At 55.2% G+C, this 136625-nt stretch overlaps 7 protein-coding genes across 14 annotated transcripts in view; 4 read left to right on the top strand and 3 right to left on the bottom strand.

Annotated features, from left to right (window-relative positions):
- MKS1 (MKS transition zone complex subunit 1) overlaps positions 1-9813 on the top strand; it is a 14262-nt gene extending 4449 nt beyond the window's left edge. For 5 of the 6 annotated variants that reach the window (XM_071816891.1, XM_065853172.2, XM_065853171.2 and 2 more), the window contains 9 exons: positions 387-429; positions 942-1004; positions 1769-1839; positions 2665-2734; positions 4485-4592; positions 5111-5244; positions 6459-6541; positions 6621-6718; positions 7471-9813. In XM_071816891.1, coding sequence (XP_071672992.1) covers positions 387-429; positions 942-1004; positions 1769-1839; positions 2665-2734; positions 4485-4592; positions 5111-5244; positions 6459-6541; positions 6621-6718; positions 7471-7577 — 777 coding nt within the window. In that variant the 3' untranslated portion in view covers positions 7578-9813. Of the gene's footprint in view, positions 1-386; positions 430-941; positions 1005-1768; positions 1840-2664; positions 2735-4484; positions 4593-5110; positions 5245-6458; positions 6542-6620; positions 6719-7441 lie in introns of all 6 variants that reach the window. The other variant, XM_071816890.1, reaches the window with a different exon arrangement.
- A 7699-nt stretch (positions 9814-17512) lies between these two features.
- On the top strand, positions 17513-102828 carry STX1A (syntaxin 1A). 2 transcript variants are annotated; one of them, XM_065852782.2, is made up of 10 exons: positions 17513-17588; positions 34502-34579; positions 35778-35877; positions 73875-73949; positions 77753-77826; positions 90700-90808; positions 96277-96350; positions 96639-96776; positions 98390-98500; positions 99624-102828. In XM_065852782.2, exons 1-10 carry the CDS (start codon positions 17559-17561, stop codon positions 99699-99701), a joined length of 867 nt encoding a protein of 288 aa, XP_065708854.1. In that variant the 5' UTR covers positions 17513-17558; the 3' UTR covers positions 99702-102828. The 2 variants fall into 2 exon arrangements, with proteins under 2 accessions (XP_065708854.1, XP_071673179.1); XM_071817078.1 differs by lacking the exon at positions 99624-102828 and having other exon boundaries at positions 98308-98500.
- Positions 102829-103143: 315 nt separating this feature from the next.
- On the bottom strand, positions 103144-108916 carry BUD23 (BUD23 rRNA methyltransferase and ribosome maturation factor). The gene is made up of 12 exons (XM_065852783.2): positions 108813-108916; positions 108674-108711; positions 108356-108451; positions 108078-108160; positions 107884-107980; positions 106963-107059; positions 106104-106154; positions 105451-105536; positions 105193-105238; positions 104846-104907; positions 103669-103758; positions 103144-103530 (listed from the first exon to the last, which is right to left on the bottom strand). The coding sequence occupies exons 1-12, from the start codon at positions 108858-108860 to the stop codon at positions 103476-103478; spliced, it is 849 nt and encodes a 282-aa protein (XP_065708855.1). The 5' UTR covers positions 108861-108916; the 3' UTR covers positions 103144-103475.
- Positions 108896-110182, top strand: DNAJC30 (DnaJ heat shock protein family (Hsp40) member C30). The gene is made up of 2 exons (XM_065852784.2): positions 108896-109770; positions 109849-110182. The coding sequence occupies exon 1, from the start codon at positions 108952-108954 to the stop codon at positions 109570-109572; it is 621 nt and encodes a 206-aa protein (XP_065708856.2). The 5' UTR covers positions 108896-108951; the 3' UTR covers positions 109573-109770; positions 109849-110182.
- Positions 110183-116777: 6595 nt separating this feature from the next.
- VPS37D (VPS37D subunit of ESCRT-I) lies at positions 116778-119590 on the bottom strand. 2 transcript variants are annotated; one of them, XM_065853254.2, is made up of 5 exons: positions 119378-119590; positions 118251-118422; positions 117827-117909; positions 117514-117648; positions 116778-117363 (listed from the first exon to the last, which is right to left on the bottom strand). In XM_065853254.2, the coding sequence occupies exons 1-5, from the start codon at positions 119498-119500 to the stop codon at positions 117160-117162; spliced, it is 717 nt and encodes a 238-aa protein (XP_065709326.1). In that variant the 5' UTR covers positions 119501-119590; the 3' UTR covers positions 116778-117159. The 2 variants fall into 2 exon arrangements, with proteins under 2 accessions (XP_065709326.1, XP_065709322.1); XM_065853250.2 differs by having other exon boundaries at positions 116778-117648; positions 119378-119571.
- A 2776-nt stretch (positions 119591-122366) lies between these two features.
- LOC136110247 (fibrinogen-like protein 1-like protein) lies at positions 122367-128558 on the bottom strand. Its single transcript, XM_065853469.1, has 4 exons — positions 128401-128558; positions 126546-126689; positions 124505-124567; positions 122367-123425 (listed from the first exon to the last, which is right to left on the bottom strand). The coding sequence occupies exons 1-4, from the start codon at positions 128402-128404 to the stop codon at positions 122797-122799; spliced, it is 840 nt and encodes a 279-aa protein (XP_065709541.1). The 5' UTR covers positions 128405-128558; the 3' UTR covers positions 122367-122796.
- A 3692-nt stretch (positions 128559-132250) lies between these two features.
- LOC136110161 (fibrinogen-like protein 1-like protein) lies at positions 132251-135109 on the top strand. The gene is made up of 3 exons (XM_065853375.2): positions 132251-132365; positions 133285-133404; positions 134339-135109. Exons 1-3 carry the CDS (start codon positions 132362-132364, stop codon positions 134971-134973), a joined length of 759 nt encoding a protein of 252 aa, XP_065709447.1. The 5' UTR covers positions 132251-132361; the 3' UTR covers positions 134974-135109.
- Positions 135110-136625: the final 1516 nt, after the last annotated feature.

Raw genomic sequence — 136625 nt, 5'->3', positions numbered from 1 at the left:
GCGTCTCAGCTTGTCCTGTGCTTCCTCCAGCCCCCCTTGGGCAAGCGCAGGAACACTACAGGAGAAACAGGACTATGATTTCTGCAAGTGACTTCTCGCTACATTTTGTATCCAGCTTGAAGTCTGAAAAAGACCTGATTTACAGAGTAGCGAACTCCTGCAGTCCAGGAACTTGATCTCTCTAGGTAGCGTCTCTCCAGAGGGACCGTTCGGTTCTAGAAAGGATGATATGAGAAGTCACCATCCCTACCTGGCCAGCAGGGTGAACCGTTCCTGGACAAACAGCTGTGAAACATCCGTGTGAGATCCCGCTGGGAGGGGATTGTATGAGGTTCCACCAGCAATCACTGAGCCTTTTCTCTTTGCTTATCTGCTTGGTCTTACAGACTCTTCCCGGTACGCTGCGGCTGTTTGTGAATGGGGAAATAGGTGAGTTCTTTCTGTGAACAGTAACTATAGAGGCAAATCTGAGTCTGCTGGGATGGCTGAGGTTACAAAGGGTTAAAGGGTTCTTGGATCACAGGCTGGTCCAGAGTAGGTGGTTGTCTCCCCGGAATCCTTTACTTCCTCCTTCTCCTCCCCACTTTTTAGAATTAACCCTTGGAGTGACATTTGCAGATCTGAGGATAAAAATACTGCAGACATGCAGATCTGAAAAAAGGAGAGCAGATTGGGATGTTAATAGAGATTATGGCAAGAAAGCAATTAAATGTGTGACCTCCCTAATCTGGTTAGTGATATGGGAACAGGGCCAGTCTGGAAAAGGAGTCTACTCTGAGGGTCGTGTTCTGTTGCTTTGAAGCCCCTGGCTTCTCCCAGCTTCCAGCACTGACTGGTTGTCCCTGAGGTTACTGGTGCTGTCTCTCCCAAAAGCCGACACGAGTACGGGAGGAGTTGGTGTGGAAACAAGCAGCTGAGGTTCATTCTTGCTGTGTTCTCAGTTTCAGCTCAAGGCTATGAGTATGACAACCTCTATGTGCATTTTTTCGTGGAGCTGCCTGACCGTAAGTATTCACGTTTCCAGCCGTATCACAGCACTTTGAGGAATGAATGCTTTGGCTGTTCCATTGGCTCAGCTCTGCTGAAAGTCAGTAAAAGTTAATGGAGGGGCTGGGATCTAGTCAGAGGTCTTCAGAGCTAAAATTGAAGAACTCAGTGGTTTGAACTAAACTCATGCCTGGGAGGAAATAGCATCTTTCCTTCTTGTCTCTTCAAAATCAGGCTGGGACACATGGGTCCATTGGCTTCTCAACCAGTGATGCTCATGTGCAGCAGCCTACCTGAGGTTCATCCCTTATACTGCAGAGATTAACCTTCCTGTCCTCTCCATCTCAGCAGTGACCTTGTCTGATGTCAGTGCTCACCACGATGTCTCGTGCTTTGTGCTGACACTGACATATTAAATGTTGACTGATAAATAAGGTTCCCAGCACTAACACACTCATCCTGCTGCATGCGTAATCCCCCTGAAGCTATGGCTCTGGCTCCCCTCTCTGGTTATGCCCTGATGTCTGTCTGAAGAGAGACCACCTCTGCTACTCGCTGCATTTAGATAAGGTTCTGCTTTTCATCGACAGTTCAGGGCATTCTGGGGAGCAGCCGTTTCCTGGAACCGGGAGGGGTGGGACACACCTGGGGAAAGTCAGTGTAGTGATGTTGTGTGTTACCCCGCTCACCTGGCACCGACGCTCTCCTCTGAGCTGCCCTGGTGTGTGAGTCCTCCCTCGCACCCAGAGCCTTCACCGCTGTGCTTGTGTTCTCCCCCCAGAGTGGTCGAGCCCCGCGTCCCAGCAGCTCTCGGGAGTGACACAGACCTGTGCCACCAAGGCAGTGGGCTGGGTAAGGGTGCCCTTCAACTTGCGGAGCTGGGTTTGAACAGGCGTTCTCTGGGGTGGAAAGTGTATAAGAAGCTGCAGATATATTCAGCTAAGATTGTGACTAGAGAGCTCCTTTCAAGGGCAGCGCATGTTAGGGATTCTTCTCATTCTGTTTGTACTTGCCTTTTTACAGCCTGCCACTGTGACCGAATAAAACCAGAGCAAATAAAACTGCTTCTGGAATCTCACTTTTTTCTTCCTTCTGACTGATTGCCTTTGGAGCTTTAATTTTTGCGTTCCCAACTGCTCAGAGTTTACAAAGAGCTGTTCTGTCTTGCCTGGGGCAGGAACGCACAGCCTCTAAGCCGATTTCTCACGATGAACCCCTCTTCCCATCTGGGAGGTTGGTTCCGTTGCTGTCTCCAGCTTCTCTCTTAGAAAATATGAATTTTATCAACTTTTGGATATCACTTATGTGAGCTGATTTGTATATTGCAGAAATCATCATTGCACAGCATTTCAGTAGTAACATTGTTTGAGGTATTTTACATGTCTTTTGTAAAGATCCTCATGGTGCAATAATGTTGCAACATGCTCAGTTGTTGCCAGAGGAGTGTTACTCTTTTCATTAGTTTTAACAGCCTCTTCCATCCATGTGGCACTTGGGAGTGTGTGGGTCCATCTTGCAGCCATGTGGTTGTTATTGCGATGTGATTCATCTTCTCTGGGCATCATTACCTTTTCTCCACCGTTAGTTGTTTTCTCTCCACTCTCTGTGGCCCCTCCAATGCTAGTGGTGAATTTTCTTATCCAGGAATCTGATATTTCTGTTCTGTTCCTTTTCTAGGATAATGTGGCACACTTCTGCTACCCCTTCACTTTGGACATGTTTTTCACTCAAGCAGATGAATTGGAAGGTACGTTTCCCTGTTGCTCTCTAATGTGACACTCTGAAATCTTTTGATGGCAGTGCAGGTGTTGTTGGCCCCTCAACAAGATGAAAGGACAGATTTAAACAAAGGAAAGTGTTGCTCATTCAGCAAATGTTCGCCCTGTCACCACACAACCTTTGGACACATACTGTGTTTGCACCACACAGCAATGCATCAGCATTTGTATGGATTAATTGATCATAGAATCACAGAACCATCTTTGTTGGAAAAGCCCCTCAAGAACATTGAGTCCAACCGTAATCCACCCCTGGCACTGCCCCGTGTCCTGAGAACCTCATGTCCGTCTGTCCAACCCTCCAGGGCTGGTGACTCCAGCACTGCCCTGGGCAGCCTGTTCCAATGCCCCACAGCCCTTTGGGGAAGAAATTGTTCCCCAGACCCAACCTCAACCTCCCCTGGTGCAACTTGAGGCCATTTCCTCTGCTCCTGGCGCTTGTTCCTGGGGAGCAGAGCCCGACCCCCCTGGCTCCAAGCTCCTTTCAGGCAGTTCAGAGATCAGAAGGTCCCCCCTCAGCTCCTGTTCTCCAGCTGAACCCCCCAGGTCCCTCAGCCGCTCCCATCACACTTGTGCTCCAGCCCCTCACCAGCTCCGTTCCCTTCTCTCAACTCGCTCCAGCACCTCAAGGGTTTTCTTGGTGTGAGGGGCCCAAAACTGCCCCCAGGATTCAAAGTTTGGCCTCCCCATTCCCAGCACAGGGACGGTCACTGCCCTGGGCCTGCTGGCCACACCAGTGCTGTACCAGCCAGGATGCTGGTGGCCTTTTTGGCCACCTGGGCACATGCTGGCTTGTGGTCATCTGCTGTTGACCGGCACCCCCAAGTCCTTTTCCGCTGAGCAGCTTTCTATCCGCTCTTTCCTGAGCCTGTAGCGTTGCACAGGGTTGTTGTGAACGAAGTGCAGGACCCAGCTTCCAGGTGACAGCTTTATCCAGTTGCAAAACCCCTTAGATCTTGGCTTATCTGTCTCAAAATTGCCGGCATGCTTGTCTGTGTTGCTGTGGCCTGTGGACTGCACAGAGCCCCAGGACACTGCAGACACAGGCAGCACTTTTGTACACAACTAGAACTCCGTGCTGAGTCTTATGTTTGTAGACACACTCAGTGACCTGTATAATCTTTGTATAGTTTATGTCACTTTGAAAATCCCAGCTCTATTTTAAGCTGGGGTTCTCTGCTGCCTGTTCCTGCTGCTTCACTACACCGACCCCATCGCTTTTTGGATTGCAATTGCTGGGGACAATTTTATGGCATGCCTTGGCACTTGAGTTTGGGTATTCAACCAAGACTAATGAATTTTCAGCCTAGAATAAACACCATGAGTTTGTTTCACTATGAAAAAAACCAGCACTTGGAAACCTGTAGGAGAATCCAAGTTAATAATCCCCCAATAATGGTGGGAAAGGTCAGAAATAAAAAGATTCCTGTGTTTGGCATCAGATCATTCACAAAAGGTTGTTCTGCCCCAAAATAATTGAACCAGTTTGGACTTGTTCTCAAAACAAAGAATTTTCCAAAATATTTAACATCAATAGTTCTGTTTTCATCCTCAAATCTGAGGGTTCAGCTTTTACAGAGGAAAATAATCACCCATACATCTAGGCTTGTCGTTGTAGGAGAACCACAGAAAGGATTTCCTGCTGGTGGAGCTGGGGATTTAGGATTTTGTTGTCTGTGGCCGTGTCCCTCACAGAGCTGTGATCTCCCTGCCTTGCAGACAGTCTCCCCCAGTGGCCTGTTCTCTACTTTGAGGTCCTGTCCCTGGATTTCTGGCAGAGGTATCGTGTTGAAGGATATGGTTCCCTGGTGCTGCCAGCATCTCCAGGTAAAACATAATGGGGGCATTATTTTGGAGGATGGGTTGGGTGGTTCTCTTGGGAATAGGTTCAGCTGGTCCTGGGGACACTTTGCCTGGTGTACTGAAGGGGATAGTTACCTGTCTGGGCGGCAGCAAAGGATTTGATGCATCCTGCACTGTTGTACCATGTTGAGAAGCATCATGTGTTGCTGTTCTTGCTCCTTCAGTTGTTCTGTCACAAAATCTTGTGTGATACAGCTCTGGGGTGGTGCTGCATGTCTGTCTTTACAATAGCAGCAACCTTCTCTGTCCCACGTGGCATCTGAGGGTCACAACTGTTCTGACACCCATGTGGAGTAAGGCGGCGTTCCTCGTGGGCAGGGCACACCTTCAGCGCTGGCCGCGTGGCTGCGTGGGGCAGCTACTTGGGAAAATGTTTGAGAGATACCGGGTAGTGTTCCCATGTCCATCTCCCGCGCTGTCCGCTGTGACTCTGAGTGGGTCTTTGCTCATGGCTGCTGAGCTGTCCTGTTGTTCTGCGCCAGGTCTCCACGTGCTCACCGTCCCGACCTGGCGCCCTGTGGAGCTGGGCACAGTTGCGGAGCTGAGGAGATTTTTCATCGGCGGATCTCCTGAGCTGGAGGACATCACCTACGTCAGGACGCCATCGACCTTCAAGGTGGGCTCAGCTGCAGGACATTGCTCTTTCTGAGAGATGGGAGATGATGCTCTCGGCTTTGGATGTCTGGACGGCCTGGACCAGATTTGAAGAAGGATGGTCCTGTTCCTCTAACCAAAGAAATGTCTCCTCTGTGAGACTGGTGAGCATGGACAGAGAACTGGGCAGACAGAGGCAGAGCTCTGCCTGCTGAGGTGTGTGCAGCTTAGAGAAGTGGGTGAATGTGGATCAGAGCCTTGACATAACTCTGCTTGTGCTGGCCCTGCCCATGAAGTGTCTGTCAGGTCAGCGTTTTACCAGCTGCAGACTTCTTCCTGTGCTTTTGTAAGGAATCTGGGCTGAAGTGCGCCTGGAACAGTTTCCCGAAGCAAGCAGCTGACAGTTGGGAGACGGGCATAAACTTCATGATCTTAAGGAAGCTGCAGAGATGCTCGCTGGTGTAATGAGCAAGTTGATCTTTGTAGCAGTTTTGTGTGGGAATGAGCCCTATCCAGTTGTTGAAACCTTCCTCCAGCACTGCACTAGCAGCTTGCTGCTGTCTGGATCCTGCCCTCAGCGCAGCCTGGACCATGTGCCCTTCTTCCTGACCTCGCTTGCCCTGTGCAGCAGGGGAGGGAGAGACCCTGTGCCCACATGAATCACAGAACCACAGAATGGACTGGGTTGGAAAAGCCCTCAGAGATCATCCAGTCCAACCCTTGGTCCAACTCCAGTCCATTGACCAGATCATGGTACCAAGTGCCATGGCCAATCTCAGTTTACAAACCTCCAGGTCGGTGAGTCCAGCACCTCCCTGGGCAGCCATTCCAATGCTGACCACTCTCTCTGCACAGAATTGCTTTCTCATCTCCAGCCTCAATTTCCCCTGGCAGAGTTGAAGCCCATGCCCCCTTGTCCTATTGCTGAGTGCCTGGGAGAAGAGCCCAATCCCCCCTGGCTAGAACTGCCCTTCAGGTCATTCAGAGAGTGCTGAGCTCACCTCTAAGCCTCCTCTGCTCCAGACTGAACAAGCCCAGCTTCCTCAGCCTCTCCCCATGGGTCCTGTGTTCAAGTCCCTTCCCCAGTCTTGTTGCTCTTCTCTGGACCCGCTCCAGCACTTCAATCTCTTTCCTGAACGGAGGGGATGGTACTGGCGGGACATGCTCGTTTTCGCTCGGATCAGCCCACTGCAGCAGGTTGCTGGATGTGGTGACTAATTTGTGCTGTCTTTGCAGGGATCGCGTCTGAGCCGCCTTGGTTTTCGCACAGAGACAACAGGCAGCGTCACATTCCGCCTTTACTGCCTGCAGCAGTCTAAGTAAGTGCAGCAAAGTGAGCGTGAGCTCTGCCTTGTGTGCTGTGTTTTGGCGATCCTGACCTGCTGTGGTTCTCCACAGAGCATTTCTGGAAACCAGTGCCCTGAGGCAGCGCATGCAGAGCGTACTGGACCGGCTTGGAGGCTTCAGCCAGCAGAGCTCTGTCTACAACGTTTTGGGTAGGGCTTTCAGTGTTGTTCTCCCTGGCAAGCCTCTGGCTCACTTTCGCTCCCCTTTTTACAGAGTGGGCTGGATATTTCAGAAGAATCCATTACTGTGGGGATAATTGCCCCCCGTGAGCTCTCTGAGTCCATAGCAGAGGTTAAATGTTCTGATCTCAGCTGGGAACTTCAGGAGGCATCAGCTCAGGGAGGAGGGATAACCGCTCTGTGAGGGCAGGGCCCAAGCCGACCTGCCCGGTGTTGCGTGGCGCTGGGCATAGGTTGTGGCACCGATACACAGGCTCTGTATCCAGTTCCATTGGGTGCAGAGCAAAGACAGTGCTAGAAGTAAGTGAAGAGAGCAGCAGGGACTGGGTGCTTTGTTGGTGGAACTTAGTAACTTCTCCCAAGTAAAAAGTCACAGGACAAGAGGAAATGGCGTCAGGTTGCACCAGAGGAGGTTTCAATTGGGTATTAGGAACAACTTCTTCCCCAAAGGGCTCTGGGGCATTGGAACAGGCTGCCCAGGGCAGTGCTGGAGTCACCATCCCTGGAGGGTTGGACAGACGGACATGAGGTTCTCAGGACATGGGGCAGTGCCAGGGGTGGGTTAACGGTTGGACTCAATGTTCTTGAGGGTCTTTTCCAACCAAAATGATTCTGATTCTATGATTAAGAAGTGAAGTTCTGCTCCAGGAGAGATGATGTTTGCTGACCAGACTCACCCCTCTCCTCCCCAAGGCTGGCTGATACGTTCTGCTGTCTTGTAGAGGCTTTCCAGAGGGCCCGGCGCCGGATGCAGGAAGCGCGCCAGAGCCTTCCCCAGGACCTCATGAGCACCTCTGCCCCCACTGAGCACCGCCCGCAGGAACCGTGATCGACCCCTCTGCTGCCAGCGCCTTCCCTCCAACACGAGCTCCTGGAGTCCAGCAGGAGCCACGGTGCTGGTGCCTGGAACCTGTTGGACCTTTCTTTGTCATTTTCCCCGGATGGGGGAAGAAGCCTGTAACACATCCAGACCCAGAATCTTTGCATTTCCACAGGTACCTGTGGAAGCAGCCCCTTTTTCACAGTGTTCTGTTACCAGTCCCTAACAATATAGCCAATTGGTCACGTTTCTGCTGAGCAGATGAAAATACAGACACAGGACCTGTGAACCTTTTAACACATTTTCAAGGATTGGATAGGAATGATTAGAAAAAATTCAAGTCTACACAACTTGTTAAATTTAGTTTTCTTGTTAAAGAAGGGGGTGATGTTGAAGATTGAAGCGTGAGTACTGATTTAACAAAATAAGTAGGTAACTTGAGAAGTGCTGATAGTTGTCAGCATAGGTCAGTCAATAGTAAAATAAATCTGTCCACCTCGTGCCTTAAGATTGATTCGTTCCTGGAGAGAGGGCTCTCTGCCACCTGTAATGAATGAAATCAAAGCAAAGGAATGATGCTTGACAGATCGAGAACTGGAGAAAAGGGCCCCGTTCTCTGTTCTCGTGCGTGTGCCTGTAACATTTCTGGCTCTGCAGTGATGAGCAGGCGGATTCTTTGTTCAAGAGTGCGACTGAAAACACCATTCCCCAGAGCTGGCAGCAGAACTTTGGCCGGGGCTGGGCGTGTGCAGACGAGAGCAGGTTACAGCATTTGCACAGCAGCCGAACTTTGAACTGTTCAAGCTGTTCATTTGCGCGATGGTTCGTTGTTCCGTCTCTGCAGTACATGGCATCGCGTCCTGGGGAAGCACCTGTGCGCTCTGTTTTTAGCCAGTTTCTGCTGTCCTTTTCGTTTTTCCCTGTTTTTGTTCCTCTCTCAAGTTCACAGGAGCAAGGCTACTGCAGACTGAGAGCGCTGCGGCGATTCGGGCATGAGTCACATTTCCATGTGCTTTCTGCTCCTCGCACAAGGGATAGGAAGGGAAATCTCAGGCTGAGATCAGGCAGGTCTGAGTGTGTGTGTGTGGAGTCAGAACTCACAGGCAGAGTGTGAAACAGGAATGGGTCTTTGTCTTGCTCTGCACGTTCCTCCTTGGCAGGGAGTGTGAGACTCGTGCTCGCAGCCGTGTGTGACTGTTAGAGCACCCCACTCTTCCCTGGCGCTCCGTTGTCTTCCTCACTCCCTTCCTGCCATTTTCATCTTGCCCCAGCTTTCACTGGGAAAGCCAAACTCCTGGGTTTGTTCCTCCTTGACCTGTGTTGTAGTTCCTAGATCTGTCTGGCAATTTCAATTACGAATGAGTTTTGCTCACCTTCCTTGCCTGCTATCGCTCTGTTCTGGCGGAAGAGGCTGCCAGTGTGTATGAGAGCCCGGCCTGTTCAGCAGAGCCCTGTGTCCTCGGCCTGGAGCTCCATGACGTCTCCGCACCAGTCAGGTCTCCCCTCAGGCTTTGGGTGCGATGGCTGCAAGGGCCAGCGCGCGGTTCTGGAGTGTGTGCGCTCTCGATACAGTCACGTTTCACAGACACTGACCCGCTCGGTGCCCAGGATGAAAAGTATTCACGGAACATGTAGTGCTCACTATCGATTTTTTTTTTTAATAGTAATTCACGTCATGGCCGTGTATGTTTATTGCATCCTATCAGCAATACTGAATTTCCTTCTGGGTGTTGCTGTTGTGCTTGTCACCAAGAGCTGACTTGCCTGTCCCTAAGCCCTTTTCAGGATTGAGTTACAAGGTGAAGAGAATGTTCTTTTTCTCACTAAAGTAACAAAACACCTTTCAGATTGAGATGATGCCAGTGGCAGATGTGGTAGAGAGTGGACTGTTCTGACTAGAAGATCAGGTTCCTGACTCGTGGTCGTTGCTCAGCACATTTACACGGCAAGATTTGGTGTGTTGAGTGTGTTAAGGTTACACAGAGATACAGTAAGGTTTGCATAATGATAATAGTTTTGCTGGTTAAAACTGAAAAGTGTAAGATTTATAAATAAGAAATTATCATAACTAAAGAAACAATTCTTCCAAAGTAAGACAATGTTAGCAGTGTTTCACCCTCGTGCTTGCAGCCTCCTTGGCCTGACAGAACAAAATGGTCCTCGTAAAAGATGTTTCGGTGAACGCCTTCAGCAAATGTTCTTTGAATATGCCCTTTTATAAATAAAACTAGCAAATTTCCATATACATGTGCGTGTATGAAAATGTCACTGATCTTTAAATCCAAACTGGCATTTGGTGCAGGGTTTGTGCTCTGAGCTTGCCAAGGAGCCTGGACAGCGGGAATGGGGGTTGTGCATCCAGCAGGTACGTGTGGATGACTTTGGAGGTGGCCCATGGGGACAGACAGAAGGGGAGGCCAGTGACCTCTCCGGAGCCTTGAGGAGCGGCTGAGGGACCTGGGGGGTTCAGCTGGAGAACAGGAGCTGAGGGGAGACCTTCTGATCTCTGAACTGCCTGAAAGGAGCTTGGAGCCAGGGGGGTCGGGCTCTGCTCCCCAGGAACAAGCGCCAGGAGCAGAGGAAACGGCCTCAAGTTGCGCCAGGGGAGGTTGAGGTTGGATGTGGGGAACAATTTCTTCCCCAAAGGGCTGTGGGGCATTGGAACAGGCTGCCCAGGGCAGTGCTGGAGTCACCATCCCTGGAGGGTTGGACAGACGGACATGATGTTTTCAGGACACGGGGCAGTGCCAGGGGTGGTTATGGTTGTACTCGATGATCTTGAGGGGCTTTTCCAACCAAAATGAGTCTGTGATCTCCCCTGTACAGAAGTGTCCCTGCAGTTTGCACTGGAGGGTGCCTTTGCAGAGGAAGTCAAGCCAAAGGGAGGGGAAGGGACAGTTGTGAGTGCACCAGAGCCTGGGCCAGGAGGACACCCGCTGATGGGCCAGGAGATGGAGGGGGCTGAGGGGCAGGAGGAGCCGGGCGCAGGCACAGGCTGGAGGTGCCGCAGGCTCCTGGTGTCCAGAGCGGGTCTGGCAGTGGGACTGGGGGTCTGCGCTGTCCCCGGCTCTGGCTCCATCAGCTGCAGCGACGTGTCCGGTTTCTCTTGAGCTCCATGTGCAGCTTCCTTCAGGACAGGCTGCAGCGGGGGGGGTTGTGAGCGCCAGCTGAACGGGCACGTGTCTGAGGCTGCAGCCCCCCCAGCGCTGCGGTCTGCGGGGGGCAGGAGCCAGTGGAAAGTCCCTCTGCGCCTTCTGGGTGCCTCATTAAACATACAAACAAAGCGTAATTGCAGCAATATTGGCTTGGTGGACAAAAGGGCTGCGGGCAGTTGGCAGGACTCGCACGATGCAAATCAGCCATTAGAAATTCCAGTGTAAATGTAACAGGAAAAGAAAACCTAGAAATGAGTCATTCATGTGACTGGGAGAACCGACCCAGAGAAGTCAGACCCCAGGAATGGGTTTTTCTCTCAACTGCAGAAGATCTGGGCCGTGATAACTTCAGACTTGCCAGCAAACACCACCCACCTCTTTGGTGTGGTCCCCCCGGTGCTGCGATGAGCTGGGGACACGCTGTGCGGGGCGGGGGCTGTGCCACCCCCTCCAGCCCGGGAGCAGCCATGAGTCCCACAGACGTCGTGTGGCTGCGTGGGGACCGAGAGCTGCGCTCTGTCCGCACTGCGGTTGTCATCGAGGGACTACCAGAAGCTCCTTGTTGGCTGGAGCCGTGAGGAGCGGCTGAGGGACCTGGGGGGTTCAGCTGGAGAACAGGAGCTGAGGGGAGACCTTCTGATCTCTGAACTGCCTGAAAGGAGCTTGGAGCCAGGGGGGTCGGGCTCTGCTCCCCAGGAACAAGCGCCAGGAGCAGAGGAAACGGCCTCAAGTTGCGCCAGTTTGGCCCCTGGGTTGGCGTGTGGTGGGGAAGCTCCCTGCGGGCCCTCTCCTGGCAGCGAAGTGGAGGAGCTTTACCTTTTATTATCCTCACTGTCTTCTCAAGGTGCAGCTTATGTTCTCTGAAGTTAATGTTGCTATTTCAATGCAAGGCAGAGCAGAGCAGACCAGAGCAAAATCACACTTCATTGGATCAGTCAGAAAATAAGTGTCCGTGTTCCCCTTTTCCTGCACTGAAATCATTGCTTTGATTCAATTTCATTTCTCTCATTGCTTTGGTTCGAGCAGGTTTTTGAAGTGAACCCAAGTGCTCTGTAGACTGGAGGTACTTCCCTTTCTCACCTGCCAAGATCAGAAAGGATTGGTAGATTCAGACTTCTCTATAATTTATTCACAAGTTATTATCAACAATTGGGAGGATTTCTGCAATGTGAGGAAGATAAACTTGTCTTGGAGATGCGGAATTCCGGGTTGTTTCAAGCTTCCCCCATCTGAGAGCGCTGCTCCTTTGCCAGGTGGGAAAGGCGGATTTCCCGTGCCTTACTCTGGCCTTAGGAAGCCAGAGGGTCGGCCTCTGTGTCAAGATGTCCACTGCTTTCCTTCAGGCATCTTCACCTTGACTTAAAGCCCAGGAGACGTTTGCTCAACCCATTCTTTACATGAAGATGGAGACTACAGACCATCCCTTGCAGATGTTTTCCTTTTTCTTCTTCGCTGTAGCAGATTTCTCGTACGGCGCTGTTGGCGGTGGCAGCCCGTGCCTGGGCTGAGCAGAGCCGGCTGCCAGGCTGCGGCTGGAGGCGCGAGGAGGAGGAGGGAGCGCGTGATTCCTGCCCGGTGGTTATTGTTCTCGCGGGTTCCCATCCCACACTGCCGCTGCCTGTGAGATCTTTGCTGCTGGGCTCCCTGGCAGTGCCGTGATGCTCTGAGAGCTCTGGAGATTGCACCGGGAGGCTGAGAGACCCGAGGGGCTGCAGACCCAAGTGATGGGGCATTTCTCCGGCTGCCGGGAGCACCGAGCCCAGCTGGCTTCTCAGTGCTTTGTTTGCAATGTCCCAGCGTTTTCCATGGCAGTTGTGCTTGCAAGGGCTGGATTCCCTCCCTCTTCCCCTCGCTCACCTCTCCTGCTCCATCCTTTCCCCTTCCATGTCCTATTTTGACTTTTTCTTCATTGTGTGCATGTCACACACCAAGCTCTGTATGCACAGAGTTCTCTGTGTTTATTCCTTTCTGTAGTTTAATCCTGGGTGTAGGACACACCTGTGCCGCTTTCCCCTCACTATTAGCGCAGAAGCTGCTCTGCTGCCCCGTGCAGCCCTTCCCGCTGAGAGCAGAGCTGAGCGGGGACACCGTGACACCAGCCTGGGCCATCCCCACCTGCTCAGGGCCCCTGGCCTCACATAGACCCCCTGAGAATGGTGCGAATCATGGAATCACAGAACAGTTTGTGTTGCAGGGCCATTCCCAGCTCCCCCAGTGCACCCCCTGCCATGAGCAGGGACATCTTCGCCAGCTCAGGTTGCTCAGAGCCCCGTCCAGCCTGGCCTGGGATGTCTCCAGGGATGGTTCATCCACCACCTCTCTGCCCAACCTGGGCCAGGCTCTCACCACCCTCAGGGGCAACGATTCCTTCCTCATGTCCAGCCTGAATCTCCCTCCTGTAGTTTAAACCATCACCCCTTGTCCTGTCACAACAGCCCCTGCTCAAAAGTCTGTCCCCATCAGTATTATCCTTCTTATACCTTGTAAGTACAGAAAGGCTGCACTAAGGTCTCCCTGGAGCTTCTCCTCTCCAGCTGAGCACCCCAGCTCTCTCAGCCTGTCCTCCCAGCAGAGCTGTTCCAGCCTCGGGTCATTCCTGGGGCTCCTCTGGCCCCTCTCCAGCAGGTCCATGTGTGTCCTGTGCTGAGGACCCAGAGCTGGACCAGCACTGCAGGGGTCTCACAGAGCGGGGCAGAGGGGACAATCCCCTCCCTGCTCTGCTGCCCACGGCGCTGGGGATGCAGACAGGGTGCAATTGGCTTCTGGGCTGCAAGTGCACGTTGCCCACTCAATGTGCCCAACCAACCTGGGCTGGCCAAAACTGCAGCCTGGGGAGAGACCCCTCGTGCACAGGGCACAGCTTGTCCCTTCTCCACCAGGGTCCGATGTCTTTCTGGATGCCCGACCTCAACCTCTGCAGGTCACAGCACACGTTCCTTTCCCTCCTAATGTCATTTCCCTTGTTCTCTCCTGTGGGGCTGGATTCTTGCCCCACAGGCAGTGTGGAAGTAGAAAAGCAATGGCAAAGCATCCTCCTGTCACTTGGGCATATGAGAGTGTGGCAATATTAGCTTGTCAAAAGCTACTTTTGAATGACTGCTGGCACGGAGGCAAGGGTTTGGCGGAATCGCCGCTGGCATCATCTCTGCTCCCCTGGCACGGGGAGAGGGAACCTGCAGCGAGTCGGTGGGACCCACGTGTGACGCGCTCAGATGTGCCTTTCCTGCTCCGCTTCTCGCCAGCGTCTCTGGGCTGGGATGACAGGCAGAGGGTGCTGGGGGTCCCTGTGCAGGCAGGTGCTGTGGAGTGGCCCCTCTTAATTAGCTCATCCCCGCCGTGCCTCTGAGCTCCCGCCTGTGCTGTGCCACAAGACTTGGCCTCTGTTCTTGGCACCAAATGAGACTCTGGCTCCCTCAGCACTGCTGTGCTCAGCGGCTCCAGTCTTTGCCTTCCCTGCACAGCTTTCCAGTCTATTCCTCAACATATTACTTCTGGCAGCTGCTCCAGGATCTCTGTCCTGTGCCTTCAACTGGCAATATTGTCCCTGAAGTGACAGCAGTGGCTGCAAGATGAATGAATGGCTGCAGGCAGTCTCTGAGCAGCAGCCCCCGCTGAGCCTCGCAGCCCCCGCTCCCGTGTCACGTGGAGCCTGGCTGAGCTCTGCGGTTCGGCTGTGTCCATGCTGTCAGCCTCACTCGGGGCCCAGGGCCTGTTTTTCTCTGTATTTCTGGCGAGGACTCGTTCTGCACCGCCTCGTCGTGTGTGTTTGAGCTCTTCCTTCACTGGCAGTTGCAGCCCAGTGTCTCCCGATGGAGGCAGGTTCTGCTGCAGGACAGACCTGGGATGAGCCACAGGCTTCACCAGCCATCCTCATGCAGCCTCCACTCAAAATACTTCGGTAATTTTTCATGCGTGTGTGGAGCACGTGTGACTCCTCGGGTTTCTGTGCTGCATTTCCATTTGCCGTCAGCTGCCTGACTCACCTGAAAGCTCGTAAATACAGCAAGTGCTGCAGACGCAGATGCTGGTAAAGTCAAGTGTGTCTCTGACTGCTTTTTTTTGCAGTTGCTGTTGCTTGCAGCACACACGAAGAGCTGTCTTGAGCCTCCTCCGCTCAGTCCCAGCACCCACAGGGCTCTTGGGGAGCTGGTCCCCACAGTCATGTCTCGATTCCTGAGGTCAGAGGGTGCTCAAGAGTATTTTGCTCTGTCTGTTGTCCCAGCTTTTGCCACACAACGAGGCTCCTACAGCTTCTCTAGTGCCCCGTATGAGACAGTGGTGACACCAGCACCAGAGGGAGGGCACGAGGACGGGGTTGGGAGAGGGGACCTGTAGCCCTCACCAGAGGTGAGGGGCGGTTGGGACAGGGAATGAGAAAGGCTGTTGTGCAGCAGACAGGGAAGTTTGCACAGTGGGAATGCTGTGTCCATGTTACTCTGCGGAGCTTAGGAGGGGAGGAAAATGTTTATCTGGGACCTTGCTAACAGGTCCCTTCAGCTGGAGGCAGGGGAGTCCTGCTCAGTGTCTGGTGTGGAGGAAGGTGCTGACCGCTCTCACTAGGAGGGGTCTCTGCTCTGGCAGCCTGATGTTAGTCCTGGATTGTGCCCAGTGTGCTGAGCAGCGGAACCGTGGGGAGAGCAGAGCTGTGGGGCCACAGCGGTGCTGTGAGGGGACAGGCAAGCTGAGCTGTTCAGCTTTAGCTCTAGCAGGGGAAAGGGTGCTCCTGGAAGACCTTATTGCAGCCTTTCAATACTTAAAAGGTGCCATAAGAAAGATGGGGACAGACTTTTGAGCAGGGGCTGTTGTGACAGGACAAGGGGTGATGGTTTAAACTACAGGAGGGAGATACAGGCTGGACATGAGGAAGGAATTGTTACCCTGAGGGTGGTGAGAGCCTGGCCCAGGTTGGCCAGAGAGGTGGTGGATGAACCATCCCTGGAAACATCCCAGGCCAGGCTGGACGGGGCTCTGAGCAACCTGAGCTGGTGAAGATGTCCCTGCTCATGGCAGGGGGGGCACTGGGGAGCTGGGAAGGGCCCTTCAACCCAAACTGTTCTGTGATTCTGAGAGTCCTTCCTGCCATAGTTTTGGGCTGCTCGTGTGACACAGGCAGACTTTCACATCCCAGCACCAGCATGTCGGGATAGAGCAGCTGGAGGCGTCAGAGCTTTTGGAACCAGAGGAGAAATCCCATCCCTGTCCCAGAGCTGAGGGCAGCGGGGAGCGAAAGGCTGGCAGGGCAGCAAGGAAGAACTGCTAAAAGTGACTGACACCACATTCATCTGCAGCAGAGGTGGTGCAGCAGCATGAGGGGAGCCCTGCTGTGCCCCCAAACCCCAGGCCCTCGTCCTGCAGCCATGTCCCTGCCAGGCACATTGGGAGCCCCGGGCTGAGCCCGTCTCTGAACATCTCCTGTGACATGAGCACGTGGCATCTCCCAGCCAGCTGATGCTCCTTCATGTCACATCCCACAACGGTTTGCTTGGCAAATGGCATCTTGGCATTTTTCATTTTCTAAAATCAGTTGGGGTCCCATGAATGTTCAATCTGGGCATCTTAATTTTTCTATGGAAACATTCAAACCTGGGCAGGGTTTGCTCAGGCCATTTCTCATCAAGATGTAGGTCCAGTTCCAGGGATGATCTGCTCAGTGTGTGAACCTGGAGGACCATGGGGAAGAGGTCTTTGTCAAGACACTGAGTTTTGATGGCTGGATGTTTCCCTGGGAACAGGAGCAGGCTTTTGCTGGGACATTTCTGTTGAACCTAACCTGCCTGGTTTAGGACACTGAAGGCTGTCTGTGCAGAGCACTGGTGGTTCTGAAGCTTCTCCCTGGCACAGGAGCGCTGGGAGGAGAAGACCTGAGCCTCTGCACCAGCTGCTCCGCAGCACTGGGCACCCCGGGGATGCTGGACACGTCCAGGGCTGCTGGAGCTGCAGCCAGTGGCCCTGAACCTGGACCTGCTGGCCCCAGGGCAGCCACAGGACACACAGGAACCCGCAGGCACAGGCTGGGGAGGTCCCTGGGAAAGGGGGCACAGGCGTGTGTCCCTGACACCGCCAGGTCCCCCCAAAGCAGCAAAGTGGCACCACCACCTTGAGCCCTGTTGGCACCTCACTGCACCTGTGAGCCCAGGGCTGAGGTCCCCCAGAGTGGACGTGTCCCCACACCCCTGTCAGTGTGACCCCCTCCTGCTGCGGGCCCCAAACTGGTGTCTGCCAGCCCCTGCGCTCCTGGCTGCCCTGGGGACCCCCGGGCATGACCCCGCGCTCGGGCTGCCCCGCTGTGTGTCCTGACGCGATGTCCCCGAGGTGTGACCCCCCCAGCTGAGTCCCGAGTGTGAGCCCCAGATGTGATCTGCCCCAGATGTTATTCCCAAGTGCGAACCCCTCGCCTGTAGCTCCCCCAGATGCGCCTCTCCCAGTGTGACCCCACCCCTCTGCCTCCCCAGGTCTGCCCCCCTTGGCTGTAAGACCCCATGTGCTTCCCCGCTGGAGCCCCCTCTACGATGACTGCTCTGGCGCGACCTCCCCAGGTGTGAGCCTCCATTAGCTCCTCCCAGTGTTGATCCTCCCCGGTGTGAGACCCTGCGTGACCCCCCGCGGTGACTCCCCCCAATTCGCCCCCCGCAGGTGTGTCCTCCCCAGCTGTGCCCCCTCGTCGGTGTCATCCCTGCTCCCCATTCCCCACCTGCCGCGGTGTGAGGCCCCAAGAACCCCGAGGTGTGCCCCCCCCCCCGGCAGCGCCCTCCGCGTCTCCCCCGCTCCGCTCCGCGCATGTGCCGCGCCCGCCCCTCCCCCGCGCGGCGGCCGGAGCCAGCGGCGGCCGGGCAGGATGAAGGACCGGACCGGGGAGCTGCGCGCCGTGAGTGGGGGCGCCGGCCGCGGGGGTGCGGGGTGCGGGCATCGCCGCTGCCCCTGCCTGGGGACCGCCCGGCGCCGCCGCGCCCCGCCCGAGCTGGGACCAGCGTGCCCCGAGCGGCGGCGCCGGGGGGGCTGGGTGGGGGGAGCGGGGCCGAGGTGAGACACCCCCCGGGGGGCCGGAGCGGGGTTCTGCGGGCCGCCCCTCATCCTCCCCGCGGGCCGCTCCGGTTCCCCCCGGTTCCCGGGCGGCCGGTGTGAGCCGCGGGCGCTGCCCCAGGGGACCCCGTCGGCCCGGCACCGGGTGACCGGCTGCCCGGGGCCCTGCCGGCTGAAAAAGGAGAAAATAAACTGTTAATTTTTATGCGGAGCAGGGAGGGCAGCGCCCGGCGGGGATGCTGCGGGCAGGGGTGCCCCGCGGGCAGCCGGGCCCTGCCCGTGCCGGTGCCCCCCGGGGCCGTTTCTCCCCCCGGCCGCCCCGCTCTGCACCCGTTTTGCTTTTTCATGCTGCCGGCTCTGCTGATGTCATCCGGCCTGGGAAGAGCCGGGGCGCGCAGCCCTTGGGTGCTGCTTCGCCGGGGGGACACGGCCGGTGCCCGCGGGTCCCTGCCCCCGCTGCCCGCTGCCCCCGCTGCCCCCGCTGCCACCGCAAACGGCCGCTGGGCGCCCGATGCCGTGACCCGGGGGTCCTGCTGAGGCCGCGGGTGTGACCGTGGGGGTGGCGGGGGCATCGGGTACCGTCTGCCGCTGGAGCCGGTCCCAGGGGAGAGCGCGGGCCCAGTGGCACCCGCGCTCTGTCCCGCTGGTAGGGCCCTCGGAGACCCCCTGTGGGTAATGGGGACTTGGGGTGGTGGAGCACAGCCCGCAGCTTCAGTGGGTGCCGTGGCAGAGCCCCTCGCTGCCCCTTTGCTGCCTGTCCCTTTGCCTGCCAGGGTCTGCGCTGGTGGCACTGCCCGGGTGGTCACCAGGACCCCGGGGTACCCCGGCTCACCTGGTGCTGGGAGGTGCTCTGCAGCGTGTGGGGGACAGCGGGGATGCCCGGGGGTGTGAGAGCCTGAAATCCCAGGGTGCTGCTCCAGCATCCAGCCTCCTGTCTCGTGCCATCACGTTGCCACTTGCTTTGCTGCTTTTTCTTGTTTTTTGTTTTTTGTTTATCCAATTTCTTCACGATTGGGTCTGCCAAGCCGACTGGGGGGTGAACTGGGGGCTGCGTGGAGAGGGAGGCGAGTGGGGGCTCAGCTGTGTCCATCAGTGCTCCATCCCAGGGGGGTGACCCAGATGTGGAGCGAGGGGTAGCGGGGGTGACCGTGGGTGCCCAGGCTGGCCAGTCTCTGCAGAAACCCTGTTTAAATTGCTTCAGCAGAGAGTTTGGCTCGGTCTGGAAAACGTCAGGAGGACAGAGCTGGGGTGACGCCAGCAAGGGGCCGAGGGGGTGGCTGTCAATGCTGGAGGAGGAAGGGACTATATAAAGAACTGCACCCCCCCAGCCATCGCGCCTGGAAAGCACCCAAACAGGGGGCTCTTTCTCCACTGACAGCGCAGGCTGTGAAACGGGATTGGAAAACAGGCTTTTTAATAATAATAGTAAAAACCAGCCCTGTGAATGTCCTCTTGGCAGCCGATGCTGGCTGAGAAGTGATGCTGTAGAGTATTTTAAAATCTCTCCATTCCTTTAAATATGTCTCAAGAAAAATTAAGTGCGTTTTTGCTTCATTGCTGTTGCTGTTCCTTATTCATCAGCCGACTGCTGAAGGGCTGCGCAGCCCCCGGGCGCAGCATCCTCCTCGGGCCTCCCTGCTGCATCGGGGGCTCCTGGGGACGGAGGTTTGCTTTGGAGCATCCGGGTGCCCCGGCGCTGAGCGGGTGTCCGTGCTGGGTCCGAGCCTGGCAGGGCTGCGGGGCAGCGCGTGGGAAACGTGGATTTACAGCCCCGGTGGTGGCGGTCACCTGGGAGGAGCGAGATGCTGCAGTGGATGGAGTGTCGGGAACGTTTGGGCTTGTTTTTTCTGTGCTGCAAGTAGCCAGCCTCATAATAGCCTGGGCCAGCTTCCTCCTGTTTTGATATCTTGTCTAAATTCTGCCAGGGATGATAGAAAAGAAGAATTTAAAAAGAAAAAAAAGAGAGAGATGGCTTTATTGGAGCTGAGGAGGGGATGCAGGGCTTTTGCTGCTGTGCAAAACAAGAGCTTCATGTCTTAATGGGATTTTTAAAACAGTACTTGAAATTCAAAATGCTAATGCTGTGTCTTTTTTGAACCTTGGCGCTCTGGTTGTGTTCAAACTCACTGGAGCTCCTCTGGCGCCCTGGGGCGGTGGTGCCCCCAGACCTGCTCTGAACCAGGGACAGGAAATTCAGCTTATGGCTGAAAAATGTCCTCTTGTTGTGGAGGAGCAGCCGGGGACTGGCCATGGAGGACGCCTGGAGCAGACCAGCCGAGCTCTGCTCTCCGCTGCTCCTGTGCTGTGGCTCTGGCCACGGGTGGTGGTTCTTCCCCATCTGTAGTGGTGCTGGAGCCCGATCCCTGAAACCCCCAGAAGCTGCCCCCCCTGCTGCGGTTGTCTCTGTGCAGTGTTGGCGGCAGAGCAGGGATGGGGTAAAAATCATCTGAAAAATAGTTTATTTTGCTCTTGAGACAGTTTCTAAGCTGCTTCTCCTTGTGCTCCATGCACCTAAAATGTCTTTAGGCTCTGTGAGGGTCCCACGCTGCTCTGTCGTGTCTGGGAGGTGACAGCTCCGTTTGGGTGAGACGTGGGGAGTTCCAGGGCGTGAGACAAGTCCAAATGGTTAAATATTATGAATGGTGTTTTCAGAGGGAGCATGAGGAGATGAGGGGGATGTGCAAGTGTCATAGGATCACAGTGGTTTGAGTTGCAAGGAACCTTCAAAGATCATCTAGTCCAGCCTGACCTTGCACACTTCCAGGGATGGGGCACCCACAGCTTCTCTGGGCAGCCTGTGCCAGGGTCTCACCACCCTCACCGTGCAGCATTTCTTCCCTATGTCCAAATTAACCCCATTCTTGTTCAATTTAAAACTCTTGTCCCTTGTCCCGTCACTGCAGGCCCTGGTCAAAACTCTCTCCATCTTTCCCATAGCCCCCATTTAAGTACTAAGGGTCCACCACAAGGTCTCCCTGGAGCCTTCTCCAGGCTGCACCCCCCAGCTCTCTCAGCCTCTCTCCAGGGCAGAGCTGTTCCAGCCCTTGGACCGTTTCAGCGGCTCCTCTGGCCCCCTCTGCCAGGTCCGTGTCCGTCTTGTGCTGGGGACCCAGAGCTGGACTCGGTGCTCTGGGGGTCCCAGGCGAGCAGAGCAGAGGGGGAGCATCCCCTCCCTCGACCTGCTGCCCACGCTGCTGGTGATGCAGCCCAGGAGACGCTTGGCTTTCTGGGCTGCAAGCACACATTGCTGGTTCATGTCCTATTTGTCACCCACTAGTATTTCCAGTTCTTCTCTGCAGGGCTGCTCTCCATCCATCCATCCATCCATCCTGTCCAGGTCCCTCTCGATGTCACCCCTTCCCTCCAGCGTATTGACTACCCCACTCAGCTCCATGTCACCTGCAAACTTGCTGAGGGTGCCTTTGATCCCACTGTCTGTCATTGATGAAGATGTCAAGCATGCCATGAAAGAGGCATTTTGCAGTTCCTGGTACCACTGTGTCCTGTTTCCTGCAGGGCTCAGTTCCCTGCACTGGTTCCCCATTGCTGAAGTGGTGAGACGGTGCTCAGGAGCTCTGAGGCCTGTGAGGGGTCAGTGGCTGGGTGGACCCCGATGGTTCAGGTCAGGGTTGGTGGAGGAAGCCCATGCACTTGGCATTACTGACCATTAAGAAACAAGTGGCTGGGTGATTTTGGGAGGATGGGACTCTGCTGTCAACATTTCATACAGCAAATCAGAAGAATTTCCAATAGTTATTGATTTTTGGTGACTGTAGCAGTTGCTGGGCTCTAATTGGACTGGGAGAGACATTTTTCTGTTGACAGATCCTCTCCCCATTCCCTGCCAGGCAGTGCTCGCCTGATGTTTGATCTTGCAATTACACGATGGAAGTGTTCTTGAGATACTGGGGTGGACACTGCCCAGATCCTGAGATCGGGCGCTGTGGGGAGAGGTTTGGCAAGACCACCGTGCTGGTGGGACAGCGTCCAGGCCTGGCACGTTTCAGTGCTGGCAGAAGCTTCCCCAGCGTGAGAAGGACCTTCTCCAGGTGGTGACAAGAGCAGGACAGCCTGGACCTGGAGACTGCCCTTTGCCCCTAGCACAAACCTTCGGGGATGGGACTGCTTGTCCGTCTAAGACTGTGTGGGCATGGAGGTGTTTGTAGGACTGAAGTCTCAGTGATTGCTTGCAACAAAGCAAGTGTATAAAGTGATGGCCATGTTTCTGGTGACCTTCCCATTGAGTCTAAAAGCTTGTCTTGCTCAAGTGAGTGTTAATTGAGAATAATCTCTCCAGGGTTTGAAGAGTTGCTCTTTATTTGATGTCGAGCTTTAGTTTCTCATCATACCTTGTTTTTGAGGAAGGAGCCATTTCCCAAACCACGCCATGGGTGCAAAACCAGATCTGCTTTTGCGTGTCTCCAGCTTGCAGAAATGGTGGAAATGGTTTTGCGGGGTCCCTTCCTCCTGCGCCCGTCGCTCCCCTCTGGCAGTGGTTTTCAGCGCCTTTCTCCAGCGATGTCCCTGTGCACGGCGCTGCCGTCCCCCCAGCCGGCCCAAACCCCCGCTCCTGCCTGCGCCACTGTTCCTGCTGCCTCCTGCCCGTGGGAGTTGCGGGGAGGTGTGCGTTAAAAATAAAAGGAGAGAGAACGCGAGGTCGCCGCGGGTCTGGCTCCGCGGATCCACCCTCTTCCCGCCTGCGGCAGCCGAGATCTGCAGCGCGGCCCCGCAGGAGCGCTCAGCCAGACCTCGCTCCATCCCCGCTCCTTAACGGTCCCGTGCTGCTCCCGCTGATGATTTCTCTCTTGGGTACACAAATGTAAAGTCAACAAAAGTTGCTGTTTGCAGCAGGAGTTAAGTCTTGTTGATCTCCTTTTCAGTAGTGGGGCTTTTCTGGAGGTAGTCCCCCACCCCGGGTGCCAGAGTCCCTGGTGACCCTGGATATGGACATATTTGCTTATTTAAATGCTGTCTCCCTTTCCTTTTTTGACCCTCTTGGTTACCCGCCATGGTTTCAAGCTCTTCTGTTCAACCAAAAGGGTCACGTAAATAATTCAGCTTCACGTCTTCCCTCACCCTTCAGGGGGCTGGGGCTGTCACGTGCCGGGTGACAGCCGGCGGATCCGTGTTGTCTGGCTGTAGTTGGTGGGGTGGGTAGTGATGCTGAAAAGCTGATTTTCTGGGGGCTGGAAGGCGCAAAGCTGCTGGGAAAGGCCGAGCACCACGGGGAAGGCCTGGCCCGAGCATCTCCCCACACGAGGGTGCGTCTCTTGGGCAGGGACGCTGCTTCGCCTGTTCCCTCGTGGTCCTGGAGGGTGGGACAGGGTGAGGCTCAGGTGGGTCCTTCCTCCCTGGGGTCTGCCAGGCCTGTCAGCTGGGAACGGCAGAAGATGACAGAGGTGACGTGAACAAGCCCACAGCACCTGCCTTGCATGGTCTCCATCTGAGACGTTCTTCTGCTCCCCAGCAGTTGTGGGGTCCCAGGTGTCCCCGTGCTGCGGGGATGTTGTTAGCAGCAGTGGGCATGCAGAGCAAGCCAAAGAAAACTTCAAATGGGGAAGACCCCTTGATGTGCTTTAGACACAGCAGCATACAAAGCCCACTCTCTAGGTTGTCTCCAGACAATGTTTAGTGTCCCCACCCTGGGAGAAGACTGGGGTCAGCAGTGCGGATCGACACCCCGCAGGGAGCGGGGTGATGGACGGGGCTGGGGGACAGGCAGGCTCAGCCTGCGCTGGCACCGGCCTCGGGGGGACACCAGGCCACCTGGTGTCTGCTGGGGAGCTCAGGGTCTGTGTGGTCGGGGCTTGGTGGTCACACTGCAGTCGACCTGAATGCAGAAATACTCTTTGCCTCCTGGAACCCAGTGCCACGCTGTCAGAACCGACGAGTAATGAGACGTTGTGTTCGCAAGCTGCGTATGTTGGCTGCGCACCGGGTGTCTAAAAGGGCTCGAGCCAAAGGGGTTTAGACTAGTTCCCATTGTTTTAATTGCAAGTGTCTTTGTCTTTGTGTGAGCTGCTCGGAAGCTATACAAATGTTTGTTTTGCTATGTATCTCCCTGTTAACAAGATTTCTCAGGAAATATGCAAAATTATCACTACAGGCAGAACATGTACAGTAAGGCTCATTAAGCTAAGTACTGTGATAAATTGCTACTTCCAGAAAATTACGTATATTAGCAAAAAGGAGGAGAGTGAGCCCGAGTGGAAGACCCGGGAAGGCGGCGTGCGGTAACGCCTTGGCTCGGGGCAGGCGGGGGGGACCTGAGCAAACCTGCGGCAAGGGGTGGCTGGATGTCCTTGGAGCGCGGTGCCAGCGGGATGATCCTGAGAGGAGACACGTGGGGTGGGGAAGGTGAGTGGAGAAGGACAGAAACAGAAACAGAGTGATGCTGTGTCTGGACCAGACCAGGCATAAAGCCAACAGGATTGTCTTAGAAAAATATAGAACAAGACAACGCTGCGAGCACAAGGAGCAGAAAGTTTTGCTGAGCTGGAGGGCAGCAGGAGAGGGCAGGGGCGATGTGCCCAGGCTGCCTGCACCTCTGCCTGCGTCTCTGCCCGTGCCAGCAGGGCTGGTGTCTGGAATGTGGGTACTGCCTTGTCCCCCAAATGAGGGAGCAGACTGATGGCTGTGAACAGAGGACAGGCTGTGCCATGCGGTGTGGCATGGGCTTGCAGAGTGGTTTGGAAGGAACCTTCAGAGATATCCGGTCCAACCCCCCTGCCACGGGCAGGGACATCTCCCACCAGACCAGGTTGCTCAGAGCCCCGTCCAGCCTGACCTTGAACACTTCCAGGATGGGGCACCCACAGCTTCTCTGGGCAGCCTGTGCCAGGGTCTCACCACCCTCACCGTGCAGCATTTCTTCCCCATGTCCAACCTAAACCTACCCTCAGTTTAAAACTTAGGTTTTCAGCTTAAGACTTGTTGCGCCCTGTCCTGTCACTGCAGGCCCTGCTCAAAACTCTCTCCATCTTTCCCATAGCCCCCATTTAAGTACTAAGGGTCCACCACAAGGTCTCCCTGGGGCCTTCTCCAGGCTGCACCCCCCAGCTCTCTCAGCCTCTCTCCAGGGCAGAGCTGTTCCAGCCCTTGGACCGTTTCAGCGGCTCCTCTGGCCCCCTCTGCCAGGTCCGTGTCCGTCTTGTGCTGGGGACCCAGAGCTGGACTCGGTGCTCTGGGGGTCCCAGGAGAGCAGAGCAGAGGGGGAGCATCCCCTCCCTCCACCTGCTGGTCGCCCTTGTGATGCAACCAATGTCTTTTGATGTGGTGGTATTTGGGAGGTGATTTTGTGAAGCCCGAGGCACCCTGCTGCCATTCCTTCAGAAGGCTGTAGGCATCGCACTTCTCCAGCCCCTTTTCCACACTGCTCTGCCTGAAGGCCAGCAGGTCACATCAGGAAGAAAGTTTCTTCAAGACCTCAAATCTGTAGGACTGTTGCTGACCCTGTGAGCAGCTCCAGGTGACTGGCCGAACCAGGTGTCCTTGGATGTGGGCTATGATAAGAAAACCACTGTGAATCAACTTTAATTTTGGTGGTCATCTTTTCTTGAGCTGAAAACTAATTTCATTTAGTTTGATTGAGTTTGAGTTTTATACATAGATGTTTTATTTGCTTTTCTTTAAGCTGCCTTGAATACAAGCAGATACCAAGTGCTCAGGTCCCACATGAGAAGTGTCCTGAAGCAACTTTCAGCCTTCTTCAGGGTGGTACTCAGCATTTCCAGTGGAGGTGCAGGAGATACCTCTGTACAGCCCTCTCCTCTGGTGGGAGGTTCTCTTCCTCCATCACCTTTTGCAGGAGCCTTGGAAGCAGTGAGTGGAGCACAGGGCTCTGCTGATTGCTGGCCAAGAACTGTCCTTGTGGGCATCCAGAGAACGGGAAATCCTTCTGCTACAGCAGCCACGGAGAGGTCAGGCTGAGGGAAAGCTTCACCTCGGTTGGCAGGGGTGCTGGCACTGCCCGTCAGGAGGGCTGGTCCGGGTCCCTGGGAGGTTGGGACCGGTGCTGTGTGTGGGCGGCTGCGTTCCAGACCTTGTCACCTCCTTGACCCGTTTCATAGCCTTGTCAAGACTTGTAGAGAAGTTGCTTGTCCCTGCTGCCATTGGACAGTTGTTGCAGGATGATGGTTATTGAATTGTTAAATGATTTGCTTTGGAAAAGACCTTCAAAGATCCAAGCCCATTGCCACAAGCAGGGACATCTTCCACTTGATTGAATCCTGACTGTGTTGTAAAATTCTAAATCTTGTGCCCACATTATTTATGTTCATTTGTTCTTAGGCCACTGTTCTGCCGTTGCAGAAGGTTCATCTTCCCTGCTGCCTGCTCTTCTGGCATCCACCGGCACCTCAACGTTCACCACCAGGCCTGGGGGCAAACCTGGGCTGCCTGATGTCAAAATCTGCTGTTAGATGAGACCGAGCTTTGCGTTAATAGTGCAGTATTTCCATTTCTAGTGGATACTTGCAGACCTGGGTTTCTTTCCATGGGAAGTAACTAAAAACATGATTTAAAAAAAGTCTTCTGCTCACATTGTGCAGTGAGTTTTTGGGAGCTCGCTGCTGGCCGTGACCACGTCCCGCCATGCAGTACTTCTGTGACGTCTGCTGTGGATTTGCTAGTTTTAAGTCTTCCTTTTTTTCTGCTATTGCTTTCAGATCTTCCATCAAGTCCTGTCAGACTTTGTGGTGTATGAAACGACCGTTTGTTTTGATTTCCAGAAGACATTTCATATTTGCCTTCTGGGAGGGTTGGTGTCTCACTTGGGTGGTGCCGTGTTTCCTTTGCATGGTGTGGCCAAGAGCACCAAGAAAAGTCATTCCCACGTTTGAGCATTTGTGACCGTTTGAGCAACCCGGTCCAGCAGAAGATGTCCCTGCCCACGGCAGCGGGATTGGGCTGGAGAGTCTTTGAAGGTCGCTTCCAACTCAACACATTCCATGAGTATCTGTTTGTGGCTAGCGCAGTCTGATTGAAGGATAAACATTTTTTGGACCGCCTTGATTTTCACATGTTGATCCTCTTCTGGTGACATGGGCCATGGGAACTGCCTGTGTCACCTCCTCTCCCTGAGGCTTTCCTTCTCTTTCACCAACAGCTTCCTAGGACAGACCCCGTGGTCACTGGTGAGCATCGCAGTCATAGAGCGCTTGTAGAGACCGAGTCGTGGTGGTGGTCCTGGCAGAAAACTGAGTGCTGACCTTGGTCGGTGTGGGCTGGGGTGGAGAGGATGGACGAGCGCTGTGGCCGCAGCACCGCTGCTGCACGCGTGAAGCTGTAACATGGTGCCATCATCAGAGGACATTAAGAAATTAATTTCAGATGAATTAAATTTGTCTGCCGTTTTTCACCCAAATTATTCTTTAGCCGTGATTGCAAATTTGTAAAGTATTGACTGTAAAGTACTGATGACTTTCCAGGAGATCACAGTGCTGTCCGTGTCCTAGAGGTCAGTGAGCTCAGCTCCTTGCCCTCTCAGGACTGGTGGCACTGCTGTCACCTCTGACATTTGTTCTTAATAGCTAAGTGGAATTTTACCTGCCTGCTTCTAAAACTGAGTTTAAGAGTTGACCACAGCTCTGATAAAAGGCTTGTGCTTCATGCCAGTGGTCGGTAACGTAATTCTGCAGCGATGAAAGCCAACACCTAAGAACAGAACTCTTGGAAATCTTGTTGTCCCTTGCACTGCTAGTGTCGTACATTGGAAATGCCTCCTGACTCGCACAGATGTTGCCAAATGCTAAAGTCATTTACGCTTTGAACTTCTATTCATCAAAACGTTGTTAGTGGGAAGCGTGGCCTACTTTAGTGAATATTGGAATTGGTCGTAGCTGAACTGAGGCCTGTGTGCTATAAAATACCCAGTTTATTATGCTGCATAGCTGTGCTATATATGTAGTCTGCAAAAAAACGCTTAAACTGTGACTGTAGATAATGAGTGTCCTCGGGTGGTTCAGTTCCCCAGGGCTCTCTCCCTGGCTGTCCTGGTCCCCAGCCATGGCACCACCTCCAGAGCGGGACTTCTGCCTCCGTGCTCCTGAGGAGCCTTGGTTTGGCTGCCCTGAAACACTCCAGGAAACCCTGAGGAGTGAAGGGTTAGTGCAGCCTCCTGGGGTGAGGGTGGTGGTAGTTTGGTGGGTCAGGGACCCTGCGGGTGCTTTGGGCCTGGTTCACATGAAGCTTCAGCAACAAAACTGCAGTGAGCTGCTTTGCTGCTGCCGAGCATCGTGGAGCTGGGCTGGGCTGTTCCCAGAAACCCGGGCAGCCAGACCAGACGCTTTGCTACGTGTCCTGTAGGCTTTTTAAGATGGCTGAGAAGAGATGTCGGTGCCGCTCGCTGCTGAGTTATTCTGACCTCGTCCTCCTCGCTGACGTGCGCCGCTGCGTGCGGGGCCGCGGGGAGGGAGCTGCCGCTGGAGCTCTCCCTGCCCCCAGCCCCGCGCCCCGCGCTCTGGGCTTGGACACAGGGAACAAGGCAACCGGTGTTGGACCCACGTGTCCGTGTGGGTCTGCGGTCCTGGCCGCAAGCATCCCCCCGCTGAGCAGCCTTGTGTTGTACATCCCACGGGCTGCTTTGATTTCTGTACAGAAAGGACCGTCATTTTGCAAAGAAAGTCGAGGCCAGATGGCTGGGCAGATCGGTATGGAGGTGTCCGGTAAATAAAAAAAACGCACAGATTCAGCCTGGAAGTATAACTGGCAAGCAGCATGCTGCATCTTTTAGGGATGAGGCCTTTCTTTTCCTTAACTTAATTGTCCCTACAAGGCGGGTAGCAGCTGTTACAGCCTTTTCCTTTCCTTCTGCTTTTGAGAAGCTCTGCCTTGTCTCCAGTGGGGATGGGAGGCAGCGTGTGGGGGCTGGGGGGCTGGGGCTCGCTGTGTTTCCCAGCTAGCGCCGTTGTGGGTGCTGCTGGCACGGCTTGGTGGAGGGATGAGCCGAGGGGTCGGTGCGGTCCCCTGGGGTGCAGAGGTGCCCGGCGCAGCTGGGCCCGTCGCTCCTCTTCCCTGGCACGGCTCTGCTGCCTGTACCAGCTCTGCAGATGCATCCGGACATGGTCAAATGCATCTGCAATGCTAACTGAAGAGGGCAGGAGCTAAAGCCTGAGTGTAGCCGCTGCTGAGATAATAGAGATGTCTTTACGCCCTGCCGCAGCTCGCCCTGCCTCCTGCCTCTTGCTTTCTGGAGGAGAGCAGTCTTTGAGTCTTTTCCCTTGGTTTGTGCTCCTCTGCCATCTTCCAGAAAGCACCTGCAGCGGGAACAGAGCTGGTTTGAAACGGAGGGATGTAATGTGCTCGATAATGACTGTATTAGTGATGTGCTGGTTGCAAGACCCACATTGCTGGGATGCTCCGGGGCTCCAGACCCATCTTCCTGTCTGCTGCTTGGCTTTGCTGGGGAGGGTGTCCCAGCTCTGCTCTGCCTCCTCTTGGGCTTTCAGCCCTTGTGCAGGGCCACATTTAACCCTGTGAGACCTCGAAAGATGCTGGAGGAGCTCGGGCTGACCTGCCCTCCCCATCCCGCTCCCCGCGCTCAGCAGCTCCCAGAGCCATCTCCACTGCCCGCTGCTCGGCCCCCAGCGGGCTGGAGAGTTAAGCCTCTGGGAGACAGGTTATCTTCACCTACCCTGCGTGGGGGCCCAAAGCCTGTTGAACCCGGGTCCCTAGTGCTGCCTGAATGTCCCCAAGGCAGGAGCAGGTGTCAAGAGAGGCTGATCAAACCCCTCCTGTTCTTCTCCAGACGTGCCTGTGGCAGAGCAGCCGCTCCCTGTGACGCAGCAGTGGTCCTGTGGTCCCTGTATGAGCAGCAGCGGTGAGCCACCAAAGCTGCAGGGCAGCAGAGCTGCTTGCTGACTGGTTGTGTTAATTAACTTGTGCTCATCGCCTGCTGTAAGCTGGTTTTAAAGCTAATCTCACTTAAGGCACTTAGACTTGCAGCGCTTTGCTCTGGCTCTGTTTCCGTTCTCCCTGTAAGGAGACTCGGGGCAGCCTTTGCTGCCCAAGGTTGCAATGTGTCAGGTGTGCCCAGGGGATGCAGCCAAGAAGCACTGGGAGGATGGCGTGCCCAGTGTCCTTGCATGGCATTGGGGCTGTGTGCCCCTTGCCTGTCGCTGGCAAGCACGCCTGGGCTTTTGAAGGCTGTGAATTGTTTGCTGCTTGTGCTGAGCAGTGCCAGCGGGTAGCTTTGACCTAGACTGGGGCTTTCCGTGTGGCTTTGGAAACCTGGGATGCTCACAGCTGGGATGTGTGGAGCCAAAGTGCTGTCAGCTTGGTGGACACTTTAGGTTTCCTTAGGAAAGGTGTTTTTGTTTTGTTTCTGCTTTGGCAGCCGTGTATGGGAAGACACTTGAAGCCTGGGGTGAGCGTGCCTGTGGGGGCGGCGTTGTGCCTGCACCAAGCCCTGGCACGGTGCGAGGTGCTGTGAGCAGATGATCCTTTGGTGCTCTGCATCCTGGGGAGCTGTGCCTGCCCGGTGGCATCTCCTGCCCTTCGGGTCCCAGATGGCCCCGCAGCCGCTGCCACCGCCCCCACGTGGGGTGTCAGGTGGGGAGCGGCGGGGCCGCGGATCAGCCTGACGCCGTGTGTCAGAGGCGATGTGGCGTGGAGGGTAGTTCCAGTGACGGGTTGGACAGATGGTGCCCTTCTCCAGCCCGGAGTGGCACGTGCCCTCCTGACCAGCAGGCTCCATCCTTGCAATTTCCTTTTCTCAGGGTTTCTGGCCAGGCTTTTGTGCCGCTCTCTGCACGCAGCAGGGCAGCGCCGCATTCAGTGCCTGCCCTAAATAACCATCGCCCCGCCTGTGCATCAGTGCTCTGCTGCACCCGGGGGGTGACCTGCCTGGAAAATAGAAGTGCCTCCAACAGGGCTGCACGTGGGTTTGGCTAAAACCCTCTCCCTGGCGGTGGGTTGCCTTCCTCTGGGGTTTCTGGGTCTGATAGACGGCACGGTGCAGCGGGCAGCAGGAATGGAACTAAGCAGCAACGTGGCATCCTGAGTGCAATGAACCGGGACTGTTTGGGATGTGGAAAGGGTGGGCAAGAGGTGACAAGGAGATGGGGCATCTTGGCTGGTGGCACGCTGACCTGCTGCCCTTCCTCTGCTGCCGGTAGTCTCTGGCCTTTGTGGTTACAGTGAAAGTCTGTGTTTAAAATTAGTGATGGGGAATGCTTTCCTCGCAAGCTTCAGAAATTCCTGCAAATTAAGATCTTCCCAGAATGAAGGCAAGAAAAGCTGGATAGTCTCAGAGGAAGCTGTGATGGAGATGCATTTTCCTGTGCAGGACTGCAGAGACTGGCTGGTGTTTCCCGTCCTGCTGGCCCTGGGAAGGGCTTTTGTAGGATCACAGAGTGGTTTGTGTTGGGAGGGACCTTCACAGACCATCCAGTCCAAGCCCTGCCATGGGCAGGGACATCTCCCACCAGACCAGGTTGCTCAGAGCCCCGTCCAGCCTGACCTTGAACACTTCCAGGGATGGGGCACCCACAGCTTCTCTGGGCAGCCTGTGCCAGGGTCTCACCACCCTCACCGTGCAGCATTTCTTCCCCATGTCCAACCTAACCCATTCTTGTTCAGTTTAAAACTGTTGTCTTGTGCTGGGGACCCAGAGCTGGACTCGGTGCTCTGGGGGTCCCAGGAGAGCAGAGCAGAGGGGGAGCATCCCCTCCCTCCACCTGCTGCCCACGCTGCTGGTGATGCAGCCCAGGAGACACTTGGGTTCTGGCCTAGGGGAAAGCATCGTGGCACAGAGCTGGAGTCAGCAGAGCTGGAAGGAGCACAGAAGAGGAGTGGTACGACAGGTTCCAGAGGTCAACTGGAATAACAGCCCTGTTTTCCTCTGAAATCTCCTTGAAACACAGCCTACCACCCAGCAGCCTCACAGTGGCACTGAGCTGATGGAGACACCCCACAGCTGAAATCCCACATGCGGAGTCCACTGGCTGTGGGGGCCGTTGGGGACATCCTTGTCACTGACACGGGGAGGCTGGCAGGGCAGTGGGAAGGAGGATGCTGTGACCTGGGGGTACGTGTGTCCGTTTGTGTTGGCAGCTGCATCTTCTATCACTTATGACTTGTGTCCCCAGGATCTGTTGGCTTATGTATTTATAAGGTCCTGGCAGGGGTGTAGCTGAGAGTTTGTGACGGCTCGTGCTGTTTGGGATAACGCCGGCACAAGGTGGGCAGAAACCGTGCCCCTTTGCATGTGCTGGCAAAACGTCCCTCAGTCCCTGCTGGATAAGGCAAATTGTACCCTGGGATACATCAAAAGCAGCACAGCCAGCAGGTGGAGAGGAGGGATTCTGCCCCTCTGCCCCGCTCTGTGAGACCCCTGCAGTGCTGGCCCAGCTCTGGGTCCTCAGCACAGGACACACATGGACCTGCTGGAGAGGGGCCAGAGGAGCCACAGAAATGATCCGAGGCTGGATCAGCTCTGCTGGGAGGACAGGCTGAGAGAGTTGGGGTGTTCAACTGAGAAGAGAAGCTCTGGGGAGACCTTAGTGCAGCCTTTCAGTGCTTAAAAGGTGCCATAAGAAAGATGGGGACAGACTTTTGAGCAGGGCCTGTTGAGACAGGACAAGGGGTGATGGTTTAAACTACAGGAGGGAGATTCAGGCTGGGCATGAGGAAGAAATTGTTGCCCCTGAGGGTGGTGAGAGCCTGGCCCAGGTTGGCCAGAGAGGTGGTGGATGAACCATCCCTGGAGACATCCCAGGCCAGGCTGGACGGGGCTCTGAGCAACCTGAGCTGCTGAAGATGTCCCTGCTCATGGCAGGGGGGCACTGGATGAGCTCTGAACGTCCCTTTCAACCCAAACTATTCTGTGGTTCTATAACTGACCATCTGATGGGCTCTGGATACCACCTATCTCAGTCAAAGACAGTTGATGCTTAAAATCAAGCATGGCACAAACCAAGCAGGATTTGTAGTGGTGTGTAAACTGAAATGCAAACATGGATGTTAGCTACACCTATGTAGCACACACCCATCTGATGCAGGCATCCTTCCTAGCTTTAGGAGATGATGCTTTTAACCTCCTTGATGGTGAGGCCTCCTACTCACATGTTGTGCATGCCCGGGAAGCGCCTGCGCTGCTCCAGGAGCAATGGAGGGGGTGTCAGCATTGCTCTGGGTCCGTTTGTGGAGCCCAAATGCACCTGTGCTTACAGCCAGCGGTGACTGTGCCAGCAGAGCAGGGCTTGAGTGCCAGCTGAGTGAACAATGCAGTCAGCAGAGCTGGGACTCGAGGGTGGGAACCTTTGTTTTGCGAAGGGGGGTTTGAGCAGGGCTGGAGCAGCGATGGCAGTGGCCATGGGGACACGGGGAAGGAGAGGACATCGGAGTGCAGGAGGGCTGTAATAGAGCTCATGGCCACATCCTGCCTCTGTGAAAGCAAGAGAAAGCTCTAGGTGCCCATCCTCAGGTTCATCTTGCCCAGCTCCATCAAAATCTCAGCACACCGACCCGTTCCGGGCTGCTGCCCCAGCCTGGCTGTGCATGCAGCTCCTGCCTGCTGAGCCCAGGCCATGGGGGCCCTGCTGTAACCAAAATGGACAATTCCTCAGTTCCTGGCTTCTTTGTGCCCCCAGAGTGGTGGAACAGGGCAGCAGGACATCTGCTTTTCCTCCTCAAGGTGAGGCTTTCACTGGGATCGTGGCAGCTCTCGGGTCTCCAGGTCTCTGGATCAGCCTCTCAAGAGGCGGTTACCGAAGTGAAGTGCACGAGGGGTGCCCAGGCTGGGTTGAAGGGACAGTGGTGAGGGGAAGGCTAGGAATTTCATCTGACTTGTGTGAGGATAAGAGGCATCCCTCTGGAGGCTATTGGCTAGCTCTGCTAAGTGTGAAGGGGGCGTGCTTTGACCTGCAAATATCTGCACAATGTGGGGCAATTATGAGATGAGCAGAGCCAGTCCATGCTCTTAAATCTTCTCCATTCCCCTGGCTCCTTCTCTATGGTGAAGATGGAATAAGAAGAAACTTTTCTACCTCATTAATTTTCCATTTCCCTCCATCATGTATCTGCTTTGGATAATAATCTCTTAAATGTCTCCTTATCCAGAGGACTGTAGTTTTTCTTTCACCTGTGAGCTTGCATCCTCTGCCTCGCTGGGGTGGGAGGTGTTTTCATCTCTGGTGACAGTGACACCCATGCTGCTGCAGACAAGGACAACCCCTCATTTGCCTGCTGTGGCTTTACTACTTCTGTTGTATTTTGTGTTCTCTCCTGTATTTCCTGCACCCCGCAGCATCCCTCATGGTCTCCCATCGCAGCATCCCTTGTGTTTTCTCACCACAGCGTCCTTCACACTTTCCCGTTGCAGCATCCCTCGTGTTCCCCTCGCTGCTGTTTGCAGAGCCGTTGTGCACAGCTGAGGGTGGCTCCTGAAGTTCCCCCCTCCAGCTCCCTGTAAGTGCACAGATATCCTTGGTCCTGTTCTGCGCTTGGCACAGGAGGCCACGTGGCGTGGTAGCTGCTGCAGTGGTGTCTTGTCTGGTGCCTTTATTGCTGGAGCTGACTGTCCTCTGCTCTCTTGGTCTTGAGTGTCTCTAGGGATGGCCCATCTACTGCCTCTCTGGTGTCCCCAGAGCACTGTGGCGTGGCAGGGCTTGGGATGTCCCACACTTTGACTGGCATTGTCCCCGGCTCCTGGGAGCGAGTGAGCAAAGGAGAAGGGGAAGATGCCCCTGAGGAGCTCTGAAATGGAGGTGCAGACTCTGCAGGCAGCACCTGCTGATGCCTCTCTTTGTATCGTTGCAGGCGAAGGACAGTGATGACGATGATGAAGTCACCGTCAGTGTGGACCGGGACCGCTTCATGGATGAGTTCTTTGAGCAGGTGAGAAGTTTGTTTCTCCAGTGCAGCTTTAAAGCCAGTTCAGACCTTTCTGTTGGCACTGGAGCAGGCTGGGGGGATGTGGCACAACTTCCCACTGTGGGTAGGGAGCAGTGGCTGAGGTGGGGACGGCGGTCCTGCCCCAGCTGACGCTGCTCAGCTGGTGCTTGGTGCTCAGGGGTTATGCTCAGCGCGCTGATGAGCAGGAACCAGGCTTCCACGCAGACCCGGGGCGGTCGCGGTCCCACCTGGCCCTGTGGATGCTTTGCTGCTCCAGTTCCTCCTGCAGACACCAGTGGGGAGCGGGGCTGGTGCCCGGTTGGCCGCAGCGGGTGAGCCCTGCAGCTCCCAGCCTGCCCCGCGGACCCGCTCAGCCCTCTCCCGAAAGCACCTCTGTGGAGCAGTGTGTTCTGCATGGCATCGATTTCTTAATTTTGTGCCTCTCGTTAACAAACAAGAGGTTGTCTTTGGCATGTGGGTGGCTGTAAGATCTGCATGCAGATTTTTAGCACACCCTTCACATGGCGTGTGTGTAGGGGGTGTTAAAATGTGTCTGTGCAGGCAATGGAGTGGGGAAGGAGAAAAAAGTCTGATGTGCAGATGGAGGAAGATGAACAGAGTGGTGTGTGAGCTGAAGGAGAAGGGGAGCTGGAGGGTGGGCAGCCCGGCAGGCAGAGGTCACAAGCGGGGGTCCCCCCTCCCGGCGGTGCCGCCGTGTCTCCTGTGGAACAGGGGTGTGGGGAAGATGCCAGCCTGGATTTACTGGCAGATGTGGCCGCCCTGGTCTGTTGGTGATGGTCAAACTGGGTTTCTCAGCCCCTGGAGCAAAGAGCCGTGGGGGACTGAGCTGAGGCCGAGCCTGGCTTACGCAGCATCAGCAGTGTTCTCCGGGCCGGAGGCACAGACTCTGGGAATCTGTAGATCTGATGCTAATTTAAATAAACCCCAAATGTTTCTCAGTGCATCGCGAAGGGGAGCGGGCGTAGAGTCTGTGTTACATTGCTGTGATTGCAAAGCTGGCCTGCTGGGATGTGGAAGGTCTTGATTTCATGAGGATCCAGCTGGAAAATATTTGTCCAGGAAGATGTTTGCTGTCATGTGGGTGCATCATAGCTGCTTTGGGATAGGATTGAATAATCCCTCCCCTTTCCAAAAGTTCAGGCTTTTCACAGGAGACCTGTCTTGTTGTCCGTCTCTACAGGTGGAAGAAATTCGAGGGTTCATTGATAAAATTTCAGAGAATGTGGAGGAAGTGAAGAGGAAGCACAGCGCCATCCTCGCTTCGCCCAACCCCGATGAGAGTGAGTGAGCCGTGATCTGCTCGCATCCCGGTGGGCGAGCGGCTGCGCTGGGCTGGGCCGCTTGTGGGGTGGATGGAGTCAGAGCCAAGGCCTCTTGTCTTTAGGTGGCCGTGGCTGGAAAGCCACAAGCTGCCAAAGTGGCTGGTGGCCAGGGCGAGGGAGGGCTGGGACCTGCATGGCCAGGAGATGGAGGGACGGGCGGTGGCTTTCTGACCTTGAGAAGCGGTGAGGGTCCAACGAGGCTGCGGGACTGGAATTCATGCAGGATGGGCAAATGTGGAGGTTGAAAAGAGCAAATGGCTGCTTTTATGCTGGTTGGCTGTTATCTTGCCCCAGGCTGCCTGGGGAGGGTACGTGAATGAGACAGCGCTTGGTCCAGAAGTGGTACAGCTCTTCTTTGAGCCTGTGGTGTGCACTTGGCTGCTGTCCTCTCTGTCCTCAAGGACCTTGTGTTGCTGGCTGGCCAAAGAGTCTGTTCCTTCTGGCTTTTACGGATGCATTGCTGTTTTCTTCCCCAGTCTCATGTTCCCGAGAAGAGGTTTGTTGCCCAGAACAGAAGTTAAGAATAGCAGCACCCAAGAGGTGGCAACATTTGGGAGTCTGGAGGATCTGGCAGAGTTAGAGCTGTGGGTGATGAGCTCCCTTGTCCCCAGGTGCAAGCCGTGCGTCTCCTGGGGTGCTGCAGGAGCTGGCTCTGGCAGAGCACCTGGGGCTGCTGGGGTCGGCTGGGCTTCCACAGTGCGGAGGCTTTGAGCGTTGGTGTCCGCAGCCCCGCACTGGGTGCAGGCGGCACCGAGGTGCTGAGCTGTGCCAGGGAGAGTGGGGTGGGCAGAGCTGTTTATCGGAGCGGCTGGACTGAGAGGCTGGGGCTGGACTCACCTGCCGAGAGACATCATCTGAACATCTCTGCTGCCCCAAGCTTGTCTGTCAGTCTTGCCATGAGCCCAGGGGGGCTCTCCTTTGCCCACTTCCGTCGTGGTGCTGCTGGTTGCGGGGCTCGTGGTTCCTGCAGTGCCAGCTGTGCAGGTTGGCTCTGAGCTGCCGGGCTTTGACCTTGGCAAAGGTGTCACTTCCACAGGCCGGTGGGCGACTGCTGAGGAGCCAGAGGCTTTTGTGCCTCCAGGTTGCAGTGACCCTGGCACAAAGGTGTGCTGAGGGGGCTGGAGAGCTGAGACCAGCTCTCTGTGTTGCCATCTACCCTCCTCCCATCCACTGCTCTTCATTGGCCCAGTGCCATTCCATGTCTGCTTGTATCCAGCTGTGAATTGTTTCTAGAGGTCCCAGGAGGTTGTCCGTACACACATTTTACTGTGTCCAGCCCTGCTTCAAATCAGTAGATACTGCTAATTGCTTGGAAGAACCTGGCCCTTCCTGAATTGTCTCACGCTCCTCTCACCTGGCAGCTGCTTCTCAGCTAAAATTCGCTTGGCCAAGCCTGGAAGCCAGGGGTTTTCTCAAGAGAATTCACATCTCAGACTGGTGCCTCATTGTCCTCCAGGCTCTTTTGCTGTGGGCTCGCACTGTAAGATTTTGCAGTGTTTGGGTGTTTTCAGGGAGGAGCTGTCACTGCTTTGCTCCTGGCTGCTGGGCTTGTGCAGCGCCCATCGGCACGGCGGCCGCAGGGGGCTGAGCCGGAGCTTGGGCTGCAAAGGGCACTCATGGCCTAGAAGATAATGATCTGTTTGAAAGTCTGAGATCTGCAGTGGACAAGGTATGGTGACATTGATGTGACTTCCAGAAGCATCCAGGATGTTTGGAGTGCTTCTGGTTTCATTTTAGTGTTACCTTGCCTTGGTATTGTAGAAAATTCAGTTTATAGTGCCAAAGACTCTTTGGGCAGCGAAAGAAGAGCCTACACCTTGTTTAGAAATTAGTCTTTTGTAATATTGTGGTGTGTCCAGGAGGTGCGGCGGGGGCATCTGGTGCTCAGTGGTGGTTGGACTCACAGAATCACAGAGTGGTTTGGGTTGGGAGGGACCTTCACAGGTCATCCAGTCCAAGCCCTGCCATGGGCAGGGACATCTCCCACCAGACCAGGTTGCTCAGGGCCCCGTCCAGCCTGACCTTGAGCACTCCCGGGATGGGGGAGGTGGGCAGCCTGTGCCAGTGTCTCTAGCACTTTCACATCATGTGAAACCTGCACTACAGGGCGATGGGAAATCATCCATCCTCCTGCATGTCAGAGGAAAGGCACGGGCTGCTTGTTCTTGTCTGGAGGCAAATGTACTGTGCAGGGTGCAGCCCGATTTGGTGTGCGGTGCAGTTTCTCAGTCCAGAGATAGAAACACCTTAAACACCCCCAGCAAGTCCCTCTGGAGCTGGAGGGCATTGGTGTGGGGCTTCAGAAGATCAGGGCAGAGCTGAGCTGGTAATCTGGGGAACAGATGAACAGTGGCTGGAGTTGTCATTGGGGCACTGAGTGAAAGGATGGGTGGATGGTTGTACAGTGTCTGCTGGCTGAATCACTTGCTGTTTTTTCAGGGTCTCTAATAGACTCCACAGGTATAGTCCTACCAGAACCTGTGTCTTCAGTGGCTGTGTGCTTAGGTGGAGTCCGGCCCGTGGTGCTCTCCTCTTGCAGAAAAAGGTGAGGTCCAGGACCCCCTGTGAGTCCTGGATTTACCCACTCACCTGGCGCGGGGCCCAGGCGCTGGGCTGGATCCGTGTCGCACAGTGCTCGTCCCTCCCATCCCCTCCTGCTGATGCCTCTCTGGCTGCACAGCCCGCTGGCAGATCTGCTCTGCCGCTGCTGGCCGGCCTGATTTTGGCACCTGGTGTGTGGGCAGCTGGTGGCTTTGCTGTCGCACCGGCGCGGTGGCACCCCCTGCGCTGCGCTGGGCTCGCGCCCGGCTCGGGGGGCCGGAGGGTGTCCCCACTGAGCGGTTCCGCACCGTGGAGCATCACGGCAGGACTCGGGGGGCCTGGAGCAGCCCAGGGTCTGCATTCCTCCTTGAGATGGCGCCATTGCTGCTGCTGCTCCTGGTTTGAGTCACAGCTCCTGATAAACCTGTTCCTAAAACCCTTCCCAGTGAGCTGCTGGATCTTTTGTCGTTCCTGGTGTTTGTCCTCAGTCCATACCGCTTCCCCGAGGAGGTGGCTTTCAATGACAAGTCACTAGCTGGAGGGGAATTAAATGATGGAGCGGTCGGGAAGGACTTCTATGCTGTTTTTCTTCTCCGTGCATGGCATCCCTCCCCACGGCCACGCTCTGTGGCTCCTCATCGCTGCCTTGTATAACGGATGCTGTTGAGTGAATGATTGCCCCTGGGAACATAAATCTTCAAATCTGAAGTCACGTCTTTCAGCCCGTCAGCTCAGTCCGTCTCTGCAGGCTTTGGAAGACCCAATAAATATTTCAGACCTGGAAGTAGGTCCATTATGGCTCTGAACCAGGATGGAAGTTCAGTTGCATGTGCACTTGACCTCCAGTTTTATATTTTAAGCTGTGCAGAATCAAAGCGGTGGCTTTGGACACCAGGGTGCAGGTCCTGGGTGGCTTTGTTCAGGGTCTCTGTCCACTGGAGGAGCTTTAAATTATTTGGAGTGTGGCCTCTGTAATTCTGAGCAGACCAGCTCCTGGCAGAGATGTCCAGGTGCTCCAGGACACAAGCTGCAGCTGCTTGCCTCTGTCTGATGTGTTGAGGCAATCAGTGCCAAAAGGCAGTTTGGAGTTGAGGTGCTGTTCAGGTGCTGCTGGGGGAGGGGAGGCTGCAGCTGGTTCTTGCTGGACCTGCCCTTGGGCACTGTTTTCTGTGCCCTCTTAGCTCCATTTCCCACCGTGCAGGGCTTTTTCTGGGGGTGCATTCCCCCTGGTGCCCAGTCCCACCAGGGCAGAGAGGAGGTTTCCTTGAAGACCAGGAATGGCAGTCATGCTGTGTTGAGCCTTCAGGCTCGGGTGCGTGTGATGCTGCTTTGGGAGGAGCAGTGTGAGAGGTCAAGCGATGGTTTTGTTGAAAAGCCTGAATTTGTTTGGCTTTCTGGGCTGCAAGCCCACACTGCCGGCTCTTATCACATTTGTCATCACCAGTTTCCCCCAGTCCTCTGCAGCACTGCTCTCCATCCATCCGTTCATCTCCCAGTCTGTGCTGGTACTCAGGATTGCCCAGACCCAGGTGCAGGACCTTGCACTTGGCCTTGTTGAACCTCATGAGGTTCACATGGACCCACTTCTCCAGCTTGTCTGGGTCCCTCTGGATGGATCCCGTCCCTCAGGTGTGTCACCTGCCCCACTCAGCCTGGTGTCATCTGCAAATTTGCTGAGGGTGCCCTTGATCCCACTGTCTGTGTCACTGCTGAAGATGTTAAACAGTTCTGGTCCCAGTATGGACCGTTGAGGGACGCCACTTGTCACCAGTGTCCATCCACACATCGTGCCACCATCTCTGAGTGTGTCCATCCAGCCAGTTCCTCATGCACCAAACAGTCCACCCATCACCTCCACACCTCTCCCATTTAGAGAGAAGGATGTTGTGGAGGACCGTGTCAAAGGCTTTGCAGAAGTCCGCACAGATGACATCCACAGCCCTTGCTCTGTCCACTGAGGTGGTTACTCCATTGTAGAAGGCCACCACTGGGTTGGTCAGGCAGGACTTGTCCCTGGTGAAGCCGTGCTGGCTGTCCCGAATCAGCTCCGTGTCCTCCATGTGCCTCAGCACAGCTTCCAGGAGGATCTGTCCCATGGTCTGCCCAGGCACAGAGCTGAGGCTGGCGGGCTGGCAGTTCCCGGGGTCCTGCTTTCTACCCTTTTCAAAAATGAGTGCCATGTTTCCCTTTTTCCAGTCACCAGGGACTTCACCTGACTGCCAGGGCTTCTCAAATACCACAGAAAGTGACTTGGCAACTACATCAGCCAATTCCCTCAGGACTCTGGGATGCCTCTAGTCAGGGCCCATAGATGTATGTTTGTTCAGGTTCCAAAAGTGGCAGGATCTCACCAACACGGATGGTTCTTCAGCCTCTTGGGGCGCGCACAGGCGCTGATAGGGAAGGGGTGGGAGGAGGAGGTGCCGTCTGCTGCCCTGGCTGCCAGCGTCCTGCCTCCCGGTGGCCCCGCTTCTCTTCCTCCTCTGGGCGGGTCCCTGAGGGGAAGGTGATCTCAGGCTGGCTTTGCATCCCGTGCTTGATTCAGCCATGCTGAGGGATGGCTCCATGGCTCTGCTGGCACTGCCTGGCGCAGCAAACCTGCTGTGAGATGGAGAAACTGGAAGGTGCCTGGTTTGGGGATGGGAGCGTTCCTCTGCCTACCAGGGAGGTCCAGCAGTTGGTGCAGAGCAGCTCCAGCATCTCTCTTGCCTTGGGCATCCCCAGCAGAGCTGTGCTAATGATGCCCATGGTCACAGGACTGCCTCAGGTGGCTGCATCCTGTCCCTGTGTCACACAGGGATCCTTTTTGTCACCATTTCACACATTTCTCCACCTTCATTTTGAACAAACTTTGTTCCTTCTCCTGGTGATTCTTGTTGAAGAGCCACTCTAGGTCTTAACCTCCAGTGGTCAGGAGACATCTCATTTCCAGCCCGAGTCTGTTTATGATCGATTTACATGCCAGCGTCATCCCAAGAACAAATATATTTAGCTTAAAGAGCTGTTTGCCCTTCTGGCTTCATCCTGTCAGGTTTATGCAGCAGCTCGGTCATTTCGCAAGGGCTTTGCACGGTCTCTGCCTTCCCTGTCCCCGTCACCCACCCCAGCTCTGGTTTTAAAGGGCTGGGGTACCCTGAGGCATGAGGTCTCAAGGGTTTATGGGGGGCCCTGGATGTTGGTCATAATTTCTTGAGCTTTTCAGACTGGGTTGCCCTTATCTTACCCTGTCGTGTCGCTGCCCCCATGGAAGTTGTGTCTGTGTGGGGCGGGCCAGGGTTTGCTGTGCCCGGGTGGTGTGCGCTGGGCCTGGGCACCTGCAGGCGATGGGTGTTGGAAAGAGGTGGGCAGGGCGAGGGTTGGTGGCTTGTGGTGGCACCTCTGCCTGTGAGCAGGAGGTTTGGCTGTGCGTTGGATTGTGGAGATGGGTGCGTGGAGAGCGGGCAGTGCCGCCCTCCACGGTGTCTTCAGAGGACAGAATCATAGTGTCATAGAACGGTTTGGGTTGGAAGGGACCTTAAAGATCATATCATTCCAACCCCCCTGCCACGGGCAGGGACATCTCCCACCAGACCAGGTTGCTCAGAGCCCCGTCCAGCCTGACCTTGAACACTTCCAGGATGGGGCACCCACAGCTTCTCTGGGCAGCCTGTGCCAGGGTCTCACCACCCTCACCATGCAGCATTTCTTCCTTATATCTAAACTAAATCTACCGTCTTTCAGTTTAAAGCCATAACCCCTTGTCCTTTCACTACATGCCTTGTAAAAAGTCCCTTTCCAATGAAATTCTACGGTTAAAATTCGAAGTACTGACTTGAATTATTTCGGATATCATATAATCTCTTTTCTGTATTTGTTTACAGACTTTGAGTTTTTAATATCTTTATGGAAAAATTGATTTCTTAATTCCTATTTTGTTAAGTGTTCTGGTCAAAATTGACACTTCATATTTCAGGAATGCATGCTTCTGTAAAGCACTGTTGAAAGGATCTGGCGGAATTGGGGGACAAGCTGGCAAAATGCCTCCCTCCAGCAGCAAACCAGCCCAGCACCTCCCGGCACCGACTCGGCGGGTGCCGCGGGGTCCAGGCAGCGCAGGGGCCGGTGTGGGTGCAGGGCTGCTGGGGCCGGTGTGGGTGCAGGGCTGCTGGGGCCGGTGTGGGTGCAGGGCTGCTGGGGCCGGTGTGGGTGCAGGGCTGCTGACACTGGTCCTGCCCTGGCCGCAGCCACCGCTCGGCACGGCCCCGTGCTGGGCTCCCACGCTGTGTTGTACCCGCTGGGAGCAGGATGAGCAGCAGTGGCTCCCGGGGCTGTGGGAGCTGCAGATCTGTCCGCTCTCCCTTGTGCCCCTGTGGCTTTTCTTTTGTGCCCCCTTGACGTGCCACGTGTCAGCCCAGGTGAGATTCCATTTTCCCCTGCGAGCCCCGTGCATTCTCGAGCTTTGTGATCACTGGTGCTTATTGTCTGCTCTGTCATCCAGAACAGCGGTGGGTGATCCGTGACACCAAGTGATTGCAGAGTAAATATCAATTAACCATAGTCTGATTCATTGCACCATAAAAAAAAATAAAAATCAGCTGCTCTGTAATTATCTGGGGCTTAATTTAGACCAAACAGTGGCACTCCTGGAAGACATGTTATTGCTGCCACATGGTGCAGCTTTTGATGAAAAACTTTATCTCCTTTGTGCTGTGTACCCCATTGCACCTCAGCGCCCGTTGCGTGGTGCATGGCAGTGCCCTCCAAGGAGGCAGATTTTGGAACAGAAGCCCATCCTTGCTGACGGAGGTTTTACTGCTCCTGTTGTGGTGCAGGAGAGCTCCCGTGGCTCTTCGATTCATGCGTCTCACAGCAGCACAGCCCCTGTTCTTGCTGTGTCCCAAGGGCTTTGGGATCAAGTGGCCGGCAGGAGGTGAGTGGCCCTGGGGGTGCAGGGACATGAGCCCCGCTGCCCATTGCACCCTCATGTCTTCTCCACTGGCTTCTCTTGTCTGTGTGCTGATTTGGCTCAGCTCCCTACCTTACGTCTCCTCTCCTTGGGCTCTGCAGCCCTGACTGATCCTGGAGCCACGGCTGGGGTGCAGGCAGGGGTGACCCGCGCCGGGGCTGTGCACGCTGTGGTGCTGGCTGCATGGTGACGCCACCTGCTGCCTCCTGCAGCCTGGGTTGTTTGGCCTGGCAGGTTGGAAAGATGGAGGAGGAAGGGAAAGGAGCAAAAATGAGAGGGGATCTGGCAGCTGTGCCCCTTGCAGCGCTGGCTACAGGAGTTTAGTCCTTCTTGCCCAGCAGGTTGGCCAGGCTGAGGTCTTCCAGCAAGCGGTGGGTTCGGCAGGCTGGGTTGCTGCCTCCTTGGGCTCTCCTGCTTCTCCTGGCCGGGTTCGTAGTGGTTGGTGCCAGCTGGTCCCTGGATTCCAAGCAGAGAAGAGAAATAGAATCATAGAATAATTTTGGTTGGAAGAGACCCTCATGGTCATTGAGTCCAAGTGTTAACCCAGCACTGTCACTGCCCGTGTCCTGAGAACCTCATGTCCGTCTGTCCAACCCTCCAGGGCTGGTGACTCCAGCACTGCCCTGGGCAGCCTGTTCCAATGCCCCACAGCCCTTTGGGGAAGAAATTGTTCCCACATCCAACCTCACCCTCCCCTGGCACAACTTGAGGCCGTTTCCTCTGCTCCTGGCGCTTGTTCCTGGGGAGCAGAGCCCGACCCCCCTGGCTCCAAGCTCCTTTCAGGCAGTTCAGAGATCAGAAGGTCTCCCCTCAGCTCCTGTTCTCCAGCTGAACCCCCCAGGTCCCTCAGCCGCTCCCATCACACTTGTGCTCCAGCCCCTCACCAGCTCCGTTCCCTTTTCTCAACTCGCTCCAGCACCTCAAGGGCTTTTTTGGTGTGAGGGGCCCAAAACTGCCCCCAGGATTCAAAGTTTGGCCTCCCCATTCCCAACACAGGGACGGTCACTGCCCTGGGCCTGCTCGGAGCCGCTCCAGCGCGCAGCAGTCGGGTGCAGCGCCGAGCCCGGCGGGCAGTGTGCTGTTGACATGATGACATCCCATGCAGTGGCACTGCTGCTGGGCGTTGCTTTTGACTCCAGCCTGTGACTGAGTTTCTCTCATCTGCTTGCAGCAGCCAGGATCCCATCCCCTCTGTGCTCCACATGGCATGAAAATTACTGCAATTTCTAATGCTTTTATCTCCCAGGCTTTGTGTTGGCGGGGGAGGCAGGTGATGGGGGGCTGAAAGGCCAAACGGTGGAAGAACAGAAATGCGGGGCTGCTTCGGGAGATGCTGGGAAAAGCAAATGGTGAGATCAGGGTTTGCAACCCAGCGGCTGCGCAGCGAGCAGGCGAGCCCTGCCCTGCACGCCCGTGTGCGCCTGGCTTCTGCAGCGCCGGTGCTCTTCAGAACCGTGTTCCTGCTGTCCCGGCGGCCGTGTGTCCCAGCAGCGCGGCTCAGTGCGCACCAGCCTGCCCTCCCCGGGGCTGGCACACCGCAGGGGGCCGGGGGTGCTGCCCGCACAGGCGGAGGGGCACAGAGACCCCTGGGTGGGGTAGGATGCTCTCTAGCAGACCTCATCCAGAGCCCGCAGTGTACACTCTGCAGCTAGAGCTCAGCTTTCTCTCACTGAATCTCCATTGTCTCAGTATCGACAGTGGGGGATAATCCCTTATTTGGATAAATGAGTTTAGGAGCACTGAGATGAGCAAGCCATAAATCCTTTGCTGTCCTTTCCCAGGATTACTTCACTGCATGCTGTGACTTTGTGCTTTCTAGGCATGCCGAGAGCAGGAGGGCAGCCTGAGGCTGGCTGGCAGAGCAGGGCAGGGGTGCAGGCAGGAGGAGGAGGAGGGTGACTGGTGGTCCTGTGGTCTCCTGAGTCCACAGCATCACCTTTGCAGGCAAGGGCCTCCTGCTGCAGGCGATTCCAAGAACTGGCTTTTCAAAGCCCCAGCTAATTTACAGAGAGATGAAAAAGTCAGAGATGGTGCGTTGGAAACTGTTGGAAATAGCTGGGGGAGGAATAACTGGTAAAAAGCTATTGGGTCTTGGGCAGCTGGGAAACCAGCAGCAGTGCGTGTGCCTTTGGGTGACCTTGGCCTGCACGCTGCGGGGCGGCGTGCATGGTTGTGTGTCAGGTGAACGCGAGAGAGGAGGAGGTGATTAAAGTCGAGATTTTAGGCAAGTGGTAGGAGGAAGCAGGTAGATGGAGCAGGAAATCTCAGCGCTGAAGGACCCTGAGAACTTTTAGAGTGTTTAGAAACAGGAGCCCAGCAAGGAGCACACGTGGGCTGAGTCTGGAGGAGGAGGTGGGACAGGTCCCTGGCACAGGTGCTGGGCTGGGTAGGTACATGACCACATGTCAAGAAGTTGAGACCATGGCTGCAGCATGGGAGACTGTGCTAGACAGGGCGAAAGTGGCCAGAGGTGGCTCCTCTTGCGCTCTGGATCGTGTCGTGTCCAGGTGGGAAATGGGGGGTCACTGGGTCTGCTGTGTTGTCTGAACGGACACCAGTGCTGCAGCCAGTTTGGCTGTCTATGGTTTTAGAACAATGTGCATCAACTGATAAAGATGTCGAGGAGAAACTGGGAGAGCGGCCACAGGGCTGACAGCCGAGGTGTCCGGTGGGAGAGCAGGGGGGTGGTGATGGCAGCGGCTCTGGGATAATCCTGCGGGCTGCCAGGGAGCACCTGGCTGGACCAGCCCAGCTGGGGAGTCGGTTTGCTTTTGGGGTAGGTGGCTCGCCACTGGGAAGGAAAGCCTGTCCCACCCCGACAATCATTGGTGGAGAGCAGATGTCCTCAAAAACCAATTCAGGAAACAGTGTGGCCAGTGTCTGAGTGGTTCAGGCTGGGAAATCATAGAACAGTTTGTGTTGAAGGGACCTTCCCAGCTCCCCCAGTGCCCCCCCTGCCATGAGCAGGGACATCTTCACCAGCTCAGGTTGCTCAGAGCCCCGTCCAGCCTGGCCTGGGATGTCTCCAGGGATGGTTCATCCACCACCTCTCTGGCCAACCTGGGCCAGGCTCTCACCACCCTCAGGGCCAACAATTCCTTCCTCATGTCAGGTCTAAATCTCCCCCACTTGTCTTATCACAACATGCCCTGCTCAAAAGTCTGTCCCCATCTTTCTTATCAGCCCCTTTGAAGTCCAGAAAGGCCGCACTAAGGTCTCCCCAGAGCTTCTCTTCTCAGCTGAACACCCCAGCTCTCTCAGCCTGTCCTCCCAGCAGAGCTGATCCAGCCTCGGATCATTCCTGTGGCTCCCCTGGCCCCTCTCCAGCAGGTCCATGTGTGTCCTGTGCTGAGGACCCAGAGCTGGACCAGCACTGCAGGGGTCTCACAGAGCGGGGCAGAGGGGACAATCCCCTCCCTGCTCTGCTGCCCACGGCGCTGGGGATGCAGACAGGGTACGATTTGCCTTCAGGGCTGCAAGTGCATGTTGCTGGCTCATGTCCAGTCTTTCACCTCCCAGCACCCCAAGTCCTTCTCCGCAGGGCTGCTCCCCATCCCTTCATCCCCAGCCTGGACTGATACTGGGGGTTGCCCCATCCCAGGTGCAGGAACCAGTGAACTGAGCTGCTCTGCCCTGGCCCATGGTGAACCCAGCTGCTGGGCACATCTGCCCGGCATTGGCAGGACCTGCCACCCTTCCCAGCCGGTTTGCAGTGGGTGCTCACCGCTGACCTCCAATGGTCCTTCAAGCATGGGGCTGGAGTTGTTCAGGCAATGCTGACAGTGCTGCTGGAAGTGCTGATGAGATGCCTCTGACCTAAGAAGAAAAGATGCTCAGAACAGGCTGGTAGGATGGTCGGTTCGGCTGTGCTGGCCTGTTGCACGGCAGCAGGGTTGTGCCGCACGAGGATCCGCACCCAGAGGTGCCGAAACCGCTGTGCTTGAGAAATGGGAAATAAAGAAGTCTGAAAATAGAGAGAATCTCTGCTCTTGGCTTGGAAACCCAAACCAATATTTTACCCAGTGCTCAAATACAGCTTACGGAAGTGTGGCCTAATATTACAGTGCAGTAAGGCAAAAAATAAATAAGTACTTCTAGGGGAAGGTTTGGAGTATAATCCTGTTCTTGTTTTTCAAAGGTAGTTAACACAATGCTGCTGTATATTTTATGGAACTGCTGCAGTAATCAAGTGTTTGAGTGTCATTCCAAATATTTCCAGTGCTTGTTTTAGGAGAAAACACTCATGCAGAAAATATCTTGTCTTTCCCCCTAAACTCCCTAAAAATCCCTGTGTTTGATTGCCTCATGACACCACCCACCGTCAGCATGGAGCTCCTGCCCACGCTTCCGACACGACGCGCCAGCCCCCTCTCTCCTGGGTCTCTGCTGCCGCACTCCTACGGCACCGCGGCTCTGATCTGGGGGGCTCCTGCCTCGCCCCCTGTGCATCCTGCCCGGGTGTGTGGGTGCATCTGCAGCTGCATGGGGGTGGCTGGGAATAACTATTTTGTTGGAAATAACAGTTTCCCTGCAACCCAGGAAGGTGATTAATCGTCACGGGGGTTACTGCTGCCCGTTTGCTGTTAACTGGGAGCCCCACAGAGAGCTGGGTGACAGGGCTCTGCCTCCTGGCAAGTGCCTGAGAGCTGTTGATTCGGAGCTGTCCTGCTCCGGCAGCTGCCGGCTCCAGCATGGGCAGCCAGAGCCCAGCTGCCTGCACTTGAGCTGCCTGCCCTGAGCTGCCTGCCCTGAGCTGCCTGCACAGAGCTACCTGTACAGAGCTGCCTGCACTGAGCTGCCTGTACAGGGCTGCCTGCACTGAGCTGCCTGCACAGGGCTGCCTGCACAGGGCTGCCTACACTGAGCTGCCTGCACTGAGCTGCCTGCACAGGGCTGCCTGCACTGAGCTGCCTGCACTGAGCTGCCTGCACAGGGCTACCTGCACAGGGCTGCCTGCACAGCGAGGGCTCGGCATCTCCACTGGTGGAGGTGGCCTGATGCTTTGCAAGGGTGGTGCTGTGGGCAGCACCTGCAGGTAGGTGCAGGCGGTTCCTCCTGCCTTTGGGAGCTGCTGCTCTCCAGCCCTGCTTCCTCCTGTGCAGACGCTGGCAAGGGTCTTGGTCAGCCCTCCCATGGTGTGTGTATGGACATCCCCATGGGTGGTCACCGGCTCTGCCACCCACACACCAGGGACACATCTCTGTGACGTTACTGGGTGTGACTGGGACCTCCTCATTTGTCATCTCCAGACGTGCCTATAGGGGAAACATCCCTGAAACATCCCAGGCCAGGCTGGACGGGGCTCTGAGCAACCTGAGCTGGTGAAGATGTCCCTGCTCATGGCAGGGGGGGCACTGGGGGAACTGGGAAGGTCCTTTCCCACCCAAACTATTCTATGATTTTATGTTTCTATGGAGGCTTGGCTTCGTGTGCGTTCCAAAGCCTGGATCAGAGTGTCCCCTGGCTTCTTCCCCCGTGCCATGGACATGGACTTTCTCCAGCACTGAGCCTGCAGAGCTGCAAATCAGCAGGTGACCAGCTCCTGCATCCTGCTGCTCAAAGGACCCTCACACGAGTGTTTTGGGCCCCAGAGAGGCAGGTGACATTACTGGGGGACGGGGGCTGAGCCCCATGTGGCGGCTGTGTCACACCATAGTGCAGGCAGTCGAGGACCTCAAGTCAGGGACCTGTCAGCCACATGTGGGACACTTAATCCCCTTAAAAATCCCAGTGTCAGGTCCCAGTTTAATGAGTGGATTGAAGTGAATGGTGTGTGGGAAACACCCTGTACGTGGGAGCAGAGTGCGGGAGTGTCTGGAGACACGTGGAGCAGAGGTGGCAGAATGTGGGCATCAGAGGAGCTGGAAGATGGAGGATCTTGATGCAAAGTTACTGGGGGACTTTTCTTCTTGCAGCACTTCTACCATCCAGGAAATCCGCTGAGTTACAGCCTCAAATTAAGTAGAAAATGAAGCTCCTCTGACAAAAGCAACTGCGATTATCAATGGAGGCAAATAGCAGTGGGGAGCCTGCGCGTTGCTGGCGGATGCTGATGCAGGTACTTCACATGGGAAGCAAAGTAGCGATGAGCTATGGTGTCGTAGCAGAATCAGCATAAACCCGAGACCTTTGGGGTTTGGGGGCCTTTAGTTTGCATTTTTTCTGAGAAATTATAGAGATGATTGCTGTTTGCGGCAGGATGGCTGCGGAGGCTCGGCCGAGCAGCGCTGGTTTTGAAGGCTCTCAAGGAGAGCATGAGCGCTTCCTTCTGGGTGGCATTTCCCTTCCCATGGCCCTGGAGACCTGCCTGCTGATCCCCACTCACTTTCTGTGGCTCCACTGGAGACAAATGTTTCCTGAGAACAGGCAGCATACATTTTGAGCTTGGTTTTAAAGCCAGCAGAGCCTGCTTAATAAGTTTAAGGTTCTTGCAATCTCCCAGCACCGTTAATGAGTTTCCAGGCCCCACAGAGGTGGAGCAGAAATGTGTTTTTCTAATCAAGTGATCAGATTATTAGCAAAAATGCAAATGAAAGAGCTGCTTTGGTTGCAAGTAAAAGAAGAAAATCAATGTCTGGAGAAGCATTCTGTTGTGACACCACATAGCAGATAACGAAGGATCAGACAAGGCCAAATAATTGCCAGGGAAAGGAGATAAAATGCCGGGGGGATGTGGCCCGCTCTGATTGCTGGCCTGGGGCTCTCCCGTGAACGATTTTTCTTCTTAATTGTATGAAGCTGTAGATGTTAGAAGCATTTATTGAGTCACTTCCTGAGTGTACCCTGCTGGTAGAAGAGCTCACGAAGAGTTAATGGATGATTAATTAGCTCTGAGGTAAATAATTAATCAACTGGTGTAGAATCCAACAGATCAGAACTTGGCTTCTGCTCTGTAAATACTGATGTGCGCACAGCTGAGGGCTGTCTGGTGCAGATATTATTTATTTCTAGCCTCCAGCCCTTTGCGAACCACTTCTTTGTGCACTTCTCATAGGAGAGCGATCCATCATTTGTTGCTCAGATGACTGCCAGAGGTTGGTAGTGGTGCTGGTAGTGACGTTTTGACCTGTAAATCTAAGGTAACTTTGCCTGGGAAGGGATGTAGAGCTCCTCTCCTGTTTACAAGGGTGGCACAGAGGAGCAGGGCAGGCGGTGACCTCCTTGGTGTTCCTGCACTGGTGGCAGTGCCCGCAGGCGGGCTCTGGAAATGGGAATGTCTGATGCTGATGCTTGTACAACCTGGTCATCAGCGAGAAGGGAGGCTGTGCAGCACAGGGGGGAGATGCGAACCGGTGGGGGACGCTGCACCTTGTCTTGGAAAGCGCTCCACCTGGGGAAGCGTTTCTGCTCTTGTGTTTTGAGCTCTGTGGTGCTCCTGTTGTTCTCGGCTGAGGGCGTTTGCCCAGTACTCAGGGTATTGAGTCCTGCCATGTTATGTCAATAAGGATCAGAAGACTTTTTTTCCAGGACAAAGTGAAACCTCATCCTGGATGTGGTGAAAGCCGCAAGGAGGAGTGCAGGATGAGCGAGAAATCTGATTATTCCTTAACTAGCATTGTTCTGTATCTCTGTACTAGATTCGCTCTCTGCCTTAGAGAACAGCAGTGGTGTTCTGTCCGTGGGGTAAAACCAGGGGTGTTCCATATTTTGGGCAGATGCGTGTGTACCCTGTTTGTGCAAGGCCTTGTATGTGCCCAGTGGCCCCCAGAGCCTTTCTGCTTCCTCCATGTGCCCTCCAGTCTCCCTGTTGACTGAGGGTTGGGGGCCATCAAGAGATGCATTGACTCAAGAATTTCCTATAGCAGTTGCTGCCTGGGCCTGACACTTGTCATAGAATCATATAATAGTTTGGGTTGGAAAGGACCATCCAGTGCCACCCCTGCCATGAGCAGGGACATCTTCACCAGCTCAGGTTGCTCAGAGCCCCGTCCAGCCTGGCCTGGGATGTCTCCAGGGATGGTTCAGCCACCACCTCTCTGCCCAACCTGGGCCAGGCTCTCACCACCCTCAGGGGAAAACTTTTCTTCAGAATATCTAGTCTGAGTTGTGCTGTCTCCTTTCCATCACCCAGTGTGAGTTAGAGAGCTTGGAGCTTGTCCCATGGTGAATCCCATGCAGCAGAGTTTTGGGGGTTTATTGTAAAAATGTGGCACTGTGCCCACGTGGAGGACCCCCCCATGAGCCCCTGACCCATTCACTGACCCCATCTGAGACAAGTCAGATCAGAGATGTTCATTTAAGTGCTCTTGACGTTGTTGTAGTCTGTTTTGACGGAAACTGTCTCCAAAGCAGCCGGTGAGTGTGCGTGTGTGTGTGCAGGGGCACATGTGCCATTTCCTACAGCCCCAAGGCTTTGTTGACGTTCTTGTAGCTGTCACCTCCTTGGCCCCAGGCTGGGCCTGCTGGAAGCCTTCCTCTCTTGAGTGTGGTCAGAAGTGTTGGATACGAGTGTTGAAACGCCTTCCTCTGTCCCTCTAATCACAGCCAGGAAGGGAACGGGTCCTGGGCAGGTATTGGTGGAAAACAGTAACATCCTGCTGTGCCCACCTGAGACTTGAGCCTGTGTCAGTTCCAGCCATGAAACCATCACTTGTTCCACGACCGTGGTTGATGCTTTGAATATTGCTTGGCTTTTTATTGCAACATGGGAAGGTTTAGAGTTGCATTAATATTTCAAAAATTGTAATAAACAATTGAGCTATTCCAGCTGGCCAGGTTGTGTTGAAGGGTTTCAAGTTCACTGTCTTTACCTTCAGGTCTTAATTTCCACTTTAAGAGATTATTGGCCTTAAATCTCTTAAATTAAGTGCTGCCTTAAAAGATGTAATCATAAAAGGCTCAGAGGAAAGGTCCTCAGGCTCAGATACAGAGCACCTGAGGTCCAGAAGGAGCTGAGGCCTCGAGGGGTCTCTGGAGCCCTAGAGCGGCTGGGCAGCTCGGTGTGCGTTAGTGCCGATGCAGAGCAAAAAGCAAAGATGAGAAGACATTGCAGTTTGTTTCTGTGGTCGCCTCAATTAATCAGTGGATGGAAAACCACAGGTTTCTCCGAAGAAGTTTCTGTGTCAGAAGCAGAGCAAGGACAGACTCACTGGGAGGGATTTTCTGTGCCTTTGGCTTGTCGGAGGAACCCGTGATGCCGCCTCCCTGCAGGGCGCCGCTGTGCACACGTTACCAGGTCTTCTCTTTGAAGCTTTTCCATTGAAGAAACGAGGCTGAAGGTACAAAGTTCTCTTAATTGGCCAAAGCCATAACTGGTGTGACCTCCACTGGTCCTTTCCTTTCTTGCTCTTTTGAGCACAGTGAGGAGGTCTTGAGAAGAGGTGCCAATGTTGAAATGCACCCCCGTTCTGTAGGAGGAGCAGCAGAGAGAGCCAGGCGCTAAATCTGCTCTCCAAATGCAGGCAGCAAAGCTGTGTCCTTGTGTGCTGGAGAACGTCTTCCCTCTGCCTCCTCAGTGCAGGAGACCACCGGAGTCTCTGCTTCGCTTCTTGTCACCCCACCTCCTGACCTTTGATAAAAGAGAATTCAAAGCTCATGCTGACTCACAGGATTTGGGGGTAAAGGCTCTTCTGGGCACAGGGTCACCTGTGAAAGCACCAGCCTGTGGTGACAGTAGAAGCTGACACTGTGTGGCGTCCTCCGCTGAGGAGTGCTCTTCACAAAGCGTTTGGAAATGGTATGCGTAGTAACAGCTTTTCCATTGAGAGCTTAAAGGTTTTGAATCCTGAAGATAAAGCCACTGTGTCCATGCTAATGCCCATTTTTGTGTGCTGGTGGGTATGTGAGAGAGAAGGTGGGATTTTTCTGTACAGGTGTAGGCTTTGGGAAGGATGCAGCCAAGTGACTTCTGTGTGTTCAACCAAGTCAGAAATTAGGACACTTTTATGCAAGGCATGTTAACGCCTCTTAAAAATGCTACAGCTATAAGAAGTGCCTTATTCTTGGCATCCATCTGTGTTCTGACAGAGATGGTGCTTTGAGTGGGTAATGGCACCATGTGTGGATTATATATCTCACCATGACCAAAAGGAATCTGGAGCTCCCAGTCTGGAAGATAATTCTGTGCCTCGAGAGTACTGCAAGGGCTTTTAATAGCTTATGGTGCTCCGGGAGAGCAGCCTGGTGGGAAGGCAGTTTGAAGAACATAAGCAGAACATCACCTACCTTATTTTCCTCTTAGTTTTAAGAAGATCCTGCTCAGCAGTTTCACTTCTGCACTGGTGGACCCACGTCAACTGGAGTCGCTCTCAAGATTTAGCTGTGGAAGGATGTCTAATTTTTGCTCTTAATTGCAGATCAAATGAAGCCATATCTAAACCCTCAATCATATGCTTATTTCATTGTCCTGTTGTTCAGTTTTATGTGAAAAAATGCTGTCTAAAAGGAGTCATCAACCTACACCACCGTAGCTCCATTTCCGTGCTGGACTCTGAACAGGGTGTCACTCGCAACATCTGAACCTCTCACTGAAGAAGCTCTGAGCTGTTTCTTTCAGCAGCCTGGAGTGAAGAAACCAGTAGTTGACTTTGCTGAAGGGCAAAGTCCCCGTGGGGAGCAGGCGCTGCCCGCGGTGAGCACACCTCTGCTGGGAAGGTGGTGACTGGCCGGGATGGAGCGGCTGGGAATGGCATCCCATCAGCTCACTGCGAATGGAAATAAACACATGTTTTTTGATTGAAGTGATTTGTTAAGTGAAAAATCCAGAATCTCGTGATGGGAAGGGGCTTTTGTGAGCTGCCAGCGGTGTCTTCTCGCAGATGGCTGCGTGGGCACCTCGGGCAGCGGGGTGCTGAGCCTGAGCCCGCCTTGCTCCATTTCCAGCAAGCGGACCGTGGTGCTTGGCCGTCAGGATTGGTATTCAGGCAGTAACTGTTTCCTGTTTCCAAACTTTGAATTCTGTAAAACACCAAGTCAAGCTACATGAAGGCACTGACTTCTGAATTGTCCAAGTTTGTTTAAAGTGTGACCTGGAGTATTAGGCAGCAAATTCTGGCTTGATGGGACCTGGAGCTTGGAAAGCTCTCCTTTGTTACAGGTGTCTGGGGGGTCATAACTCATATGGCTGAATGAATGCAAGTGCAAAATCCACCCTGCTTTGCACACAGGTAAAAACGTTCCCAGGAGCGGTGGGTGCAGCAGCCGGTGCGGGCTGCCGGCCCGGAGCTCTTCCCAAGGCTTGGTTCCTGGTGGTGAGACGCGCACTCACCTCACCCGCCCAAGGCTGGTGCTGTGCAGGCTCCTTGGCTCTCTGCTGAGCTGGTCCCGCTCTGGCACAGGCTCACGCTGCGCCCAGCGACGCCGGGACCTGCAGGTGCTGCTGCTGGTGGGGGTAGGAAGGGGGCTGACAGGTTTGTTTTCCAGATGTGGGGTGATTCCATGTCTTCCTTCAGGACAGCCCTTTGGGGGTTCCCAAACCCCAGCCTGGGGCAGATCTGCTCTCAAGCAGCTCGTGTGGCTGGGGACACAGGGCAGGTTGGCCACGGGGCTCATCTGCACCATCCACTGCTGCCAGGAGCGTCTGTCTGGGGCTTCGGCTCCTGCATCCCGCTCGCCTCCCCTTTCCTCTCTGCCTGTGTAGCTGCCCAGCCCTCAACAAAGGCCAGCGGCAGGTGGACAGGAATAGCTCCTATGGAAGCTGTGCGGGTGTCAGGAACGAGCAGGCAAAGCCCGCTGCCACGCGGTCACAGTGGTGACAAACCACTGCCACATGCGCAGCCAGGGTGCACGTCCTCTGCTTTCTGAGGGGATGTGGCATCTGCTAGGGGCTTGTTAAATCATAGTTAGATGTGTGGCTTGGAGCAAGCACTGGGAATGCACTAGATAAAAGGCACTACGAAGACATCCCCCCTTGCTGGTGGAGAAAGGGCCACCGCCGCGAGCCGTGTCCTGCCCCCCCGTGCTGCCCAGCATCACACTTGTGTCTGTTCGGGGAAGCATTGGCGGTGGGAAAGGGTCCTGGCTCCCATCTCTCATAGAATCACAGCATCATTTTGGTTGGAAAAGACCCTCAAGATCATGGAGTCCACCCATAACCCACCCCTAGCACTGCCCCATGTCCTGAGAACCTCATGTCCGTCTGTCCAACCCTCCAGGGCTGGTGACTCCAGCACTGCCCTGGGCAGCCTGTTCCAGTGCCCCACAGCCCTTTGGGGAAGAAATTGTTCCCCACATCCAACCTCAACCCCCCTGGTGCAACTTGAGGCCGTTTCCTCTGCTCCTGTCCATGCTGTCAGGATGCAGGAGCTCTGGTCTGGGGGTTGGGGACTTCTACTGCACGGTGCCTTCCACAGCGTGGGGGCAGAAGGTCCCACCATGCTTTGGTAGGAGGAAGATGCTGAAACAACTAGGAAGAGATTTGGAATTGACTATTAAAACTTTGCAGGCTCCTAATGTGTAATAATCAATGATAAGAGGAAACGGGCTTGTGCCAGATGAGATACTGAGTGTGCCAGGAGGGTGACTGCTCTCCTTGCCAGTGTTGGTGTATATAATCGATACTGAAAGGCGGTGCTAGCCTTAATTATTACTGCTCTGGATAGTGTTTTCAGTGTGAAATGGATGGACTTTTGCCAAAAACCATTATGGAGGTTTACCTCTTTGGAGCTGGCTGTGCGCAGGCACTGTGGGATCAGCAGCACTGCTCCCGCTCTTGGATGTCACATCCTTGTCAAGTGTGATGCTGCTGTATATTCCCCGTTGTTCCTTATTCCTGTGGAGCCCGGATGGTCTGGGGAAGGAGATGGAGAACATCGTGTGTTGCAAGACGTGGCCAGGTGCAACATGCAGAGAAAAAGGCAGCTGGTTGGTTTAGGCAGCCTTGGATGGGGGTTTGGCTGGGGCTGTCTGGCCAAATGGCGCAGGGCTGGGCAGGACGGTGGTGCTGCCTGGGTGTCCGTCTGCCTTGAGCTGTGGTGTTTGTCCTGGTTCTCCCTCCTCTGAACGTGGTAACTTGAGTTTGACAAAGGACATGGTCTGGAAGATCAAGGTGTTGATACAAGGACCAGGTGAAGACTAACCACACCGTCAGTTTTCAGCATTTCCTCCTTGGGAGCTGGGAGCAGATTGTAACAAGACAGCCTCTCCTGGGCTCTGGAATCTCCTTCTGCAAGGCATTTTCTCTCGCTCTTGAACAATTTCTTCCGTTAGTGCCATCTCTTTGCTTTATTGGATCCCCTCCCATTTCTTCAGCCAGTTCCAGGCAAGGAAGGTCCCCTGCACATGTCCAGCAAGGTGCAGGCTCTTCCCCTCGCCCCCCAGCCCGTGGTCCAGCATCCGTGGTGCCGCGTGGGGGCAGGTGATGCTCTGCAGCCACGTAACCTCCTGTGGCACAGCTGTTTTCCATACATTTAATGAAACACAGCACAGCAGCTTCTCTTGTCTGATCTGATACATCACAATCACAGAGCCTTGCAGCTCCTTTTTGTAGAATCATGGATTGGTGAGGTGGGAAGGGACCTCTGGAGGTCACCTGGTCCAACAGCCCTACTCAAGATGCATCACCTAGAGCAGGTTGCCCAGAACCATGGCCAGATTTGAATATCTCCAAGGAGGGAGGCTCCTCAGTGTCTCTAGGTGACCTGTTGTCAGTCACCATCACAGTAGAAAACTCCTTACAGAGCCACAGGTTGGCAGGGACCTCCGCTCCACCTCTGGAGACTCTGGTAGGTCAAAAGCAGGAAAGACTGAAATCCTCCCATGCCAAAGGAGTTGGTTGGGTGATAAGTCCTCCATGAAAGAGATGGGACCCCGGTTGGTGGAGGCTCCTGACAACCCGAGTGCAGATTTGGTGCTTATTTTGATCCAGAGCATATGAGCTTTGGATCAGAGAAGACTTCTTGAGGACATATATCTTCATTATCAAGTGGTCCGTGTTTGGTGATAGCTAGTGTCTGTCTTCAGAAGTTGTTCAAAGAACATTATTAGCTCCTGAGATGGAAACGAGAAGAGCATATCGCCCCCTGACCATTGCACACAGGTGCCGTATCTTCTGCAACACCGCGTTTGGGTGCAGTGCCTGTCCCAGCACCAGGTGCTGTGGCCCCGCTGAGGCTGGTGTAGGAAATCCTGCTCATCCCTTGACCCCAGAAGGACAGAACTGAACAGGGGATTAACCCTCCACAGGCTGCGAGAAGCGGGCAAGCCAAGCATTAGTGGACACGACTTCCAGAAAACTGGATTAACTGTGCCTTCAATCCACGTACGTACTGTCCTGCCATCGGCTGTCGCCTTCCTTGCTGACTCTCCCATAACCTCCCGCCGGCGTATGAGCGGATACAAGGTCCTGGAGTTGTATTTGGCCATTAGATTATTGCTCTCCATGGGAACCAGCTGAGATTTGTCCTTCTTCGGTATCTTTCTAATTGTTTTTTAGCCTGGTTTTGTCATTAATCAAGTGTCTTTAAATCAGATAGGTGAAGCAAGCACAGCTCCTCTGTGCCGCCTCTGCCAGACGGTGAATGGATTTTCCACCAGCCTGCAAGCTCTTAATGAGCATACTGAATTGAACTCGACCTCGGAGTGACCCCTGCATGGGACTCATTTCTCATTTTTCCCCAATCCGACTCCACATCTTTAATTACCTGGTCCCTGTGTCCAGCCTGCCAGCACGGATGTGATGTACCCGGGCGCCCCTGCCTAGCGCCGGGGCTGCTGCAAACTGCAGGAAAACCAAAGGTGCACTCTCTTTGCCGCTTTTCCTTCTTTGCACATTTTACTTTGATTAAAGCCTTCAGCTGTCCGGGGCCTGGTTTTGCTTCTGAGCTGGGTTAGATCCAGGCCACTGAAGTGTGCTCTAGCAGCAGTGCCTTTGTCACATCTGCAGCAGCTGGAGGTTTCTGTTGCCATTCCCGAGCGTCACTGGTGTGTGTGAAAGCTGTTGTTCGCTGGGAGTTAGAGTCGGGCTCTGCAGCCTCAGAGGAGCGCGTTGCTGTCCCTGCGAGAGCTGCTGCAGAACCGCATGCACGTCTGGATGCGAGGTGTGGGCAATGGCCATGTGTCTTGTGCACGGAGCAGCCCCACACCTGCGGGGTGAGTGTGAGGGTTTGCATCGAGGGGCCAGAAATGTGAGGCAGGATAACTTGGAAAAAGGCAGGTGATGGTGAAAAGCCTCTGTCTGTCAGGGTTTGTGAAGGAGGACAAGGATGCATCACGACCATAGTGTGTGAGGTGGGGAACACGGCCACATCTTGTGACCCAGGATGCCCGCAGACGTTTAGAAGAAACACCAGCATGAGATTTCCCTAAGTCTTCCCCTTGGGGAATGCAAAACCTGCTGTCTAAAAGGTAGAAATATCACCCTGGAGGGAGAGGGAAGTCCCTCCTGAGAGGGCTGGAGGGGGAGAGGGGCTCCCCTGGCCGCGTGTGGGTCACCGAGGTCCTGAGGAGGGTGAGCCTTGGGCAATGCTCTTGCCCTGAGGACCTTCTGCCAGACATGTGGGGCTGCCCAGGCACGTGGCAGCAGAGGCCACGGGTGCCCGCAGACGGCTTTGCTTCCATAGTAGTGAAATCCTGGTGAAGAAAGAGAGTGAAGTGGCAGGGAAGGGCGAATCCCAGTGTGTGGAGAGGGAACAGGCTGGGGAAGCTGTAATTAAAGGAGACAGATGGAGCAAGAGGGGGTGGAGGGCTTTGGAAGAGGCTGCAGAGATGTGGGGCCAGGAGGGAAAGGGTGAGTGGGTGCCGAGCAGGGACTGTTGGGATCAACATGAGACCACACACAAAAATATTTCCTATGCAAGAGCTGAGGAAGGCGGATGAGTCCTTGGCAGTTGTCTGTGCAATCGCTGACCTGCATCCTTCCTTTCTGTACAGCCTGAGCACATCCTTGCATTCTTCTGCAGTGATTTTTTGGGGTCTCTGCAATTTTCTGTTTGTGCCAGCTGTGTTGTTTCATCTTTCTTGCTAAAGACAAGTTGTTTTTCTCCCTACCACCATTCCAGTTTCTGTGTTTTTATTTCGAGCAGTCAGAGGTAACCTGCCCTTCTCTGGGGGACACTGAGCAAGGACAGTGCTGGAAGTTTGGAGCTGTAAAGTGGGGAGCAAGCAGGGTTTGCTGGTCTGGGTGCTCCCCTTGCTTTTGGGGATCCCCTGTTCCCTCCTCCATCAGAGGGGAGAGTTCCCCTCCAATGAATTAATGAGCCCTGTGGAAAAGGTGGCTGGTGACAGTGTGGTGACACTGGCCACTGAGGCCGCACTGGGGAGGAGTAGGAGACTGGAGCGAGCCGTGCCGGGCAGCGCCGTGCCGGGCAGCGCCGTGCCAGGGAGCGCCGTGCCGGGCAGCGCCGTGCCGGGCAGCGCCGTGCCGGGGAGCGCCGTGCCGGGGAGTCCTGTGCCAGGCAGCGCCGTGCCGGGCAGCGCCGTGCCGGGGAGCGCCGTGCCGGGGAGCGCCGTGCCGGGCAGCGCCGTGCCGGGCAGCGCTGTGCCGCGGAGCGCCGTGCCGGGCAGCGCCGTGCCGGGGAGTCCTGTGCCAGGCAGCGCCGTGCCGGGGAGCGCCGTGCCGGGCAGCGCCGTGCCGGGCAGCGCTGTGCCGCGGAGCGCCGTGCCGGGGAGTCCTGTGCCAGGCAGCGCCGTGCCGGGGAGCGCCGTGCCGGGCAGCGCCGTGCCGGGCAGCGCCTTGCCGCGGAGCGCCGTGCCGGGCAGCGCCGTGCCGGGGAGTCCTGTGCCAGGCAGCGCCGTGCCGGGGAGCGCCGTGCCGGGCAGCGCCGTGCCGGGGAGCGCCGTGCCGGGGAGTCCTGTGCCGGGGAGCGCCGTGCCGGGCAGCGCCGTGCCGGGGAGCGCCGTGCCGGGCGGCGTCGTGCCGGGCAGCGCCGTGCCGGGGAGCACGTCGGCACTGCGGCCATGGCAGGCAGCGTCTGGCGCTGCCCGTGGCTGCAGGCCCTGCCTGCTCGGGCAGCGCGGGCAGGGGGAGGCGGGAGGGGCTCACAAGCAGCAGCAGCAGGAAAGGTGCCGGCGCGGGTGGATGGGGATGTGCTGGGCAGAGCTGGGCGGTGGCGGGGGAGGATGATCCGGAGCCAGCGATGTGCTCCCCCTGCCTGGGATGGGAGGTCTCCAAGCAGCAGCGGGTGCATTCCTGTGCTCCTGAGCTGGATCAGGGGGAAGTTCCTAATCAGGAACAATTTGTTTCTGATTTCTGTAAATTAATAAATGAACAGAAGAGCTCAGCAGTGGGGCAGCCTCGTGATGGAGATTGTGGAAAGAGGGCACAGCCCCAGCACGTGTGTCTTACAGAGGCATGGAGCTGGCTTGCTTTTGTGTTTGGAGAGGTGGGTGCATGAGAAGGTGGATGGAGCAGACCTTGCCTTCCCACAGCGGTCACCTGCTTGCCCCAGTCCATGGCCTTGGGGCCTGAGTGACCCCAACCTCAGTGAATGAAGCCGGTTCCCGAGGTCATGGAGAGCTGGCTTTGCCCTCGAGCATCTTCAGCAGGGGCCTGGCAGAGCAGGTGGCCCGGGGGGCTCTGCAGCCCATGCCAGCACCATCCCCGACAGCTGGCCAAGCAAAAAGATTTACGTTTGATGCGAGGAATAAATGTTGCATGACGAGGGTGGTGAGACCCTGGCACAGGCTGCCCCCAGGAGCTGCGGGTGCCCCATCCCTGGAAGTGTTCAAAGTCAGGTTGGACTGGGCTCTGAGCAACCTGGTGTAGGGGAAATGTCCCTGCCCATGGCAGGGAGGTTGAACTGGATCATCTTTGAAGTTCCCTTTCAACCCAAACCACTCTGTGAGTCAGCGGTCCTATGAAAAAGATAATTAAGCAGGTGCTGAACCCTGTGAATTGGATATTTTCCCATTTTGCCATTTTCCGTCCCTTCCCTGCTGCCTCATTAGTGACACTCTGTGACCTGGGCTGCTGCTAACGCCTCCCAATGACCCAAGCCCATTTTCTCTTTTGATTAAACGCATTACGATGATTGCTTGTGTGTTGCTATTTATGGAGACGCAGCAGGCTGCCGAGCAGCGGGTGGCTCGTAGGGACCTTCCTGGCCTTTCCGTGCCCAAAGCATCTGCTCAGGCACCTGGCAGTGCCGCAGGTTGCAGTGGCTGGTTGACCCGGACGGGGTGTTGCCTTAGCAAAGCTTCCTGTGGACCCCCAGCGGGGGTGGGGGCTGTCAGCTGCCGCCTTGCTCAGCGCCCAGGGCAGGGAGAATGGGGAGGGTCAGGGTGAGTGGGACCGGGAACCTCAACAGCAGAAAAACCACCCATCCTGCCTGGCAATGGGCCGCTAGCAACGCGGTTTGCCATGGTCCATTTGGATCTCTCAGATTTACAGGACAACATAGTCTGTAAATTAAACTTGATTTTATGAGCTCATTAGGAAGAAAACAAACAGGATAAACAAGGGCTCAATACGCTTTGCACAGACTAGTCCTGGCATGCAGATTCAGTAGTTCATCAATTAATGCAATTTCTAACTCAAAAGTTCTCAACTTCATAACTTGCAACCTGTAACTCATGCATCTATGAGCAAAACGGGGACCCAGCAGAGGGTGGCAGTGCTCGTCCCTCCTCTGGGTCAGGCGTCCTCCGTATCACACCGGGAAGCACAGAAGCCTCAGCAGTCTGGCTGCTGTTGGAGCCTCTTGAGAAATGTTGGAGCCACTTAAGAAACTCTTTTTGGGTAAGTTCATGTGGTTATACCTTCCAGCTTGGAAACTGGGTCTATACCATTGCCATTGGTTACTGGATTCTGAAGAAAGCACCAGACAACCAGTACGCAAGGATGACGGCTGCGGGTGGCAGTGGCTGCAGAACGACCTTTAGCCCTTTCTGGTCACCGTGTTGTACTCGCTTGGACCTAATGATGCTGCTCTCCAAATCCAAGCAGGAATTGAGTGAACAGTCACTCAGTTCCCTGCACTTCAGTCTGTGTTTAAAAACATAAATCAGAGCAATTTTTTAAGGGAAATAAAATGCTGGATTGGACGGCAGAGGTGTCTGTACTCATCAGCGGGTTCTTCCTGGGGCTTCATTTCTCATGTGTGGTTTGCGTACTGAACAGCAGTGTCCTGGGGGATGCTGGCTCCGCTGAAGCTCTGGGTGGTAGGACGTCTTCAGGTCATTTTATTCTACCAGTGCTAGAAAAAGTTTTCTTTCCAGCAAGAGGTGATTCTTGCTCTTTATCATGGAAATGTGCAACGCTAAAAATAATGTTTCCACAATTCCCTGGCTGGCTGCCTTTCCGCATGAAGCCCTCTTTGTCCAAATGGGGTCGCCGTATGTGATCTGCATCACCTTGTGCATGAGGTGAAGGATTTCCCAGTGCCTTGATCAGGCCCTGCTTCTCCACCGCCCTTTGGTCTGCTTGGAGCCCAGGGCCCCTTGTTGGCACAGACTCTCCAGCTTGGACTTGCTTTCTCTTCCTGAACAATTTAAACGTGGTATTTGGGGTACATCTGCTTTTGGGAAGAGCCATGGCGTGTCCTGGGTCAAATAAGTGCTGGGCTCATGATGGGTCATGCAGAAGTGGGCTGTGTTGGTTGATATGTGCGACGTTCCCCATCGGAGCCCTCTGCTCCAGCAGAGCTGTTCCTGCCCCTGCTGAAGGAGACTGGCTAACCGGACAGGCCAGGGGACACGTCCAAGGAAGGTCCTGAGGTAGGCTTGTGGTGTGTATGGTCATGCTGTTCTGCAGAGCAGTGTCTGGTGTGGGCTGGGATGGCTGGTGACCCTCTAGAGCTCTGCCTCCTGCTCTGGGCTTTGGAGAGGTCCAAAACTTTTTATTTTAATTTTTATAACTCAGTTGGATTCAGCTGGCATTGCGTTCAGTTTTCTAGAACAAGGTCAGATAAACAAGTGCTGTTCCTAGACCAGAGAGAAAGCAGCGTGGGCTGGGGTGCTGAGGGTGGTGGAGAGTATGGCCGGGTTGCAGGAGGAAGCTCTCCTGATGGTGGTTCAGATGCAACCTCCCAAAGGAGTGGAGGATTGACATGGAAGGATAGGTCAAATGCTTTAGTGTACAGCTGGGGTGATAGGAATAAAGTTACCAAGGCATGTGAACCTCATAAAGTTCAACCAGGCGAAGTACAAGGTCCTGCACCTGGGTCAGGGCAATACCCAGTACAGCACAGACTGGGGGAGGATGGATGGATGGATGGATGGATGGATGGATGGATGGATGGATGGACAGATGGACAGCAGCCCTGTGGAGAGGGACGAGAGGATACTGGTGGATGACAGATGGGACATGAACCAGCAATGTGTGCTTGCAGCCCAGAAAGCCAAGCGTCTCCTGGGCTGCATCACCAGCAGCGTGGGCAGCAGGTGGAGGGAGGGGATGCTCCCCCTCTGCTCTGCTCTCCTGGGACCCCCAGAGCACCGAGTCCAGCTCTGGGTCCCCAGCACAAGACGGACACGGACCTGGCAGAGGGGGCCAGAGGAGCCGCTGAAACGGTCCAAGGGCTGGAACAGCTCTGCCCTGGAGAGAGGCTGAGAGAGCTGGGGGGTGCAGCCTGGAGAAGGCTCCAGGAGACCTTGTGGTGGACCCTTAGTACTTAAATGGGGGCTATGGGAAAGATGGAGAGAGTTTTGACCAGGACCTGCAGTGACAGGACAGGGGACAAGAGTTTTAAACTGAACTAGGGTGGAGTTAAGTTGGACATAAGGAAGAAATGTTGCTCGGGCTGCCCAGAGAAGCTGTGGGTGCCCCATCCCTGGGAGTGTTCAAGGTCAGGCTGGACGGGGCTCTGAGCAACCTGGTCTGGTGGGAGATGTCCCTGCCCATGGCAGGGCTTGGACTGGATGGTCTGTGAAGGTCCCTTGCAACCTAAACCACTCTGTAAGTCCATGATTCTAAGATTAAAGCATGAAACAAAAAGAAGTTATTTAGTTGCCCCAGACATCTGTTACAAGACCAGTTAATAAACCAGAGAATTGCAGTTCCTCGTTTGTGATCCCAAATTCAGCCTAGTTTGTGTCACTCAGACCTAGAAGAAGGTTTTGCTTTGCTGGAGTGTGGAATGTCCTTGTCACAGCCTGGGGAGGCACCTCCCGCGCAGCAGCGCTGCTCGCGTTCAGGTCTCGGCGCTGGGGTGACCGGCATCAGCACCACAGCCTTGAGCCTGGGAGAAATGAGAGGCAGAGCTCTGTGTCGTGCAGACGTGCTGTGCTCATGCTGAAGAGCCTCATCCCCTTTTTGTCTCAGCAGATAAACGGAACTGAGGACAAGGTGAAAAGTGAGCAGCTTTGGTATAAATGATCATGACTTGCTCCTTTGTATCTTGTGTGCACAGAACAAATTTAAAACACTATATTCTCAGTGCGTCCTTTTGTATTTCTTGCCTGTTTTCTGTAACTCCTACTTTTGGAGTTTTACTTGCCATTGATTTACATCTATCTCTGCTTTCCCGTACATGGTGGGCAGGAGGAGAACAGTTCACACTCCCTCCCAGTGGCACAGACACTGGAGCTGGGAGCCGCAGGGAGCTGGAAAGTCCAGCAAGCGCCAGCCCAAAGGATGAGCTGAGTGTTTTTGTGGTATACTTGAAGAAGAGCAGAAACCTTTTGGCTGTTTTGGTAAATTAATAAAGGAAAATGGGAGAATAATGTATAATAGAAGGGAGAGAAACATATGGGAAACACTTTCTTTGAGTGTCTGAGGAAACATGTGATGTATCTTTTGATGATTAAATTCTTACATTCCAACAGTAATTCAGGTTGTTACTGAACAGTTGGTACCAAAACCAGACACTGCTGGATCCAGTCTACCTGAAGGTATCGACGGGGAAGTTTTCCAAGAGCTGAGTAAGAGGGTGCCTCTGCCATTAGTGTTGATTTCCAATAAGTATCCACATACCTGATGGGCTCTAGGAGCTCAGCAGGTAGCACAGAGTCAATTTTTAAAGGAAGAGAGAGGGAATGAGCTGAGTAATTATTGACTGATAAACCCGACCTTGCTTCTGGGCAAAATAATGGAGTATTTGAAGTGGAATTCGATCAAGAGAATTAAAGGAGGCTAAGACAATTAATGTGGTTCAATGTTGTAAAAATAGACCTGAGCAGCTTTACTTGGTGTCTCTGCCTGTGGGAGGGCTGGGCTGGCTGTGCTCCCCGCCAGCCCCGGCACCGCTGTCCCGCTGTGCTCTGCGCCCAGCCTGGAGCTGCCGGGGCTGGCGTGTGGACCTGGGGGGATGGCAGCGGCACTCATACAGATCGTGATGGTGTTTAGTGCCACCCTGGAGCAAGTCGGGGTGCATGGAGAGTCTTGGAGGAGAGCCACGGGGAGCATGGGGTGCTGGAAAGAAAGCGGGAGTAGGCCATGGAAAGGGAACACGCAGTTTGCTCATCAGCCAGCTCATTGCTTCCAGAGAGCTGGGTGCCCTGAGACCTTGCAGGTGATGCTGTAAAACAGCCAGGGATGGATGTCTTTGAACATGAGCCAGCAGTGTGCCCTGCAACCCAGTGGGCCACCCGTGTCCTGGTGCACCCAGCACAGCACGGCCAGCCGGGCAGGGAGGGATTGTCCCGCTCTGCTCTGCGCTGGGGCGGCCTCACCTGCAGCATCCACTGCGTGCAGGGCTGGGGACACAGGAGAAAAGGAGACAAAGCTACTGCAGAGTGTCCAGAGGAGGCTGCGAAGCTGGTGAAGGTTTGGAGGGGAAGCCGGATGAGCAGCGGCTGAAGTCCCTGGGTTTGCTCAGCTGGAGCAGAGCAGACTGAGGGCAGAGCTCATGGGCTGCAGGTCCCTCAGCAGAAGCAGGAGGGGCAGGGTGAGCTCTTCTCTGTGACAGTGACAGAGCCCAGGGAACGGCAGAAGATGTGCCAGGGAGGGTCAGTGGGACATGAGGAAAAGGTTCTGCACCCAGAGGTGCTGGACACTGAACAGGCTCCCAGGGAGGTGTCACGGCCCAACCTGACAGTGTTCAAGAAGAGACTGGACACCGTCCTCAGACACACGGGGTGAGCTGTGGGGTGTCCTGTGCAGGGACAGGAGTTGGACTCAGTCCTTGTCGGTCCTTTCCAGCTCAGGACATTCTATGAGTCTGTGTAATAGAAACATCAATTAAACATCTCACCTGCTTCCTTTTTTAGACACTTAAAAAGTCAAAAGCTACTTTTGTGGATCACCTCCAAACACAGCCACATGGTACAGATGAGGAGTTTTAGGGAGCGCCCTTAGTCCCAGAGGAACCATTAGAGCTTTTCAGACCCTTCCATGCATCTTCTCTGTTCTGCTCCCATGTGAAAGCCTTGTGACATTTTGCACTGATATTGAATACCAGCAGCATCTCTCCTTGCTGCATCGTGAGCCGGATTCATCCCCCCTGGCACACCGGAAGTTAAAACTCCCAGGGCTGCTGGCCCCTCACGGCGGTCCCGGACGTCTCCCGTGCCCTCGCTCCTGGCAAAGGCAGATGGTCGGCTCTGCTGTGTCCTATTTCTGCTCAGCAAGCAGCTGGAGCTCCTTGTGTTGCTTCTGCGTGGAAGGGACAATCCCGGCTCTGCTCAGTTCTGCACAGCTCTCTCCTGCCCGCTGCTCTGTGTGCGCCCCCTTTCTGTCATACCTTCTGCAATGGGGTATATTGATCAGAGTGGAAAAAAGCTCTAGAAGTTTAGGAAGGGGTTAACTCTGTGTCTTGCAAACCGAATGTCTGATTTTTAATTCTTCTTTTACTTAGCTTGTATAACTAAGTTGTGATGTCAGAGTGAGCTCTGTTTCCAAGAAGGAACATCAACCTATGGGAGCTGAAGGACAAGTGGGACTTAGCTGGAAAGTCCCTCTCCACAGGGCTGCTCTCCATCCCTCCCTCCCTCCCCCGGTCTGTGCTGGTACTGGGGTTGCTCTGGCCCAGGTGCACTTGGCCTGGTTGAACCTCATGAGGTCCATAGGGAGCCACTCCCCCAGGCTGTCCATGTCCCACTGAACGTCTGCCCTTCCCTCCAGTGTGTCAATGGCACCACTCAGCTCAGTGTCACCCGCAAACTTGCTGAGGGTACCCTTGATCCCACTGTCTGTGTCATTGATGAAGATGTTAAATAGTATTGGTCCCAGTATGAACACCACTCATTATAGGTTTCCACTTGGACACTGAGCCACTGACTACAGTGATCTGGATGTGGCCATCCAGCCAATTCCTTATCCATCTGTAGTCCACCCATCAAACACGTATTTCTCCAAATAAGAGGCAAGAAACTTGCGGGGCACCATGTCAAAGGCCTTACAGAAGTCCAGATTGACGACATCTGTAGCTCTTCCTTTGTCCACTAACGCAGTCACTCCATCACAGAAGACCACCGGCTTTGTCAGGCATGATTTGCCCTTGGTAAAGCCGTGCTGGCCGTCCCTCATCACCTCCGTGTCACCCGTGTGTTTCAACATGTCTTCCAGGAGGATCCCCCCCATGATCTACTGGGCATGGATTGACTGGTCAGTGGTTCCCAGCCCGGGGCTGCCTCAGCCTTTCTAGCCAATCTCCTCCCTGTTGTTTTTTAAAACAGGTTTCATTTTTTTTTACTTTAAGTCTGTGAAACACTGTGGAAAATGTTTCAACCAACTCCACAGATCCCCAGGAAGGATCCTTTATGGTTTGCTCCCACAGACCCGATAGCTCGTGGGGCTGCCAGCTCTGTGCTTACTCTTTTTATACGCCTTTAAAAAATACCCTACATTTCATAAATGTAAGTGCCAAAATAAACAGGCACATCAATCGTAAGCTGTGAGAGACGGAGGAAAAGTTTTAAGGCAAGAAAGGTTAATTATTTTAGATTTCCTTGGAGGAACTGTGGTCAGGATCTTTAATTTTTTGTTGGAAATGCTATGTCTTTCCCCAAAAGATCTTTTTGTCCAGCTCTGTCAGGGAACTCAGTTACAAATTAGTTTGAAGTGGTACTTTACTTTTCCTGATGACGTTGGTTGTTGTCAGTAAAGAACTGCAGGTCACAAAGAGGGGAAGGTTTATTAATCTGAGTAATGAGTGAGGAGGCATGGCGTCACCGCAGTCACCGCGCTCAGGTGTGCCGTGGCGGGCAGGTGTCCATCGCCCTGCTTAACTGGGAGGGGGGAGCTTCCCGCCTGCCGCTGCCCTTGTGCCCACGGCCGGGCGCTTCAGAGGCTTTTCCTCCCTCATTGGCAGTGGCGAACGTCCATGCTGAGCGCTGGGCTGCGGACAGAAGGGTGTCCCCCGCCACAAGGAGCATCCTGCCTGGCAGCTCTGTGTGTTCCTTGTGCTGTTCGTCCCCTTCCCTGAGGTGTGGGGCATGCTTTGGGAGCTCAGGGAGCTGTAGGGAAGGGGAGCATGAAGGAACTGTGTTTTCCTCTTTTCCAAGCAGCTGAGGCTGGACTGGAGCTCAGTGGTGTTCCCAGCCTGGGCCGGGCCTTTGCTTTCTGCCAGGCTGGTGCGCCACTTGCTGTTGGTAGGAGGAAAAAGAGCTCCCACTGCTGCCTGCACCCCTGCCTGCACCTCTGCGCGCACCCCTGTCTGTGCTCCTGCCTGCACCTCTGCCCACACCCCTGTCTGTGCTCCTGCCTGCACCTCTGCCTGCACCTGTGCCTGCACCCCTGTCTGTGCTCCTGCCTGCACCTCTGCCTGCACCTCTGCCCACACCCCTGTCTGTGCTCCTGCCTGCACCCCTGCCTGCACCTCTGCCCACACCCCTGTCTGTGCTCCTGCCTGCACCCCTGCCTGCACCTGTGCCCGCACCCCTGTCTGTGCTCCTGCCTGCACCTCTGCCTGCACCTCTGCCCACACCCCTGTCTGTGCTCCTGCCTGCACCCCTGCCTGCACCTCTGCCCACACCCCTGTCTGTGCTCCTGCCTGCACCTCTGCCTGCACCTGTGCCCGCACCCCTGTCTGTGCTCCTGCCTGCACCTCTGCCTGCACCCCTCTCTGTGCTCCTGCCTGCACCTCTGCCCGCACCCCTGTCTGTACCCCTGCCTGCACCTCTGCCCACACCCCTGTCTGTGCTCCTGCCTGCACCTCTGCCTGCACCTCTGCCCGCACCCCTGTCTGTGCTCCTGCCTGCACCTCTGCCCGCACCCCTGTCTGTGCTCCTGCCTGCACTCCTGCCTGCACCCTTGCCTGCACCCCTGCCCGCGCTCCTGCCTGCACCCCTACCTGCACTCCTGCCTGCACTCCTGCCTGCACCCTTGCCTGCAGCCCTGCCTGCACCGCCACGTGCACTCCTGCCTGCATTCCTGCCTGCAGCCCTGCCTGCGCTCCTGCTTGCACCCCTGCCTGCGCTCCTGCCTGCGCTCCTTCCTGCCTGCACCCCTGCCTGCACTCCTGCCTTCACTCCTGCCCGCACCCCTGCCTGCACTCCAGGGGAGGTCATGGGGCCCTGGGGCTTCCCCAGGGGTGTAAGGATCAACCCAACCAAAGCCTCCTGGTCCCTCCCAGCGGGGACTGGGGTCACAGCCCATGGTGCTGGTGGCCATGGGGACATCCCCACTCCCTGGCCGTGCTCAGTGCCAGCAGGAGCAGAGCAGATGTCCCGGGTTGGCTGTGGGAGGGGGGGGATCCTGACCTGTCCTCTTAAACATCGTGTCCTGTCCCTTAGCGCTGTTCTGCTCGTTGAGGTAACCCCGGCCATAGCGGCAGTGATGTTGTGGTGCTTCAGCTTCCTGTTGCTGGATGTTACTCACCGTGAACAGTTAAATAGATTTGAGTGAGTCACTTAAACAGACGCCATGGATGTGAAAATAATTGTCTGGCAAGCCTGTGCCTGCCAGGTCGCCGAGTAATCCTCACACGTCCTGTGACTCAAAGCCAGCCAGAAGGAGTGTTTTCTCCCTGCTGCTCAGTTGGAAGCATTTTGCAGGAAGGCAGCCTTGCTCCACGTCTCGTGTCCCCTCCATCCGTCCGCGTGGTCCTGTCCCCTTCCTCAGCGGCCAGCACAGGGGGATGCTCACCCACACTCACCGCTTGCCCTGTGTGTCCGCAGTGACCTCTCTGCAGCGTATCCCTCAGCCCAAACTGACAGGGAGAAGGGAGAGTACATAGCAGTGAGTTACATGAAATTGTTTCATAGGACTGAAGGTGGGTATGGCCTCCAAGGCCCCTGCTCTAGTACCTTCCAGCAGGTCCATTAGGTCAAGTTGCTCAGGCCTTCACTCAGCCACATGTTGAATATCCTTAAGGACTGGACATCACACAGGCTCTCTGGGTCCAGAATTTTACCATCTTCATGATGATGATTTTTTTTTTTCCCAATATCTAATTGGAATTTTGCTTGTCCCAGCTTGGTCTGTCACTGCTTGTCCTGTTTCTGTGCACCTCCAAGTTTCAGCAAGAACCTGAAGGTCACCTCCAAGGACCAGCAGTCAGTGTGGCTCCAGCTTCTCTCCACCATCCTGCTGGGTAGTCCTAGGCAGCAGTAGGAACGCACTTTGCTTTCCCCTTTCCAGGTGAACAAACCCAGCTCTCAGCCTGTGCTGTGTTCGTGGCAGCCTGTTGTCCCTCAGTACTGCTGGCTCTGTGTGTCCCCGTCAGCTGGGGAGTTCCTCAGCCCAGGGTGGTTTGTTTCTTTATTAATCATAGAATCACAGAATCATTTTGATTGGAAAAGAACCTCAAGATCATGGAGTCCAACCATTAACCCACCCCTGGCACTGCCCCATGTCCTCAGAACCTCATGTCCGTCTGTCCAACCCTCCAGGGCTGGTGACTCCAGCACTGCCCTGGGCAGCCTGTTCCAATGCCCCACAGCCCTTTGGGGAAGAAATTGTTCCCCACATCCAACCTCAACCTCCCCTGGCGCAACTTGAGGCCGTTTCCTCTGCTCCTGGCGCTTGTTCCTGGGGAGCAGAGCCCGACCCCCCTGGCTCCAAGCTCCTTTCAGGCAGTTCAGAGATCAGAAGGTCTCCCCTCAGCTCCTGTTCTCCAGCTGAACCCCCCAGGTCCCTCAGCCGCTCCCATCACACTTGTGCTCCAGCCCCTCACCAGCTCCGTTCCCTTCTCTCAACTCGCTCCAGCACCTCAAGGCCTTTCTTGGCATGAGGGGCCCAAAGCTGCCCCCAGGATTTGAGATATGAATACAAGTTAAATACAAGTTCTTTCAAGAATGGGGAAAAGACAAATAATTGGTCACTTAAATGAGAACTCTAACTGAAATGTCCTCTTCCTTTCCCTTTATTTGTGCTTACTCTCTAGTAAATACATAATTGTACCACTTCCCCCGGTGAGGCCGCTGTGTTTGCTTGCTCAGAAATACCTGTGGCCTGGGGTGAAAGTATTCGCAGACATGTTCATTTTCTCCTTTTCCCAGTAGTGCTGAAGCTCTCAGCTTTGAGTCAGAAACGTGTACAACTGTCGATAGGATGTGACCTTCCCCCAGCACATTCCCATCATCATGATTTTCTAATTATGCCTGTGACTGCCAGCTGGGAGCATACAGCATCAGAGCTACCGTGGCCATTAAAATGACTAAGTTAATGCGCCTAGAGTCTATTAAACAAAGTTTTATTTAATTAAGTAAGTCTTGATCTCATCAAAATCAAGAGGGAGCGTTAGGGTGGCAGCATTTCTGAGAAATCATATTTGAATGGCAAGTGTTTTTTACTTCCTTTAGTATCTGGATCTTGAGATATTGCAACGTGCTGGTCTCCCTGCTGCATTTTGGTGTTGGCCGGTCCCACGTTTGGGGCACATTTACATCCTTAGCAAGCCAGCTGGGCCACCACAAGCCCATGGGTGGCATCTTGTACCACCCAGCCTTTTTGCAGCTATGCAGCATGAAGGGCTGCCCAGGCAGAGCAGAGCTGGGAACAAAGGCTGTGCCCCCCACTCCAGCCTTGCTGATGTGCTCAGGGGGGTCTGGCAGTTTCTGAAGCGCAGGGTGGCAAGGGGCACACCTGCACATCCCAGCTCCTTCAGGGACACTCTGGTTTCTGAGAGAGGAACCAGGCTCACAGAGTGGTTTGAGTTGCAGGGGACCTTCACAGATCATCTACTTCCAACGCCCCTGCCATGGGCAGGGACATCTCCCACCAGACCAGGTTGCTCAGAGCCCCGTCCAGCCTGACCTTGAACACTTCCAGGATGGGGCACCCACAGCTTCTCTGGGCAGTCCGAGCAACATTTCTTCCTTATGTCCAACTTAACTCCACCCTAGTTCAGTTTAAAACTCTTGTCCCTTGTCCCGTCACTGCAGGCCCTGCTCAAAACTCTCTCCATCTTTCCTATAGCCCCCATTTAAGTACTAAGGGTCCACCACAAGGTCTCCTGGAGCCTTCTCCAGGCTGCACCCCCCAGCTCTCTCAGCCTCTCTCCAGGGCAGAGCTGTTCCAGCCCTTGGACCGTTTCAGCGGCTCCTCTGGCCCCCTCTGCCAGGTCCGTGTCCGTCTTGTGCTGGGGACCCAGAGCTGGACTCGGTGCTCTGGGGGTCCCAGGAGAGCAGAGCAGAGGGGGAGCATCCCCTCCCTCGACCTGCTGCCCACGCTGCTGGTGATGCAGCCCAGGAGACGCTTGGCTTTCTGGGCTGCAAGCACACATTGCCAGTTCATGTCCCATCTGTCACCCACCAGTATCCCCAGTTCTTCTCTGCAGGGCTGATCAAGGAGCTTTGCTCTGATCCAGGTTTACCGAGCACACCTTGTGGCTTGGAGGTGCTTCTGCAATGCTGAGAAATGTCCAACAGGACACGAGTGCCCAGAGATGTCGCAGTGGTTGTGCTGTCAGTGTGGTCAGCTCAGAGCCAGTTCCTGGCATTTGCACTCGGGAGTGAGGGCAGATACAGCACTGCGCCAGGTCCCATCGGTCACACAGGGCTCAGAATTTCTCCAGCTGATGGACTCTCAGGTGTGGTATGTGCTGTAGTTTCCTCCTCTCTCTAGCTAAGTCCATAGTCATGGCAGCCTAGGAGATTCTTGTCACAGCATTCTTGTCCTGGAGCGGTGGCCCTGGGCAGGCTGAGGCTCAGCGACATCCTCCGTGCTCGCAGGGCTCTTCTGGTGGGAGCCACACGCATCGTGCAGGCACATGTGGGATGCCTGTGGGGACTGGGAAGAAGGGACTCACTGTATTTGGTTTTATTTGTGACTCCTGTGGCCCTGCTTGTTGAAACGTGAGAATTGCTTTTCACCCTCCTGCCACTGCTGGGCGGCTCAGAGTCATTCTGGAGAAAAAGGGCTGTGGGGCTGGGGACAGATTCTGCCTGTTTCAGCCCTTACTTTTCTGCCCAAAGCAGCAAATTCAGGCTGGGGGCAGTGAACGCACACACACTGACTGCCAGTGGAGGACACGACCTGGTGTAATGCCCTGGGGAGGGCTGGCTGGTGTTCTCTCCACTACAGGGTTGTATCTCCCTTCCCCTTTCTGCAGGCATGGGGCAGGGTGGGGCTGTGCCCAGCCCCCTGCTTGCCCCACCAGCAGCAGGGTTATTGCCAGGCTCAGGACTGTGAGGAGAGCCCAGTGGGGTGTGTGGGGCTCCCAGTCTGGAGGTGGGAGTGCTCACAGCTCCGGTCCCCACGTGCCATGGAGCTGAGCAGCAGATTTTACCCATGTATCCAGCACATTGTGTTTGCTCTTTTCCTTCTCCCCAGAAACGAAGGAGGAGCTGGAGGAGCTGATGTCTGACATAAAGAAGACAGCGAACAAAGTGCGCTCCAAGCTAAAGAGTGAGTATTTGCCCGCAGTGCTGCTGCGGGGCTCTGCCCACGGGGCCCCTGCCCAGCAGCCCCAGCAGTGGGTTGTGGAGCTCCCGTCCTGGGGTAGGGAGCGTTGCTGCCCTGGGTCTTGCTCCTTGTCCCCACTGCCCAGCACCTCTCACGTGTTCCCTGTGACCCGAAACGCTGTGCCACCCTGGCTGTCACCTCAACTCTGTGCCATCAGCAGCTGGTGTTTGACTCAGGTGGTTTGCTCTGGGTGGGAAAGGGCAGGTGACAAGCACAGTTTGGGCCCGTGTGTCCTCTGGCAGCCTGAGCTGGTGCTGAGAGAGGTCACAGAGCTGGAGGAAGGGACAGCCAGAAGTGGCGTCTGCCGCTGCTTTGCAGGGATCATTCGGGGATAGGAGTCACCTTCCCTCCCCCTGGCACCCTCCAGCTGCTTTTATTTGCCCTTTGGGAATTTGCCCCCTTGAGCCCCACTCCCAGGATGCAGCTAAGGGGATGGGGCTGTGAGCAGGTCCCATGCCACCAGCACTGGCAGATGTTGGGCTCTCCCAGTGGGCCCCAGCTCTGAGCAGACCCACACCGTGGCCAAAGGTTGGATTGCCAGTGCTGAGTGGTTGAAGAGTTGCTGCTGTGGGATTTGCAAGCCCCAAAAAAGACTTGGTTCTTCCCTAGGGAGCCAGGTTGGCATGGTGGTGGGGAAGAAAGGGGCCACTGGGCTTGGGGAAGGTTATCCCATCTCATCAGGATGCCCCATTGTCTTGACGCACCTCCGCCTCGGGCAGTGCAGGGGCAGAGTGTGGCCAACATGACCATCAGTTTCCATCATTGGAAGAGTCAATCAATCTCTTTGACAAGCGGAGAGTGAGAACAACATGACTGTCAGCCCGTTGATGACCAGGGTTGTGCTGGAGCACTTGGAGAAGCCCAAAAGCCCAAGATTGGACCCAGGAGATTGAGGACGGCAGTGAGGACGGCAGCACGTTGAGGCAGGAGGCAGGTCACCTTGGCACAGCTCAGGTTTCCCTGCAGTAATCTTGGACTTCAGCGCGGGATTTGGGTGAGATTGTTGCGGGAACTTGTCCGTGTCTGAAGGGTGAGAGAGGAGCTGGTGCTTCCCCCACAGCAGCAGCGTTCTCCCTAATACCAGGGTTTCGTGGGACCCCCATGGGCATGGAAGACTTAGAGACAGATGGAGCCTTTTGTTGGGTTTGTCACTACTGACGTGGCCCTGTCCCCTGTGTGTGCCAGAAGGAGACTCGTTCCTTGTTGTCCCCTTGCTGCCATCTGTCCTCCTGGCGCATGATCTCAGCTGGACCCAGGAAGGAGAGCTGGGGGCCAGCTTACCCATTTCATAGACCAGGGGATCCCTTCCCATGGACCGTGCTGAGATCCCTGGTGTCCAGCTGGGGACAGGGTTTAGCCTGTGCAAAACAAAGTCCTCTTCCACAGTTGTTATGTGTTTCTTAAGGGGCTTTGAGAGCCTGAAAGACTGAAGAACAGTCTCTGATTCCTGTTTCCTTCATCCAGAAAAGACTCACTGGTATTGTATTTACCTGGAACAATAGATGATTAGTCCTTGTGCTTTGTCTTGAATCACCTCGTGGCCAGCATGATCTATGAAAGAAAACAGTCAGGACTGATCGAAAACACCATCTGCTGACAACGAGTTGACTTCTTTAGAACAGACATTGCTCATGCAGAGGCTAATTCTAATTACCAGCTTCTTGGGAAAATGTGATTTTATTAATTATCCTAAATGCACAATGTTTGCCAATACTCTTCCTTGGGAACAGGGAAGGGTTTATGACAAGTGTGGAGGAAGACCAATTGCTGATGCAGTGTGCGGGGCAGGCAGCAGCCCGTGTGCTCACAGGCAGGGGAATGCACAAAAGGGCCATGGCCGTCTGGCTGTGTGAGACAGGACCTTTCCAATAAGCTCTGGATACAGACGCTTGTTCCAGGACAGAATAGGAGGGAGTGCAGAATTTGTGCTGATGTTCTCCAGCACTTCTCCAGAGCATCCTCTGCTGTTAGGCACCCTCTGCCATCACCATGAAGGGTTCTCCAGGCCCACAGTCTTCTTTACAGCACTGCCACTCTCTACAAGGTCGTACCATGGGACTACCCATGCTAACCAGCACACAGCAGAATCACAGAACAGTCTGGGTTGAAGGGACCTCCCCAGCTCCCCAGTGCCACCCCTGCCATGACAGGGACATCTTCACCAGCTCAGGTTGCTCAGAGCCCCGTCCAGCCTGGCCTGGGATGTCTCCAGGGATGGTTCATCCACCACCTCTCTGCCCAACCTGGGCCAGGCTCTCACCACCCTCAGGGGAAACAATTTCTTCCTCGTGTCCAGCCTGAATCTCCCTGCTTTAGTTTAAACCATCACCCCTTGTCCTGTCACAACAGGCCCTGCTCAGAAGTCTGTCCCCATCTTTCTTATCAGCCCCTTTTAAGTCCGGAAAGGCCCCACTGAGGTCTCCCCGGAGCTTCTCCTCTCCAGCTGAACACCCCAGCTCTCTCAGCCTGTCCTCCCAGCAGAGCTGATCCAGCCTCGCATCATTCCTGTGGCTCCTCTGGCCTCTCCAACACATCCACGCCTTCCTGGGGTCATGAACACTGTGAACTGTGCTACATGGAGGCACTAGATTCGGGAGCCTGGCAAGGAGGGGTTGGGCTGGGAAACAGGCTCAGATCTGCTGAAAGGGAAACAAAACCAGAGATGCCCACAGCGGTGTCGGTGTCCTGCGCTCTGCCCTGTTGCACTGGATGGCGATGAGGAGCCGCCGGGCGGCTCCAGGGAATGGGGAGCTCCTGCTGCAGGAAGAACCTGCCCTGTGCTGGGCTCGTGGGACCTGGTCCAGTGTGGAAGGTGCTGGGGACAGCCGGGCTCAGAGAACTGTGGGACAGCTGCATTGGGAATGGGATCTTCAGCCAAACGTGAGAGATGCCACCAGCTCACACCTGGTGGTCTACATGGAGACAGTATCTGCAGCCTGGGCCAGCCTGCTGATGGGAGCTTTCTTCCAGGCTTTTTAAGTCCCTGAATTTAAGCTTTTGAATTAGCACATCCAGAGCTGGCCTTGAAGAAGAGATTTCCACTGCCTTGTTCTGTGCCAGACCTCCTGCCCTGCAACCCCATGCCCCCTCCCTGCCCAGACCTAGATGGGATGCTGAGCAGGGCAGCTCTCCTCCCTGATGTGATTTATGGACTTTGGGCAAGTGAGAAATTCCTCTCAGCTGCACTGCTGGGCATAATTAAAAGGGCAAATCTCTGCTTTGCTGCAGAGGAGCGTTCAGCAAGATGCTGCATGTTCTTGCCAGCCCGGCAAGTCCTCCGCGGGCAGGGCCGGGCAGCTGGCAGACCTACTATTTTTAGGGTCCCTGGAGACGTCTTGAGCTTTGGTATTTTACAGAGACATTTTAGCTCTGGGTTTTCTCCTCCTCCTACCTAGCAGGGGGAGAACAGCACTCCATTTTGTTTGAATACCGTCAAGTGCAGAGATCAGACCTGAGCGTGACATCTATTTTGTATTGAAGCCTGTGTTTACCAGCCCGGGAGTGATGGGGACTGCCCTTGACAGCACAAAGTCTCAGCTGATGGCCAGGCACTGGGTGCTTTGCCACGATGAAACGGGGCTTTGCTGACAGTCCTGGCGTGATCACGGGCTGGGGGAGCTGGGAGCTGCTCAGTGCCAGGTGCTCCTCGATTTGCAGGCTTCAGCCTTTTACAGCCCTTTTGCCAAACCACCCCTTTTCCTTCTCTAAACAGTGCGAAATAATCTGTGTCCTTCTACCCTGACCAGGTATTGAGCAGAGTATTGAACAAGAGGAAGGACTGAACAGGTCATCTGCTGACCTGCGGATAAGGAAAACTCAGGTGAGTGCCTGCCCTGTGGCACTGGGACCGGGAGGACGGGAAGTGGCTGGAGGCAGCTGAGGGATCCCCGGAGGTGATGGGAGAGAGGGCTGTGCTTTGCTTTAGAGCAAGAAGTTCTGGTGTGCAAATCCTGGGGAAAGTAGTGCAGCACATTTCCAAATGGATCAGCGAAAAAGCCAGCCTGAAAGACCTGTGACACCAGTGCGTGACAAAGGGGCTGCGGGGGGGAGGGCAGCAAGCAGTGGCTTTGTCTGTGTGTCCAAGTCTGGGCATCTGTGTGGACAAACAGGCATGTGGGTTTCTGCACATTTATGTTAACCATCTCATTAAAGGTGATTTTATCTGGAGCAGAAGTCCCCTCTGACGTGCCAGCTTTGAGGGGGGAACATTTGTCTGCAGCATGTTCAGAGACCTGAAGTCTCCCTGTGTTTCTTCAGTGCCTGGAAGGATGGTTGAACAGCCCATCAATGAGACCTCATTTGCTCACCTAAAATTTCCCTTAATCTAAGCAGACGAGTGGTCTTTGGGAGAGCACTGTGCAGCCTGCTGGACAGGTTCTTCCCTGTTAGGTCTGTGATTGCCACTCCACCAGGTGTCAATGTGGCTTCACAGCTCAGGAAGCATTAGACTTTGGAAGGGCTGACACAACTCTTCCTCTTGTTCCTGTGAAACCACCAGTAACTGGCACTTTCCTTTGATGGGCTTCTTAGCAGTGTTATCCAGGGTGGGTGGAGGGACAGGGTCCACCTCCCTCTCCTTTGCCCAGGTGGTCCCCAGGCTGTGTTGTGCTCAGTTGTGATGAACAGTCGTGCTGTTCTCGCTTCAGTGGGGTGAACCATGGTGGGGTGTTGAGGGACATGGAACTTGTCCGTAGGCCCAGCAGCGCACACTGAAAACTGAAATCACTAACTCTGCTTTGAGCCAGAGATTGGGTTGCGTGACCTCCTGAAGTCCATTCCAGCCTGAATTATCCTACAATTCTGAGTAACTCCCCTTCCACCCCTGCAAAGTCAAGAAATAGCTTAGAAACTTTCAATGGAAGAAATGTTCAAGTGTCTTGTAGAAAGGCTTTTCTCTCCTGAGAGCATCTGATTGCAGTGAGAAGGTCTGATTGCTGCAGATGTCCCTGCTGAGCACCACTCGAGTTGTGGCCTGGGCATCTGGAAAGCAAGGGCTGGTCACAACCATCACTCTGATGTCCACAGTGGGTGCAGTGGGAAGACTCTGAGAACACCAACAGTGAGAGCACGGTCAATGGGGTCGTGGCAAGACCAGTGACTTGGCAGAAAGTGCCAGGTTTCCTTGAGGAAGCAGCAGGCAGGACGTGGGAAGGCAGCGCTAGGGCCTGGGGAGAGCTAAGGGAAAGGACATGGAGCTGGGGACAGGGGAGGTGACTGAGCTTCATACACACATCGTACAGCCTGCAGCATCGTCACAGGTTAACTCAGAAGAAGATGATGACCTGAGGTCTCATAAGACAAGGATACCCATGGTCTCCAGCTGCTTTTGAAACTAGGACTTGAATTCCAAAATAATGTGTACTTTATGAAAATAGGACATACTCGTATTGATTTTCTGAAGTCAGAGCTCTGTAATTGTGTTGGACATCCCAGGATAGCAGAGCATGTCGGGATGGAGGCAGCAGAGATCGAGGTCGTGACTCTAGTTGCCTCTGTTGGATCAAGCAGCAGTGCAGATTTGTCTGGATCAGGCGTAGGTGCACAGTGGCACCTTGGCCCCAGCACGCATGCAAGACTTCACGCTGACCGGAGCTGCCATACTCTGCTTGCACCATCCATGGGAGGGTAGGTGGCACCTGACACTGCTCCCACAAAAGTGTCATTAACTCCAGGTTTTAGAGGAAAGTGGATCCGAAAGAGTGAATTTGTGTTAGACTGGCATCTTGTGTTGTGTGACCATGGTGGTTTTTATGGAGTCCATCTGTTGCCAGCTATGGCCTGAGCTCTAAAAGATGAACTAATTCAGTGTGATGAAATGGTGCTTAGAGGAGAAGTGCAATTTTTTATTTTTCAGAAAGTGTACAAAGCAAACAAGTGTTTCGTTTAGAGACGGTACAACTTGGCCATTACTGCTGAGCACTGGGCTGAAAATGTGGGTTAATTCCTGTGAAAAAACATGATGTTTTACAGCTTTGGTTCCTCCATCTTCCAGGAGGAAAGTCAGAGGCTTTATTGCATGAACTGTCATCTGCATTTCCCTTGATGGAGCAGCTCCGTCCAAGGCCTTTCTAGAGAGGTGTTGTGCCTGCTTGGGGCTGGCTTTGTGACACTGCCCCACACCATGGGCGCATCCGTGGGGCCTTCTCAAGCGTGGAGGGTGCCCCAGCTTCTCCCTTCACTGCTGCCTTTGGGGCACCAGGGTGATGCTCTAGCAGATGCCTATGGAGGATGGGTGAACCTGTCCTGCTGTACAAGGGTGACCAGATCCTGATGGCAGAAACAGGCCATCCACAGACAGTTGTGTCCCCTAAGCCATGGCCGACTCCTGGGTGCTGCTGCACTCACCATGGGATCTGGCTTTAGCACTGACCCTCTACAACTACTTGGACTCTAAAGCTTCTAGCTCATGTACAGGCTGAAAGAGCCACTTCTCTGTTGTAAACCAGCGCCCATCAGGCTGTCATGGGTGTCTCGCTGCAGTGGGGATCATGCCCAGGTGACCCCAGATGCCCGCTCAGCCCACAGGTCCACTTGTCTCCAACTTCCCCCATGTAGTTTGGGGTTCTCTGGACTCTGCTCTGCAGCATTCGTTCGCTCAGTCCTTGCTACAGAAGTCTTGTTGAAGTGTTTATGCCTTGGGGGATGGCGCAAGTACTTCTTTGTCCTCTCAGTTTGTCCTGTACAAGTGGTGAGTCTGGGGACCGCTGCTCTTGAGCAGGCGGCGTCCCATGGTTCTTCTCTAGGGGCAGATAAGAAAGATTTAAATAACTTGTATAGGAACATATACATGGAATCAGCAGAGGGGATGGCAGAGGAAGGAATACAAGACTGGTGTGGGTTGATGGCATCTAACCCAAAAAGTCATTGAAATGCCAACATGGATACACACAGCTTCTAAGAAGACTTAGGGTGGAAGACCATTGGGCAGCTTACTCCAAGACAGGAGGTGAGAGGACCTCTGAAGATCTCGTGCAATTTAAACCATTCCCTACTTGTAAATCAGCTGTGCTGCCTAATGACCCCAAGGCAGGACAAGTCAATGGACTGGAAGATGAGTGTTACTGGCAGCTCCTGGTGAGCACAGGAGATGCATCCCAAACCCCTCTGTGGCCACCAGTAACTAAGAGTCACCCAGGAGATGATGGGGGGGACCTATGGGAGATGTCACATACAAATGCTGCTGGCCATGTGTCTTGTGGTGCTTGTGAGTTTGGAGCATGAACAAATGAGTGAATCCAGGAGGTAGTGAAACCAGTCTTATTTTAAATATATTTTTACTTAATAACTTGCACTCCTTTTCAGTGCAGTCTCATGCTGAGCTTTACTAACTCAGTTGCAGCACTCTGGTGCTGAGCTTCTTTGGGTCATGTCTATATTTAAACAGCCTTGCCTGTCCCAGCTTGGCCATGGGCTGTGTGGTGAGAGCCCAGCCAGGCTGGAGACAGCTCCCGGGGGACTCACACTGGGGTGGCCAGGCAAAGCATCTGTGTCACCAGAGGCCATGTTGAGGACACACGTGTAGGATCCAGGGCAGCTGCGGGATGGCTGCGTGACCGGTGCAGCACTACGAGCCTGTCACGGCCATCTCATCATTGCCACTTCTCAGAATCTCTGGGCTGAAGCTTTCTCTTCTGCCCTGCCAGGCAGGGTTGCTGTGTGGTTGTTACTGAGGGTCGGCCAACCTTCGGTGAGCTTTGGGGAGAAGGCACCCGGCCAGAGGCAGCCATTGCTCCTCTGCATTGCTGCTGGGTGAGCTCCAGTGCCGTGTCCTTGCTGGTCACACTGGAGGATGGGGGTGAAGATGAGGCCTCTTGGAGCAGAGCAGCAGGGTTTTGTTTTGCAATGAAGATAGTGTTTTAGCAAATCATTAAACTGATAACGGCAATGGGAGCTGCCAGTGTTGCTCTTCAGCACCCAGGGGTGTGGATCCAGGTGCAGATCTTGCAGGGAGTTTATGCACAAAATTCAGTAAAAATCCTACTTGCCCTAAGCGCTCTGCAGTGAAACCAGAGGAGTTTGGGCGCTTATAGTTGATCTCGTTTTCAGTCTGGGGAGCGACTCATCTAGTCTGCTCTCCCATCCGCGGTTGGTGCCACATCAGTGCAGCGGTGACATTAACTGATGACTCTGCAGAGGCAGGGTCCAGCTTGGAGCCCAGTCTCCTCCAGGCTCCACACAAGCAAGAGGAAGACCTGAAGGATGTCTCCAGAGCAAGTGGGAAGGGGCGTTGCTGGGCCATAGCAAAGCTAAAGCAGAGGACGGTGCAACAGCAGAGCAGGACAGCAGCGAGTCCCCCTGCACGCCGCTCTGCTCTGCCTCCCCAGGGGATCCAGCATGAGCGAGCTCTGCTCCAGCTGAGCAGTGCTGGGGGAGTCACTCAGAGACACAATCCTGTGCTGACAGCAGCGCTGGAACCCCCACCAGCCTTTCTGCTCTGCTGTGCTCCGTGCTGTGCCCTTCAGCACCAATTTGCCAGCACAAACGCAGGTGCCAGGTGGCAGGGAGGTGGATGTCAAAGGTGACCGTCCCTGGTGTCGGCTGCGGTGTGCCCCTGTTTCACAGGCAAAGGCGTCATTTCCATGGTGTCCAAGGAACCAGAGGTGGCCACAAATTGGTGCTATGTGGCCCGGCGCTGTGAATTTGGACAGAGTTTAGATTTGCTCCGTGTTGAAGCTCAGTGGTTCAGACGTCATCCTGGCACATGGGAGAGCGGCATTCAGGGCTTTGCTCCACCACAGAGTCATGGAATGGTTTGGGTTGGAAGGTTGTCTCACCACCCTCATCATGAAACATTTCTTCCTTATGTCCAGCCTAAACCTATTCTTTTTCAGTTTGAAACCACCACTTCTTGTCCTGTCACTGCAGGGCCTGGTCAAAAGTCTCTCTCCCTCTTTCCTATAAGCTGCCTTTATATATTGAACAGCTGTGGTAAAGTCTCCCTGGAGCCTTCTCTCCTCCACAAGCCCAACTCTCTCAGCCATGGAACACTCAGTCAAGGAACTGAGTGATTTTCTTGTAATTTGGACATTTCTTAGCATTTCTGCAGGCGCAGTCCCCAGGGGAGAGGAGCTCCTCGGGGCTGCAGCTTGGAGCCGTTGCCTTGGGAGGCTGAGGTGGGCATGGAGCCCCCTGCTCCACTGTGGGGCTTTGGCTTCTCACCAAGGTGCTCTCAGGCTCCTGCAGCTGTTCATGTGCCCAGGAACGCTGACCCCTCGCTGGGACCCTGTCCCCAGCCGTGTGTGCCCAGCCGTGTGTGCCCAGCCGTGTGTCCCCAGCAGTGTGTGCCCAGCCGTGTGTCCCCAGCAGTGTGTCCCCAGCAGTGTGTCCCCAGCAGTGTGTGCCCAGCCGTGTGTGCCCAGCAGTGTGTCCCCAGCAGTGTGTGCCCAGCCGTGTGTCCCCAGCAGTGTGTGCCCAGCCGTGTGTGCCCAGCCGTGTGTCCCCAGCAGTGTGTCCCCAGCAGTGTGTGCCCAGCAGTGTGTGCCCAGCACTGTGTTCCCAGCAGTGTGTGCCCAGCCGTGTGTCCCCAGCAGTGTGTGCCCAGCCGTGTGTGCCCAGCACTGTGTTCCCAGCAGTGTGTGCCCAGCAGTGTGTGCCCAGCACTGTGTTCCCAGCAGTGTGTGCCCAGCACTGTGTTCCCAGCAGTGTGTGCCCAGCCGTGTGTCCCCAGCAGTGTGTGCCCAGCCGTGTGTGCCCAGCACTGTGTTCCCAGCCGTGTGTGCCCAGCACTGTGTTCCCAGCAGTGTGTCCCCAGCAGTGTGTGCCCGGCAGTGTGTGCCCAGCCGTGTGTGCCCAGCTGTGTGTGCCCAGCACTGTGTTCCCAGCAGTGTGTCCCCAGCAGTGTGTCCCCAGCAGTGTGTGCCCAGCAGTGTGTGCCCAGCAGTGTGTGCCCAGCACTGTGTTCCCAGCAGTGTGTGCCCAGCACTGTGTTCCCAGCAGTGTGTGCCCAGCCGTGTGTCCCCAGCAGTGTGTGCCCAGCCGTGTGTGCCCAGCACTGTGTTCCCAGCCGTGTGTGCCCAGCACTGTGTTCCCAGCAGTGTGTCCCCAGCAGTGTGTGCCCGGCAGTGTGTGCCCAGCCGTGTGTGCCCAGCTGTGTGTGCCCAGCACTGTGTTCCCAGCAGTGTGTCCCCAGCAGTGTGTCCCCAGCAGTGTGTGCCCAGCCGTGTGTGCCCAGCTGTGTGTGCCCAGCACTGTGTTCCCAGCCGTGTGTCCCCAGCAGTGCGTGCCCAGCTGTGTGTGCCCAGCACTGTGTGCCCAGCCGTGTGTCCCCAGCCGTGTGTCCCCAACAGTGTGTCCCCAACAGTGTATCCCCAGCAGTGTAACCTCATCTGGGTGTTCCTGCTCCATGGGGGGATTGCACTGGATGAGCTTTCCAGGTCCCTCCCAACCCTTGACATTCTGGGATTCTGTGATTCTGTGTGTGCTCAGCCATGTGTGCCCAGCTCACACACTCGTGTGTGCAGGGCGGGCGGTGAGCTGGGCACAGAGCAATGTCCCAGAGCTGCGTTGCTGGCTTTGCTTGTCACCACGCGTGGTGGGTAAGAGGAGGTGACAGCGCTGTCGGACTGTGTGTGCCTGGTGGGTGAGCGGTACTGATGTGATTGTTGGAGCTGTCACCCAGGGAACAGTGAGGGGTGAGTTGGCGGTAAAGCAGCTTTCTGGCTGGAACACGCCAACCAGTGTGACAGCATCCCTGGCCGTTGCTTGCATTGGTTTTGCCCTGGTTCCCAGTGCACGGCTGGTGTGATTTGGTATTTTTGGTGCCATGGGACAGAGCCTCAGCAGGGACACTGTGTTTCCATGGAGCTATTGCAGCTGGCATTGGCCTTGTTTGTCACATGGGTGTCCCCCTTGGACTCCTGGTCATCCAGGGACAAGCAATAGCCCAACTAGAAATCTGGCACCCAGGTTTGTTTCTTGTGGGTTCACAACATGCTGGTGGGAAGAGGCCTCAAGAGGTCCCAGCCCTGCCACAGAGCAGTGCCAGCCACATTGGGCTGCTCATGGCCTTGTCCAGCTGTGTTCTTCGTGTCTAGAAGGATGGAGGTGCCGTAGGCATCAGTCCATGAGTCCTGGTCCAGTGTTTGACCACCTTTATGATGATTTTTTCTCCCTTAATATTTAACTTGAATTCCCTGTGTCTCAGCTTGGTCTGTTGTCTCTTGGCCTTTGCCTGTGCACCTCCAAGAAGAGTATGGCTCCAGCTTCTCTCCATTCTTCCACTGAGTCATTGTAGACAGCAATAAGATCCCCCTGAGCTTTTTCACCTTCAGCTGACCAAACCCTGTTCCTCTGAGCCTGTCCTTACTTGTCCTGTGCCTCAGCCCAGCCCACTTTGGTGGCCTCAGCTGGCATCACTCCCACTGGGTAGCTCCAAGCAGAACACAGAACTTTAGTTGTGGTCTAGGTGGAGCTGAAGAATCCCTGTCCTCCCACTGCTGCCTGTCCTCCCGCTGACCCAGCCCGTGGTGAGTTCTACCTTCACTGCTGAGCCCTGGCCAACCTGATGTCCTTGGGGACTTCAGGAGCTCTAGGTGCTTTCTGGCCAGCTGGCCCCAGCCTGCCCTGTGGCGTGCATCCCGACTCCATTGCAGGATGTTGCATTTGCCTTTGAGCTTCATGGGGTTTGTGTCAGCCCCCTTCTCCAAAGCACTGAGGTCCCTCTGAGTCCCCGTCCTGTCTTCCATCACTCTCCCTAGTCTGGTGTCTTCTGCAAACCTGCTGAAAGGACACTGCAGTCCAGGTTACTGGTGAAGGTGTTCAATGGTGTTTTCAGACCCACCATTGCTCCCTGAGGGGTTACCATCAGGAAATGGCCACTGGTTGGTCTTTGTACTGCTGATCACAACCTGGAAGTCCAGACAGTTTTCCATCAGCCTTATCCAAGCTGTGTCCCATCAAAAAGGCTATAAATGTACAATGGGAGTCTGCGTCAAAGGCCTTAAAATCTGGCTGTGCTATTCCCTGCTCTCCTCATGTCTGCAGAGCTACTCATCTCATCGGAGAAGGCCATCAGGATGGCACAGCACAATTTTCCCTCAGTAAATCCATGCTGGCTGTTTCCAATTACCTTCTTGTCTTGGGAGGATTTACTCAATGCCTTCCCCAGTGACTGAGTGGAGCATGAGGGATTCCCCAGATCGTCCTTTCAGAAGATGGCACTAAACCAGGTCCCTAAAAACCTCATCTATGTGTGATGCATGCTCAGATGCCTGGTTCCATGGACCTGAATATTTCCAGCTGACTGAAGCACACCCAAAGTCTACATCTGTCTCCATGAGTGGTGTTTCATGCCACTCATGCTCAGAGGGCACTGAGAGGCCAAGGACGGAACTTACCAGTGATCACCAAGGCAAGAGAAGAAAGGGAAACCTTAGCCTTTGCTGTGTCCCTCGTCACCCGAGCTCTTGCCCCATTGAACTGTGGGACCACAGCTTCCTTGGGCTCTCCAGTGCTCAGGACAGCATGTCTTGCTGGCCCCACAGCCCTCACACTGCTCCAGCTTGGTCAGTGTGTCTGTGCTCCCACAAGCCCGGCCCTGCTCCCACCTTCCTTCCTGCATTTGCCTGGGGGAGTTGAACTGGAGAGCAAATCAGCTGGAGAGCTGATTTGGATATGCCTTGTGCTGGAGCATGGTCCTTGGGTAAATATTTCAGCAACGAGGGTTTGTATGGACTTTATTGTGAGCAAATCAATGAGTCAAAGAAGGAACGAGGAGTGGATCCTCCTCCCCAGCCCTGGGTTAACCTATTGTAAATTAGGACTAACTGAGCATTAAGATTATGGATTCTTATTCTGGCTTTGCAGTTGCCATCTCCAGCCAGAAGAGCCTCACCAGACCTGGACCTTTCCCAGGAACAGCTTTGTCTTATCCCAGGCCGACTGATTGGGCTCTGGGAGCCAACAGCGCAGGGAGGCTGGTGTGAGCCCCATGGGGCAGGGGAGGCCCAGGGGGGCTCTTCTGTGGGAGCACGAGTGCGTCCCCCCGTGGCTGTCCCGAACTCCACCAGCCTCCAGCAAACTGCTCCCAGGGCCAGCTTGGCTCCTGGGCTGCTTCTGCACAGAGGAAGAGCTGTTTTCATGTTCTAAATTCATTACACGAAAACCACTCTGTCCCGGCTTCACAGCGGCAGCGTGAGTGAAGCGCCCTGCCTCGGGCGGCTCAGCTGCAGCGAGATACAGGGACCTTGGGGTCACAGCTCCCAAGGGCATCCCCAGCCCAGAAATATTGCTAGTGACACAGGTTCCCAGACATCTCAACAGTATTTTCCATGTTTCTATAAGTTTCAGTTTTTGAGCTCATAGCAGAGCAAAAGCAGCTATTTACTTTCTTCCAAACATCAGTACTTTCAGTCCTTGTTATTCCGAAGAGCTTTTGCTCTACTTGCTTTTGGCTTGGTTTATCAAGCCAGTGTGGTGGAAATATTCACCTTGCTTGGCCTAGTTCAGACACTGAAACAACCCCGGCCGGTGGGGACCCAGGAGGGGGCTCTGCTCCCGCGTGATCCCGGTGGGCGCAGGAGGGAGGCTGCTATCCCCCGGGGATGAGCGCTTTGGAAGGGTCTTTCTCTTAATTAAAAACATGGAAGGCCAAGGTCCAGGTTTCAGTGTGTGCTTTGGAAGGGTTTCAGAGCCCCTGTGGGTACCCAGATCTCTAGAAGCTCTTCAGAAATCCATCCTGGTGGTTCAGCGAATGGGGCTGCCTGCCCCACATTTGGGGAGGGAAGACTTTCTGGCCTGAGGTGAAACAACCCCATTTCCTAACTTGAGTTAATATTTTCTGTTTGGTGAATTTGCAGATGCAAGGCACATTTTGGTACGCTTTTTATTTACTCTGAATATTCAGTTAGTTTTATATTTAAATTTAATGACTGAAAACCATGTAAATTATTTTTTCCAGAGCCCGGTTTGCACGAAGCTCCCTATTCCTTCAAAAATCAAATGCATTCTGTAGACATGTGGGATGCCCGTGGGAACCTGAAATAACAATCTGACAAAATAAACACTAAGTTAAATAACGTATTAAGTAAAAGAGATATGGTGTGGTGTACTGATGAGCAGAAAGGAGCATAATTTAACACCCAGGCTATGTTTGGCTGCAGATCGACGTACATTGATGCTTTTCAGCTGAATGAGAATTGACTGGATTTTAGGAAAACAATTTTGAAAAGGCAGAAGGAGAGCTGCGTGGATGGCACATCGTGTCTTTGCCCGATTTCAAGCCATGCTGATACTCGGGAGCTGTTTTGACCTTGCTTTGGGCTGGGCGCCTCCTGAGCTGCCTGCTGGGCTTGAGGCTGCTGGGGGTGTTTGAGCTTTGCCAGCAGAATCATAAGATGAGCTGAGTCTGAGGCTCTGCCATAAATACAGAGCTGCTGCTTGCTTAGAATAGCTGCAGAGCAAACAACTGTATCTTCAAGATGTCTCCAGTGCCATCTCCTGGAGGTAGGGCTGTGCTGGCTGGGGCTGGGCTGGTGGTACCAACCCTGCAGAGGCTTTGAGAGCTGCTCTGGCCCATGGGCTTGGCTCTCGGTAAGCAGTAACTCTCTAACGGGGAGCCCAGACCATGCTGGTGGCCATGAAAGTCCCTGTGGGATCACTCATTGGGAGTTTCATCATGGTGTCAGTCTCTCCATAACTTCTTTCCGAGCCTTTCTGAGTATCTTCTTTTCCTATTCCTTGTCCATCATCTCCTTTCTTTCATATTCCATGCTCCATATCCACTGCCCTGCACGAGCAGTCCACAGGGTGAGGCTGGGGTAACACAACCTTCTTCCCCTGCAGTGGTATCGGCTCACAGTGACCACCGCACGCGAGAGCGGTGCTGAGTGCCCATGATGGGGGTGTCAGATGATGCTTCTGATACATGGTTGGAGAAGTGCACAAGTGCACACAGTATTGGGTTTGGCTTCACTTGAGACTCATGCACCAGATTTGCTTCTCTGGAAAGGAAGGAAGGCTTTTGGCCCCGCAAAAAAGAGCCTGGGGAGTCGGGTGGGTGACAAATGGGACATGAGCTGGCAAGAAAGCCAAGTGTCTCCTGGGCTGCATCACCAGCAGCGTGGGCAGCAGGTGGAGGGAGGGGATGCTCCCCCTCTGCTCTGCTCTCCTGGGACCCCCAGAGCACCGAGTTCAGCTCTGGGTCCCCAGCACAAGACGGACACGGACCTGGCAGAGGGGGCCAGAGGAGCCGCTGAAACGGTCCAAGGGCTGGAACAGCTCTGCCCTGGAGAGAGGCTGAGAGAGCTGGGGGGTGCAGCCTGGAGAAGGCCCCAGGGAGACCTTGTGGTGGACCCTTAGTACTTAAATGGGGGCTATAGGAAAGATGGAGAGAGTTTTGAGCAGGGCCTGCAGTGACAGGACAGGGGACAAGAGTTTTAAACTGAACAAGAATGGGGTAAAGTTGGACATGAGGAAAAGGTTCTGCACCCAGAGGTGCTGGACACTGAGCAGGCTCCCAGGGAGGTGTCACGGCCCAACCTGACAGTGTTCAAGAAGAGACTGGACAACGTCCTCAGACACACGGGGTGACCTGTGGGGTGTCCTGTGCAGGGACAGGAGTTGGACTCCATGATCCTGGTGAGTCCCTCCCAACTCAGGACATTTATGATTCTATGTTCTTTCAAGTTCTCTTCCAATTCAAACCACTCTGTGAGTCCATGGTTTTATGAAACTTGATTTCTGGTATATTGGGGAAAGGGCTCATTCAAGAGATACAGGTGTTGGGATGAAGGATGCATGTGGTGCTTTGTCCTGACCTTCCTGGAACATGTTCAGGCCTGTTTGCTGTGCTCAGCCTGACAGCCAGATCAGACAGCAAACCCCAGTGTGGTTGTTCACGTGGGGCTGAGCTTCCCCCTTGGGGCAGCATTGGGGTGCTCAGCATGTTCAGCTAGACCCTGGTCAGGTGTAATTCCAAGGTTTTCTGGCACATTTCCTGGAGAATGGAAACAGCCTAAGCAGATGAGGTTGCTCTGTGTGCGGGGGCTGCAGCTCCACTGCACCGGCCCTGGGCTGGCAGCTCTGGCGGCAGCCCCTCGGTTTGGGGCAGACACTCGTCCCCCACGTCCCCGTGGGGCTGACGCCTGGGGCAGCCCTCCAGTGTGGGGAGGAAAAGTGGGACCGTGCTCCCAGAGTGGGGACATTTACTCTGGACATTACCTGTCCCCCTGCTTGCCTGGGTCCCCAGGGTTCCCTCACCAGCCCTGCCCCAGGTCAGGTTGGAGTTTTAATGCCTTAGGGCACAGGATCCCCCCGGGGCCTCCCCGCCCAACTCCAACACCACAGAGTGACCGCCCCAGGTCCATTCTGCACCCGTGCTGGGTCTGGCACGTCCCGTCAGTGAGTCAGGGACAGGCACAAGCTGTGCTGTGGCGCAAGGACCACGCTGCTGTCACGACCCACGGCTCTGCTGCCACCCTGCCGTGTCGTCTGGGGGCCGAAGGCTCTGCCTGATCTGTGCTTGGGTGAGGGGTGCATCCGCTCCACCCCCATCACCAGGGCTGTATCACCTGCTGCCACCTCCCCACCTTGTGCTTTTGTCACATTCCTTGGAGCAGATTTTGGGCTAGAAACACTTTTTAGGCTGGTAGAGGTGCAGGGGGCCCCCAGGGCTGAGCCTTCCCCTGGCTCGTGGGTGGCAGGTCGCTCCTCCGGCGGGACCCTCACCCCCTTTCTCTTCCTCTCCCCTCCACAGCACTCTACGCTGTCACGCAAGTTTGTGGAGGTGATGTCCGAGTACAACGCCACACAGACTGACTACCGGGAGCGCTGCAAGGGCAGGATCCAGAGGCAGCTGGAGATCAGTGAGTAAACCCGGGGGGCGATGCAGCCGGGCTGTGCGCACCGCGGGGCCGCATCCTGCGCGGGCTCTGGCTGCCTCAGAGCTGCTCCTGCCGCTGTGTAGAGCTGCGCGGGGGCACGGGGACCCTGCACGCCGGAGCAACCAGGACACGGCTCCTGTGGGGGGACAGACACGTGGTGGCACCTCACATTTCAGGGTCAAACCACATCCAGCAAAGCGCATCCAGCAAGATACAAAAACTGCCCTCAGATTTTCTTCAATGCTGTGCAGAGAGTGCAGAGAGCACAGGGAGAGACGTTTCTTCCTTGTTTGCAGCTAATTTGAATTCAGAGAAGCTCGTGGCAATTCATGACTCCCATCTGCTGTCTTGCCATTCCTCCAGGTGCTTTCTATCATGGGTGAACTGAACTGAATGTAAAACCAGGGAAGTGTATCTATAAAAGATGAAATAAGTATATTTTTATCTATAATAAATATAGCTATAAATAAATTAATGAATAAACAAATAAATAAATGAAAATAATATAAAACCAGGCTGCCCAGGGAAGTGGTTGAGACACCATCCCTGGAGGTGATTGAGCAGAGGTTTAACTGACATGGAGACGAGGTTCTCAGGGACATGGGTTAGTGCCAGTGCTGGGTTAACAGTTGGACTCATGGTCTTGAGGGTCTCTTCCAACCAAAATGACTCTATGATTCGATGATTATAAGCGAGCTCATGAGCTGGGGGCACTCGTTGCTCCCTGTGCTTTCCCTTGCTGCAGGAGAAGCGCAAGCCTTGGTGCCTGTCCCAGGCATCTCCCTGGCCCAAGCACCAGTAGTGGTGTCTTCGGGGCCCCAGGTGACACCTCTGAGGCTGTCACCACCCATGAGATCTCCCTGGGGCATCCAGAGCCTGTCACTTAAGGAGAAGTCTGGTCCTGCCTGTCCACAAAACCCGCTCTGCTGGTGGTTCTTCTGGCGATAGCTGGTTAGAGAAACGTGGTCATCTCCCAGCACAGAAGAACCATACCACCACCGGCATGAGGGGAATGAGGAAGCAAGGGACAAGTCAGGACATGCGGAGATTAAAAGAGATTTTAGAAAATAATCTCGTCGTCAGAGAGGCGTTATGTGGTTTTGTGCTCAAAAGGCAAGTCTGGAGCCTAGTGAGTCCAGGTTTGGGTTTTTTTTCCTCACAAACATGCAGGTGTTTTTCTTCCTTGTCGCAACTCGGTGTGAATAATAAGGTATGAGATCTTTGAGTCAGAATGGTGCCCTTGAAGCTCAGCTCTGGGAATGTCCTTCGTGAGCTGCAGGTGCCTGGGAACGTGGTGCCAATGAGGTGCGGCTATTTCTGGGGAGGACTAGAAGGAGACGGCTGTGCAAGCCTTTCCCCTCTTTAGATTGGTCTTTATGATGTATAATAATAACAGAAACGTTTCACACCGGCTGAATGGAAAGTCTGACTGACAAGAGGCTCAACAAGAACTTGACGTTTAATGTAAAGCAGGGTGATGAGTGTGTCACCGCTCCAGCTGACTCATTTGTCACCTGATGTCATTCTGTAGGTGATACCCAGCTCCAGGAGTGGCTTGTAACATAGACAGGAATTAAGGTCTCACTATGCCTCCCTTCTAAGAGAGAAGTTTTGAAAGGACTTAGCCAAGACCTTAATTGTCTGCAGGCTTGAAAGAAACCTTCCTCATGGTTTTTTTACTCCTGGGTTTTGGAAGGACTCAGCAGCTTTGCTTAAATTATGCAGATATATTAAATTATACCTGTCTTCAGTCTGTCCATCAGTGCCCGTTGACAGGGTACAAGGAAGAGGCTGCTCAGGACTCACCGTGGTGCGCTGGGTGGGTGCAGAGGAGGTGGCCCAGCTGGTGACAATGAGGGACCTGCTTTCCCTTTGGGGTGCAGATGTGGAGCAGATGCAGGATGGGGTCTGTGCTGGGAAGGTCCACAGTCCTGTGCACAGTTTGTTGCAAAAATTGGGTTCCTTGTCAGGACAGTGGAAAATCTCTTCTGGCAAAAAGGCTCATCACAAGTAGCAAACTGATGGAGGTTTTAGCAGGAGAGCGTCCTGGGCTGTCCCAGTCAGCGCCTTCAGTGCCTGGTGCTCCAGGGGCTCTTGAACAGGCTCTTTTGAAAGGAGCTCAGCTGGGCTGTGGTGACTGCATTGGAGCTCTACAAAATCCTCAGCTCTCATTTTCAGCTGGTAAATCCAAAGACAGAAAGCACCATGAGCTCTGACAGCAAAATCAGTTGCCCTCACCCCCCTCTTCCTCACTTGCTTGGCTCGCACCGGGATGGCAGATGCCACAGAGGCATCACAGGAGGCGCCGTGTCCTGGGCTGGTGGTGGCCAGACAGGTGCTCGGTGGCCGTGGGCTGGTGGGCCTGTTCCTTGTCCCAGCAGTGTCCCCACCTCTGCTGCTGGGAGCTCTGCTCCATGGCACAGGCGTCCGTGCTGCCTGTGATGGGGGGTGTTGCTCCTTCACTTTTTCCCCCCTCCATTTTGTCTGTTATGACAAGCAGCATATTAAATCTAATTAGGTTTTGCTCCCAGAGAAATGGGATTTGAAGCTTGGAGGAGCATTTTGTGGTGGGTGTGCAGCTTTGAAGCCACAGAGGTGCTGCACAGATGCAGCTTGTTTTTTATGAACAGTTTTGTTATGTGTGAGACCGAGGAGACAAAAACGAAGCATCTGCCGTCTCCAAAGGCATGGAGAGGATTAATTAGCCCTGCCCCGCTGTGTGAGACCAGGTCAGTGTGTGTGCAGAAGGGCAGGCTGTTGCAGCCCGAGCTGCCCTTCAGCCAGGGGAGTCTGGGGGCTGCTCTGTCCCCAGCGGCTCCTCCAGGCAGCCCCAGGTGGTCCCCGGGTGCTGGGAAAGGCTTACTTAGGATTTCTGTGACATTTTCATCTCAGGAATGACCATGAGGTTTATCTGAGCTGAAGATGTCTCATTGGGTGCCAGTACCTGCACAGTGCTGGAAGTTGGCCCCTGCAGTCCCACCCAGCTGAGCAGAAGGGTCCCAAGGGATGGGGAGGTGGGTGGCAGTTTGTGACATGCCAGACAGGCTTTTATCGCTGACATCTGCTCATCCTGACAGCACTGTGGGCAGGGCTGGACCTGTCTGAGCTGCGGGACGGTCAGGTGGGTCAGGTCATAGAATCATAGAATCTTTTTGGTTGGAAAAGACCCTCGAGATCATGGAGTCCACCCATAACCCACCCCTGGCACTGCCCCATGTCCCTGAGAACCTCATGTCCGTCTGTCCAACCCTCCAGGGATGGTGACTCCAGCACTGCCCTGGGCAGCCTGTTCCAATGCCCCACAGCCCTTTGGGGAAGAAATTGTTCCCCACATCCAACCTCAACCTCCCCTGGCGCAACTTGAGGCCGTTTCCTCTGCTCCTGGCGCTTGTTCCTGGGGAGCAGAGACCAACACCCTCCTGGCTGCAACTTCCTTTCAGGCAGGCTCTGCTCTGGCTCTGCCCTTGTTTGCATGGTGGGCTCAAGACAGCTTGTCTCCAGCCCTGTCTCGTGGGGCTTTGTTGTAGTCATGTTGCAGGATCATGGACTCACAGTGGTTTGGGTTGGAAGAGAACTTAAACTTGATTATCCAGTCCAAGCCCTGCCATGGGCAGGGACATCTCCCACCAGACCAGGTTGCTCAGAGCCCCGTCCAGCCTGACCTTGAACACTTCCAGGATGGGGCACCCACAGCTTCTCTGGGCAGCCTGTGCCAGGGTCTCACCACCCTCACCGTGCAGCATTTCTTCCCTATGTCCAACCTAACCCCATTCTTGTTCAGTTTAAAACTCTTGTCCCTTGTCCCGTCACTGCAGGCCCTGCTCAAAACTCTCTCCATCTTTCCCATAGCCCCCATTTAAGTACTAAGGGTCCACCACAAGGTCTCCCTGGGGCCTTCTCCAGGCTGCACCCCCCAGCTCTCTCAGCCTCTCTCCAGGGCAGAGCTGTTCCAGCCCTTGGACCGTTTCAGCGGCTCCTCTGGCCCCCTCTGCCAGGCCCATGTCCGTCTTGTGCTGGGGACCCAGAGCTGGACTCGGTGCTCTGGGGTCTGTCGAGGATTTGATTGCGGGATGACAATCAAACCCTGGCAGATGTGTTGTCAACCTCCTCTCCCCGCCACTTCCCCTCCTTGCCCCTCCCGCTCCCCCCTTCCCACTCAGGACAGGCGATTGGGAGGGAAAGAAGGACAGAGAGAAAAGAGTTGGAAAAATTAAAAATGTTTTACTAATGCTACTGATAAGAACAGAGAAAATAATACAAAATATACAAAACCAATCTTGTAAGTCTCAGCAACTGCAGAGCCAGCACCCAAAGTCCTGGATTGGACTCTGCAGCCAACCGGAGCTGGATTCAGTCTCTCACTGGCCTCAGTTCGCAGGGACGACCAGCAAGGTCCTCTGCTAATGTCGGCCATGAGCAGAAGGGAAAAGGAAAAGGGAAAAAGGGACGAGATCCTCATGATCTCCCACTTTTATAGGAAGTATTCAGGTGAATGGGATGTTATTCACCGTTCGTCAGTCTCTTGGTCACCGGTTTCTCGTTGCCCCTTTCACGAGATGTCCATCCGTGCTTATCAATAAGTTTGCATTCCATTGCTAGGTTTACCAAAACATGTGTTGGGTTCTCCAGGAAAATGCAGCTAACATGAAGGCTTTAGCTGACAGGCAAAATTCACTAAAAGAGAAACTTGTTTTTTAACAAAACCAGGACAGGGTCCCAGGAGAGCAGAGCAGAGGGGGAGCATCCCCCCCCTCGACCTGCTGCCCACGCTGCTGGTGATGCAGCCCAGGAGACACTTGGCTTTCTGGGCTGCAAGCACACATTGCCGGTTCATGTCCCATCTGTCACCCACCAGCACACCTTAGTCCTTCTCTGCAGGGTGGTCTCCATCCATCCATCCATCCATCCATCCATCCATCCATCCACCCCTCCATCCGTCCATCCAGGTACCAGCCTGGGTCCAGGAGAGGACTTTGTTGCAGGGGGAAGGACGGAGCCTGGTTTCTGTTATGCAGCTGCAGGGCTAAAGCTCTGGCAGCGCAGTGACTGCAGCAGTGCCACCAGCCCAGCAAGCCCTGCCGAGTCCGGTGTCCTCATGGCCTTCAAATGGCCTGAAATGGGGTTTGGAAAGAGCATCCCTGGTCCTTTTGCACCAGTCCCCGCCCCACAGGAATGGGCAGTTTGACCAAGAGGGATAGACTGGCTTTCCTGGTGAGTTGTACCAAGCTGGCAGCTTGACCCCCTTAAACAGAGGGGTTGCAGGGGCGACACAGAGTGGAGCTGTGGGGTGGCATCCCCCTCCAGCTGCCCAGCGTGCTGCTGGGACTGGAGGTTTTTTTGCGTTCCACTCTCAGGAGATGCTGTGGAGCCAGCAGAGCCCTGCAGTCGGGTCATGGGACCTGTGGCTGGGACAGGAGGCTCATGGCTGACCCACATTGTGTTGCTTGCAGCTGGCAGGACCACCACCAGTGAGGAGCTGGAGGACATGCTGGAGAGCGGCAACCCGGCCATCTTCTCGTCTGGGGTAAGCACCAGGTCCAAGCTCAGCATGGTCAAAAGCTGAGCCAGCCCCCCCATCCTAGGCAGCCTGGCAGGTGGATGTGCTGCTATGGTGGCCCCGGGACAGCAGTGGTGAGCGTAGCCCACACGGGAGGTGGGACCTGGGTGCTCAGGTCTGCTGCATCCTGGCTGGGGGGTGGGGGTTTGCTGCAAACTGGGGTGGCTGGAGGGGCTCCTGCTCTTCCCTCTCTTGGTGCCCCTGTTCCTGGCACCTGAGCTGAGCCCAATGCTCAGTGACCTTGTGTTCCTGCAGATCATTATGGATTCAAACATCACTAAGCAGGCACTGAATGAGATTGAAACACGGCACAGTGAGATCATCAAACTGGAGAACAGCATCCGAGAGCTGCATGACATGTTCATGGACATGGCCATGCTGGTGGAGAGCCAGGTACGGAGCTTACCTGGGGAGGGTTGGAACAGTACAGGGCTGCTGGCAGCCCCTGCATGGGTGGGTGCTGAGGGGAAAAAAAAACGCATCTGGGACTGATGTGGCTCCCACTGAAGCTCGGCTGGGCTCCCCAGGGCCAGAGCCACTCGCCCTGTGCCCCGGCACTGGGGTCTGCTGCGTGCTGGGCGGGGGTGAAGGGCATTGGAGGAGGGCAGTGGGTGGCTGCCATGCGGGTGGAGATTCCTCCATGTGCCCCAGAGCACCGGCCCCTGCTGGGTGAGCTCCGGGTGCTGCCGGCCTCGGTGGTCCTGTCAGGCCACCCCTGGGTGTGCCGCCAGCCCATGGTGCTTGGCTCTTCAACCCGGCACATGCTGTGGTGTCTCTGCTCACCCCCCTTCTTGCCCGCCATGCTGCCACGGCCCGAGGAGACACCAGTGGAAGGTAAAGCCCCGCCGAGCCCCTGCCCGTGCTGCATGCTCCGCTCTGCATGGCTGCACCCTGCATGGCTGCATCTCTCGCATGGCCCCGGCAGCGTGGGTGCCCTCTGCTGTCTGCCGTGCAGGATTTGTAGCTCCCTGCCCCATTCTAAAGGCTGGGCCATGCCCACCCCCTGCCTTGTCCTGCGGGGTGGGGGGCTCTGGGCTGCTGGCAACCGGAGCAGAGGGTGCCAGGCTGGCAGCTGCCTGCGCTGCCCCAGGCATGGCACAGGTGGGAAGAAGAAGCAGCAGCTTTAGGCAAGGCAGCCAGGCTGACATGGCACAGGCACAGGACAGGGGCAGCAGGGAGCCTGGGAGGGGGAGTTGGGGGTGCATGTCTGGGCTTGCAGGGCTTGTCCTCCCTGTGCTTTCTGGCATTAAGCTGAGAAATGAGCTTTGTGGAGCTGCGGGCCATGACACCCCAAGCCCAGATTCCCTCTGTGCCATGCAGGGGGACACTGGGCTTTGAGCCTCCCCAACCCCTACAACCCTCTTGGTCGCATGAACTGTCAGACTCCGCAGCTGCTGCAGAACCTGGCTGCTGCAGAACCTGGCTGCTGTCCTGTGCACTCAGGAGGGGGCCAAGCAAGGCTGGCACGCTGGGGGAGCTTGCCCTAGGCTGTGCCCCACATTCCCTGCCCACCCCTGAAACTGGGGGGGGTAGAAGGACAGGAGCCTCGCCAGCCCAGCTCCAGGACCCTCCACCCTGGGTAGGGTGCTTGTGCAGATCAGAGTGGCCATCCCTGCATGTGTGCGGCTTTGTGAGCATCCCACCTGGTGCTGTCCTTGCTCCCCCACCATGCCTCCAGTTTCAGCAGTGTGCAGCGCGCTGTCAGTGTGGATCTTTTTGTGGCTTTGATGTCACCTGAGAGATCAGACAGGACAGACGCTGGGCCAGGACCAGGCTGGGGAATCCCCTTGACCATTACTGATGGGATGTCCACACATGTCCCAACCCTCTGGGACAGAGTCCCTGGTCCAGAGCTCCCACCCCAGAGCACCCTGAGGCACCTGCTGCCTACAGGTACCTGACAGTCCCTCTCTCTCCATCGCAGGGCCGGGTGACACCCACGCAGTGCTGGGGAGCACGAAGGAGCTCACGTCTGGGCTTGCATGGGCCCTGTCCCCATTCTGCAGGGAGAGATGATTGACCGTATCGAGTACAATGTGGAACACTCGGTGGACTACGTGGAGCGGGCTGTGTCTGACACCAAAAAAGCGGTGAAGTACCAGAGCAAAGCCAGACGGGTGAGTCACGGCACTGGCTGGGGCCCATCTTCCCCTGCCCACACCTCCATCCCACGGGCAGGACCCTGCCTGGCACCCTTGCCTGCCCCCACTGCCCTGTGGGCCAGACAGCTGTGAGAACCCCAGGCTGGTTGGGCTGCAGGACCTCTGTAGATCCCCAGCCCAGCCCTGCTCACAGTATCACAGTATCACAGTATGTTTGGGATTGGAAGGGACCTCAAATGATCATCCAGTCCAATCCCCCTGCTGGAGCAGGAACGCCTAGGTGAGGTCGCACAGGAAAGTGTCCAGGCGGGTTTGAATGTCTCCAGGGAAGGAGACTCCACAACCTCCCTGGGCAGCCTGGGCCAGGCTCTGACACCCTCACTGAGAAGAAGTTCTTTCTCAAATTTAAGTGGAACCTCTTGTGTTCCAGCTTGATCCCATTACCCCTTGTCCTATCATTGTTTGCCACCGAGAAGAGTCTGGCTCCATCCTCGTGGCACTCACCCTTTATATATTTATAAACATTAATAAGGTCACCCCTCAGTCTCCTCCAAACTAAAGAGACCCAGCTCCTGCAGGGTCACAGAGTAGATCACACAGGTGGGTCCAGGCGGGTTTGAATGGCTCAGAGAAGGAGACTCCACACCCGCTCTGGGCAGCCTGGGCCAGGCTCTGGCACCTCCCAGCAAACAAGTTTCTGCTCATGTTCACATGGAGCCTCCTGTGTTTCAGTCTGTGCCCGTTGCCCCTCACCCTGGTGCTGGGCACCACTGAACAGAGTCTGGTCCATCCTCTGACACCCACCCTGGAGGTATTTCGCAGCATAAACAAGATCCCCAGAGAAAAAGCATGGTGCAGCTCTGACCGTGTGTGGTGCCAGCTGCCTGTCCCAGTCCCCACACTGGGTCTCGTGGCAGACCAGGGACCCCAGGGCCACCAGCCCAGGATGCTGGGGTGCCCATCCCTGCCCCAGAGCTGCTGGAGCCCCTCTGGCTCCCCCAGTGCTGCTCAGACCCCACCACAGGTAAAGGAGAACAGGGCAGATGGCAGCTCCCTGCTCTCAGGGCCAGCCTGTCCCGCAGCACTCACTCCTGCCCCTCTCCCCTCTCTCCTTGCTGGTGCTGGGACACCTGAGCAGAAGAAGATCATGATCATCATCTGCTGCGTGATCCTGGGTATCGTCATTGCCTCCACCTTCGGCGGCATTTTCGGCTAGACTCACCCCCACGGGACAGTTTGTGTGCAATGGATGAAGCCGCGCCTGCCATGGGGCCGCAGCCACACCGGAGTGACCCATGCAGCCCCGGAGCCTCCCAGCAGCATTTCAGTTTCTAATGCATGGTTGTTTGTGATGCTGTGTGTGCGGTGCGGTGCATCTGTGTGGAGGGAGCACCGGCCCCGGGGTGCAGGCAGGGTGCAGGGGACAGTGATGGATGCAAGGGGAACCCTTGGCGGGGGGACCCGAGCCCTCATCACTGTTCCAGCCTGGGTGGCTGGTGGGGACAGAGGTGCCCATGGGCGCTGCTGCTCCTCCTGGGCTGGGCAGGCTGGGGTGGCCACGGCCAAGGATGAGGAGGGACCAACAAAGAGTGTTCAGGGTCCTTGGGAGCACAGTCCCCAGTCAACCTCCCCCAGCATCCCCATCACCTCCAGCCAGAGCTCTCATGTCTGTCAGCCACATCTGTGCTTGCAAACACCTTTCCTTGGGCTGCTTCTCCTGCAGGGCCCTTCCCCAGGGGTGCACTCTGCCAGGTCCCTGCCTGCTGGTGGCCATGCCCGGCTGCGGGGCCCCCTCCTTGGGCAAGACCTCGCCCCAGTGCAGGTGCCAGGGGCTGGATGTGCCGCTGCTGGTGGCGGGTGCCTGACGGAGCAGTGTGGGATGAGGAGTTGCTGCTTTGGGGCCACCATGGTGGCTTGGGGATGGGGACCAGCCACGTGGGGACCTGTGCTGCATCCTGGTGCTGGTCTGGTGGGGCAGGAGTGTATAGGGACTTTCAGGCCAGCATGTTTCACTGGCCACTCACTCCACACCTAAGCATCATTGGTCTGTTCTCAGCCCCAAGGCATGGTAGCCTTGGCTCCTGCTGTCCCCAGGCACGGGCTGTGCTCCCTGCAGGCCCCGACAGCGCTCGCCCGGGAGCGGGGCTGCCTCCAGCCCCACTTCTCCACACAGGAACCTGTGGGTGGGGGCTGGAGGCAGTTGGGCTTTCTCCTGCCATGGTCCCAGGAGCAGCCCTGCTTGCACCCATGCCCCTGCAAGCGAGAGCAAGCAGCCTTCGTCCATCTCCTCCTCCTCTGTGCTACCAGCCCCTGAGCAGGGCAGCGCCTGACTGACCCTTCCAGCTCTCTGCCACCTTCTGGCACCTGCCTGCCCCGTCACCTCCTCCTGGCACAGCACCCTTCTGCCTGCTTGTCCTCTGAGCCATCCAGCGAGGCACCCACACTTGGGGAGATGGTGCCCTGTGCCCCCCACCATGCCAACCACATGGGTGCAGCCCCTGTGGGGTGGCCTGAGCCTGCTGCCAGCTTGGAGGGACCCAGTGTTGCTACTGTCCCTTCTCAGGCTGGAGGGCAGGGCTCTGCCCACATTCCTCAGGAGCTTCCAGGGCTCCAGCTCACCTGTGTACATGCCAAAGTGCTAGAGGAGCCCAAAGCAAGGCAGGTGCCTGAGGCCAAGCTCACAGCCACCCACTGGGACAGGGGCTGGACACAAGCCCAGATGCTGGAAGCAGAAAAAGGGCACCTGATGGCACCTGGTAGCACGTCACCTCCCTGCTCCAACTGGGGTGAGGGCAGCAGCTCCACCCTGCGCTCCCCCGGCTGGGGGCTGCAGTGTGGATGCTGATGCTGACCCACGCGTGATGCAGGGGTAGAGGAAGTGGCAGGAGCCAGGACACCGTGCTGCCTTCCCCAGGTGCAGCCCTGCCCTGCAGCCACCCCAACACTGCTCCTTCCCTGCCCCCTGGTCCCACCGTCCAGTCCCTGGGCGCATTAAGCTGCCCCAGGGAAGCATGTCCAGCTGGGGTCCTCTGCCCAGCCCAAGCCCCCAGTGGGTGCTGGGCCATGACAAAACTGAAGACCAGAGCCCCCTTCTTCCACAGTCCCACCACCAACATGAGCTCCAGCACTGCAGCCTGTGTGCACAGAAAGGCTGGGGGCACCAGGACCCCCATAATCAGGGGCAGCTCTGGAGCCCCCCTCCAATAGGGCAGGAGACACACAGGCAGGGTCTTGGCTCTGTGAGGATGTGTCTGGCTACAGGGAAGGGACCTGGAGGTGACACCAGCTGCTCCTGCCCCTGTGCAGCTACCTGCCCCACAGCACGCTCTGCTCTGCCGAGCCAGTGAGCACCAGGCCTCCTCCTCCAGGAAGCAATAACGCTGCTGGGGGCGCTGCTCCAAGGCAGGCAGGCAAAACACGCTCCTCTCAGGCTCCCACCCTGCAGCGATGCCCACTGCAAGCACAAGGTGACTTTTTTTTCTTCCAAGCAGCTGCTTTTGTGGCACAAGCTCACACGCCATCAGGGCTGTGGCCCAACCCTGTCAAAGGCACGAGGCCAAGAACAGCGCTGGGGGAGACCTGGCACTTGCTCCTTGTTGGTCCCACCACCACCAGCAGCCCCCAGCAGCAGGAGCTGGATGGGGCCACAGCTGAGCGTTCTGCTGGGATCCTGCGGGTGGTGGTGCAGACTCCGGCACAAGGAGGCAGAGGAGCAGGCTGCCCTCGCCGCCCCGCACGCAGGCTCACACTGTCCTCGCTGTGAGGGGAGGGTGTTTTGGTGCAATAATTACCCCTGCACTATGGGAAGCCCCGTTCGGTTCCTTTTTACCTACCCCGTTGTTGCATGTACAGACCAAATCACCAACAGTGTGGTTGTGCTTTGGGAAGACATTTCACTTTTTCTTTCCAGCCCTCAACCTCAGACTGCTTGTCCTTTCGGTTTCACCACCTCTGTTCCAAGTGCCACCTGCCCTCCCAGCGCCGGGAGCGTGGCGATGCAGTATTCCACCAACAGTGTGGGGCACGCACAGCTTGCACTCGAACTGGGGATTGGTTTTTCTTTTCTTTTTTTTTTTTTTGTAATTAATGTACTTGAAGGCTTTCTGAGCCCCTGTGGAGTTGTACTGTTGCTGTACTGTGAGCTAAGTGTCCTTGTTTTCTATGTGGATCTTGACCCTGGCTTGCTCTGTCTCACTGGGCTGGATGACACTGTATGTTGCCTCTTTTCTCCTCCCCCCTTTCCCTCCCTGCTAGCCTCCCTTTCTTCTCCCAAAGCTTTGGGGTGCAAAACAGCTTCCCATTTTGTGGAATTTTTATGTAGAATAAACATTTGTAACTGTAAAGCTCTGGCTGGCATTCCTCTGTTTCAGGGGATGGGAAGAGGTGATGAGGAGCAAGGGCAGGGGTGTGGACAATGCCAGCACTGTGGGAGCATTAAATCACACAGGGGGCGGCCTCATGCAAAGCACCCACAGAAGCAATCACCACAGGAATAACACTTCTTCCAGAAGGAAGATCTGCCCTCAGAGGACACGCACCTTTATCCTGCCTGACTCCCTGCCTGGGGGTGGAGGGGATGCTGGAAAGGAGCTGGGTGCTCTGTTCCCACCTCAGCACCCCCCTGCACTGATGGCAGGACACAGGAGACCAGCAACACGTCTGACTCAGTGACTGTTTAGTGAGGAGGCTGGATGTGAGTTCGGGCTCACCTGGAGCTCCAGCTGGCTCACTGCACTCTCAGGCAGATAATCAATGGCACTGCAGACACCAAGTGGTCAGAGCACTGTCTGCTGCTCCACCTTCAGCAGGAAAACAGGGCTGGCAGCTTTGCAGTTGGCTGTTGGGCATCACCTGAGCCAGTTCACAACGCCAAAAGCCAGCGTGACCTGTCCCAGCAAGTCCCAGGCCCGGGCTGAGCATCTGTGCCATCCACAGGAGGCACTGAGGGGACCAACACACCATCTTCCATGCCAGCAGTGTCCAGAGCAATTCAGAAGCGAGGGCGGCGCTTTCGACCAGTGTATTTCGTGTCTGCTCGCACTTCCCTGCAAAGAAAAGCAGAGAGCATCTGAGCACAACCCCCGCGTCATTCTGGGAGAGGAAAGGAAGCGGGTTTGTGGCAGGAGTTTGAAGAAGTGACAGCAGCCAGACCAGCACAGTTGGCAGGACCCAGCTGAACTTACTTGCCCTGTCGTCGTCTACGCTCTTTCTTCTCAAGGATCCAGTCCCGGCTTTTCTTCACAGACTTGCCCTTGGTGTTTCTGAACCGTGTCCTACAGAGGAAGCACACAGAAGCTGGAAGAACTGAGGTGCATGGTCAGAGCTTTCTGCCATGGAGGATTTTCACCCAAAACTGGGCATACCCTCTGCCTCCTAAAACCAGTGAGGACCCCTGGGATTGAAAGAGATTCAGTCAGCACTGGGGCAGGTGGCCAGACAGTCCAGCTGCAGATGCATGGGGGAGGAGGCTGCTTCCAGTCCCGGCTCTGAGCTGAGGGACACCCACCCTCCATGGACTGCAGCAGGGCAGTGTTCCCTAGGTGTCTGACACACCAGTGGCACGCTGGGCTCTGCGATCTCAGTGGAATATGGGCTCAAGCACAACCACCCTCCCCTTGCGTGCTCTGCTCTGAACAAAGCAGGCAAAACCTCTGGCTTCCTAAAAAGTTGCCAGTTCTGCTACTGCCCTCCAAAACCACACGCACCCTGGACTAAGTGAGGAGAGAACAGCAGTGTAAGAGGCAGGAAAACATGGCAGCCACAAGCTCCTGGCAGCCATGACGATTTCCCTCCGGTTTTTGTTCTCTGTCTCTCCCACTGGCTGCAAGAGGGGCTCCTGCTTGCACCACTACCATGGAAGTAGACCAGGCCAGCAGCAGAAGAAACCCCCAGGCCACGGCTAAGCCAGACTAAGCAAAGAATTTGACAGCAGAAGAAAGGGAACACCAGGCTTCAGGCACAGCAGCCTGCCTCCCTAACTGAAACAGCCACGCATAGTACCACCAGCACTGTAATGTTCCCCCTCCCATCACCACTGGCCTACACTACAGCACGGAGCTGGAGAGCCCAGTGCCGGACAGAATGCACACCTCAAACTGCTCAGCTGCAGCTCTCAGGTAAGCGCCAACAGCCCCACGATGCCACAGCAAAAAGCTCCAGACTAACCCGTTCCATTCCTGGTGCCTGAGGCCCTTTGATAAGATCAAGCAGTGCCCAATTGGGCTGCCAAGGGTCCTCCCAGTCCGCTCTCTTCAGTCCCTTCTCACATGGCAGCACTGTGGTCCTGAGCAAAACCCAGCTCTTACACCCTCCACACCACCTGCCTGGGGAGAACCTGCAGCTTCACCCCCTACACGATACCTCTCATTGGTGAACTTTGCCTGGTGCATCTCTTCTCCATCAGAACACTCAGTACCAAGGCCCTAAAAACCAAAATTGACAAGTTTCACTCTTCTCCAGAGCAGACATAGCTAACAGTCATGCCACCTAAATTAAGGGGAATCCAGGGCTCAGCAAGGGGAAGGAGTGGAGCAGGAAAAATCTGGTCTTCCCAAAACTGTAGCAAGTAAACCAGATCTCAGGGAGAAGAGGGGTTGGTGAGAGCAAACGTATAAATGAAGTCACATCTGCATGCAAAGAGCTGCTGGGCTCCCACCCGTGTTCACACCTCTTCCATAGCCAACTCTGCTGCCTACAGAGCTCCTCACCTTTGGTAACGTGCCAGATGTCCCAACAAAGAGACAAAGGAAGAACCTGAAAGAACAAGAATAAGGAAGGTGAAGCTGGGATTCAGCCTTTGATTCCCAAAGCCTAAGCAAGACTGAGATTTTTGATAACAGTCAGATCTAAGCCATAACTTCTCTCCAGGACTGTATCATGGGAGACAGAACAGCTTGGTAAGAAAAATCACTGCTAAACCCAGACCTCAACCCAAACACACACATAGTCAGAGACACAGGACTCACTTTTTGGCTTTGGCGCTGTTGGGGTAATCTACCACCATTCCCCCAGTAAAACCAGCTCTCATGGCCTGCGCCGTGATGAGCTCCAGCTGGAAAAAGAAGCACATGCCAGCGTTATTTAGTGGTTGGCCACCAGTGACCCCCATGAGACCTGTGGGCTCAGCCATAGCTAATTGTGTGTGCCAAAGTGGGGTCCTTCCTCCTCCTGTTCAACTCTGTTCAGCTCACTGAGCTCCCAGCTCTGCAGTGCCATTCTGACACCACTCCACTGCCTTTACTGGGTTCTCCCTGCCCATCAGTCTAGCCTGGGTTAATTGAGGCAGCAGACTCTCTAGGAGAGGGATACTTGGCTGGATTTTCCAGTCCTGGCATTACGGTGCTGATGACTACAGGCCAGTCTTCAAACCAGACACACGGGAAAAATCTATGACAGCAGATTCAGATGGCATCCTGCCAATTTCTTTGATTTTAAAGCTCAGTCCAAGACAATCTGTGAAGCAAAAGAAATTGCATAGGGCATTCTCATACTTTTTTTTGGGGACCTCTTGAAGAACTTTACAGATGGAGAAACAAAATGCATTCACAGTGCCCAAGAGCACAGGACTGCTCTGCCCAGCTCTGCCTGTACCTCCTCCCCACTGACTGATGTCCTGTACCTGTTCTGAGTTCTCGGGATACAGTTGCAGGACGGCTCGGGATCCTCGGGCCTACAGGAAATAAATTTAGTCACAAACATCTCTCAGTGCAGGCAACCCCTCCAGTCACCCAATTCCTCACCAAGACACTGGTGCCCACCTCTCCAAAGCCTCTAGGGAAACTCTCCCAGAAGAGCTGCTCGGAGTGCAGAGCCAGCTCCTCCACAGCACAGTGCCCCTCACGACAAGACCTCGAGGTCCTGAAGCAAGTTCAGAGCTGGTGAGGGGCTGGAGCACAAGTGTGATGGGAGCGGCTGAGGGACCTGGGGGGTTCAGCTGGAGAACAGGAGCTGAGGGGAGACCTTCTGATCTCTGAACTGCCTGAAAGGAGCTTGGAGCCAGGGGGTCGGGCTCTGCTCCCCAGGAACAAGCGCCAGGAGCAGAGGAAACGGCCTCAAGTTGCGCCAGGGGGGGTTGAGGTTGGATGTGGGGAACAATTTCTTCCCCAAAGGGCTGTGGGGCATTGGAACAGGCTGCCCAGGGCAGTGCTGGAGTCACCATCCCTGGAGGGTTGGACAGACGGACATGAGGTTCTCAGGACATGGGGCAGTGCCAGGGGTGGGTTATGGTTGGACTCTATGATCTTGACAGCCTTTCCCAACCAAAATGATTCTGTGATTCAAGGCCCAGGGGTAACAGCAGGGATCATGGGAACAGAAGACAGCATGCAGGCAGGCGAGGAGCGAGGACTGGGTGCTCCTGAGAGTCCACCGGTCCAGAGCAACATTTACTTACAATACTTAAAATATCTTGGTAAAATGTACCAGTGAGGAGGTAAAAGTAGGCAGAGGTCTACTGACTGGGAGAGCACAACACTTACCAAGGCCGTATAAAGAGTTGAGAAGAATTGATAAAGGCGTTTTGGAGGGCTGTGTGATTTCTTATCAGCATTACAAAGCCACTGTACTGCAGAAATACTGAGAAAGAAAACAAGACCCCCAGAACAATGAGCCATCAATTATTTTGCAGAGCTCGTCACCTCCCCCTGAGCTTACTTCCAGCACTAAGCATGTGTGAGGCTTCAAGGAAACCATTTAATTTTCTCCATGTAGCTACACCTTCTGTTTTGCAGTTACACAGCCCCCCCCGGAGACTGACCATGTCAAAACCCTACAAGGCACAGTAGTTATTCAAGCACAAAACAATCACCAAGCATCCCCTTTAGGCCAGGTGCTCGTCCAATTCAAATGCTCAGCTGTGGCCCCTGCATGGCTGTGTGGTTTTTGCCAATGAGCAACACCAAACAGAGTGTTTGCATCAGCAATGGACAGTCCATGCTCCTTCCCAGCACCTGAGGTATCCTCTAAGAAAAAAAGTGTTTCTGTCCCGTTCACCTATCCCTTCCTCCCCAAAACCAACCATCAAACCTTGAATCCAGGGCCTGACCTTGCAGCTGAGCAATGGTACACACATATTTTCTGTTTTCCCCCATGGAGCAGGTCTCAAGCCTCCTGACAATATCCCCAGGGTTCTTTTATTTACTTCAATAAACTTCCTAGATCACCAGCACAAAAACCAGACAAGGGTCACTTGGGAAACAACTGTTGGAAGCTACCTCTACCATCCAGAATCTCAGCAATTTGTCCCAGAGAGGTGGAGTCAAGTTGCATGGAGCAAAGAGAGTGACTGATAAGGACAGTCATGCTCATCTGGTTACGTTCTGTACATGGATCGTGTGTACTGTACAGACAATGCAGCCATACGGACTATCAAAACAACTCGCTTGTATACACAGACTCACCTGATACAGCCATCAAACATGCCAGGCCTGAAGGGAATGCCCTGACCCACATCTGCAAGTAGAAGATCTCCTTCCACCTCCCTCTCCACAGCCACATCTGCACAGAAAAAAGCACTGCTCAGGCAAATGGCTCCCACCTTTGGGAACCGCACAGGAGGTGAGGTGAGGACGGCAGGGGAGGAGGAACTACTTACCCAGCATGGCAGGGCTGATGTCCATGCCAATCCAGTAGTGACCCTCTTCAGAGATGTAATCCCCGCTCAGCCCAGAGCCACAGCTGGACGGAGGAAGAGGGAAAAGCACAAGGATCATGGACCTGGTCGGAGGCCGCAAAGGTGCAGCTGCCTGTCCCTCTTGTTCATCCAGCACAGAGAGACGCTGGAGCTGCGGGCCAAGGACGCCCCTCAGCCACCTCCGGCTAACCCCCACATGCCGCCCATGTGCCGGGACACCGGGCAGAGTCCCCGCTCACCCCACATCCAGCAGGAGGCACGGTCGGTCCCCGGGAAGTCCCAGCAGCTCCACAGCCCGCTCCGACATCTGCGACTGGATCTGCACCACCCGGGAGCTGCAAGGCGCGGACAGGCCGGGCAGCCAGCGGCGACCCGGCCACCCCTGCCCCGCGGGCCCCCAGGGCAGGATTTAGCCCCCTCCCCCTCGCCACCGCCACCCGGCAAGACCGACCCCCCCCCCACGCCGTCCGCTCCCTAACAGACCCCGACCCCCCCGCACCGCCGCCTCACGACAGGCGCGCCCGCCCAGCAGCTCCGCCGCCACCGCGCCGCCGTACTTCTGAGTGTACTTCCGCGCCTCGGCCTCATCGTAGAACTGAAACGAGAAGGAGACGGCGGCGGTGAGGCTGCGGCCACCCGGCTCCGGCTCCGTCTCCGTCCCCGTCCCCGTCCCCGTTGTCCCGTTCCCCCGCTCACCAGCTCGGGCGGGCCCCGGTGCTCGGGCCGGCTGCCGCTGCCCGCCATGCCGCCGCGTGACGTCACTGTCCTGCGCCGCCTGCGGAAGTGCTGTCGCGGCCAAGATGGCGGCGGGCGGGCGCTGAGGCGGCGCGGCCCGATGGAGCCGGCAGCGCTCGGCCGCCTCCTGCGCCTCCTGCCCGCCCGCTGCGCCCCGCGGCCCGGCCGCGTCCTGGCGTCGTCCCGCAGCGGGCAAACGGGTGGCGGTGTCGGAACAAACCTGTACGAGGTGCTGGGGGTGGCGGCCACGGCGACGGCGGCGCAGATCAAGACCGCGTACTACGAACAGTCGTTCCGTTACCACCCCGACCGCAACGCCGGCAGCGCCGCCGCCGCCGCCCGCTTCGCCGCCGTTAGCGAGGCCTACCGTGTGCTGGGCAGCGCCGCCCTGCGCCGCAAGTACGACCGCGGCCTCCTCAGCCCCGAGGACCTGCGCGGCGCCCCCCAGCCCTCGGGCCGCCCGCCCGCCCCCGCCCCGCCGCCCCCCCGCGCCCCCGCCGCCCGCCGGGGCTCCGTCCCGCCGCCCTTCGACTTCGACGCCTTCTACCGGGCGCACTACGGGGAGCAGCTGGAGCGGGAGCAGCTGCTACGGATGAAGAGGGAGCAGCTGCGGCTCCGCCGGGAGGAGGCTGCGGCCCAGGGGCGATTCAGGCTCCTCTCTGACCTCTCCGTGGGGCTCTTCTTCGTCCTGAGCTTCGCCATCATCTACGGCTTCAAGTGACAGCAGGGCCACAGCGGAGCTGGGCGGCCACCGGGGCAGCCACCCAGCTCCACTGCTGCAGTGGGAGGGAGTGTCACCAGCGGGCATGGCAGCTGGCTGGGAGGTGTCCCCTGTACCTACACAGCTGGCAGGTGCTGTGTTGGTGTCTGCTCCTCAGGCTGTGACATCTTCGCCCTGCTGGTGTGACCTTCAGACACGGTATGTTATCAGCAGGTACCGTGAGCAGGCTCTGCTCCATGGTGTGTGACCTGACCCCTTTGCCTGTGTGACCTTCAGACACTGAGCGCATCTGGCAGACGTGGTTGTGATGTGACCTCCACAACTGTGACCTGCAGACCGTGTGTGACCGCTGGATACCACTGGTAGGCTCTGCTCTTCAGGCTGTGATGTGCCCCTGCCGCCCGTGTGACCTTGCTGATGTGACACAGGGGCTCAACAAGCTGCGATGTGCCCTCTGTGCCAATATGACCTGCAGACACAGTGCCTGATAGGTAAATGTGGTTCATGGACTCTGCTTTGTGGACTGTGACCTGTCCCCTCCTGCTGTTTGACCTTGGCGGTACCCACGTGCCTCTTCTGAGCCTCAGCAGAGATTAAATGTCTGTCAGTGGTGGTTGTGTGCTGTGTGGGTTCATGGAGGGTGCTCTCACTGCTGCTGAGTTATGGCTCTCTGTGGTTTTCTGATAATCGAAGACCTGTCACCTCTGCGCTGTCACACCTGTTGTTACTACATCTTTGGGGAATTTTATGAGTGTTGATCTCCAAACTGCATCATTGCCCTTGTCTGTCCCTGTTCAGGGCTTCCCTCACTGTGTGGTGAGTATGGGAGTCTTGGCTTCAGCAGCCTAGAAGAGTGAAACCTGGGCCCATGCCAGCTTGTGTCCTGATCAGCGTGAACCATCGCCTGGAGGTGCTGCCCAAAACACTTCTGTGTTTGGAACAGCCTGTCCTGTCTAGGGCTGGCCAGGAACTTCGCACAAGACCATCCCACCCAGGCCTTGGTGCCTGGGAGCGGTGCACTTGTGAGCACTGAGTGTTTTACACGTGTCTAAGCATCATTTGCACATAAAGAGTATTTGCCTATTTAAGTGTTTTTAGAACTAAAGATTGTGTCTCTCAGAGCTTTTGTCTTTGCTTGGGTGAAGGTTTCACCCGTGCTGTGCTGGTACTACATGGAGTGAGTGGAGCTTTGTGGTACTGAATGCTGAGTGTGCCAAAGGCTTTGTCTGCTATTTTGCACTAGATTTGCTGGGGCTGCCTGGCAGTGGTCTGCACAGGCACCAAGCCCTCACCTCTCACTGCAGTGGGCCTCGGTTCTGTTTTCTTCCAACACAAAAACATTAAAAGTGAATGCCCCATGTTTTCCAGCTGCATAGTTCTGTGATGCTGAACTGAGCCTCAGGCAATAGCGTGGCAGGGAATGTAATGTCCACTGGTACCGGGTGTTAGCTGAGCTTTCTGCCTTGTCTGGAAAGAATGGTACTACTTCCAGCTGCAGACTGCAGAGACTGCTGCATGTTTGAAGCAAATTCAGCCCAAAGGTGGGGAGAGAGCTTTCCAGGATCCTCTCTAGTTGTCAGTCCATCCCCCTGTGTGGGATTGTAGTGCTGAAATGTCAGCAGGAGCTCAGCATTCACGAGCATTAGTTAAAGAGTGAAAGTCTCTGGAGTTGTGGTTCTGTGTCGCATGCTGCTGCATTTGATGCTATAAACCAAGTCACCTGAAAGCCCATAGGCAGCTTTTCCGGCAGAATTTGACATGAAGTGTTCTCTTCCAGACTGCAAAAGCCAGAGGCATCCATGGGAAGTGATGGGTAGTAGGGAGCAACCCTCCAGTTCTTGATGTTGTGGCTTGCAGATTTATTAAATGCCCTGCCAAACACAAGGTGTCCTCTGGACCGGTATTTCTTAAATGTCTGTGGTGCTGAGGCCTGGGCTGTGGGTTGTGCCCACAGGCTGGCTCTGTACCCAGCCCTGAGCTGAGCTTCCTAGTCCGGTGCAGTGCAGATTGGAGCAGGAGAACCAGGCTCATTGGTGTGCCCCTGCATCGCTCTGCCTCCTGACACTGGGAGAGAAAAGAGCTGCTCCATTAAGGCAGCTGGACTGACTTTCCTGCCCTGTGTCAGAAATTGTGGGGTGAGGTACTCAAAACTGAGCTAATCCATGTGCCTTTCAGTGGGTGGTTTGGGCAGCTCATGTTGCTGGTTCTTCCCCTTCATCCTCAGGTCTCCCTGATGTGTCTTGAACATTAAAGATATCCAGCCCTAAACTGTTGGCAAAATGACAGCTTTCTTTTGAGGGGCTTGGATGGTAAATATTCCTTGTACTTGCTGGAAAATGGAGGAGAGAGGACAGGCTGGTGTTTCACATAGTGACTGCAGCAGGTTGAGGAAGAGGGTGAGGAGAAGGGGGGTCCTGTTTCCCTGAGGCCATGCTGGGAAGGGCAGGCATGCTGCTTGCAGTCAGCAGGGAGTGGCTGAGATGGCCCCCCTGGGCCACCATGGCCTTCATTTCTGCCTGGCAGAGGCTGTGCTGCCCTGACATGCGGGAGCTGCCGTGTGCTTGTGACAAACCCTCTGTGCTCCCCGCACTCTCTGCACTTGGATGCTGTGGGTAGCGTTCAGTTTTGCTGCTGTTTGGTCCAAGGAGGGGAAGCATGGTGTGCAGGGTGTGGAAAGATGCTTGGGGCATCCAGTCTGTCACTTCTGGGGTGGTACAATGTGTACTTCTCCCCAGTGTCACCTCAAGCTCATCAAATCCAACTGTTACCTCACCCCTGGCACTGCCCCGTGTCCCTGAGAACCTCATCTCTGTTCAACCCCTCCAGGGATGGTGACTCCACCACTGCCCTGGGCAGAAGTTGTTCCCAATATGCAATCTAACCCTCCTCTGGCACAACTTGAGGCTTTTTCTTCTCTTCCTATCGCTTGTTGCTTGGGAGAAGAGACCAACCAACCCCCTGGCTCCAAGCTCCTTTCAGGCAGTTCAGAGATCAGAAGGTCTCCCCTCAGCTCCTGTTCTCCAGCTGAATCCCCCAGGTCCCTCAGCCGCTCCCATCACACTTGTGCTCCAGCCCCTCACCAGCTCTGTTCCCTTCTCTCAACTCGCTCCAGCACATCAAGGCCTTTCCTGGTGTGAGGGGACCAAAACTGCCCCCAGGATTGGTGGTTTGGCCTCCCCAGTCCCAGCACAGGGACGGTCACTGCCCTGGGCCTGCTGGCCACACCAGTGCTGGTAAAAACTTTTACGCAGCAGAGGGTGAGGCTCTGCAGCTGCCTGTCACCTTTGCTGTCTTCACACTTAAGGGAAACCAAGAACAGATCCTAAGGGAGTACTGAGCCACAGAGGGTAGTTTCTGTGACAGAGCCCGCCTTCTTGCAGCTGTGGGCAAGGCAGCCGTGGCTGGGTGTCAGAGCAGGGAGCGGCTTCCACTCACACGTTTCCTGCAGGCTTTGCCTCCTTTGGAGGATGTTTCCAGTTACCACAGAACTAATCCCAGTAAGATACTGCAGTCACGGCTGTTGTACAGCCCTGGCCTGGCCTGTGCCCTCGGGGGTGAGGACAGCAGTCTCAGCTGGGGAGGAGGTCACAGTGAGTTGTCCTGAGGCCTTTGCTGGGAGGAGTGTGATGCTCACAGTGGGGATTTCTTCCTCCTCACTCTCAAGTCCCACTGGGACCACTTTTACACATTTACTAGCACATCCTACCCTTCTCTTCATTGTTCTGCAGCTCCACATTGCATCTGCATTTACAGTAAGTGATGTATTTTATGCACACTAGATGCTCATTCTTTGCTTGCCTACACCTGGCACCAATTTTTATCAGCTCTCAGATTTGTGTCACTGTAAAGAACTGCCCAAGGGTGAGTTGGTGGTGGGGCTTCAGCTGTTGCCCTGTGCCCACACCTCCAGGCCCACAGTGCTCTGCCCTGCACCTTCACCCCAGGGTTTGTTCTGTTTAACTTCTGGTTACTCATTCCCACCCTCGAATTACTAACAACAGACATCATACCATGCCACTGTAAAAGGGAAGCAAAACTAAAACTCATCAGTTAATGACCACTTGGTAATTAGATGCTCTTATAAACTAAGTAAATCAAGTGAAAGCTCCAGGTGAGCTGAGACAAGCCCAGATGAGGCCTGACAGCCCCAGTCTTGAGGCCTCGCAAGCTCAGTGCAGACTCCATTCCCCAGCCCCATCCCAGCCCATTATTGTGGGCTGACGTCCTTGTCACCGCAGCCTTGGTGTGCTGAGCTGCCTTCCTCAGCTGCTGGGGGGTGCAGCCTGCAGGCATGGGGTCTCAGTGCCTCATTTGGGCCTCTTCCCTCCATCTGGAGAAACTGGGCTGCTCTTACTGAGGAAGGGGTTAAACCTGGCTCCTGGCAGGACTTTGGGGGTGCCAGCTGGGCTGGGGCATGAGGGGCAGAGACAAGGAGCTGCAGGCTGGGTGAGCAAGGTCCTGGGCAGCACTGGAGGGGTGGCTCCCACATCCAGCCTGGCAGGGAGGGGGGTGAGGGGACAGCCCCAGCCCTCACCTGCCCTGTGGGCAGAGCTCTGCACCCCTGACCTGCTGTGCCCACAGTGGCTCTACCCCCTGCCAAGAAGAGCCACACAGTTGGCCACATGCCTGGGTGGGAGGGCAGCTCCCCCCGCCTCTGCAGCATTCCCTGCGGTGATTCGTCTGTTAACAGAGTTAATTGTTAATAGGGTTTTCTCCTGCTCACAGCCCTGCTGCCTGCGTGGTGCCTGCTGCCCGGGGGGCCCAGCTGGGGCACCCCAACACCCCCCATCATGGTCCAGCCCCAGCCTGGGGCTTTGCATCCCCCCCCAACATGGGGTGGTGGCTCAGAGGGTCAGCCACCCACTCCAACACCTCAAGGCCTTTCTTGGCGTGAGGGGCTCAAAACTGACTCCAGGATTCATGGTTTGGCCTCCCTGGTGCCCAGGACAGGTCTGCCTGCAGAAGGGTTGGAGCTGCCCATACAGTGAGGTGCTGCCTGTGCACTCAAGGGACAAAGGGGCAAACACCCACTGCTGTCACCTTCCCCAGAGGCACAGCATGCTCCAAACTGGACAGGACCAACTCCAGGGCAGGAGGAACCTCCCCAGGGCAGGGGCTCACCTTGTTTGGCACCTTCCCGGTGCTTAAAGGACCTTGGCTGAAGTGGAGTGGCAGCCAGCACAACAGGACCACAAGGCTGCCCACCACTACCTGAGCTGGGTGGGTGCCTGGGGGTGCTGCAGGGCTCTTCTGGATAGAAATCCATCCAGGGTCACAGCAGCTCAGTTCACCTTGTTCTTTGGCCCATCATTTTTAGTGCTGCCAGCTGCGGTGTGGCACATCCTCCCTGGGCTGCAGAGAGGCAGCTGCTCACCTTGAGGGTTTGCACTCATGGGGCAGCGTTTGCCCTTTGCTGTAAGATGACTCAATACCTACTCAGGGACAGGGAAGTTTGTCCTGGAGCTGGTGACAGGTCCACGCACCATTGCCTCGAACCGCCCAGCCCTGGGGAGCCATGCAAGGGGAAAACCACTGGTTGTGCCTGGCTGTTTTTTGGGTGGTTTGGCTCCTTGTGCATGGTCGCACATGTGCTAGTGCCAGCCCCAGTGCTGCGCCTGGTCCCGTCTTGCAGGGCAGTGACACAGCTGGCCAGCATTGCCTCTGGCTGGCATTAAGCCCATATAGGTGTCTGGTCCTGGGCTTCAGCATGCACTGTATCCTCATGCCATTGCCTTGGGACCTTTTCCTTCTGTGCCAAGTGTGAAGGTGGCCTTCTTCTCCCAGGTGGGCATCCAGATCCAGGGAGAAACCTTGTGCTTACCCACCACCACCCCTGTGTGTGTGTGCTCAGAGCCCTGATAGCTCAAGGCACACACATCACATCTCCATGCTGCAGCCACAGCTCTGGTCATCTCACTCAGCACCCACTGCAGTCCTCAGGGTAGCCTGGGCAACTGTCTGGGGGACCCCAGCACACAGGATAGGACAGAACTGCCTGTGCATCCCACCCCCCTCAAGACACAGCACAGTTGGTCCCAGAAGGACTGACTGGCTGCCTAAGTGCTCCTGCTCAGTCCCCTTCTTTCCCTGGTTAGTTTAGCCCTGTAGGGCTGGTATGGGGATCTAACCAAGCTCTTTGTGCCATGGTTGCCACCATATTATGGTCCTTTCTCCTGACATGTGGCCACCAAGCCTGACTGAACCCGGTAGAACCCAGGAAAGCAGGAAGTGCCCTGTGAAACCCCATATATTCCAGTGCCTACCGTCTCCTTGCCTGGCAATAAAGCCAGTGTCTGGTCCCCAATTTATCCCAGTCTTAAACCCATTTTAACTGATTGTACTGGATGACTGGCCCCAGTTCCACATGCGAGGGCTGGAGTTTGGAGTAAGAATGGGGTACCCTGAGTGTTAGAGAGGGTGATCAGACACTGCCAGCCAATGGTCCATATTTTGGGGTGCTTTGTAGCCAAAACCAGAGCTCCTGGACACTTTGAGATGATTTTTAAACAGTCTACATAACAGTGCCAAGCTGCAGGGAAAGAATTAAAACCCACCACAATTAGACGGGGACAGAAAGCACAGGAAGAGCCTGAAACCAAATCTAAAGCTAGAAACAGCACAGGAGACAACCCAGACGAGGGAACAAGTACCCCAGGGGCTGCAGCTGGAGGAACCAGGGCTTCCTGCCAGCCCTGTCTCATCACCCATTGTGTGAAATCAAGGAAAGCAATAGAAGAGCCTGGGGTGAACGAAGACCAACTCAGGCCTCCTGCTGCCTTGTCCTGCGGTGGCTGAAGTCAGGGCTAGTAAAGGAGGGTGGATGCATAATAGGTACTAAAAATCACTGCTATGAGGGAGACCAGCTGGCTGGGGCGGGTATAACCCTCATGGGGACAAAGACTTGATTGCTGGCACGAGGCAGCTCTGTTTACCAGAAGTCTTCACCATGTGTGGGGCCAAACTGCTGGGAGGTGGTCCCTGGCACCAGCCTGGAGGGAAACTTGCCTTGCTGGGCCCTCTGCCCCACTTGGGTAGGCTCAGCCCACTTCCCCAGGGTGTTGATGGGCTGAGCCAAGTGCAGGTACAATGACTGAGGGCTCTGCAGGCTGGAGAACCCTGGACTGCCAGTCAACTCCAAGCCTGGCAAGTGTCCCCCCCCCGCAACTGCTTCTTCCCTGCCTCTGTTCATAGCCAGAGCCAAGGGGTAACACACAGCATGGAAAAGAGCCTTTATTTAGAAAGCACATGGTGCCCAGTGCTCCTGGACCCTCTTCCCTGCTATCTCCCACCTGACTGAGCCCACCGACATCCCTACAAACCACCTGCCCCCACCTCCTGTCACTGCTCCTCTTGCTGTGGATGCAGCTCCCCAAGTGCAGGACCCCTCCCCAGCCATGGCACCTGCCCCCTCCGCCCCCAGCTAAGCGCCTCCATCCCCCTGCGAGTACCACCACCCTGCCCGACAGGCACTGCAGTGCCTCAGAGCCGTGCCCGCACCCACCCCCGCGCACTCCCCTGCCAGGGTGTCTCTGTGCAGCCCCCACGGAGGCACAGGGCCAGAGGGGGGACATCCCCATCCCTGCCCTGCTACCGGTGTGGGGGCTCCTGCTTCTGGTGTTGCGGCTGCTGCTGCCTGCGGAAAGGCTGAGGGCTGAGCAGGGAGACGTGTCCAACGAGGTGCAGGGGTGAGCCTGGGCTGGAGATTTCGGAGCAGGGAGATACTTGCTGGTGTCCCAGGGCTGGGAGATGGTGTCTGGGAGGCACAGCCGGCACGGCGAATGGCACAACGGCCTCCGAGGGGATCAGAAAGGCGGGCACGAAGCCATAGGAAAGATCAAAGGCTTTGGGGGCTACTCCACTGCGCAATGGGGGAAGGCGGGCTGATGCCAGGCTAGCCAGGGCACCTGGGTACCCCACGGGGCCCGCAGGGTTCCTGCCCACCTGGTCCTTCCGTAGCAGCTCCTGCAGCTTCTCCAGCTGCGTCCGGCAGATGTGGGAGCGTGTGCGGCTCTGGCAGAAGGACTCAAGAAAGGAATCAAGGGGCAGGTCCTGGGCCAGGAACTGCTTGATCTGTGCCTGTGGGTTGGGTGGTGGGACAGCATCAAGCCAACAGCCCTGGGACCACAGAAGGAGCCCAAACAGCTGAGCATCCCTGTGGCCTCTTCTCCAGGGCCTGGTACTTGGGAGGGCATAGAGAGCAGTCCATGGCCCAGGCAAGGAAAGGGCAGCAGCACCAGGGTCTCTCCTGACTCACCTCTGACTCTGCCTCGGAGGCATCGAGCTTGGCTTGGAGCTGGCCCAGTGCGCTCTGTGGGCTCCACTTCTCCAGGTACGCCTCTGTGTCGGGAGGGGATGGGGCTGCTAACAAACCTCCCCTCGGACATTCCCACTGCTGGGGCTGTGGTATTTCCCATCCCCAAGCATCAGGTCCACCACCCTCAAACTGAAACACCCCCAAACACATCACTGGAGCCACGTGCACACTGGGGCCTGTGTCCCACCACAGCCTGGGTTCCAGCTGAGAACTGGCTGGTGGTGTCACAGGCAATGTCACCCCCAGCTGCTCCTGATCACAGCTGGGCTATTTCCCCAGCGCAGGTTGGAGGGTGCTGAGCCAACCTGGGCCCTTATATAAACATGGGTTGCTCTGACCATGCTGGACTCTGCACCCCACTCACCCAGGCGCTGCTGCTTGTCCCAACATGCCTCTCGTATCTCCTGTAGCTCCTGATACTTGATGGCTAGGGACGCCTTTCCATCTTCCAGCCGTGGGCGCAGGGACAGGTTCACCCTGGCCAGGGTGCAGTTTGAAGCCAAACACATCTCTCGTTCCAGCTGTAGGCTCTGAAACTGTGAGAATGGGAACAGGGGGAAGGGGCAGGTATCAGCACTGGGAGAATGGGCAGAACCAGTCGGAGCAGGCAGCCTGCTGGGAGGGCTCTGTCTCCATCCAGGGGCGAACCCTCTCATCTTGCACTGTCCCTGTCCCTCTGCTCTGCTTGGAAAGGGGGTGCGTCCCAGGAGGGATGCAACATCAGCACCTGGGCTACCCACAGCACAGGGCAGCTTACCTTCAATGTGGCAAACCTCACAGCTGGCTGCCCAGGCTCCTGTGCAGAGACAAAGGCTTGCTAGCTAACAAGGATGTCAGGCAAGAGACACCCTCTGTCGCTGCACACACATCTTCCACCCACGCAGAGTGGGGACCAAAATGAGGTGCCAGGCTGTGCCTTGAAAGACTCAGGGGAAAGCTGCTGAAATCAGGCTGAGAATGATTGTAAAATAACACGGCCAAGCTCCTGGCAGAGGAGCTCCATGAGCCTCTGGAGGTGGGGAGCACTGGGAGCTCATCCCTGCTGCAGGGAGAGAAGCCAGGTGTGGAGGGCACAGAGAGGGGCCAGGGCCGCCCAGCCTCCCCAAAATCCCGATGCATGGAGAGCAGTGGGAGCAGTGGCTGTCACCCTGCTCTGGGATTTGGTGGCCCGAGGCTGCTGGGCAGGCGATGGCTGCTGAACCCCGAGCAGCACAGGATGCCCCGGGGCAGCCGCCGGCCGGGATGCCTCGAGCTGAGGTTTCCCCTCGGCCGCCTCAACCCAGCTGGTGGGTTCTGCGGCTCCTCCAAAGCCCTCGGGCTCGGCGTTTCGGTTATCGAGGAGAAACCAACAGTCAGCGGTGCCGGGGATCGGCGGCACCGCCTGCGGGCGGCTCCACCCCGCGCGCCAGGGAAGCCCCGTTCGGGACGAGCGCTGCGCTGCCCCGCGGGACACGGCCTCCCCCGGGCCCGCCCTGGATCCCCCCGCCGTACCTTCCTGCTGAGGCGGGCGGCGCGCTGCAGCCGGGTCTCGTCCTGCAGCAGAGCGCGGAGCTGCGCGGTGCTGAGCGCCCCGAAGCGGCGCGGGGAGCCGGGTGGCGGCGGGGGCCGGGACATGGGCCGGGGCACGGGCGGGCGCGGCCGGGACACCCCCGCCGCCACCGGGACACCCTCCCAGCCACCGGGAGCCGCGCGCGCCCCGCGACCGCCCCGCTGCGCACCTCCCCGCCCCCCCGCCGGTCTTAAAGGAGCCACATCTGAGCACAAGGAGCTCCGCTCCTGCACCGCGCCGCCCCCAGCTGGGGGGGAGAACCGGCACTGCACCCCGCTGTGTGCATCCTGCACTGCAACCCGCACTGTGCGTCCTGCATTGCAACCTCTTTGTGCGTCCTGCTCCCCACCGTGTGCGTCCGCGGTGCTGCACGCTGCTGTGTGCATCCTGCACCTCCATGCCTGTATCCTGCACTGCACCACACTACCTGCATCCTGCACTGCACCGTGTCTGCCCTGTACTGCACTGCACTGTGTACATGCTGGTTGTCACTGCACTGGCCCCATCCTGTACTTGACAGCACTGCATTTGTGCATCATGGAGACATCCTGGCACCCTTGCACCCTTGGGCTCAGGAAAGAGGAGAGAAAGAGCAAGGCACCCTGTCACTGCTGGCTCTCTGCAGGTCCCCTGCGTCCCCTGGGGAGTGGAGAGGTGGGAGTGTGGCCCCACTTGTCACGGGGAACTGCTTGCCGCAAAGTGTTGCAGTATCTTTGCCACATTCTTACTCCTTCAGTAAAAAAGATGTGGTGGAGCAGCTGGGGAAAAGTAGCAAACCAGGAACTCATGGGAGATGGGAATTGCTCCCCAGGGAAGTTTTACCCTAGTGGAAAACCACAGCTGCAGGGAGAGCCGTGCACTAGGACTGCTCTGTCCTGGCCATGACGTTTCCATGGAGCAAATATCTGGTGGGAGATAGTAGCTAATGTCCACTGCTCGACCTCAGATGTCACCTCAGGCCAACATCAGCTGCTGGAGCTGAGCGACGGGAGCTGCCAGGGATCCACTGGGGACTGGAGTCACTGCTGTTGGGTGGCCAAGAGCCCAGCAGGATTTAGGAAATGTTTGGGTGGGTAGCTTGGAACATGGAGCTGTGTGGAGCTGATGCTGCTGTAGGAGAGATGAGAATCCATCTGTATACAGAGATACCTGTGGTGGAGGGATGAGACAGCAATGCAGAGACACCCACTCACTGCCCCCACCCTCCTGGGCCAGGGGTGCCAGCCCTGTTGTACTGTGAGGATATTTTACAATGCTCTTCTGCATCTTATGAGGAGCGGCTGAGGGACCTGGGGGGTGCAGCTGGAGAACAGGAGCTGAGGGGAGACCTTCTGATCTTTGAACTGCCTGAAAGGAGCTTGGAGCCAGGGGGTGGTCAGTCTCTTCTCCAAAGGAACATGTGACAGGATGAGAGGAAACAGCCTCAAGTTGCAGCAGAGGAAGATTAGATTGCATATTGGGAACAACTTCTGTGCAGGGCAGTGCTGGAGTCACCATCCCTGGAGGGACTGAACAGACAGAGATGAGGTTCTCAGGGACATGGGGCAGTGCCAGGGGTGGGTTATGGTTGGAACTTGAGGGTCTTTTCCAGCTAAAAGGATTCTGTGATTCTATGATTCTGTCTCCTGGCCTGTGTCTCTCCCCTTTGGACAGCCTTAGAAGAAGACAGCACTGGTGCGACAAGAATCTTTTGCTCCTTAGTCCAGCAGTGCAAATGCAACTCCAGTTTTGCTTGTTGCCTGGAAACTCCAGAGGCCCAGGAGCAGCAGCAGCATCATTTCAAAGTCTGCCCAGTGCCACCCGATGCCACCTGCTGACTTTGGCAGCCAAATCCACTCTGGGGGTGCTGCTGCCGTCTCATGCTGCCTCTTCCAGCCAGTGTCAAGTCTATCATGGAGCTGCACCGTGCCCCCCTCTCTGTGCTGTGGTGCCCACTGCCAGACAGGGATGAGCTGTGTGCTGAGGCTCCACCAGCCCTCTGTGCTCTGCTCGGGGGGGGCTCAGTGCTTGGTGCTGGAGGCTCTCAGGAGCTTCACTCAAGCTTCACTGAGCCCTCTTCTTCCACAGCCATCCCTGGGTGCAGGTGCCCTCTGTGCAGTGCTGAGGGCAGTTCCCTGGAGCAGTGTAATGTACTTTCTGTCTTGGAGGTCCTCCACTGCTCACTTCTTTCAGTATCTTCTAATTTCTCAAACCTTTTGGGGTGGCTCCCAGTGAGCATTGAGCTCTGCAGCTGGCAGTCGAGGGCTGGGTTTGCCCTTAGCTGATTGTCCTGGAGCTGGAACTCGCTGTCGTGGCCGTGCTGCCCCAAGGCAAAGCCAGAAAAGATTTGTGAAGGTGAAGGTACTTCTCAAACAATTCGTCCTGGCAGTGCCAAGGTGCTGTGGGATGGAGGAGTTGCAGGGCCCTTGTCCTGCAGCCTCACAGCATCAGCTCTTTCCTGGTAAAGGTTCATCTAAATAGGTCTCAGAAACCTGGATATGGTGAACCCATTCCTGTAATGAGGTGTTCCCTCGTTAGAGTGTCTCCTAATTCAAGTGATTGTTAACATCTAACCTACTTCTCTTTTGCTTCCTTTTAAGTTTACTGATTCATAGTCACAACAGACAGACCTACTTATAACTTTGAAATAATGTTTCTGCAGGATCAGAGCATGTCCGTGCAGATAAATCCCACCAGGTGCAGCCTCCAGCAGGAGCAGGACCCTGGTACCAGGACATTGCCCCAGCTTTTGACCCCGGACTGTGAATGTGGCAATGATGTGGGAAGAGCTCTCCCACATGGCAGGTCATCCTGAACCCTCCTGTGTAGATCACAGGTCCTTCATCTCAGCGTCACTAGCTCCAAGACTCCAGTCCTGGCACCTGACATGGGATTTCTTTGGTCTCTGTGGGAGCACATCAGAGATACAGAACAGACGTTTGTTAATGGAGAATGCGCTCAAGGAAGCAAATTTATTGGGATGCTTTATCAGATGCTGTAGAGAGGCACAGAGTATAGGGGAATTTGTAGCATGCAGCTTTTTGCTTGCTGCAGGTTCTGGAGACAGCTAAGAAACTCTGATGAAAAGTCACTCCAGGGCTGAATGTCTTTCTCCCGAGGGAAGGTACATGTGGAATCCACAGATTTCACAAGTGATGTTTTTATTCTTGATCATGAACATAATAACAAGGAATCATTGGCAAGCACAGGGGAAAAGAGCTAAACAGAAGGGGAGCCTGCACTCAGAGCAGGGAAATGGAAAGTGGCATTTCACTGAAACCCTGCTACACTTGGGCTCCCCTCTGCTCCAGAAAGGCTCACGCTCTTTGGCCATGCAGAGCCTTTGCAGAGTGTCCAGTGTGGACAGGAGGGTGAAGAAGCACTAACAATATGCAGCTGGTTTGATGAGAATAAGAGAGGATTTGCAGTTCCCTTTGCACAGGTCACCCCATGTCATGCCACCCTTAAAATTCAACCGTACAGAATAACACGCTGAGAACCACCACCCGCCCTCATAGCTGTAGGCACAGTTCTTACTGTAAGTGTCCTGATCCCGATCCTTTGTGGAGAACTTCATGTTGTCATGCATGGTCTTGGGATTGTCTGAGGTCATGGCATCCCCTGCTGTCCCTGAGTAGGAGCCCAGCCTCAACCGGTAGCCATGGGACTCATCTTCCACGCTGAAAAGGTTGTAGTCTGCGATGCTGGTGCTGTCTGTGGAGTCCTGAATAACAAACCTGACCTGGTAGACCTTCTGCTTGGCGATCTGATGGATGTACTCAGTGCCCAGCCAGTACTCGCCACGCACGCTCCCAAAGCCGTACTTGTAGGTGCTCCAGGACTCGGCCCAGGTGACTGGTGTGTCCTTCTGGTTCCTCTGGATGACCGTCCAGCCCCCGTGCGTCACGTTCATTTCACAGTACACCACAAGGTGGTGAAGCCCTTTTGGCTGAATAATGTAGACACCACTGCGGCTGCCAGCGGGGATCTCGCTGCAGTCTTTGGGCCAACCTGAGACAGGAAACAGAGCTGGTTATTAAATCCCACACAATAAGACACTGAAAGCATCCGATATTGCTTTGGTGCCTATATCCTATTGCACGCACATGCATGGGTGTGTTCCTGCCATGCGCTCACAGGAGTACATCAAAGTCTTGAAATGACCAATGTAAGAGTTGGGCTTCATAACTTCCAATAAAGGATGTGAACTGATGGAGACACACTGCCAAAATGTCTTGGCCTGCTGAAACCAAGCCAGATGTCGTCTTCACCCAGCATACAATGCACCGTAGCTCAGGTTGGATTCACTCTTGTAAGGCTGGGGTGATTTGCTTGTAGCACACAGACGAATGCAAATCTGAGTTACAAAGCCCTTTTTGGTTACAGCATGGAGGCTTTAGAGCTCTATAGCAGCCTCAGAAACGCTTGAGAGAGTGTGATCAAGACATCCATATCACTAATAATTAAATACGCCCCTGTGATCTCAATAGGGCAAATCCATTGGTTTTCTCTGGGCTTACCCAAGTAGCTCTTTAGAGACTTCCTGGTTGGTTTGATTTGCTTATGGTCTTTCCATGCTCCAGACTGTAAACCCTTTATACAACAAACAGATGAATGCATCTACACACTTCTGGGAAGGGATTTGCTCCACTCCCAGTACCTCTGCTACTGGTTATTCCTAGCCAGTGAAGCTATATCTTGTGGGCCTGTGGGCTAATGTTGGCTCAGTCTGTTCAGTAACACAGTCAGCCCTCTCTTACCCAGTCTTCTCATCGGCTGTAGTGTGAAAACAGGAAAATAACCAATCACCACTTCCCAAAGGCCAGTAATGAATCATCACTTTCTGGTTTGGATCTCTAGGTGGGAAATTCCCCATGCAGAAGATCCTCATCAACTACTGAGTCCAGGACATGGCTGTTAATAGTGTCCTCCTGAGGTTATGAGCTGGGGCACCTCTGTAGCCAGAGATCAGCATTTTTCCTGGGAGGAACCAGCTCTCAGCTAAGGTGTCTGAGAGCTCTTCACGAGCATCTAGGCTCCCAGCAGTGTGAAACCTTATGAGCGGATGTGCTCCTTGAGAAGAGACTTACCACGGCCCGCCGGGGGGTGAGGGGCAACGTCTCTGACCTGCCGGACATGTTTGTCGCCATCATCTGAATGAACAAGAACAGAGGAGACAGGAGTGAGTTTGAGAGCAGACATGTCAAATGCCTGCTGGGACAGTATGATATTCCTGTTTTTCTGTTGTTGCTCCTCATTCTAGAGAGACTTTACCATTTGCTGGTAGTTCGAGGGAGTTTCCATGGTGTTACAGTGGGGCAGATGCATCCTTGGTGAGAAAGATTTGGGCACACTGTGTGGGGAAAAGACCCCAAATGGTGGTGACAATGGTGGAAAGATAGTTGTTAAAGTACAGTAGAAGCAGTTAGGAAGGGACTCAGGAAGAGGGATTAGAGCGGGGAGAAATGTGAGAGCAGACACAGAAAAACCGGTGCAGGTACCAGGAGCTGGGAGAGGGCTGGCTCGGAAGGGAGTTTGAAGAGTGTTGCTGGAAGAGAGGATGGTTTAGAATGAACTAATGTGTTTCTTTTGCAAGGACATCTTGTGTGTATCCACTGGCGGCTATAAACCAGAGGCATGAATCACAGGCCTATGGAATCACAAAAAGCGATTCTGTCCTCTCTCTGAAGCAGAAGCCCAACTCTGCAGCTGCTGCTCTGTGACATCCTCAAATATCTGCGCCCTGCTGCAAGCTGGTGCTTTCTTATCCCTGTGCTTATGAAGTGTTTAACTTAAGCCTGTTGCACTGTGTATGAGCCCCTTCCTTCTCTTACTATTCCCAGAGTACACGTTTTCCTGCAGGTAGACTGGAATATTGCTGTCATTTCCTCCTCCATGGTCTTCTGATTTGGGGGCTACACCATTCGGTTCTTCGGCCTTCTGTGACACAGTCTGCCTGCCAGATTTTTGACCCTTTTCCCTTTGACGCTCTCCAAATGCATCCTGAAGCCCACCAGTGAAAGTGGCGGTTGGCCTGAGCCTGTGTGGAGTGGAAAACACTCATGTACCATGGGCTAGAGGACTTTCCTACCATGGTATTCACTTTTACTAAAGCCATATGAAGCTGTTCACTCATGTTCGTTTTCTAAACTCCAGACTACTCCTGCCCCTTTCTGCCTTCAATTCGTATCTGTTTGGAAGCACTTCTCTACATGTCAAGACTTTCAAATGTCAGCCAATCTCCTCTGGCATGCCTCCCTGCTTACCCCTCGTGCATTCTTGCTGGTTGTGTTTTCAAAGCAGTGGTCTGGGTGAGAGAAGGGTGTAGAGCCCAGAATACAGCATCTTTTTCTACTCAAACCCGCAGTTCTTGGTGAAGCCAAATCTCTTGTCTCAGTCACAGGCGCTCCCTGTCTTGGTGGTTTCCTGACAGCGAAGGCTGATGTGAAACCAGCCTCAAACACTTGAACCTTGAGCTTTTCTGCCAGGAACTCCTCCTCCTCCCTTGGAAGGGAAACCAGCTCTTTCTGTCCTGTCATGACCCACAGTTCTCAGTTTTATTCCTGGAGCATTTCTCTGAGGCTTCCTCATTGTTCCAGTATATCATCGTATTTGTAGATTACTCTGTGTCATCATCTGGCTGGTTCCTCTGTGTCAGTGCCACTACAGGGTGTTTCAAAAAGATGGACCCAGTTTCAAAGCAATACGACTTCAAATTTGGTCCATCTTTTTGAAACACCCTGTGCTTTAGACTCTTTGTAGTAACTTAGTTCCTCTTTCTGTTCAAGTATTTCTTGAATTTAGTTCTCCACTGACCATGTGATTTCCAGAGGTGGCCACTGTTCTCCATGTCCTCATGTTTTCCTTAACATCTTTAACATTGTTTCTCCAAGGAAGAGCCCACAGCCCAGAACACCCCTGGCTTGGTCTTGCTGCCAATGAGACTGAAATTGTCCCTTCTCCTGGGATCCTGTGAGACAACCTACATTGCATTGGCATTGGCCGCACATAGAGCAGTGTTAAGCCCTTCCTCCGTGTCACAGGGGGGCAGCTGGGTTGGTGTGGAGGTCTGTGTAGGGTCTGACTGAACACGACCTTGTTTGCTACTCCCTACTGTAGTGACAGACTTACCGAGCTGGGCGGACTCTGGGGGAACATTCATAATTTCATCCAGTGTGCCATTGAGTAGGTGCAAGTTTTTTATGTCAAGGGCAGGAAGAGATGCTGCCAGGGCCAGCAGGCAGGTGAAAAGCAGGAGACAAAGGCACTGGGTAGCTGAAATGGGAAGAGATTGGAAAAACAAGAAAGAGATCATAACTCTTTCATTAGAGAACCATGAATCCCATTTGACTCCTTGCAGAGTAAAACAGGAAAATAAAATTATTTACATGAAGAGCTCCCTCTTGGAGCCATAAGCCCCAAGTCACTCATTTAGATGAGCCATCATATACTCATTGGTAGGGGTCAATAGTTGTAGCACCTGCTGTTGGTAGTTTTTGAGACAGAAGTGTGAAAACTTTGTCCAAACCCAAAGTGACTGTCGTCAGAAATCCCTGTAAAGAAGAAGTCTTGGGGCTGGAGATAAGCAGGATGAGCACAGAGGGAGGAATCCCCTTTCTTCCCAGCTCCCATCGCACTCGGTGACGCTCACGGGGGGTAAGCTGGGCCTACACCTGCCGCCCGTTCGGTTTTGTGGGCAGTAGGAACCCGAATGTCTGTGTGGGAACAAGGCCCACGCCGGGCTGTGTGTATTTCTCTGCTCTGCATGAAAGCAGCATGGCTGAGAGGGGCAGAACGGACTTTCAGGAATTACTGCCTGGCTGGTGCAAATTATGACCTTTATATGGTTATATGGCTACTTCAAAATTTCTGTAAGTAGCCAGCTGTTCTGATTTGTCCTTGTTCAGAGCAGCTAGGGAAGCCAGCACAATTTTTGCAATATTTAATCTAAATAAAATAACAGTTTATCATGATTTCTAGAAGAGTGGGGCACTGTGGAGACACCCGCCGTGGGGAAATCTGTTTGTGATATGATAGCTGTAGCTTGCCCTGGCAGATTGCCAGTGTGATCCCTCCACTGTTCCGAAAGGAGCAAAGGCAAACCTCCTGCGCTGCCCTGGGGTAGCTGGGTTCAGCACCATCCCCTGAGGTGACTGAGAAGGAAAATGATCAACGATGCCAACCTAGAAGCGCTGTGTGTGATTGCAGCGATCCTAGAGACAAGCACCCCTTTCTGGGGAGGCTCAGAACTGTCCCAGTCATTTCCTCTGGTTACAGTTTTACAGCAAGGTCTTTTAACACTTCAGTCCAATTGATTTGCTTCTCAATTCCTACAGAACATTTAGTGTCTTGATACGCCTGTGTTTAGAGGCACGTTTAAAGACATCTCTTCTGGAGGTCGCCAGAGAAGCAATGCTCCCTCCACTGCTGGCCCATTCCCCCATGAATGGTCATGAAAAGCCCGGGTGGGAAGGAGATGCAGATCAGCTTCTCCTGGGTCTTTTTCTGGGGACAGAAATGTGCTTTTGAGCATCTGACCTCCAGATCTTGATACCTGTTCAATATTGCTCCTTAAGCAAGAACATCTAAAAAAATCAGTTTTCTATTCTAGGGTATTTAACACTTTCCATGGACAAATTTCAGTACTAAACATTCTTTGTAATTCTCAATTTCAAAGACTGTTTGGTAAATACGAGGCTTGTAAAGTGGGCTACCTGGCACTCCAGGGCTACACTAAGACAGCCTGAAAACAGCAGAACATGCAGACTCCTGCTCCAGTTCCCAGCCCAGGGACAGCGAGCCCAGGCAATGTGATGAACTTAGTGCAGGGATGGCTGGGGTGCGGGGAGAAGGGAACCCTGACGAAGACGAGTGCCAGGATGCCTGTGACCCACAGCCACCTGTGGCCACCGGCAGCAGTGCCCTCCCGTCCCGTCCCGTCCCGTCCCGTCCCGTCCCGTCCCGTCCCGTCCCGTCCCACACTCACCCATGCTGTCTCTGCGGGGAGGACGCCGAGCGGTTGGCTTGGCTGGAGGGGTGTCCAGCCTGAAAGTTATAGGGCTCAGCGGGGAGGGGGTGGAGGCACAAGACCCAAACCGCAGCACTTGTCCTCTGGTTGGCAACAGGACTAGTGGTTTACAGCTTATTTGCTCTATATCATTAAGTGATATGTCCTCAGACAATGAAGGCTATGTCTCACAAAGGTGAAGAGCCTTCTTCATTGGCAAAGCAAATAATTCAAAGCCAATAAGTAAATGCCTTAAAACAACCGCAGTTCACAGTGCCTGGCTGCCCCCCACCCTGGCAGTGTTTCCCCAGGGAAAGGCAACCTCTGGGCACCTCTACACCTTTCAACTCATACGTAAATACCCAGGTGACATTACCCCTCTGAATGGAAATCAAACATCAGGCGTAAATCACTCTCTCCAGAGCAGGCGTCAAGCCCAACAGGGGACCCCATCAGGGCTCTCAGGGAAGAGGTACTCTAGTGTTCCCGACAAATTGCGAACCAAACTTCAGAAGGCGCCGCTGCAGGTGCCACCTGACGTGCTTGGCCTTGCCACCACCGTGCTGCCTCTTGTACAACGTGCGCCGCGGCCCTCGCGGCAGTCACAAGGGAGGTTTGTGAAACCTGATGTGATGCTGATGTAAAATGGTCTCACTTCAAGACCCTCTTCTGCTAGAAGTGCTTACACCATGGATTTCTTATAGAAAATGCCAGACCATCCTTCCCCTAGGGATTGATACGTTCAGTATTTTGAGTTATGAGGAGTCCTGTACCCCACTATTCACCTTGTGCAGGACAGCACAGGAGGACCAGAGCCTGCGGAGGAGCAGGCTGGCTTTTTGTCGCAGGCTGTTTGCTTGCAGTGTGACCGCCTGGTCATGGAGGCTCCTGTGTTACCCTGCCGTGCTGCTGCTTCTGCTCAACAGCCAGCAATGGCAGGCAGCGACCCTCAGCAGAGCTTCACCGACAGCTTCCCGCCCATGGCCAGCTTTTCCAGGAGCTGGTGTTTAGGTTGGGGTATGCAAAGGAGCCAGGGGAAAGGCCACAGAGGGAATTTTTCTGAAACCCCATCTGTGTCCTGGAGCCCAGCTCCTGCTCAGTATATGACACTGAGAGAGCCATGGTTGTGGCACAGATATGTTTGTTGCTGCATCTGCAAAAATGTAGCCAGGAGGGTGAGGGAAAGGGTTATCCAGCGCCCCATGTGAGATGACAGCGGGAGTGCTGCGTCCTGTGTGGGGCTCCCCCTTGCACAACAGTGACTAAAACTCCAGAAGGAGTGCAGCTAAGACCACCAAGACACAGAATCTCACAGAATCAAGGAGCACACGATGTGCACAGGCTAAGAAAGATGGGCTTGTTCAGCCTGGAGAAGGGAGGGCTGAGATGGGACCTTGCTGCTGCCTACGGCTGCCTGGTGGGGAGGTGGAGAGCAGACAGAGCTGGGCTCCTTAGAGCACTGTGTCTTCTTTGGGACCCCTCATTACAAGAAACATGCTGACAGACTGAAGCAAGTCCAGCGTGAGCCACCGGGCTGGTCAGGGGCCTGGAGCTCAGGACATGTCAGGTAAATCTGAGAGAATGGGGCTTGCTCCACCTGCAAAGAGCAGGCCAAGGGGCGGCCTTGTTGCTGGCTACACTGACCTCATGGCGGGATACAGAGGACATATTCGAGGAGGTGCCTGGTGGTGGAATGAGAAGCAATGGATATAAGTCGGAACATGAAAATTCTAGTTAGAAATAGGGACTTTTTTAACGTGAGGTTGGTCAAATACTGAAACAGGTGCACAGAGAGTGGCTATGGGATTTCTGTCCTTAGAGGTGTACAAGACTTGACTGGACAAGGACCTGATTTTTTAGGTCTGCTTTGAGCAGAGGTTGGACCAGATGGCCTCCAGAGGTCCCTGCCAACTTAGATTAATCTCTTTCTCTGTGATTCTATGACTGTCTTTGGAGGTGCAGAGGGATAGGATGAGACGCAATGGACATAATGGAAGGGACAAAGATTAGAATTAGATAAAAAAAGTTTCAGACTGAGGGTGTTCAGATACTGGGAGGAGGGAAGAAAAGGGAGAGAGAGACGCTGTGGGACCTCCATTCCTTGACATATTCACAGCTGACCCAGACATGACCCTAAGCAACTCATTCTAAGCCGTCCCTGCTTTGGCCTCCAGATCAGACCAGAGTGGTTCAGAGGTCCTCCTGCTCTCCGCACCTGGTGTTTCTCTGGTTCTCTGAAGGGCGCCCTCCCCCCTTATGCCTCTGTATTTCTGCAGGAGCACAGCCATGGCACCAGGCCTTGTGTGAGGATCTCAAACCTGGTCAACTGCTTGCCTTGCCTGGAGCTGTTGCCAACACTCAGCTCTGCCTGTTGTGCTGACCTGACAGGACAGAGGGTCCCTGCTGGACTGTAGATAAGCTGTCCTGTTGTCACACTGCTGTCATTTGCATCTATTCAGAGCAGCCCAGTGGAACCTGCTGTACACAGGGGCAGGGGACGACGTCCTCTCCGTGGCCTGTGGGGCCCATGTTCCCACTGCACCTGGCAGCCCTGTGGCCAGCAAGTGACTGCAGTGGTGGCTCCCAGCGCTAGCCTGCCTGCCAGCCCGGACACCCGCACCCACCAAACCCAAGGTGCTGCATTGCTCAGGACCGGCATTAGCTCCAGGGACGGCCCATGGGAACCCCTAAGTCAGCTGCCTTTCCTGCCTCCACAGAAAGGGGACATGGCTCCTCTGCCTCGGGTCCTTCTTCCCGGGGAAGCTTGGGCCCTTCTCCCTCCATGGACTTGGGAGTGCTGATTTTATGATTCTCCCAAACTAAATAAAGCTGCGGACAAGGGCTCTCAACTCTAACCAAGCAAGCAAGGATGAGATACAAGGGTTCAGATGGAAGCTGATCCAGGGGTCCCGTACGTTGGAGAGGTCTGGGTGAACAGCAGCATCAGTGCAAGTGGCGCTGCTTGATGTGGACTCCTGCAGTATGGAAGGTGTGGTGGGAGCCTCAGCCTGGACACTGTCTTGCTGTGAACACCAGGTATAAAGCTGTACCATGAAGAACACATCTGGTCAGTAGGCTACTGAAACCAACACAGGAGAAGAAGGTAAAAAGACCACGTTTTTATCCTCTTGAAATTGGCTTGATGAAGAGATGGAGCTGTCTGCACCTTCTGGTACAAATAATAACCCTCCCGAACAATCTGTCCTGAGAGCATTTTGCTCCTGTAGAGGGACCAACCCCTGGTCGACATTGCTGGGACTGGGAGGGGATCCGAAGGGTCTCACTAGGCCAAAGGCAGTGATTGGGAAGGAGAGTAGCAAAGGGACCCACATGCACCTGTTTGTTACCTGGACCCCTTGCCCTCTTCTCATAACGTGCAGACTGGGATGCCAGGGGACAATGTGTATACAGGGAACACTGTTCTCAGCCCAGTGCCTTAACTCATTGGTCCTGAAACCTGCCAGCAAGCGGGTGGTCTCCTGACCACCCGTCCTTATCTTTCCAAGGTCACCTTTGGGACTGAGACAATAGGAGACCTAATCTCTCCTCCTTTGATGGTTTCTGTGTACGCCCTTAAAAACCTGGGTCTCTCCACTTCAGTTTGATCGTGACTCTCCAGAATTTGCTCCAAGTGAGCAATTCACATGTAGTGTTTGTGTAGCTGATAGAGTCAATAGTTGAAATCCCCCATCGTGGAGGCGATTATTTTGTACTTCTCTGGCTGGAAGACATGCCTCCCTCCCCCCAGGGGGTTCCGTTGTGCTGTCATGGGATCTGAAAACTGCTCGAACCACAACCTGCAAGTGCCTCCTTGTGCCTCTACAAATAACAAGCTTGAACACAAGTGGGTGTGTGCAGTGCCTATAAAGTCACCACGGAAAGCTTGGCGTGGGAGGGTGCACCACTGGGTTCCTGCTCTCTGCTCAGCTGTGCTGTTGTGATGGGTGAGTTATCTTCCCAGCTGCACACTGAATTCAAGTGTGGTGCTGGGCTCAAACCAGACCTGACCGGGGTGAGTATACAAAGGCATAAGATGATTAGCAGGACAGCAGCCATGACCTTGCCTGGGTGACGTGCGCTGCCAGGCACCCTGGTAGCAGAAGGGATGCAAGACCGAAGCACCAGATGACACATATGCATGGTGCAGGCCTGTGCTTTCCCCAGCCTATGTATGCCCTGTATTCCCATGTCCTGTTGAGGGAGGTTAATGTGGAGACCTAGATTGCAGCTTGGTCCTTTCCCTTTCTGATCAATGCATGTGGCACATGTGGTTGCACAGGGGTCCTTCCCCAGGCATGATGGCACCTCCCCCTGTAACTGAGCTAGTGCAAGGCGCAGGGTTTGCTGGTGGCCAGCACAGAAGCTTTGAGCTTGAATCATTGTGTAGGCCCAGGAGACTTCCTTCTGTCTGTTTGAGAGCTGGCATCTGTGCAGTAGGACCAGTCCTTTGCATCTGGTTTCCTGCTAGCTGTCATTGGGCTGGAGTGGCAAATATAAAAAGGCTTATGCATGATTACTCAAAATAAACCCTGTTTCTTGTGATCCCTCCCCTTGGGAAACTACTACTACTGTGTAATTGTCCTCTCTTAGCTACTCTTGGGCTGTAGGTTCTGAGAACAGATCTGCAGGTCACTGTCTGGTGCAGGGAAGGGGCTGATCAAGAGGGTGACAAAGCCATTTCTCACCATACTTCAGCCCTGCCTGGGCAGAGCCTGCACTGAAGCTGCAGCTCCCACCACGCCGGGACCGCCCTGCTCCTGCCTGTGCCCCATGGCTCTGCCATCCTGGGTCCCCAAGGGCCATGGGCAAGGGCAGAGGGGGCTGCTCGGGGATCCTAATGGCGCTGGACCCTTTCCTCCACAGGGCTCCAGGCTGGGACAAGCTGGCTCCATGGGGACCTTGTCCTCCTACCCACGGTGGTGGCGATGCTTCTCCTCTGCGCAAGTGCTGGCCCAGCAGTACCCACTGCCAGCCCCCGGGGCGGTGAGTATGGAGGGAGGGGGTGGGCGGCACTGGCTGGGCACCAAGGCACAGAGCAGGAAAGTCTCTCCCGAGAGCAGGGACTCTCAGGTCTGCTAAGTCTTAGGAAGCCAGCATGCACCCAGGATGGTGCACAACACAAGATCTCCTCACACACACACACACTGTAAGGTAAGCAGCCTGACACCTGTCAAGCCATCCTCACTCCTTTTGTGGGTCTATGCTGAAACCAAGGGGTTTCTGCCCAAACACTGTAACTTGGCAGGATTCCTCTGTGGCGGTTGTCTTTTTACACTTCAGTTCTAGGAGAGAACATCCCAGTTTTTTTTTTTTTTTGAGCCCTTGTTGGATTAGGAGTCTTCCTTCCTCCCTGCAAGGGAGGCGTGCCCAAGAAAAACACAATTTCATGGGCTGAATTGGAATTACCCATAGGAAATTGTCCCTCACCAGACGCAAAACAAGAAAAACAAATTAGGCAGCGAATTAGTTTGGCAAGTAAGTCATGACAGATTAGTCCTGCCAGCAGATGAACTGCAACAAGCTGGCAGAAGCGATCCTTATAAGATCAAGGTAGAACTTAGCCTTCTTTTACAATACCATGATCACCAGAAAACCCATAAATTTTCATTACATATACTCATCTAGTGGAGCATTTTGCACACTTCTGATCCTTGAAAGAAGGCCTCAAATGAAATAGCAAGTCATGAGAAATAGATCCTTGGGCACTTACTAGGGTGACTATCTTAGAGATCTTTGGTTGGACTGTGGATGAGCCAGTGGAAAAGCTACTCTACACTGTGAAGTAGACTACAGAGAAAACCAGTTCTTTTTGTCCCAAGCCCTCACTCCCCTACAGGAGCTCCTTGTTGCCCTGACAGATTCATATGATCCTTCTCTCTCCCATCTCAACCTGTGTTTACCATTGCTGCTGTTGCAGGGTTCCCCCCAGACTGCAGCCATCTCCGCAAGACCAGCCCCAGCGGGGTGTACGTCATCCAGCCGGCACGGTCTCCTCCACGCGTGGTGTGGTGCGACATGGACACGGAAGGCAAAGGCTGGACTGTTGTCCAGAGAAACTCCCATGACACTGAACTCACATGGAAACAATCCTGGACCACGTACAAGTACGGCTTTGGGAACGTGCAAAGTGATCACTGGCTGGGCACGGAGTACCTGCACCTGCTGACACAGCAAGGCACCTACAAAGTCCGCTTCATCGTGCGGGATAAAGCCAATGTCACCCATTACGCTGAATACGACATCTTCAGGGTGGAGAGCGAGGCCAGTGGGTACCCACTGCGGCTGGGCCGGTTTTCTGGTGATGGGGAGGACTATCTGACCATCTATCACCCTAAGAAAGGGGGCATACACGACAACATGAAGTTCAGCACAACTGACAAGGATCAGGACCAGTACAGCGGAAACTGCGCCAACAGCTACGGGGGCTGGTGGTACGACAGGTGCCAGAACGTCCTGCTCAATGCCAAAAAACGCATTGTTTGGCCAGGATTCTGCGATAATGGTGACTGCACATCCTCCGTCATCCTGGTCAAGCCCACAGACGTGTGCTGACCGTGCCGCAGTGCCCAGCCTCCCGGGGGTTTCGGGGAGTGCCACCGTCCCCAGCTCAGTGCCCTGTCCCCGTGCCTGCCAACACCCCGTGCCAGCCCCGGTGCGTGTCCTGCGCGGCTGCAGCTCCTGCACCGTCAGCAGCTGGAACACAGCGGCTCTGGGGCTCAGGAGCAGTCGCCCGGAGCCCCGGGCATGCGGGCAGCTGTGCCCGGTGCCGCAGTGCTGGCCAGCACTGGGACGCAGGCACTGGTTTGGGGTGGGTGCCCCCACTCCTGTCCTGGGGAGAGGGAGACAGTGCACGTTCCCTTCCCTGTGCAGTCGGTGCCCCTGCTTTGCTCAGGCCCTGCTCCCCGCCCAAGCCCCATAGACCCCACAGCTCTGCTGCCCACGGTGGGAGAAATCAGCTGCAATAAACCCTGGAGCCAGACTTGCTGCCTCGTGTCTGCCTGCCGCAGTGACACACAAGTGTGTGGGGATCACTCTGTTCTGCCTCTGGGCTGGTGGACCTGGGGGAAAGTAGGTATAATATAGAATCATAGAATGTCCCAAGTTGGAAGTGATCCACAAGGATCACTGAGTCCAATTCCTGTCCCTGCATAGGACAACCATGAAATACACACCAGTGTCTGGGGTGTTATCCAAATGCTTCTTGAACACCGTCAGGCTTGGGACCATGACACCTCCCTGGGAGCCTGTTCAGTGTCCAGCACCTCTGGGTGCAGAACCTTTTCCTCATGTCCCACTGACCCTCCCTGGCACATCTGCTGCCATTCCCTGGGCTCTGTCACTGTCACAGAGAAGAGCTCAGCCCTGCCCCTCCTGCTCCTGCTGAGGAACCTGCAGCCCATGAGCTCTGCCCTCAGTCTGCTCTGCTCCAGCTGAGCAAACCCAGGGACTTCAGCCGCTGCTCATCCGGCTTCCCCTCCGAACCTTCACCAGCTTCGCAGCCTCCTCTGGACACTCTGCAGTAGCTTTGTCTCCTTTTCTCCTGTGTCCCCAGCCCTGCACACAGTGGATGCTCCAGGTGAGGCCGCCCCAGCGCAGAGCAGAGCGGGACAATCCGCTCCCTGCCCGGCTGGCCGTGCTGTGCTGGGTGCACCAGGACACGAGGCCCTCTTGGCTCCAGGGACATTGTTGGCTCACGTTCAACTTGCTGTCAACCAGAACCCCCAGATCCCTCTCCATGGGACTACTGTCCATCCTCTTGTTACCCAATCTTTATGTTACATATATCATGTAGGTCCTCTCCTGGGCAAGGAGACAAACCTACCCAAGGGATACCAGTTCTCCCTGGGACATCCAGAACTCACATCCCCCAGGGCTAGTGTGGTGGCTTCTGGTTTTAAGATGATTTGCTCAGGCACTGCGGTGCCAGGCCAGATGTGGAGCTGATTCTGCTCCCAGGTTGAGCTGGTATAGAGCTGGAGTGGCATGCAGGGGTTTTATGCTGAATTTTCTTTTTTTCTGAAATATTTCAGTGTTCCATAGTGAAAGGCCTGACAATTCTCCATGCTGCTGGCTGTCCCTATCATCAGCCTGTAACATGAGCTTTTCTTCCTTTGGTATGGTTGTTGTACACAGCTGAGTACAGCAATTGTACCTACTTCTGCCTGTGGTTTAGTTCTCAGGTCTCTGGATGCAATATTGTTTCC

Source organism: Patagioenas fasciata, chromosome 19 (assembly GCF_037038585.1).
Source record: "Patagioenas fasciata isolate bPatFas1 chromosome 19, bPatFas1.hap1, whole genome shotgun sequence".
Taxonomy (NCBI): Eukaryota; Metazoa; Chordata; class Aves; order Columbiformes; family Columbidae; genus Patagioenas; species Patagioenas fasciata.
Note: the sequence above shows the minus strand (reverse complement) of the source record. Positions and strands in the feature narration are given on the sequence as shown.

Excerpts from the sequence above, each read along its gene's own strand:
- LOC136110247 (XM_065853469.1), bottom strand. Across the intron at positions 124,568-126,545 it reads CCCAGAGTCCGCCCAGCTCG|ATGATGGCGACAAACATGTC; the intron begins GTAAGTCTGTCA and ends TTGTTCATTCAG. Across the intron at positions 123,426-124,504 it reads TCACCCCCCGGCGGGCCGTG|GTTGGCCCAAAGACTGCAGC; the intron begins GTAAGTCTCTTC and ends TTCCTGTCTCAG.
- DNAJC30 (XM_065852784.2), top strand. The coding sequence starts at position 108,952 with ATGGAGCCGGCAGCGCTCGGCCGCCTCCTGCGCCTCCTGCCCGCCCGC.
- VPS37D (XM_065853250.2), bottom strand. The coding sequence starts at position 119,500 with ATGTCCCGGCCCCCGCCGCCACCCGGCTCCCCGCGCCGCTTCGGGGCG. Across the intron at positions 118,423-119,377 it reads CCGCCCGCCTCAGCAGGAAG|TTTCAGAGCCTACAGCTGGA; the intron begins GTACGGCGGGGG and ends CCATTCTCACAG. Across the intron at positions 117,649-117,826 it reads CCTCCGAGGCAGAGTCAGAG|GCACAGATCAAGCAGTTCCT; the intron begins GTGAGTCAGGAG and ends CCCAACCCACAG.
- LOC136110161 (XM_065853375.2), top strand. Across the intron at positions 133,405-134,338 it reads CACTGCCAGCCCCCGGGGCG|GGTTCCCCCCAGACTGCAGC; the intron begins GTGAGTATGGAG and ends CTGCTGTTGCAG.
- STX1A (XM_065852782.2), top strand. The coding sequence starts at position 17,559 with ATGAAGGACCGGACCGGGGAGCTGCGCGCC. Across the intron at positions 35,878-73,874 it reads TTCGCCCAACCCCGATGAGA|AAACGAAGGAGGAGCTGGAG; the intron begins GTGAGTGAGCCG and ends CCTTCTCCCCAG. Across the intron at positions 73,950-77,752 it reads AGTGCGCTCCAAGCTAAAGA|GTATTGAGCAGAGTATTGAA; the intron begins GTGAGTATTTGC and ends TACCCTGACCAG.
- BUD23 (XM_065852783.2), bottom strand. The coding sequence starts at position 108,860 with ATGGCGGGCAGCGGCAGCCGGCCCGAGCACCGGGGCCCGCCCGAGCTG. Across the intron at positions 107,981-108,077 it reads CATCAGCCCTGCCATGCTGG|ATGTGGCTGTGGAGAGGGAG; the intron begins GTAAGTAGTTCC and ends TTTTCTGTGCAG. Across the intron at positions 105,537-106,103 it reads ATCCCGAGAACTCAGAACAG|CTGGAGCTCATCACGGCGCA; the intron begins GTACAGGACATC and ends TTCTTTTTCCAG.